The sequence below is a fragment of the Budorcas taxicolor genome, chromosome 4 (genome assembly GCF_023091745.1).
Source record: "Budorcas taxicolor isolate Tak-1 chromosome 4, Takin1.1, whole genome shotgun sequence".
In the NCBI taxonomy this organism is placed as follows: Eukaryota; Metazoa; Chordata; class Mammalia; order Artiodactyla; family Bovidae; genus Budorcas; species Budorcas taxicolor.
In genome coordinates this window covers 32157499-32279394 of record NC_068913.1, presented here as the reverse complement: position 1 = coordinate 32279394, position 121896 = coordinate 32157499, and the positions used below count along the sequence as shown (strand labels likewise).

Sequence of the window (121896 nt, the reverse complement as noted above, 5' to 3'; positions counted from 1 at the left end):
ATAAAATTGAAAAATAGGACCTAAACATCATGCTTATCTAAGTTTGACAAATTAACTTTTTCTCCTAGATTACACACTTTTATTACTGCTCTCATGAGAGTGTGATAAATAATGACTTAACATCAAGTTCTAATGTAATCAGCAACACATACACAAACCTAACCAAAGAAAGTATACTGTAAGAAAAAACTATTCTAACACTGGAGTTCTACCATGATAAATACATAGCTTTGCACTGATAATTACAATAAAGAAAAGTTTTATAACAGTGGCAAAGGGAATGAACAGTGAAATGTCATTAAACAAGACTCTACCGCACATCTGTGCCCTATTACTTATAACAGCTATATCCCACTGAGTCAAATAAAGGACATTGAAATTTACGATTCTTATAAGACAGAAGAGTGGATTCAGAATGGTTTGCAGAACAGACTGTCAAAATATTTCTAATTTCAGTGGTGAAATGTGCACCTGCTAACACAAATTAATATACTTTATATGCTATAAAGCTATCCAGATTCAGTTTCTTAAATTTATAATAGGCCTCATTGTTGATTAAAAAATAACTTCCATTTCTGAGGCGCATACATAGGTATGCATTAAAAATGGTTCATAGAATAATGGTGCAGAGAGCTCACACTCAGTATTAACAACAACAAAAAGTGTCACTCTGAGGAAACATGATTCAAACATTAGGAAAGTTTCTTTGCATAAAAAAATTTATAGCACTGATTGTGTAGCATAATGATAGATAAAATATATATTTGATGTTTCAGCTCCTATATAATAAAATTAAAATTAACACTACCAAATGCTCCTCTGTACCAAACAAAACAACAAACTGATTCTGATGTTTTAAAGCCAGACACATCAGTTGTTAAGAGTACATTAAATAAAATATACAAAACAATTTACAAAATCCAACTAAAATTTAAAGACTTTGTTACAAGTCTACAAAAGCTTTAAGAAACTTGAAATTTATAACCACAGTGTAAAAATTTTTTTTCCTTTAATCTCAAAGCTTTTTTATACAAACTGAAAGCACAAAAGACCTTCAGTTTTATATAACGCTACAAAGGGCTGGCCTAAAGTGTACATAGTGTAAACAGTGATCATTACAGTATTTCTCCTTCATCAAAAATACAAGAAACATCACAATTTCAGAAGAGAATTCGCATGAGTAGTACTTTTTCTGAAATAATAGAGAATGTACAAGAAAATAACATACACCTATACTCAAACAGTCCCCAAACTAATGGTGTTAATTAACCAAGTATTTAAAAACTTCAGTTTTCAAATGGTGAATTCCAACTGCATTATAATTCACTGTAAATATATTTTTAAATATGAAATATCTTACTAATATTTAAGCTACTGGCATAGTCCAAATTTTTTTATAGGAAACTTTTGGCCATCTTTCCTATTAAGATCCTTGTACAAACAATGAAATATATTTATTTCTTTAATCACTTATAACTGACTGATATTTTTAAAAAATACTTTTTGTTTCATAGCATCACATCTGTTATACATTTGTTAGGATGTATTCTTAGGGAAAATTCAGTTACTGGTATAACATAAAGTCATTACTGTGTTATAAATCCTTAATCAGCCTCTAAAACAGTGCTAGAAATAAAATGGGATTGGCTAATTTTCAGCAAAGAGGAAAACAGAAATTATAATGTAGGTAAAAGATAATTTTCTGCTGGCCTTAAAAAAAAGTGTGATAATTCTTTCTTTGGCTACCATGTCAAAGCATAAAGAATTTTGCACATTGTCAACGTAACTCATATTTACAGACTATGAAACTACAGGACGATTTAAACCCTATGCAAATATTTCCAATATAAACATTTAAAATGAACTTTGTGGTTCAACCTAGTGTTAGGAATATAATCAATCCTAACTTCAAAACCATACCTGTTAAGTTGCCTCATTTTATTTTTCTGAAGCTATTATGAGTTTTGTTTTAATCATTTTCCCCCCAGTATTTTCCTACAGTTTCAATCTAAAATTTAACCTAAGGTTTAGCTCTAAGTTCCTCTTGTGTCTCCAAATGGAGAAAGTAATTGGATTTCACTGATTGTCTCCATACGCACTACTACAATGTAGTGGTAATAAAGATCTGAGATGCCTCTCAGATTATGTTTTTGGAACTTACCTAATTTAACTGTTGAAGAATTTCTAATATTTAGAAAAGACGGCCAAACCTATTTTCAATTGATTTTCCAAAAATCAAGCTAAGGAAATAAAGCATTATATCTATCATCAGTTAACTGTTTTCTGTGATTTTGGGGGAAAAAATCCACATAAATATTACTGACTGAATTTATAACAAAGTACTTTCAAAGAAAACAAGTCCAATTAAGGTCCAGTCTGCAAACTACTGAGGTCTGTCTTTTTAAACATGTTAACACATGATGTTAAGAGAGGGGAAGATTCAGTTTAAAGATTATGTGATATATCTCCAAATAACTACAACGTACATAATATGGAGGAAATACTTTTCTATCTGTTTCCAGTATATCAGTTTGCTTTTGTATTTTTAAAAATTCAACACTTCATGTGCTGACCCAAAATCTTGGAATACTTAAAGAAGCCAAGAATGAAAACATGATTTCCTACTCTGTAATCCACTTGACCAGCCCATTTCCAGATTTTCAAAGGTGTGTAAACTTAAGTGCAGCACTAGAGGTCTCTATTATAAATAACTTCAGAATTCTTCCATGTTGGTTGAAACATTGGGAGTTGCTGGGTTTGAATCTTGAGAAATGGCTGCAACTGTGACAATTCTTGGGGAGCCAAGCACCTCTGTAACAGATGAGTCCAGTTCTCCGGAGGTAACAATGGCAAGAGCTGTCCCACCACCTTTTTTATTCTGGTGCGTTTTGACATGTTTGGAGAGATGATCACTCCGCATAAATCTTTTAGAACACTCTGGACATTCAAATCTCTTTTCACCTAAACGGAAAAATAGTAAATAAACAGCAATTCACTTTATCTAAATGAAATTATCATTTAAAATAATTTCTCTTCTTTTTCAACAGCTGCAAAATACTTTGTTTCTATTTCAAAATGCCAATAAACACACAGTGCAGTATAGGACAAAGACCAGGTGACTGAGAATAAAAGAACTGTGCTAAAGTCCTGATTCTGCTAAGAACTGAAAATAAAACTGTTTCCTCAGCTTCCCTATCTACAAAATAAGAAGGTTTCTAACACATGATCTCAACAAGTCTCCTCCAGTTATAACTGCATAATATCAAAGCTCATATCCACTCTTCCTTAAAAACTATTGTTAAAGTTTTGGACATAATGACCAGAGGCAGGAAATACCTTGAAACTACTTCAAATAAAATCAGTTAATAATTTTACAGTGTACTGAGTTTCTTTACAAGGTAAAAAATGAGAGTGGGGCAAACACTACATTTCAAATTTAATACAGTTTTTAGATCTTGCAGAATTAGACTGTTAGGTTCTGGTAGACAGAGTGATCCTTAAATATTCTCTCTTCAAAAGTCATAAGATAGTTCTATTGGAAGTTAACTACTTCTGTATTTTAGAAAAAAATGATTTTGTTTTTATGTATAATAGGCAGGGGCACATAAAAATTTAGTTAATTGATATATCATCACATTTATAATGGATAAACTATTAGCTTTATTTCTCTCCTTAAAATTATTATTTAGAGGAAAGCAGCACGATTTTCCCATAATAATAAAACTATTATCCCATAATAATAATAGAACTTAAGAAAATAAGAAAATCCAATTCGGCTTAATTCTTCTATCTGGCCCTCCTTTGGACTGACCAACAGAAAAATCTATAGGTTCAAGTGTCAGATATTATCCCCTCTTCTTTATGTGTTTGCTTTTATTTAAAAAAGAATTGCATGTGATTCACTGAAATTTCCTTTCTCTTTTCAAAGAAAAATTAAATGAATGGATAAAATCCTTAAGGTATAAATAAAGCCAGTTAAGTTTTAAGGCAAAATGACTTGCATTTTATGAATGCTAGCACTGAAGCAAGGACCAAAAAAACAATTAAATGAGGGTTTATGTTTAGGATCAATCTTGAGCTCCTTTATCTTTCAGGCTTTCCATTTTATTTCAAAAGAAAAATTCAAAGTGTACAAATTTAAAAGCTGGAAGAAATTTAAAGGATCTTATTTTACATTTTCATTTTATAGGTAAGTTGAGCCTCAGAAATTAATTTGCTTGGGAATCCCCCAATTAGTCATCCAATTAATCAATAAAAGAGCAGAATTCAAGACATCTGATTTCTAATTCAGGTATTATGTATTAAATCACCTGTAGTAGAGATCTCTGTTCTTTTATAGCAATGATAACCAAGAATAACCAGAAAGATATCAGGTAGTGATGGCTTGAAGGCCTGAGCTTTATTCAGTAAACACTGAATCAATGGGTGACCAACTTGTACACACTGGCTGTTTAATTAACATTTGTTAGCTGTGGTATTTATTCACGAACTCAGTTATTTTTCAATAAGTATTAGACTGGTGCAAAAGTAATCGTGGTTTTGCACTGCTGAACTTTGCCATCTGATACTAGAATACATTCTTAAATAAACGTAGTTGCATTATACATCATTTTAATGTGCATGTCTCGCTTTATTTGTTTTCTTTTTGCTAATGTCTTAGTACTTACTGTTTGTATTTTAGACCAGACAAATGATGTTTGACTAAAAGCAAATTTGAGCGATTTTCTTATTCTAGTTTAAATGGGTAGTAAAGCATCAGAGACAACTCATAACATTAACAACATGTCTGGCCCAGGAACTGCTAATGAATACATAGTACACTGGTGGTTCCAAGTTTTGTAAAGCAGAAGGGAGCCTTGAAGATGAGGGGTGCAGTGGCTGGCCATCGGAAATTGACAATGACCAATTAAGAGTAATCATCAAGCTCTTACAACTACATGAGAAGCTGCTGAAGGACTCAATGTCGACGTTTGAAACAAACTGGAAAGGAAAAAGAAAAAAGCTCGATAAGTGGGTGGGTGCTTCATGAGCTGACCGGAAATGAAAAAAATTGTCACTCTGAAGTGCCTGCAATGCAGGTGACCCTAGTTTGATTCCTGGGTGAAGAAGATCCCCTGGAGAAGGGTAGGCTACCCACTCCAGTATTGTTGGGCTTCCCTGGTGGCTCAGCTGGTAAAGAATCTGCTTGCAATGGGGGAGACCTGGGTTCCATTCCTGGGTTGGGAAGGTCCCCTGGAGAAGGGAACAGCAACCCACTCCAGTATTCTGCCCTGGAGAATTCCATGGACTGTGTAACTTTCACTTCACTTTTCTTATTTTACAAAACAACAAGGAACCATTTCTTGATAGGATTGTGACATGCAACAAAAAATGGATTTTAGACAACTGGTGACGACCAGCTTAGTGGCTGGACTGAGATGCTCCAAAAGTACCTCCCAAAGCCAAATCTGCACCCACAAAAGGCCACGGTCACTGTTTGGTGGTCTGCTCTTAGTCTGACCAGTCACTACAGCTTTCTGAATCCCGGCAGAACCATTACATCTGAGAAATATGCTCAGCAAATCTATCAGATGCACTGAACACTGCAATGCCTGCAGCCAGAACTGGTCAACAGAATGGGCCCAATTCTTCTCCAAGACAATGCCTGACTGCATGTTGCACAAACAATGCTTCAGAACTTGAGCAAACTGGGCTACAAAGTTCTGCCGCACCTGCCATTTTCACCTGAGTGTTCACCAACTGATGCTTCTTCAAGCACCTCAACAACTTTTGGCAGGGATAACGCTTCCACAACTAGCAGGAGGCACAATACTTTCCAAGAGTCTGCCAAATCCCGAAGCATGGATTGCTAAGCTACAGGAATAAACAAACTTACTTCTCATTGGCAATAATGTGTTGACTGTAATGGTTCCAATTCTGTATAAAAAAGACGTGTTTGAGCCTAGTTATAATGATTTAAAATTCATGGTCTGAAACCACAAATATGTTTGTACCAACCTAATATTTGTGTTGCTCCAACACAATATTTGGAACAACTGCAGTATGACAGGTATTGGTGATACAAAAATGAACAAGTCAGAGTCTCCGATTTTAAGCATCCATTATCTTGAGAGAGTCATTTGTTAACCACACGAAACTATTGGTATGAAAAGAGAAAGGAATTCGAGTCCCCAGCTACTGATGGGGACATGGCTTTTGTGTGGACTTTCTAGTCTACTCCCAAGTGGTATGGCTATCCAGTTAATTTCAAGCAATAAAAGTTGGCTAGAATCGCAAAATAAGTAAATTATGTTGTACAATTAAACTATCATTAGAGGAATGACATTTTAGTTCATTACCCTTTTTCCACAGAGAAGTGTGTCTTCTGTGGTTTAAGAAGACAATTTCCTAATTTCCTACCTCTTTGGCAAACATTATCATTATACTTTATAAAATATAAGGAGGCAGAGAGTTCTTATACTAACTATATATCCTACAGTATCTTTTTTTGTATTTATATTTAGAATTATTTCAATAATTATTTTAGTAGGGTTAACACTTTTTATACTTAATGCAACTAGTTATCAAAACTGTTGATATTAGTTATTAATACTTACAGTGGGCAAAATGCCCCAACTCCCTAAAAAGATGCCCGTGTCCCAACCCCTGGAATTGTGTGTACGTTTCTTTTTTTTTTAATTAAAGGATAATTGCTTTACAGAATTTTGTTGTTTTCTGTCAAACCTCAACATGAATCAGCCATAGGTATACATATGTCCTCTCCCTCTTGAATCCCCTACAAAGATGCCTGTGTCCCAATCCCTGGAATTGTGTATACGTTTTATCACATGCCAAAAGGGATGTGACTGAGTTTAAAAAGCTTACTATAGAGAGACTGTTCTTAATTATCTGGGTGGGCCAAATCTAATCACATGAGTTCTTAAAAGCAGACAGCTTTCTTCAGCTGGAGTCAGAAAAATGCAGCAGGAGAAACTAGAAGTGTGAGAAGAACTCGACCTGTTGCTGCTGGCTGGAAGTGGGGGCAGTTTCCACGTGGAAAGTATGAGAAGGAATGTGGGTCACCTCCAGGAGCAAACATCAGCCCCCACTGACAGACAGCAAGGAAACAAGGACCACCATCCTACAACAGCGAACACTGAATTCAACTGTAAGTGTGAATATGTCTGGAAGCAGATGCTTCCCCAGAGACTTCAGTTGGGAACATGACCCAGTCAACACCCTGATTTCAACTTATGAAATGTTAAGCAGAGGACTCAGGATGAGTCTACTAAGACTTCGGACTTCAACAGCTATATAAAAAAGTGTGTTTTAAGCTGCTAAATTTGGGATAGCTTGTCTTGGGAGCAGTAGCAAACTAATAAAGATTATCATCTTGAAAAGGTAAAGCATAATTCAAAAAGTAAATTACAGGTGATCTAGAATATGGATCAAGATCTATAAAATATCTTCAAGTTTCAAAAGCATGTCAAGAAGAAATTTCAATTTTTTTTTCCTCTAAGAAAATCTAAAGGATGTAACCAGAACGACTTTAATAAACTGAATATTAAAAAACTGCATATCTTATCTAGATTATTGATAAAATGCCATGCTGTATGACATGATTATTCAAATATAGTAGTATTTATATATACTATATATATTTATACATATAAAAAGGATGTAAGTAGAAGATGCAAACTTAGAAATTATGCAGATTATTTCCTAACATGATATAACAGCGTTTCTCTCAGAAAAAAATTAGCTGAGATTTTCAAATGGAATCACAGATTTGAAGGGATGAATGGAATAAAACATCTTTTAATTTTTATTTATTTGAGGTAATCCATCAAGAGCCAATTATTTAGCTGTCAGAGTTCTACCTATAATTTCATTTTCATGTTACACTTAAACCTAAGCTAATACAATGTAAAAAACACATTTATGAATATTTTTCAAAGCCTGCCATTTGATAACATATCTGCATATTTATCAACTACAATAATTTCAAGAGTGACCTAAGAGATTTTATTAGTTTCCAAGGGCTACTATAAAAAACGAAACAAAAACAAAAAACCACCAACTGTGTGGCTTAAAGACAACAGATATTCACTCTCTCACAGTTTTGGAACTAGATGCCAAAAATCAAGGTGTCAGTAGCACAATTCTCCCATCAAAGGCTCTAGAGAAGAATCCTTCCTTGCCTCTTCCCAGCTGTGGGTGACTTCTGGCGATTCTTGGCACTGGTTGGCTTGTAGGTGCAGCTCTCCAGTGTTGCCCTCTGCCTTCACATGGCCTTGCCCCCTGTGTATCATCTCTTTATGATACGGATGTCCATCCTTGGATTTAACGTCTACTAGGTCCTAAATGCTAGGCACTAGGAATAGTTATAACTTCCTCTTAATGCATCTCGTCTGCAAAGAATTATCTCCCAATAAGGTCACATTCACAAATTCTGTGGAGTAGAAACTGTCTCTCCTGGGAGACACAATTCAACCCACTATAGGGACATTTTTAAATGTATGGCATTTGTTATAGCAAAGCAAAAAACATACCCTTTGCTCAATAGATAACTTCAATCAAACATCCATTTGTAGCATCTATACAATTTCTTTCCAGATTTTTATATATAATTCACTTTAAAGAAATTATATATTGATTTGTTCTTAAAAACCTAATTATTCAAACTGAGAAACCTGTAGTCCCTGGATCCCTCCAATGCCTATTGGGATGGTCCTATCAGTCCCTCCTGGACACCTCTTCATGAGTACCCTTAATTCTCCCCTATCATTACCTGGGGATAAAAGTAAATTAATAGAGGGAGAAATGATAATTTGAGAGAAGTTATGTGGCTTAAGTTTTCTTAAAGTAGAAGACAGATAAAGGAAAGTTAAGTGGGAGTAACGAGAAATAAGAAGACTTGAGGGTGCTAAAGTATGAGAGTGAAAATATTAAGAAACCTATGAGTCACATGGCTGTTATCATTATTATTGATGCTGAATATAATGACTTTATTTTTAAAATAAAACTGTTAAATAATGTGCTAAAAAAAAAAACACTTGAGGTTTAGATAATTACTAAGGCAATGTGAAAGCTGAAGAAAAGAGTAAGATTGATAGGATGTTCTGAGAGACTGGCTGAGATTTGAGACCATAAAATTTGTAGACATCAATCTACATCATGAGAATTTTTTCATTTCCTCCTTCAGCAATTATCTGCTCAAACAGAGAAGCCCTTTTGGTCATTTTCTTATTAATACTTGTTTAAAAGGCAATCTTATCTACTCTAATGGTTTTAACTATCATTTATAAATTGATGGCTACATCAAGACACAGAGTCCTAAAATAGGAATTTGATCTCCCACATATGCCACAGAACGCATCATTCAACATGTCACGAAAAGAACTCATTAACTTTCCTATCCTTATAATTCTCAGAAATAAAAGGGGAATTCCTCTCCAAAATATCAAAGAGACAATATTAGTAAAGAGAGTGACCAAAACTTAACTCCTCTGTGAAAAGACTCAGAAAACTGGGGGAAAAATAAACAATCAAATCAACTCATTTAGACTCTGTAAATTAATCAAGGGCTCCTGTAACTCAGGGAGTGTTTTATAAGGAAAATGGCTAATTCTTGGTAAGAACAGCAAGTTTTGTGGTGTTCCCAGGAGCCTGGTAGCCACCAGAGGGAGCAGAACAAAGTGAGAGCCCTTTCAAAACTTCTTTCCCAAAGAATCATCATTGCTTCTTTGGAAGACTTAAAGTATTGTTGCAGTCAACATTCCTTGGAAGTGCTCCAATGCAAAAAGTCTTCCTCCGGGAACAGAGAAGAGCATGTATTTGTCTAAAACAATTATAGACAAGTATTTTAACTTCATGGATACCTGAAACAATGACTAATACTTGGGCCAAATAATAAACAGATAAACAAAAAACTTAAAAAGCTCAGAGGTATGAGATAGCCATAGGGGCTCTAAAAAGTTCTGACATACTCCTTGGAATGTAGAAGCCACATACATGCTTAGGACTGTGAACATACTCAGGAGAAGGGTTGAGAAGAACCAAACTCTCACTTATAAGGCCTACCTACCCTTTGAGGCTCCGTAAGAGAAGGAAGAGAACAAGCATTGTCTGGCTGAGAGCTGAGGGTCCCCCAACATGCACACAAAGCCTCTCAGAAAAGAGGGAGAGATTAATTGGTCTGAAAATCCCCCAAATTTGATGAAAAACATTAATATATACATGGAAGAACTACAACTAACTTTAAGCAGGTTAAATGAAAAGAAATTCACACTGAGACACATAATAATCAAACTGTTTGAAGTTAAAAAAAAAAGAATCTAGAAAGCAGCAAGAGAGAAGTGACATCATCTACAAAGGATCATCATAAAGAAAATCAGCTGATTTATTTTTCATCAGAGATCATAGAGGTCTGAAAGCAATGGGATGATATATTCAATGAGGTGAAAGGAAAAAACCTATCAACCAAGAATTTTATATACTGAAAAAACATCTTTCAAAACTAGGGAGAAACTAAGATGTTTCCAGATTGATAAAAAACTGAAGGAATCTGTCACACCTATAAGAAATGTTAAGGAGGGGGTGGTCCTTCAGGCTGAAATGAAAAATACTAAACGACAACTAGAATACACATGAGAAAATAAAGAATGCCAGGTGAAGTAACTATACAGACAAACACAAAAGACAGCATAAATGCGCTGTTTACTCATTTCCCCCCATCTAGTTTCAAACAAGACTGCATAAGACTTATAAATCTGTGTTGAGGGGTACACCATATACAAAGATGCAATTAGTGAAAATAACGGCATAAGCGGAGGCAGAACTATGTAGGAGAAAGTTTTTGCATGCTACTGAAATAAAGTTGGTATTAATGCAAATTAGACTGTTAAAAGATGTGGACTGTAATACCCAGAGCAGGAACCACTAAGAAAACTACATATAGATATAAAACATATATATATATATTAATATATACACATACCTATATACATATCTATACCTACATATATCAAAAAAATTACAAAGTAATTAAAATAACACATGAGCAGTATTTAACACAAAATGTCAACAATGGAGAAACTCAGGAACAAAAAAGAAGACATGAAGACAAATAGAAAACAAATACTAAAATGGCAGAAGTCTTTATCAGTAATTGCCTTAAATATGAATTAAACTCTCCAAAACGCAGAAATTGACAGGATGGATTTTTAAAAATGACAAACCTTTAAGCCATCTAAGAGAAACTATCTTTAAATTCAAAGACATGAGGAGGCTAAAAGGATGGAAAACAGATATACTGTGCAAACTGAGTTTGAACAGCTATACTAAAAATTACTTATTAAAGAAAAAAATTACTACTAGAGATAAGGAAGGGTACTTTATAATAAAAGTATCACTCCACCAAGAAGCTGTAACACTTAGAAACATGTAAGTACCTACACCAAAAGAGCTCCAAAGGACAAGAAGCAAAAATCAACAGAAGCGAAGGGAGACAGACATTCCACATATACCAATCCTTTTCCTCAATTCTCATTTCAACTGCAGTAGTCATCATTGATTTCTTTCATCTCTCTTCTCACATTTAATCAGTCACCAACTACTGTTAATTTTATTGCACAGACATCTCTTAAACTGGTCCCAAGTACACCTTACAAATTCTGTTTTATTAGGATCTTACCAAAAGTTCCTACTGTCTTTACTAATTGGTCTCAGAATTATTCCCTAGAAATCTGTCCTCCATACAAATATCAAATGGTTGAAAATGAAAAAGTGACCATCTGATTATTGAAAATTTCCAATGGTTCCTCATATCCTATAATTGCAGAAAAAAATCAAATATATGTAACATCCTATTGATCTCCGCCTACCTTTTTTAATCTATTGTCACAAACATCATGGTTCCCAAACACTGAACTGCTTGTACATCCTGACATCATATCTTCTTGTATAAGTGGCTTCTAGTTCAAGATAAAAATTCTGACTCTGCTCCACTGACCAATCATGTAATTCCTGGCAACTTCTCTCTCCAATTCTCAGTTTCTTCATTTTTAACTGGGAATAGCAGAAATACCTATTTTATGTTACTGTTCAAAAGATGAAATGAGAAAGTATGTTTTAAAAAGCATTCAGAAACCCAGCACACTGAAGGAGATCAGTTATGTTAACTACTGCTGACTGTCACTGCTTGTCTGAATTTATTGCTTCCATGGCTCTTTCTAACTCATCACTATATAACTCAACTTGGCTCAAGGAACTAAGTTTCAAGCCTTGATAAAGAAGTCAATCAACCTCTTAAGACTTACGTTTAGTCCTTATTTATAAAATGGTGGAACTGCACAAAACTGTTTTCAGGAGTCGCTCTGGCTCTAGACACATTGCATGAGGCATATGTGTGAAGCTGAGCAAGAAATTCATTGGAACTGTTAAAATAAAAATTAACTAGAAAATTTCCCTCAAGTTTTAGACTGCAATTTCTCAAAGATAAGTATTGTCTCATGCTTTTGAAAATGTTTCAATTTGCGTACAGTTCTACATAGTTCTATCAGTTTTGATAAACACATTAAGTCACGTAGCTATCACCAAAATTCCAATATAGAAGAACTGCTTTCACTTAATAAAATTTCTTCTTGATGGTTTTTCACAGTCAAGCTCTCCTCCATCACACGTTAGGAAACACTGATCTGTTCTCCATTTCTACAGTTTTGATTTTTTTATTCCATCATGTAAATGGAATCATTCAATTGGTAGCCTTTTGAAGCTGGATGCTTTCACTTAGCATAATACATCTAAATTTCATCCATGTGGTTTTGTGTAGTAATAATTCATTCCTCTACTCTGTGGAGTAGTACTCCAACATATGGATATACCACAACATTTCATCCATCTACCAGCTGAAGAATATTAGGGTTGTATACAGTTTGGGTGATTACACATAAATCTGTCATGTATATTCAAAGCTAGGATGAATACTTGGGAGTGGATATGGTTAAGTATCTGTTTAACTTTTATAAGAAAATTCCAAAATGTTTTTCAAAAGTGCTGTGTCATTTCGCATTCCCACCAGCAATGAAGTTCCAGCTCTGTAATTTTGTCAGTACTTCTAATTGTCAGGAGTTTTATGTTCTTACTTTTTGTTTTAGCCATTCTAGTAAGTCACAGGTATCTTGTGGCAGTATTAATTTGCATTCCCCCAAATAAAAGATGATGCTGAGCATCTTTTCATGTGCTTATCTGTCACATGTATATTCTCTTTAGTGAAGTGTCTAGATCCTCTGACAATTCTTAACAAGTCTTCATCTAATAATTCTAACATGTGGATCATCTTGACAGGGTGGATACATAGTACGCTGAGTAATTCTGGATTGCCTCCTGGACATTTTTTATACTATTTCATGGTGACTCTGGGTTCTATCACAGATCCTCTAGTGAACAGTTCTATTTTAGCAAAACAACCCCTTTAGGTTCATACTAAAAGCGACAGCTTGCCTTCTTTGATCAGTAATTTCAATATTAAATTATTTTTAAAGACTTCATTATGCTCTTTGAGTATGCCTAGCACATGTCGGAGATTAGGTGGTGGTTTATTTCAGTCTTTGAGGCCTCTGCCATGGTTCTTGGGGATTGTTCTGTGCATGTGCAGTACAGAGTTGAGTCCAGAACTTACTTTATTCTGTACAGAAAATAGGGGATCACCTTTTATAGATCTCTACAAACTTATCCTCATACTCTCCAACCCCCAAGTGTCCTTTCTTCCTGATTTCTCTGGCCAGAAAGCCAGTATTCTGGGGGGGCGGGGGGGGGGGGGTCCTTCACTGTCCTGCACATGCATCATGCATGTGCATCATGTCCTGCACATGGCATTACGTTCAGAGTGAAATGACAAAGAAAGAAAAAAAAAGTAATTCCCCTCATATTCACTGAGGGCCCGTTATTTCCTGATTCCTCTAACCAAACATAAAGGTATTTTCTCAATATTTTAGCAGCTTATGCAGACACTACTACAGTGCAACCCACAAACAGGCTGGCCTTGGAGTCAAGCGCCCCTTTTCTCAGTTCTCTTGCCAGATATACATGGTTTCTCCTACAGTATTTGCTGTTTGTACCTGCTAATCAGGGCCCACAGGGCCAAAGTTGGTAGAACAAAAGGAAAAAAAGTCCTGTGAAACTCATTTCTATTATGCATTGTTATATAAGTTTAACTGGATCACATTTCTGCAATAAGAATAGAGATTATCAAGGAAGAGGATATGTTCTAGAAAAGAGCCAATTTGTCTCTTGTAGAACGCTGTAGAAGTATGGAACTAAAATAATGAGAGGGAAATATGGAGTATAAAACAGTAAACTGAAGCCTATACATGGAATATTAGCCCTACTGTTAAAAAATTGGGGCAAAATACTTGAGAATTTCTATCTAAAGAAATATGGTCCCACATTGTAGTACTACATGTTGATAATTAGGTCCCTTTCAATATAACACACAGTGCCCCTACTCAATTTCCTAAAAAGAAGGCCACCAGTTAACAATGATTTCACATTCTTTCACTTAAACATATTTGTCAGTCACCTTCATCGTCGTCATGATCATCATCATCACCATCTATTTAAACAAAAGCCTGGGATCACTGGACAATGCACGTAAGCCAACCTCAGAAAAAGCGAAATACAGACAAAAAAATATGACCCTGCAGGAAACATTAGACTTCCAGTAAGCTCCTGTATTTATACAATAAGAACAAGATGCAATAAAAAAGAAACAAAAATCACTCTTGGAAATTAAAAAACAATGCAACAAAAATACCTGAAGCTAAAGCTACGGAATTTCATTGAAAATATAAGAAAAGGTAAAAAGACAAGTAAAAGAAAAGGTGCAAAAAAAAAAATCAATATAGGGAGTCCACATACATCTAGAAGGAGTTCAAAATGAGCAAAACATAAAAAAGGGTGAATGAGTGGATGTAGGGTGGTGGGGGAGGACCCAGAGTTGAAAATTCCATCCAGAACTATATCATAAATGAAAACCTACGCTTATATACATTTTATGAAATTCAGTTCAGTTCAGTCACTCAGTTGTGTCTGACTCTTTGCAACCCCATGAATCGCAGCACGCCAGGCCTCCCTGTCCATCACCAACTCCCGGAGTTCACTCAGATTCACGTCCATCGAGTCAGTGATGCCATCCAGCCATCTCATCCTCTGTCGTCCCCTTCTCCTGCTGCCTCCAATCCTTCCCAGCATCAGAGTCTTTTCCAATGAGTCAACTCTTCGCATGAGATGGCCAAAGTACTGGAGTTTCAGCTTTAGCATCATTCCTTCCAAAGAAATCCCAGGGCTGATCTCCTTCAGAATGGACTGGTTGGATCTCCTTGAAGTCCAAGGGACTCTCAAAAGTCTTCAACACCACAGCTCAAAAGCATCAATTCTTCGGTGCTCAGCCTTCTTCACAGTCCAACTCTCACCTCCATACAGGACCACAGGAAAAACCATAGCCTTGACTAGACAGACCTTAGTCGGCAAAGTAATGTCTCTGCTTTTGAATATACTGTCTAGGTTGGTCATAACTTTTCTTCCAAGGAGTAAGCGTCTTTTAATTTCATGGCTGCAGTCACCATCTGCAGTGATTTTGGAGCCCCCCAAAATAAAGTCTGACACTTTCCACTGTTTCCCCATCTACTTCCCATGAAATTAACAGAATACTAAAGATTACGAGAAAGCTTAGGATGAGGGCATATCAAAAGGATGGAGGAGCCAATCTGAAACAACTTTCAATGGCCAAAAATAGAACAAAGTGAGGAAGATAATGAACACAAAAATACCTCCTTTTATAACGCTTTGCTCTACTGTGCTTTGCAGATAACTGTTTTTTAAAAATTGAATGTTAGTGGTAACCTGTATCCAGCAAGTCTATCAGCACCATTTTTCCAACAGCATCTGCTCACTTCATATCTCTGAGTAACATTTTGGTAACTGCAATATATCACATTTTTGCATTACTTTATATTTGTTAGGCTGATATGTGATCACTGATGTTTGATGTCACAACTCACTGAAGGCTCAGATGACACTTATTTTTTTCAGCAATAAAGCATTTTAAAATTAAGGTATGTACATTGTTTTTTTAGAATGCTGCTGTTGTCAGTCACTAAGCTGTGTCTGACTCCTTTTGCAACTACAGGGACTATAGCCCACCACGCTTCTCTGTTCATAATTTCCCAGGCAAGAATACTGAAGTGCGTTGCCATTTCCTTCTCCAAGATGTAACACTTCTGTATGCTTAAACAGACTATAGTATTATGCAAACATAACTTTCACATGCACTGCGAGACCAAAAAATTAGTGTGACTGGCTTTACTGATATATTCACTCTTCACTGAGGTCGTCTGGAACCAAACTGGGACTATCTCTGAGATGTCCTTGTAACGATGAAATTGGATGGTAACTCAAAAACCAAATATTCATGAACAAATATCATCAGTTCAATTCAGTTGCCCACTTGTGTCTGACTCTTTGGGACACCATGGACTGGCGCATGCCAGGCCTCCCTGTCCATCACCAACTCCCGGAGTTTACTCAAACTCATGTCCATTGAGTTGGTGATGCCATCCAACCATCTCATCCTCTGTTGTCCCCTTCTCTTCCAGCCTTCAATCTTTCTCAGCATCAGGGTCTTTTCAAATGAGTCAGTTCTGCACATCAGGTGGCCAAGTGTGGGAGTTTCAGTTTCAACATCAGTCCTTCCAATGAATACTCAGGACTGATTTCCTTTAGGATGGGCTGGTTGGATCTCCTTGCAGTCCAAGGGACTCTCAAGAGTCTTCACCAACACCATAGTTCAAAAGCATCATCTCTGGCGCTCAGCTTTCTTTATAGTCCAACATCCATACATGACTACTGGAAAAAACCATAGCCTTGATGAGACAGACCTTACTTGGCAAAGTAACATCACATTTTAATATGCTGTCTAGGTTGGTCATTTCTTTCAAGGAGTATGCGTCTTTTAATTTCATGGCTGCAGTCACTATCAAGAGCAATTTTGGAGCCCAAGAAAATAAGGTATCTCATTGTTTCCCCATCTATTTGCCATGAAGTGATGGGACCGGATGCCATGATCTTAAGTTTTCTGAAAGTTGAGCTTTAAGCCAATATTTTCACTCTCCTCTTTCATCAGTTTAGTTCAGTCGCTCAGTCGTGTCCGACTCTTTGCAACCCCATGAACCGCAGCACGCCAGGCTTCCCTGTCCATCACCAACTCCCGGAGTCTACCCAAACCCATGTCCACTGAGTCGGTGATGCCATCCAAACATCTCATTCTCTGTCGTCCCCTTCTCCTCCTGCCCTCAATCTTTCCCAGCATCAGGGTCTTTTCAAATGAGTCAGCTCTCTGCATCAGGTGGCCAAAGGACTGGAGTTTCAGCTTCAACATCAGTTCTTCCAATGAACACACAGGACTGATCTCCTTTAGGATGGACTGGTTGGATCTCCTTGCAGTCCAAGGAGTTCTCAAGAGTCTTCTCCAACACCACAGTTCAAAAGTATCAGTTCTTTGACGCTCAGCTTTCTTTATAGTCCAACTCTCACACCCATACATGACTACTGGAAAAACCAAAGCTTTGATTAGACGGACCTTTGTTGGCAAAGTAATATCTCTGCTTTTGAATATGCTGTCTAGTTTGGTCATAACTTTCCTTCCAAGGAGTAAGCGACTTTTAATTTCATGGCTGCAATCAACATCTGCAGTGATTTTGGAGCCCCCCAAAATAAAGTTTGCCACTATTTCCACTGTTTCTCCATGTATTTGCCATGAAGTGATGGGACCGAATGTCATGATCTCCGTTTTCTGAATGTTGAGCTTTAAGCCAACTTTTTCACTCTCCTCTTTCACTTTCATCAAGAGGCTCTTTAGTTCTTCTTCACTTTCTGCCATAAGGGTGGTTGGTGTCATCTGCATATCTGAGCTTATTGGTATTTCTCCCGGCAATCTTGATTCCAGCTTGTGTTTCATCCAGCCCAGTGTTTCTCATGATGTAGTCTGCATGTAAGTTAAATAAGCAGAGTGACAATATACAGCCTTGACGTACTCCTTTTCCTATTTGGAACCAGTCTGTTCAATGTCCAGTTCTAACTGTTGCTTCCTGACCTGCATACAGGTTTCTCAAGGGGCAGGTCAGGTGGCCTGGTATTTCCATCTCTTTGAGAATCTTCCACAGTTTGTGGTGACCCACACAGTTAAAGGCTTTGGGATAGTCAATACAGCAGAAATAGATGTCTTTCTGGAACGCTCTTGCTTTTTTGATGATCCAGCGGATGTTGGCAATTTGATCTCTGGTTCCTCTGCCTTTTCTAAAACCAGCTTGAACATCTGGAAGTTCACGGTTCATGTACTATTGAAGCCTGGATGGAGAATTTTGAGCATTACTTTACTAGCATGTGAGATGAGTGCAATTGTGCGGTAGTTACAGCATTCTTTGGCATTGCCTTTCTTTGGGATTGGAATGAAAACTGACCTTTTCCAGTCCTGTGGCCACTGCTGAGTTTTACAAATTTGCTGGCATATTGAGTGAAGTACTTTCACAGCATCAACTTTTAGGATTTGAAGTAGCTTACCTGGAATTCCATCACTTCCACTTGCTTTGTTCACAGTGGTGGTTCCTGAGGCCCATTAGACTTCACATTCCAGGATCTCTGGCTTTAGGTGAGTGATCACACCATCGTGATTATCTGGGTCATGAAGATCTTTTTGGTACAGTTCTTCTGTTTATTCTTCCCACCTCTTCTTAATATCCTCTGCTTCTGTTAGGTCCATACCATTTCTGTCCTTTACTGAGCCCATCTTTGCATGAAATGTTCCCTTGGTATCTCTAATTTTCTTGAAGAGATCGCTAGTCTTTGCCCTTCTATTATTTTCCTCTATTTCTTTGCACTGATTACTGAGGATGGCTTTCTTATCTCTCCTTGCTATTCTTTGGAACTCTGCATTCAAATGGATATATCTTTCCTTTTCTCCTTTGCTTTTTGCTTCTCTTCTTTTCACATATTTTGGAAGGCCTCCCTAGCCAGCGATTTTGCTTGTTTGCATTTCTTTTTCTTGGGGATGGTCTTGCTCCCTGTCTCCTGTACAATGTCACAAACTTCCACCCATACCATACTGGTGAAAATAAATGATGGAATAAACAAATCATTGGGGAAAAAAGTATAAATCTTCATTACACAAGAGGCACAACTAAAAATTATACCAACAGTGAGGGGAATAGAAAATAGTCTTTAGCACATCACAGTAACATCACACAGAACATTACATTGTATCTTCAGGCAATATACAATGAGGAATGCTAAAAGTGAAAATAGTATTTTTTTAAAAGAAAAAACAGGGCATTTGTGTAGACTCAAAGAATAGCCTCCAACATATTTACTAACTACTATGGTTAAGTCCACAAATTCTTTGATGCACTTCCCTCTAGGCTATGGAGCTTAATAAATTTTCCCCTTGAAAACTGAATGGACTTAGTCACTTGCTTCCAATAAATAAAACACGGAAAGGAAAAAAGAAAAACTTTACAGTGGATATACCTAGCAAATACTATCTTAACTAACTCATTAATATTAACATCACCAATAATAAGACATACTGACATCATGTACTCCCTGATATGATGCAATTAAACACAGACAATTCATAACTTCAGTCTAATCATGAGAAAATATCAGGCAAACACAAAATGAGGGATATTCTACAAGATACCTCATCTTACTTTAAAGTGTCAAGGTAAGAAAAAGATCAGGGGGAAAAAAATGAAATTTCACAGACTTCAGGAGTAAAGGTCTATGACAAATAAATGTAATGTGGTACTGTGGACTGAATCCTGAAAGAGAAAAAGTATATTTGTGGGGAAGCCTGTAGTTTCATTGGTAGACCTGTACCAATGTTAATTTCTTAACATTGTATTATGGTAGGCATTAGCAATAACGGAAGCTAGATGATGCTGAAGCTGAAACTCCAATACTCTGGCCACCTCATGCGAAGAGTTGACTCACTGAAAAGACCCTGATGCTGGGAGGGATTGAGGACGACAGAGGATGAGATGGCTGGATGGCATCACCAACTCGATGGACATGATTTTGAGTGAACTCCGGGAGTTGGTGATGGACAGGGAGGCCTGGCATGCTGTGACTCATGGGGGTCACAAAAGTCGGTCACGACAGAGCAACTGAACTGAGATGAAGGGTATTTGCGAACTCTCTCTACTATTTTTGCAACTCCTCTGTAAATATAGAATTACTTCAAAATAAAAAGTTAAAATAAGCTCTTAAAAGCTAGTGGGGAAAAATTAGGTCACCTACCAAAAAATAAGAGTAACAGTAACTTATTATTAGTAAAACAGTTGCAAGAAGATAATAGAGCAGTGCCATTAATGCTTCAAGAAAATAGTTTTCAGCCTAGAATTTTGTGTTAGCCAAACTATCAGTTAAGTTGAAAAGCAAAAGTAAAGGCATTTTCAAACACATTTACTTCCCTATGCCTTTTTGTAGGAAGCATTTCAGAATGTTTTCCAGAAACAAAGGGAATAAACTGAGAAAACTGAGGATGTAAGATCTTGAGAACTGGATCCAAACCAACAGAGGAGGGAAGAAAGGTTTCAGGATTATAGCTGTGCAGCAGTCCTAGAGAGAAATGAATCAGTGTTTGATCAGAAAGCTGGAGACCTCCAGGAATAAGGAGAAACTGGATGGAGTTGATACTTCTCTTGAAAAATTAAAACAACAAGAGGAGGTGATAAAGTTAACCAATGCAAGGGGGAAGAAGGCAATGTGAATCTTCGGGGGAAAAAAATATACAAGAAACAACATGTAACCCACATAATCATAGTCCATTACATAACCACAATTATTTATTAATTTTCAGTGTTAAGAACTAAGCTATATAAAACAGGCTGCTGCTAAGTCACTTCAGTCGTGTCCGACTCTGTGCGACCCCATAGACAGCAGCCCACCAGGCTCCCCCGTCCCTGGGATTCTCCAGGCAAGAATGCTGGAGTGGGTTGCCATTTCCTTCTCCAATGCGTGAAAGTGAAAAGTGAAAGTGAAGGCGCTCAGTCATGTCAACCCTCAGCGACTCCATGGACTGCAGCCTTCCAGGATCCTCCATCCATGGGATTTTCCAGGGAAGAGTACTGGAGTGGGGTGCCATTGCCTTCTCCGATATAAAACAGGCAGTGGTTATTAAAGAAAATGTAAGCATTTTAACATCAAGAGAAAGACGAGAGAGTAAAAGTCTAGGTGAGAGAAGTTAAAAGGCGGAAGAGATGGAAACTGAAGGACAAACATGGCGACACGCTGTTACAGAGTGGTGTGCCGTGATACAACATGTGGCCTACACACAATCAAAGAAAAGATTCAGAGTCGTTGCTGGTGTGAGGTGAGGTAAATTATTTTGGGAGGAGTGTTGAGTTCTGACAGTTTGTAACTTAGTGTCCCTTTTTTAAGACAGAAGTATATTGATGTACAATATTATATAAGTTATATAGGAGCATAATATAGTGATTCACTATTGTTAAGGTTATACTTCATTTATAGTTATTACAAAATATCGGTGATACTTCTTGTGTTGTACAGTATATTCCTGCAAGCTGTTTTATACCTAATAGTTTGTACCTCTTAATCTCCCACCCCTAAACTATATCTACCCCCTTCTCTTTCCCTATTCTTAACCACTAGTTTGTTCTCTATACCTGTGAGTCCGTTTCTTTTTTAAGAAAATATTCACTAGTTTGTTGTATATTTTACATTCCACTTATAAGTGATATCATACAGTATTGATCTTTATTTCACGTCACATGTTGATGGACAGTTAGGTTGCTTTCATTTCTAGGTAAGTGTAAATAATGCTGATATGAACACTGGAGTGCATGTATCTTTTCAATTCTTTTTCCCAGAACATATACCCAGGAGTGGAAGTGCTGAATCACATGGCAATTCTATTTCTAGTTTTTTGAAACCTCCATACTATTTTCCAGAGTGGCTGTACCAATTTACACTGCCACCAAGAGTATACAAAAGGGTTCCCTTTTCTCCACATCCTCACCAACATGTTTTCACTTGTGTTCTTTTAATGATAGCCACTGTCACAGTGAGGTGGTTTTGATTTGCATTTCCCTGATGATCAGCAACGCTGAGCAGTTTTTTATGTGCCTACTGGCCATCTGTGAGGTAAATTCTTAACTCTCACTGCACAAAGTCAGTAGTGTTTAATATTGATATCAATAAGTAACAGTATAAGCATATTTTATAGATACATTGAGCCATCACAGGATTAATAAAAAAGAATGCAGAAACAGTTAAAACATATGATTTACTCCAGGGAGCAGAACAGGGTGGGGAGGAGAGACTTGGATTAACAGCTGAAGCTCTTCTACATGATTTCATTTTTTTTTCAAGGTTTTTTTTGTGTTGATATAGCCAAATAACAATGTTCTGATAGTTTCAGGTGAACAGCAAAGGGACTCAGCCAAACATACACACGTATCCATTCTCCCCCAACGATCTGATTTTTAAAATATCATATGTATGAATCATTTGGAAAATTTTAAAATTTATTTTACAGAAAGCAAAAAGAAAAAAATCTTCACCACCTTACTTCATTTACAGTAAGGTGATGACTGAGTTTCTACTTAGTGCACTGGTTCGGTATTAAATACTGTTCTTGCCATGAAAAACCAAGGCTTTTAGCTTAACACATTAAATACTTAATCAATACTAATTTATTTCAAAAGATATTGTTTCATAGTATTTTCAACAAGTTTTTAATAAACAGAGTGAAAATTACTGATATTATGTCCTTAAAAATAAGTATCTGATGCTAAGTCAAACATTTTTCAAAATAACATGTTTAAATAAAAAATTTCATGAATGATATATTCAAGATGTTTGAAATACTGAAAATAAACTTTAAGTACATTAAATTCTGAATTATTCAAGTTATTAGAAGATGATAATGATGGGGACCATTTAAAAAAAGAAATTATGCCTCTAAAGAAGTAGGAAAAAAAAAAGAAAGAAATTATGCCTCCAAATCATTAAATCTTTTGAAGTAAATGTTTAAATAAATTCTTCAATAAATTAATCTTATGTAATCTGTATGAGTATGGATGTACAATAGAAAGGAACTTGAGAAAATCACTGTTTCTCAAAAATGATGAAATCACAATGTGAGAGGTTCCAAATTTTCTCAGCTTCCCTACTCTGTCTCATTGCTAAGCCAGAGTGGAAATACTGCATCCAGTAACTCTGGCAGAGTATTTTTCTATACAGACATCAATATTGCTATGGGTTTAATTTTTAATCACAATACATTTGTCAATATGAAAGGTGAGGTGGTATTAGAAACCCCAGTGCAATATACTACAGAAAGCTTTTAAAACTTTAATTAAAAGTCTTATTTTTAATATAATGCCAACTCAGTGACTGAGCCATTACACTGAGTCATCTGTATTACTAACTTGTGTGCATATCAAACTAAGTATTTTTTATTTATCACTTCAAAGAGATCTAACAATCATTATTTCTTCTCTGAGATTATATTCTAATGGTATGGGGAGGGAGGTGGGAGGGGGGTTCAGGATTGGGAACACGTGTACACCCATGGCGGATTCATGTTGATGTATGGCAAAACCAATACAGTATTGTAAAGTAAAAGAAAAAATATATATATAAAATAGAGCCAACTTCCAGCTTACAATGTTTTTGTTAGAATCAAATGAGATGATTTTTTTGAAACACCTGATATTCAGTAGCTGATCAATAAACGTCAGTTCCAGTTCCCCTTTCGTCCTTTATGTACCTTGATTCAAGTTAACCGTTAACATCTAACTGAAAAAAACCGACCCAAATCATTGCTTTTATAAATAATTAAAGAGTCCCCAAAATATAAACTATACATGTTCTAAATACAGCATATCACTGTTACATGCCCCCAAAAAGGGAAAACTGCCCAACATGATATCACGACTTAATACAAGCTTCTATTAAAACAGTACAGTATTGCTATAGGAAGAGACAAATAGATAAAACAGAGAATCCAGAAATTGAGCCATTCTTAAATGCAACATCAATATATGAGAGAAATTCCATTACAAATCAATGAAGAACGAACTAAACTATTCAAAAAATGGCTTTCCACATGGAATAAAAATAGAATTATATTTCCTTTTTAGGAAATCATCAAAAACACTCTGGGCTAATAAAAGATCAAACTTATGGAAAGAAAACATTAAAGCCAGCAAGAAAAACATGTTTTTAAAAACTTTACGATCTCGGGATATAAGAAAATCTCATAAAAAAACTGAAAGGGATATATTTACATATTGTTATATTTGACTAAATAAAAATGTAAAACTTCCATGTGACAAAAGATGGCACCAAGATAATCACTAGCAGTATGTGAAAACCTTTTGCAAAATATAAATCAGTAAGAAAAAGGAAAACAATAAACAAGAGCAGAAAACAAACGATAAATGACCAATAAACATATGAAAAGATGCTTCATCTCACTATAATCAGGAAGAATGCAAATTTTAAAACTCGGAAACCATTTTAGACTAACAAAAAGTTTCAAAGCCTGAAGCTGCTGAGTACTGGTGAACATACAGCACAGTGGAAACTCCTGATCAATCTCTAGAGTAACAGAGATGGTGACAGCCACTTTGGAGGCTCCAGTGTTCATCTAGCAAAATCAAACATACACATTCTCTAAGATCCAGTAATTCTACTTCTTGTACATGTTCACTGTATGTTCAAAGCAGTAAAGTCCGTGACAGCAAAAAACAAACTGGAAGTCATCTAAAGAGTGTGGGGACTGGATTACACAGTGTAGTGAAGTTGTGATACAATGCTACACAGCAGTTCAAAGAAGCAGACATGTATTCAGACACACATATGTATGTGTGTTTGATATGAACGTGGACAGATTACAAAACATAAGTGAAATTATGATACAGTAATATATCATTTACATCAAGTTTTACAGAACACACAAAACAGTATTTCATATATATATATATCCTTGAAAAAAATACGTAAGAGTAAATTCATGGCAGCTGTTGTCTTTGGGAGGTAGGAGGACAAAGATGATGTTAACTTTATATGACTTGTTTTGTTAAAAAATAACATGTTAATAGCTGTCAGTTTTGGAAAAGAGTTTAGGTAGGTATTTGTCATATGGTTCTTGATACTTCACTCAATTATCTGGATTATAAAAAAACTAATTAAGATCACCAATAAGATGGTAATTCAACTCTTTTAATTTAAACTGACAAAAAGTAATATATGTCAGTTCAACACACTAAGAAAAAAAAGGAATAAATGGAATAAAATTCCAAATGGAATAAATGGAATAAATCCCAAGTCCTTTAAATTATGCTGATAAACCTTATAAAAAATAGAAAAAAATATATCTCAGAAATAAGGTAAAAGTTTTGATCTTAAAAATCTTTCATTTAATCACTAAAGTGAATAATCTCTAATTTTTGTATTTTCAATTTCATAGCTCACTATCACTAAAAGTTTCATCTAAGCATTGAGAAAAGAAGTAACAAGACCTAAAATAAACCAACTAACCTGTATGAGTTCTTCTATGTCTCTGAAGCTCATCACTCCTTGTAAATCTTTTGCCACAAAACATCCAGTTGCATATAAAAGGTCTTTCTCCAGTATGCCAGCGAAGATGTGCTCGTAAGTGAGATGTTTTGCCATAAACTTTTCCACATCCTTCAATATGACAGATATGCTGTTTCTTTTTTCCTGGTTCATTACTGCCTCTATCAAAAACAAACAAAAAAAACATTAATTACACTTCCAAATGTCATGCTTATAATTAAGGAAAAATAAAAGGGAATTAAGGTAATTAAATGATGCTTTCTAAATGGGTTTTTAAAATCATGATGTCACAACTACTGTTGAAAATCAGAAAAATTTCAATTAATGAAAACAGCGCTGTGGAATAAACTCAAAAGTGCAATGAAAACACGTGAATTTTAGAAAATTCTATGTTCTGCCACAGAATTCCTTTTCATTTCCTAGCAGCTTCCTCCCCTGGGAAAAAATCTTTAAGCTTTTCAAAACATGTGAACATTCTTCTCTAAAACAGCAAAATATGGTAATCCTCATTTAAAAGTGTAGGTTCAGAGTTTCACTTCCAACAAAAACAGCGTGAAGACCTCTATGGACCTATTCCCCAGTGAAACTAGTGAAAATGATAACAAACAAAGCAAATACTATTCACAATGTCTGGAAAATGGCCCTATGAGTATACAACAAATAAAGAAACATTGATTCAAGAAAACCAAATAGAATTTGGTACGAAGAGTGAGAGTCTGTTGTATTTGAACCAATACTCACGCTGTCTCTCCTTCCACCTCCCTGGATACAGAAACACTACAGACTGGTGCAATCAACAACACTGTTCCCTCTGCTCCCACCTTCCAGTTGGTGGGTTATCACCTCAACACAGGCAGGTCATCAGTATTTCTCTATCTACCTGCTGCTGAGGCTAAGTTTCAGGTGAGTGCGGCTGACAGATGAGGAACAACCTTCTTCCACCCGATTTCAATTCCTGAGACACAGGCTGGACCTAAACACTGAAGTTCAGATTACACTAGACCCAGCTCATATGTAGTTCATAAATCAGAGGTTCCAAGCCTGGCAAGATATAAAATCTAAGGCTACTACTGATCTCCTTGTTCCCAAGTGCTCATCTCCTGGGGCATGGAACGCATAGGGAGAAATGTGCCATTGTCCCACTATCGCAGTTCAACAACCATGACACAGATTTTGGCCAGAAGGAGAGCATACCATAAAACATCAGGATCCAAATCTCTTCCCAAGAAACTGATTTCATTTGCAACTAAGTGTGGAAAGGTCTAAAGATGCTCTTAAAAACAGAATAGACAGGGAGGAAACTAATAGATATGTTGGTGAAGTAAGCTAAACTGCAGACCGTTATGCTGCCAGAAACAACTGAGGGATAGAGATAGCTGGTAGGAGCCCTACAGGGTCAAAATAAATTTCAGATAGAGACCTAATGCTTGCCCTTTTAAACTCTGACTGATCAGTGTGTGTAGCAATATATGCTTCAGGGCATTATTAAAAACAACAATCAGTGGAGCTGAACAGCTGGGTGTGGTCAGAGAAGGAGACACCCCAAAAGACCCATACCCAAACCGCTGTCATTCCAGGGTAACTAAGGAACAAGAAGATTCATATTTGGGGGGCAGGTTTCACAAGAATAATTCAGCTAGTCACTAAAGAAACAATCAAACAACAATAACAAGCCAGGGGCAGGAGGAGGACAGAGGGCAATACTAAAAGTTGCTACAATATATTATTTCAACACTAAGTTTCCAACAAAAATTATGAGACTCCAAAAGTCACAAAGAAGGAAAACATGACCTGTACGTGAGCAAAAAAGCAGGCAAGAAAAGTGCCTGTGAGAGACACCAAATTTAATAAGACTTCAAAGTAGCCATTATGAATATGTTCAAAGAAGTAAAGGATATTACGATTAAAGCAGAAAAGCAAGGTATAATGACAATTTCACATCAAACAGAGAATATCAATAAAGAGCTAGAAATTATTTTTTAAAGAACCAATGAGAAATTCTTGAGATAAAAGGTAAAACTGAAATGAAAAATTCACAAGAGGGACTCAAAAGAAGGAAGAAATAGTGAAACTGAAGGCAGTTCACAGGAATTATGTCATCAATTCGAAAAGCAGACAAGAGACAGAACAAAGAAAAAACAATGTCAGAGAAATGAGGGACGCCAACGTATCAATGAGAATACCAGGAGGAGAGAAGAGGGAAAAGGGGAACAGGTGATGAAGCAGAAAAAATATTCAAAGAAATAACAGCTGAAAACTTATGGAAAACATTAATCTATACTTTTAGGAAGCTCAACAAACTGCACGTAGGATAAAGGTAGAGATCTACAAATACTGTACAGTAAAAGCACTGAAACCTGAAGACAAGGGCAAAATCTTGAACAGTAAGAAAGATTAAATGCTGGCTTCTCGGCAGAAACAATAGAAGTCAGAAGGCAGTGAGAAAACAGTCAAAGTATAAAAAACAAACACACACATAAAACCAGAAAGTCTCAAATGAGAATTCTATATCAAGCAAAGTTATCTTTCAAAAATGAAGGTGAAATAAAGATATTCCCAGATAAACCAAAAACTAAGAGAATTTGTTGCCAACAGACTTGCTTTGCAAGAAATATTAAAAGAAATTCCTTAAGCTGAAAGCAAGTGAAACCAGAAAGTAATTCAAATATATATATAAAGAAACAAAGGTGCTCTAGCAAAGGAAATTATGTAATTATAAAGGATAGTTTAAGTGTGTATTTCTTCTCACTTGATTTAAAAAGCAATTTTATAAAACAGCATGTATAAAATGTATTGTCAAGCCTATAGAGAAACACAACGTATGCAACATACATATGCAACATACATATGCAACATAGTTGCCAAGCACAGCACAGAGGAGCTGGGTGGGAGCAAAGCCACACTGAACTATAAGGAAATGACCTCAAATTCAAGGGAATAAATAGAGAACCAGAAATGATAAAGTTAACACAACAAAAGCAATATATACATGCTCATTTTTCTCCACTTCTTTAAGAGATAAATTTATAGAAAGCAATAATTATAACAATGTATTGTGGGGTATGTAACACTTGCAATATCTATGTATAATAAAAATACCACAAAGAGAAGCAGAGATCTACATAGGGGGAAAATTTCTATAACTCACTGGAATTAAGTTACTATCAATCTTAGACTGACTATGATAAATTAAGCTATACATGGTAAGGCCTACAGCAACTATTAACGAAATATGTAAGTACAATGAAAAAAATCATTAATGAAATTAAAATGCTGTATTACAAATTATGATGATATATTATTAATTTAATTCAAAGGAAAGCAGCAAAGGAGGGATAAAGGACATGAGACAGAAAACAAAATATAAAATGGCAGGCATAAATTTATTATATCAATAATAATATAAAATGTGAATGGATTATATATATATTCATCAAAAGGTAGGTTCTGTCAGATTACATTTAAAACAATACAAGAGCCATTATGCAATGTCTCTAGCTGACACACTTTACACTTAAAGATACAAAAATACAAAGAAATTGAAAGTAAAAGGTGGAAAAGGTCTCATGCAAACAACCACCACAAGAAAGCTGGAGTGACTATACTAATATTAGACAAAACTAGCTTTAAAACAAAAGACGCTATTAGAAATAGAGAAATTTCTTAAGGATAAATGAGTCAATCCATTAGGAAGGTATAATAATTATAAACATACATTCACTTAAACAATAGAAACAAGAGAGGGCCAAAAGAGAAGTAAAAATGGACAGAAAATGAAAGGAGAAACAGATAATCCAATGCTAATAATTCCAAGTTTCAATTAACTTCAATATTTCCACAAAACAACTAGGAAGAAAATCAGTAAGGAAGTAAAAGACCTGAATAACACTATAAATGAATTAGATCTAACAGACATCCACAGAACACTTCATCCAACAGAAGCACTCTTCTCAAGTGCACATGGAATAAATACTCTTCATGGTAGATCATACGCTACGATGTGAAACAAATTTCAATAAATTAAAAAAGACAGAAATAACAAAATTTTCTGATCACAATGAACTGAAACAAGAAATCACTTATAGGAGTAAACTGGGAAATTCATAAATACCTGGAAATTAAACAACATACTCCTAAAGAATCAGTAGGTCAAGGAAAAAATCAAAAGACACTGAGATGAAGGAAAACAAAAACACAACATACCAAAACTTGGGCCATACACATAAACTGATGCTCAGAGGAAAACTTAAAGCTGTAAATACCTATATTTAAAAAGATCTTACCTCAAGCATGTCAGAATGGCTATCATCCAAAAGACAATAACAAATAACAAATGTGGAGAAAAGGGAGCCTTCATGCACTGTTGTTGGGAATGTAAATTTGTATAGCTGCGATGGAAAACAGTATGGATACTCCTCAAAAACTTAAAAATAGAATGACCCTAAGCCCTGGAATGCCACTCCTAGGTATTTAACCAAAGAGAATGAAACACTAATTAGAAAAGATACAAACACCCTATGTTAACTGTATCATTATTCACAACAGCCAAGATACAGAAGGCACCACAACACCCATCAATAGATGAGTGGATAAAATCTATATATATATATATATGAATATGTGTATACACACACAAATATAATATTACTCAGTCATCAAAAGGAAAGGAATCTTGCCTTCTGTGACAATCCGGATGGACCTCGGTGGTACCACGCTAAATGAAACAAGTCAGAAAAAGACAAATACTGAATGCTTTTACTTATATGAGGAATCAAAAAAAGTAAACAAATTAACAAACATAACAAAATAGAAACATAGTTATAGAGAACAAAGGGGTGGCTGCCAGAGTGGGAGAGGGGAAAATGAGGCGAGGGAGACTGAGAAGCACAAGCTTCCAGTTAAAAAAGTAAATGGGTCAAGGGGATGGAATATTCAATGTGAGAAATATGGTCAATAGCTATGCAATAATTTTGTACAGTGACAGATCATAGAATTGTGATTATTGTGAAACGTACAGAAATTGTTCAGTCACTAAGCCTCATCTGGCTCTCTGCAACCCTATGGACTGTGCACACCAGGCTTCCCTGTCCTTCACCATTACCAGGAATTTACTCAAACTCATGTTCACTGAATTAGTGATGTCATCCAACCATCTCCTCCTCTGTCACCCTCTTCTCTTCCTACCCTCAATTTTTCCCAGCACCAGGGTCTTTTCCAGTGAGTCAGCTCTTCACATCAGGTGGCCAAAGTATTGGTGCACCAGAATCAATCCTTTCAATGAATATTCACGGTTGATTAACTTTAGGATTGAATGGTCTAATCTCCTTGCAGTCCAAGGCACAACCACAGTTAGAAAACATCAATTCTTCCGCACTCAGACTTCTTTATGGTCCAACTCTCATATCCAAACATGACTACAGGAAAAACCATAGCTTTGCCTATACAGACCTTGATTCACTATATTGTAAAACAGGAACTAACGTATAGTGTTGTAGGTCAGTTATACCTCAAAGGCAAACAAACTCACAGGAAAAAAGAGATCAAATCTGTGGTTACCAGAGGATGGGGAAATGGATCAAAGCAGTCAGAAGGTATAAACTTCCAGTTCTAAGATAACTAAGTACTAGGATGTAATACATGATAAATATAATTAACACTGCTACATGTTATATATGAAAATTGTTAAGATAGTAAATCCTAAGAATCCTCATTGCAAGGAAATTTTTTTCCTATTTAATTTTACAGCTATACAAGATGATGTTCACTCAGCTTATTATGATAACCTTTTCATGACATATTAAGCCATATTATTATGCTGTGCACTTTACATTTATACAGTGCTGTATGTCTATTATATCTCAGCAAAACTGGAAGGAGAAAAGATCATAAATAACCTAACTTTTCATCTTAAGACAATGAAAACAGCAAATTAAATCTAAAATAAAGCAAGCAGAAGAAAGAAAATAATAAAGAAAAGAGCAGAAACTAATGAATTAGAGAATACAAAAACAGTAAGCAAAGAAAAAAATGAATGGAACCAAAAGCTAATTCTTTGAAAAGGGCAACTAAACTTACAGCTGTTAGGGGGACTAACAAAGAAAAAGAGAGAGAGAGAGAGAGAAGACTCAAATTACTAGAATTAGAAATGAAAAAGGGAACATCACTACCAACCTCACAGAAATAAAAATGATTATATGGGAATACCAAGAACAATTGTATGCCAATTACTTAAAAACTAGCAGATGAACAAATTCTTAGAAATATACAAAGTACCAAGCTGACTCAAGAACAAGATACAATTCAAAACAAGTAAACAGGATGAATTAGCAGTCAAAAAAGTATTCACAAGAAAAGCCCAGCATCAGTGAGCTTCACAGGTTCACAAACACTTTTAAAAATTAATACCAGTTCTTCACACTCTTTCAAAAAAAATCAAACTGGAGAGAAGACTTCCCAATGAATATTCTTCCCAATGAACATCCTTCCAATAAATATCTGGGGTTGACTTCATGTCAATCCCCAAGGAAATCAACTCTGAATATTCAATGGAAGGACTGATGCTGAAGCTGAAGCTCCAAAACTTTGGCCATCTGATGCAAAAAGCTGACTTTTGAAAAGATCCTGATGCTGGGAAAGACTGAAGGCAAAAGGAGAAGGCGACAGCAGAGGACGATCTCTGTTGAGATACTATCACCAGTTCAATGGACATGAATTTGAGCAAACTCCAGGAGATAGTGAAGGACAGAGGAGTCTGGCATGCTGCAGTTCACAGGGTTGCAGAGTCAGACACGACTTAGTGACTGAACACCACCACAAACTCTTTCAAAAAATGTTCTGGACAAGAAAATTTCCCAACTCATTCCAAGAAGCCAACAAGACCCTTGCCAAAACCAAAGAAATTATAAGAAAACCACAAACTGATATTACTCATGGACATGGATGTAAAAATCCCCAACAAAATAGTGAAAAACCAAATCCAGGAACATATAAACAGAATTACATAGCATGACCAAGTTGTATTTATCCTGTAAATGCAAAAGTACTTTAACATCTGACAATCAGTTAATATAATATACTGATATAATAAAAAAACAAAACTACATGATCATCTCAACAGATGAAGAAAAGCATCCGACACAATCAAACATGCTTTCATACTGGGTGAGCTGGAAGACTCTTACGCCCAAATGTTAAAAGTTACCACAAAGCCAAAGTCATCAACACAGTGTGGTATTGGTATAGAGACAGACATATAGATCACTGAAATAGAACTGAGTCTAGAAATAAATCTGTATGTCTGTGATCAACTGATTTTTGACAAGCGTGCCAAAACTATTTAATGAATGAGGAAGGAATAGTTTTTTAACAAATGGTATTAGATGAACCCTTACTTCACATCATTTACAAAAATTAACCCCCAAATGGACAAAAGACCTAAATGTAACAACAAAAACTATAAAACTCTTATAGGAAAACATCAGATTTGAGACATCAGATATGGCAATGGATTCTTATATATGACACCAAAAGCAGAAGCATCCAAAAACAAGACTGGACTTCACAATTAAACACTTTTCTGCTTCAAAGGATACTAAAAAAAGAAAGTGAAAAGACAACTCACAGACTGAAAAAAAAATTTATTTCAAATCATATCTCTGATAAGGAACCTGTATCAAGAATATATAAAGAACTACTCATACTATAATTCAATAATAAAAACAAATAATTAAAATGAACATGAGATCTTAATAGAGAATTCTCTGAAGAAGACACACAAATGGCCAATAGTACACACACAAAAGCATACTCTACACTATTTGTCATCATGGAAATGCAAATCAAAAACAAAAACTTGTGTAAGTATTTGCGTGCGTGCCTGCTTAGTTGCTAAGTTGTGTCTGATTCTTTGTGGCCCCATGGACTGTAGCCAGCCAGGATTCTCTGTCCAGGGGATTTTCCAGGCAAGAACACTGGAGTGGGATGCCATTCCATAACTCCAGGGGATCTTCCTGACCCAAGGATCACACCTGTGTCTCCTGTACTGCAGGCAGACTCTTTACAGCTGCTCAGCCACTGAGGAAGCCCATACATAACACATAGAAGAATATTTATAGCAGCATAACAGCCAACAGATGGAGAAATTCCAGTCCACCAACTAATGAATGGGTAAGTAAAATCCTGTTTTATCTATAAAATGGAATATTCTGTCCAGTAAAAAGAATGAAATACTGACATATGCAATAGCACAGATAAACTTTGAAAACATACAAAGTGGATGAAATCAGTCACAAAAACCACAGATTATGTGCTTCCCTTTACATGAATGTCTAGAATAGGCAAAACTGTAGACAGAAATTAGTTCAGTGGTTGCCTCGAGCTGGGAGGGATGAGGGAGTGATGGCTAAAAAATACAGAATTTGTTGTCTGGGGAATAAAATTGTTCTAAAATTGTGGTGATGGATGTACAACTCTGTGAATACATTAAAAACCATTGAAATGTACAGCTTAAATGAGTGAATCATATGGTATGTAAGTTTTACATCAATATAGTTGTTTTAAAATTTTACAAAATAAATGAAAAAAGAAAACCATTAAGACAAAGTAGAAGATACATGGTAAAGAACCACTGAAATCCCATTCCTAGAATAGTTCTATTCAATTCCTTTCATAACAATATTATATCTCAACTCTTGGCTTATAAAGCTAGTGATGTTCCAACAGTCAAAGCACTCAGCCAATGGCTTGGTTTTAACTAACATCCTACGTGCCTTCATTACATGTAACTGTTCATTACATCTTAGTTATTATTATACTAGTCTCCACGGAGTCGGGTGGTGGCAACAGAGCATTTACCTTCCTTCTCCTTCCCTACAATTAGGACAGGAACAGGCAACTCTTCGAAGCCTCTTGCCAGGCTGCACTTCTTGATCAGAAGCCTGCTGGCCTTGCTGCAAATGCACTTGTGTGAGTTGGTCAGGACTAACAGCACCTATCGTTGCATTAGCAATTCCTCCAACTGCTACAGTTACAGGAGCTATGGTAGCTTGTTGGACTTTCACTCCATCTTGTCCTTGCTGCTGACCTAAAAATGAGAGGGGGAAAAAGAGTATTACAATGTTTTATATTCCTAAGAAAAGGATTAAAAAGATTTCCATATGGACACTTAAAAACTATGATATTTATTTTAACAGATAATCTGTGTAAAGTACAAAAGCAAAAGTGTTAATGATCTATACTATGTCAATCCCCCTAAAATTTAATATTCTAACCTTAGCAGCTCAGGCTGCCTCTATATCTGGTTGATGGGACCATACATAAGTCATTAAATCCTCTTGGGGCTTAATTTCTCCATCTACAAAATGAAGACTAATAATCCTCACAACTTACCTACCTCACAGAATTGTTGTGAGGATCTATGAGACACTATTTAAGATCCTTGGATGAAAGATGTTACATAAATAGAAAGTATTATTATTACCATTTTCACAGTCAGCAACATACCTCATTCACTCCAGGAAATCACAAGAGTAAAAAGTAACTGAACAAAGGATTTAGTTTTATGGACATTTCTCATTCCGAAATACTTTAAATTAAGCAAACAACTCTTTATTGATGAGTCTTTTTATTAAGTAGTTATTAACTAAATGCAAAACCATGCATGATTATTAGATTCTGTCACTAAAACCACAGATTTTTCTCTGGTGCTCAAACAAATTGAGCTCATTCCCTTCTTAGGGCCTTTGCACACACTCTCCAGTCTGGGCCAAGATGCCTCTGCACCCAGATCTTTGCACAACTGACTCCTTAGTAACAGTCTGATCATAGTTCAAATCTCTCCTCTTTAGAAAATGCCATTCCTGACCACAACATCTAAAATAGCTTCCCCTCAGTCTGTTTCTGTTTCATCATCAAGTTTCGTCTTATTTAAATTATCGTGTCTTTTATTATTTTTTCTGTCTTCACCTCACTCCTGGATGTTACAGGTCACAGGAACAGAAATCCTGCCTGTTATGTTCACTACTGTATCCTCAGATGTAGGACAGAGCCCAACACACAGCAGCCACTCAACTCAGTCCCCGAGTTGTGTCTGACTCTCTTTGCGACCCCATGGACTGCAGCATGCCAGGCCTCTCTGTCCCTGACCATCTCCCCGAGTTTGCCCAGGTTCCTGCCCATTCCATCAGTGATGCCATTCCAGCCATCTCATCCTCTGTCGTCCCCTTCTACTGCCCTCAATCTTTCCCAGCATCAGGGACTTTTCCAATAAGTCAGCTATTTGCATCAGATGAACAAAATACTGGTCAATTTAACATAAGCCACTCAATAACATAAGCTTAACGAAGAACATTTTAAAAGAAGAAAACATTTTAATGCCATTCTGATCATACCACTTCCATGCTCAATAAAACTCTCATTTATTCCCCAGTGACCATTCTGCCATTCAAAGGACTCTACCACAGGGACTTGGCTCCTGACTCACTAATTTCTTCCTAATGGCCAAATCCAAAGTGCACTGTCTCAATGCATATAAGTAAGACTGCACTGCTGCATGTTACACCACTGACCACGCCATCCTTAAAACCTGGCTGTTGGAGCTAGGTCCCTACATCTTCAGAAGCTTGTCCTCTGTTAGCTCTCCCTAGCAGCACTTAAACCTAAGGTGACATCACATTCTTCACAGATTTACCTACACTCCTTTATTCCTCACTGCCCATTCTCTTCTTAAACTACTGAAATTAGGTGTCTGACCCATTGCTCTGCTAAAATGATGATGGAACGAACAATTTCTCTGACGGTAAACCCCAAATACTCTTCCCTTTGTTCTTACTTCACCACTGGAGCACCTGCAGCTGCTAACCCCACCCTCTTCTTGAAATGCTCTCCTCGTGCTTCTCTGATTCTACTCACCACTGGCGTTCCTCCGACCTCTCTAACAATTCCCACATAATTCCAACTTCTCATTCTAACTTGCTCCTCTGGTTACTCACCCACTTTCATAATTTTTACTACTATCTATAAGCTGATGTCTCCCAAAACTGTACATTTATGCTCAAATACCTCTCATGAGTATCATAATCTTGTTATCTGCCAAGGAACATTTCGACCCAGATTTTTCACAGGCAATCTTTCTAGGAATGAGACAGGTTATCCCACAAAAATGGTGGTCCAATCTACCATTTTCTCTTGCTTGATTATCACAACAGCTTCCTAACTGCTCTCCTGATCACCACTGTTCTCTATAAGTGCATTCTTAACACAGTTTCCAGAACCATTCACTGTAATAGGAGTACTCTGTAATAGTCAAAAAGAATGAAAATCTTTATGTACTAACCCAAATAAACCTCTAAAAATATATAGCTGAATTAAAGGAAGTTACTTGATTTTTACATTCAGTTCAGTTCAGTTGCTCAGTTGTGTCCGACTCTTTATTTCCTACACTGATTTTTACACTCACAAATAAATTGGAAAAAGTCTGAAACGACATATAACAAATTGATTAAGAATGCTTTCTTCTAAAAGGGCATCTGAGATTGCAGTGTAGTTAGCAGGAGTGTTGGTCTTACTTAAACTAGATGCACTTTTTTTTAAACAAAGAAAATGTTTCCATACATTACTAACATATTAAAAACTAATTTTAAAGGAAAAATCCTGCTAGTAATTAACAGACCCAATCTGGAACTTCATTATTGCTTTCATCTGCATTTACTTGATTCCCAATAGAACTGAACATGTTTTTCAAATACATATTGGCCATTTGAATATCCTTTCTGAATTGTGTGTTCCTATCCTTTGCCGTTTATCTACTATGGCTTTTTTCCTTTTGTGTAGCTTCTTAATAAAGGAGCCTCTTTGTTTTGCTTAAAATATTTTCTATGATGTATAAATTTTAACCACACACATTAAAAACAAAGGACATAAGGCTTGGTCAAGCCTTGTGAAGTCAGCTATAAATGACATTTTAAAAAACACTGATGCCTTCACAACAGTTAAACACAATGGGAACACATGGGGGAAAGTAGAAAGGGTAAAAGATGAGGTACAACCTTATTGCCCATTTGTTTGGACTGTACTGATTTGATTCTTTTAGTATTTCATACCATCCCTTTGAGGGAAAGGGGACAGAAAATATTTTTGTTTTATAAATGAGAATATAATCTAATTGGTCCTTATTTCTTCTTAGGGGAAAAATAATTTGTCAACTTTGGTTTTTTTTTTTTTACAGTGAGTGATAGATAACATTACTGTGCAGGTAAAATAGACCTATACTTTTGAAAAATAAAAGAAGTCCCAATTATCTTATCTGTAAAAAAAATTAATCCAACTACCAATACACTGAAAATGATCTATTTAATAGCAGTCAATAATAATTTAATAATAATGAAGAAGCAGGTTCAAAATACTATTTTAAGTACATGTGTCTCATAACTGTTTTTACACATAGTCTAGGATGTAAGATTATCTACTAGAATTGATCAGGAAAAATAAAAATTGTTGACTTCTGTACTATAAAACTTGCTGTGGAGGGCTAGATGGACTTCTTACTGTTCTGAGTAACTTCAAAAGGTTTCTTAAATCAGCCTATTTTTGCTTATTTTCTCTACAAATTAAACTTACAGTCCGTCTAAACAAAAGCCTCTGAAGGAAAGAAGGTATGTCTCCTTACATTGATGCAAATCATTTTCAGCAGCTACACTCTGAAACAGGGTTTATTATAATAAAACAGACAAGAAGGCTGTGCATTCCTAAACATAAAAAGATAACCAGGTATGTCTATGGTTGAGGAGGTGGGGTAGAGATGGAGAAAAGAAATGGGAAGTGACTGCTGATGTGTCACGGGTTTCTCTATGAGGTTATGAAAATGTCTAAAATTATATCACGGTGATGGATGCAGTTCTTTGAATACACACTCTAAAAGCCACTGAATGTAAACTTTAGATGCCTGTACTATACGATATATGAATCAAACATCAATAAGGCTGTTAAAAATTAAAAATTCTACTATTGTTGGTTTTAAGTCTGTTTAAACTAGTTGATTCTCACTTGGCGGTATTTTTATCTTACAGGGGATATTTGGTAACGTCAAAAGATATTTTTAGATATCTCTCCCATCAGGAAGCTTCCACATGCCTCTCATCCATCAGAGGGCAGAATGAAAACCACAATCACAGAAAACTAACTAAACTGATCACAGCCTTGTCTAACTCAATAAAACTATAAGCCATGCTATATAGGGCCATCCAAGACAGATGGGTCATGGTGGAGAGTTCTGACAAAACGTGGTCCACTGGAAAAGGGAATGGCAAACCACTTGAGTATTCTTGCCTTGCAAATCCCATGAACAGTATGAAAAGGCAAAAAGATATGACACTGAAAGATGAAGATTGGAAGGTGCCCAATATGCTACTGGAGAAGAGTGGAGAAATAATTCCAGAAAGAATGAAGAGACAGAGCCAAAGTGAAAACACCACCCAGCTGTGGATGTGATTTGTGATGGAAGTTAATTCCAGTGCAGTAAAGAACAATATTGCTTAGGAACCTGGAGTGTTACATCCATGAATCAAGGTAAATTGGAAGTGGTCAAACAGGAGATGGCAAGAGAGAACATCAACATTCTAGTAATCAGTAAACTAAAATGGATTGGAATGGGCGAATTTAACTCAGACGACCATTATATCTACTACTGTGGGCAAGGATCCCTTAGAATAAATGGAGTAGTCCTCACAGTCAATAAGAGTTCGAAATGCAGTAATTGGGTACAATCTCAAAAATAACAGAACAATCTCTGTTGGTTTCCAATAGTACCACAGTAATCCAAGTCTATGCCCCAACCACTAATGCCAAAGAGGCCAAAGTGGTTGAAGGGTTCTATGATGACCTACAAGACCTTATAAAACTAACACCAAAAAAAGATGTCCTTTTTCATCACAGGGGACTGGAATGCAAAAGTAGGAAGTCAAGAGATAACTGGAGTAATAGGCATGTTTGACCTTGGAGTACAAAATGAAGCAGGGCAAAGGCTAACAGAGTTTTGCCAAGAGCAAAAAAAGTTATGACCAACCTATAGAGCATATTAAAAAGCAGAGACATTACTTTGTCAACAAAGGTCTGTTTTGTCAAGGCTATGGTTTTTCCAGTGGTCATGTATAGATGTGAGAGTTGGACTATAAAGAAAGCCGAGCGCCGAAGAATTGATGCTTTTGAACTGTGGTATTGGAGAAGACTCTTGAGAGCTCCTTGGACCGCAAGGAGGTCCAACCAGTCCATCCTAAAGGAGATCAGTCCTGAATGTTCATTGGAAGAACTGATGTTGAATCTGAAACTCCAGTACTTTGACCACCTGATGCAAAGAGCTGACTCATTTGAAAAGACCCTGATGCTGGGAAAGATTGAGGGCAGGAGGAGAAGGGGATGACAGAGGATGAGATGGTTGGATGGCATCACTGACTCAATGGACATGGGTTTGGGTAAACTCTGGGAGTTGGTGATGGACAGGGAGGCCTGGCATATTGGGGTTCATGGGGTCACAAAGAGTTGGACACATGAGCAACTGAACTGAACTGACACCAGGAAAAGAAGATTAAGAGTATTCTAGTAACTGGAAAGATTTCTCTCTTAGCGTATACTTAAAACAAAACAAAACAGTATCTGAGTTTATAAGTCAGTCCTGTGAATCCTAAGTTTACGCATCAATTTCTCTAGAATCAGAACCTGAAAACCCTCCTGAAATTGCAAAGCTATAAGCTAAGTCATAGATCTATTTTTCTATCAAAGAACACTTTAGGAAGCCCTACCCTAAAAGAGGGAAATTACTACCCCATCTTAAATAAGTGTATATGCATACTTCAGTAACTCATTAATAATAAGTACATTTCTCTTTAAATGTTAGTTATTTCTATGTACCCTGTCCCTTATCTAGACTAACAGGGCCACTCTTTCAACTCCTTGTCTGTATAAGGAAAAGTTTATGCTGTAGAAACCCTTCCCAGTAAGCAAGCAACTGACCCCAGAAGGAATGGAGTATTTTCTTTAAACAGAATCTATTTAAGAAAAATTCTCATTTTCCCTCATTCCACTCATTCTTTATTGAACCATACTAATGTAAAAGGGTGGTGGAAAAAGTAAAAGGAAAACTGGACTACTTCTATATGGAATGTTAATAGTTTTTAAAGATGTAAAACTTTTTTCAGTCCTTCCGAGGTAACAGAATCACTACAGGTAGGCCTGAACTGATAGGATCTCTATCACAAACTTTATCCCACATTAGGCTCTCACCTCCTGAAAACAAAACGTATTAGTCTTAATAACCTGAAAAATCTGCAACTGGAAACCTCTGAGGACAGGAAAAAGAGTGCACAATCAAATCTGAGTCTCGGGAAAACGCTGGAATGTCAAGTATGTGACAGAGAAGCTAGAGGCAGACAAGCCAGTTAAGAAGAACCTATTTACCTTCTAGATGATGAACACAGAAAGGACTCAATATAAGAAAAACAATTATAAAATATAAAACATATAAAAATATATATACAAAATATTAAAAATATAAAATATAAAAAAATAGTAACAAAAAATGGTTGCTATCATTTAGTGAAAACTCTCCTGTGCTCTGAAGTGTTAGTCGCTCAGTTGTGTCCGACTCTTTGCAACCCCATGGACTGTATGTAGCCTGCCAGACTCCTCCGACCATGGCATTTTCCAGGCAAGAGTACTGGAGTGGGTTGCCATTTCCTTCTCCAGGGGATCTTCCCAACCCAGGGATCGAACCCAGGTCTCCCACACTGCAGGCAGACTCTTCACCAACTGAGCCACCAGGGAAGCCTAAGGACTGTGCTCTCTCTAAGCACTGTGCAAACCACTTTATATTTATTATCTCATTAAAGTAACATGATTATTACCATTTTACAGATGTGGACATCTTATCCAGAAAAACACTTGATTGGCATCTAGGTGGTAAAACCAAAATGTGAATCAATGTCTGTCTACTTCTAAAGTTCAGGCATAAAGCTACAAACCTTAGTGATTTTAGCCACACTACATCACTACAAACTCTGGCTAAGATTAAGTCGGTCCTTAAGAATCCTAGCCTGGGTCACAAGGAAGTGAATGAGCCCATCAATTGAGATAAAGGAATTAAGGAGGGAAGCAGGTCAGGAAAGGAAAATCAGTTCTATGCTCAAGGCATCTCCTACAAGCAGAACCTCAGCTCCAACTCTGTCATCAATTAGAACTGCTTTATGTCCAAGTCAAGTTCCATATGCTGCTTCTCTCATCGACTAACCTGCCATTTTCACTCCCCAAATTGTGAACTTCAACCTCATCCTCACCTTGTTTTCTAGTAATCTGACTGGAAAAAACACTGGAAAATTCAGCAACCTTTTCTGGCTTCATTTGGCATCCTTTGCCAATTATCTCTTGCCTCTTCGAACTTGTCATGTCCTTTGGTTATTCCCGTCAGAAATACCTCTGAAAACAATGCGGTGTTTTCTACTGCCTCAGAAATCATCTCTCTTCTCTCTCTCCAGGCTTTTCCTCTCCACTAGTTGTATATTCCTAGTGAACCAATCTCCTTGAAATCAGATTAGTCTCCTCCCATCCAAGCCCATAGTGTGCAACCTAAAATGTGTATTTGACCACGGTATTCTTCTTAAGGTCCCCTGAAAGCTCCTCCAAGCTTTTAAATGCTGTATCATGACAAGGGAAGAATCTCCATGTCCTGGAATTTGCCACCATGACCACTGCACATAAACTCTTGGTATGAACACATAAAAAACCACCTGGGTTTCCTGGTCACATCATGCTATTACATGACTCTAACCTTTTGCCTGGAATAGCCTTTCTTTGCCAACCTGGCCACTTTCTTGTCATCCTATACCACTTCCTTGAGAAACATTTCTTGCCAATTCTCTCACTGGATTATACAGTACATTATCTGCAGGGGATGCTCCACAATAAGAAAAGATACTGCAAGGAGGAGCCCAAGCACTGCAACGAAGAGTAGCCCCTGCTCACCGCAATTAAAAGCATGAGCAGCAATGAAGACCCAGCACAGTCAAAATAAAGAAGTTAAAAAAAAGTTTCAAGCACGAAATCCAATGAACTTATATCAACACTCACTCTCCAAGTCACCTTTTCAATATTCAACATTCAGAGATTCCTCTTAGTTGCTGACATACAATCTTGTCCTCTTCCTATCTCCCTGACTGATCTCACTTCTCGACTCAACTTTCTTCTTTGTCCGCAGAAGACTGAGTGTAACCCTAAGGCTAGTTCTCATTCTACTGCACTTCAAACTCAAAACTGTTTCCCTCATCAATTTCACATATTGCCATAACGTCAACTACCATCTCTATGTAGAAGCCTCTCCCCAAATCCAGAATGACAACTATGATCCCTCTTCTCAGATCCAATCTCCAAATATAAACTGGACATCTCCAACGGAATACTGTACTTTTAACAACCTTAACAAATAACAAAACTCAAGTTCATCACTTTGGTTTTCTCAATGTCACTTTCTTTTAATGGTGTAATCATTTTCATGGTCAACTGGGCTCAAATTCTCAAGAATTACCTTAAACTTATTTATTCTCTATATTCATGCATTACATCCTGTCAATTGTTCTCTTCAAGTCTCTTGAATCACATTTTACACCCAAATTCAGATTTCCCATCACTGATATCAGAACTACCTATATGGTCCCCAAATTGGCTTTCCAGTTTTTCCAATGTCTGCTAGATAATAAAACTAAAATAACTTCATAAATGAAACTTCCTCTCTCTCTCCAAAAATTAACACATTCACACACTGTTTCAGTGACTTGTCCCATCTTTGGTCTGACATTCTCAGTCTATAACCAAACTTCTACCAACCTTGCCAAGTGCACCTTCTACCATTTTCCTCAAAATCTTCACTAAGAAGCTTTACCAATTCTTTCTTAAATGGGTACATCACATTTCTGCTTCTTCTCTTCTGCCCTGGCTGTTTCTTTGGCCCATAATGCATTCCTTCTTACTTCACACTTTTGGGAGAACTTTCCCTTCCTTCAAAAAAACAGTTCAAGCTTCCTAGGCTTCAGTTCAGTTCAGTCGCTCAGTCATGTCTGACTCTTTGTGACCCCATGGACTGCAATACACCAGGCCTCCCTGTCTTCATCAACTTCCGGAGTTTACCCAAACTCATATCCATTAAGTTGGTGATGCCATCCAATCATCTCAGGTCTTTCCCAGCATCAGGGTCTTTTCCAATCAGTCAGCTCTTTGCATCAGGTGGCCAAAGTACTGGAGTTTCACTTCAACATCAGTCCTTCCAATGAACATTCAGGACTGATTTCCTTTAGGATGGACTGGTTGGATCTCCTTGCAGTCCAAGGGACTCTCAAGAGTCTTCTCCAACACCACAGTTTGAAAGCATCAATTCTCTGGTGCTCAGCTTTCTTTATAGTCCAACTCTCACATCGATACATGACCACTGGAAAAGCCATAGTTTTGACTAGACAGATCTTTGTTGGCAAAGTAATGTCTCTGCTTTTTAATACGCTGTCTAGGTTGGTCATAGCTTTTCTGCCAAGGAGAAAGTGTCTTTTAATTTCATGACTACAGTCACCATTCACAGTGATTTTGGAGTCCAAAAAAATAAAGTTTGCCACTGTTTCCCCATCTATTTCCCATGAAGTGATGGAACCAGATGCCACGATCCTGGTTTTCTGAATGTTGAGCTTTAAGCGAACTTTTTCACTCTCCTGTTTCACTTTCATCAAGAGGCTCTTTAGCTCTTCTTCACTTTCTGCCGTAAGGGTGGTGTCATCTGCATATCTGAGCTTATTGGTATTTCTCCTGGCAATCTTGATTCCAGCTTGTGCTTCATCCAGCCCAGCGTTTCTCTGCATATAAGTTAAATAAGCAGGGTGACAATATACAGCCTTGACGTACTCCTTTTCCTATTTGGAACCAGTCTGTTGTTCCATGTCCAGTTCTAACTGTTGCTTCCTGACCTGCATACAGATTTCTCAAGAGGCAGGTCAGCTGGTCTGGTATTCCCATCTCTTTCAGAATTTTCCAGTTTGTGGTGATCCACACAGTCAAAAGCTTTGGCATAGTCAAGAAAGCAGAAATAGATGTTCTTCTGGAATTATCTTGCTTTTTCGATGATCCAGCGGATGTTGGCAATTTGATCTCTGGTTCCTCTGCCTTTTCTAAAACCAGCTTGAACATCTGGAATTTCCTGGTTCATGTATTGCTGAAGTCTGGCTTGGAAAATTTTGAGCATTGCTTTACTAGCGTGTGAGATGAGTACAATTGTGCTCAGTAGTTAGAGCACTGTTTGGCCTTGCCTTTCTTTGGGACTGGAATGAAAACTGACCTTTTCCAGTCCTGTGGCCACTACTGAGTTTTCCAAATTTGCTGGCATATTGAGGGCAGCACTTTCACAGCATCATCTTTCAGGATTTGAAATAGCTCAACTGGAATTTCATCACCTCCACTAGCTTTGTTCATAGTGATGCTTAATAAGGCCCACTTGACTTCACATTCCAGATGTCTGGCTCTAGGTGAGTGATCACACCATCAAGATTATTTGGGTCATGAAGATCTTTTTTGTACAGTTCTTCTATGTATTCTTGCCACCTCTTAATATCTTCTGCTTCTGTTAGGTCCATACCATTTCTGTCCTTTATTGCGCCCATCTTTGCATGAAAAATTGCCTTGAAAAGCCTTTATTTCCATCTTGTCTCTCAGTGACATCCTCTAACTTTTAATTTCAATGTAACTACCTCATCATTTAGCTTAATTTTACTATGTGCCACTATTTATTATTTCTATGCACCATCTATAATTTTAATAAATATTCTGTCTCCTCATAGAACAGAAGGTTTTTTTGAAGGCAGGGACTATGTCTTATACCACCTTTGATGTTCTAGGAAATTAGCCCTGTGCCTACACTTAGTAGGAAGTTAAGGACTAATCACACAGAAGATATGTAGTTGAGAGATAATAATAAGAAAAAGAGAAATCAGCAACCAAGAATGCTTACAACTCAGTGATAGGAAATAGGAGAAAAAAGTAATCTGATATGAGAGTGGAGAACATGTGCAAAGGCAATCACAGAATCAGGCATTAGTGCACTGGCATCTGAAAACAGCAAAATTTTCTAACAATGATCATCAAAGTACGGAATTTTTCTGTTTTATAGGCAGTTCACCCAAACAATAAACAGGTATTAATAAAATACAGGGTTTAGATTTTAATTATCTTCCCCCACCAATGATATTTATTTTAATAAAATATGGTATGTCAAAGCAAACTAGCCTGTGTAGGTTGGTGTGGATTCCTAAAACTTTAGAATGGCAAGTCTTTAAAAAAAATTTTTTTTTCTCTTTATTTGGCTGCACTGGGTCTTAGTTGTGGCAAGTGAGACCCAGTTCTTGGACCATGAATTGAACCTGAGGCCCCTGTAAGGGGAGCATGGACTCTTAGCCACTGGACTACTAGGAAAGTCCCTTGAATGAGAGCCTTAAATGCACTGAAGTTTACAGTTGATCTGTCCAGGCTGGGAAATACAGAAGTGGCACTCAGCGCTAGCAGGGTACAGTATGCTCTGTCAGTTCTTAGGCTCATGGCTTAAAACAGTTGCACAGTTCAGGGCCAAAAGAGGCTAGGCCAACACTGTTAGACTGTCATGAATCAGCCTAATCCCATATAGCTATTCTAAGATTCATCTCTAATAGGAAACTGAGCAACCAGGAAAGACTAGCTTTCTACTTACAAGTGTACATAAACCTGCCACAGCTTCTCTGAAACCACAGAGTGGATCATTCTAACCAAGTAACAACCATCCTACATCCTCTGAAATGTAATCCAGCCCCATCTTCAGTTGAGGGCAATTCTGTACTAGTTACCTCGTTTCACTTCCAATTAAGATGAGACGAATATGAGCACACCTTCGGAGGAGGAGGGGGAGAATTTTTAAAACTATATTGACTTTCTTGAACTGAAATAACATTTGGCATATTTGTGGGGGAATTAGAACACAGGCAAAGAAAAGGTTCTGTTCACTTACAAAAATTCAGAGTATGATTAACTTAAAAACTCATTTATAGAAATAAACCTTAAAAGACAGAACTGTTTGCTCATTTGATGGAAGAGACTAACTTAAATAATTTAAAGACGTGTGCAGACAAGGAAATGAATGAGCTCCACTGTAAAATTATAATCAAAGCCTAATTCTTAACAAATGATCTCTGTTTCCTCTTCAAAATAGTTCTAAGAATTAAGTTTATATTGTCCTTGAATTTCTTCACCACAATAAAGCTCCAAAAAGCCATGCATGAATTTACAAGATACCTGTATTTCATTTAAATATTCACAGCTAAGGTGCATCAAGATTATTTCTACACTTAACCATGATATACAGGAATAACTATGAAATAAATTATATAAAGTTAAAGAAAGAACTAATTAAAAAAAACCCAGTGGCTCACATTCATATTCCTATCCCCTTTGTCACATTAGGGAGTTTAATTATTATTTTCTATTTCTACTTTGCTGTCCCTTGGAAAAATTCAATATGCTTTACCAGCTTGGGCAGACAATGATCTATTCATTACTAAGGAATACTCCTGCCTGCTTACCTCTGATTTTGAAAAGGAAAGGAACATGCAAGTGTTCTTATTTCTAGACCTAGTAAATCCTCTAAAAACAAAGACAGCTTGGAAATAAAACTACATTTAGTTATATTCTTCCAAAGGCCACTAGTAGTTTTGTATTGCTTAAAATTTTTAATTAATAAACAAAGAATTATGAGTGATTTTAATATCCTAAACAACAAAGTGTAAAATTTGGCCAGATTTATCTTATCTGGACTATGGCTGTCCAACGTTTATCTAACATTTTAGTACCAAAAGGAACTATAATGCTAAAACACAAGGAAAAACTGTTTAAGGTAACTTTTATTAGCAATTACAATGAATACAAAAACTCAATATAGAATGTCATTAAATAAAATCAAAAGATTTTACAGCAATACAGAATATTGAGATTTTCACACTACATGACATAATAAAGTATTTTATTCAGTTAACAAAAAAGGCAAAGCATTCTAACAGGTGAAATCCAAAGTTTCTCTATGCTTATTTTTATTACAGTTAAAATGAATATCAGTCCTTGAAACAGTTGACAAATTTTGCAAAATGACCACATGCTATATAAAAAACAGAATCAAGTATTTTTAATACAATTAAAAAAAAAACAGACCTGCATCTACTGAGTCAAATATTTATTAAGCACCAACTATCAGCAGGGGCTTCCTTGGTGGCTCAATGGTAAAGAATCTGTCTGCAAAGCAGAAGATCTGGGTTTGATCCTTGGGTCAGGAAGATCCCCTAGAGAAGGAAATGGCCACCTACTCCAATATTCTTGCCTGGAAAATCACATGGACAGAGAAGCCTGACAGGCTACAGTTCTTGGTGGCTGCAAAGTCAGTCGGACACTACTGAGCAACTAACAAGTAGACATCTCAGGCTGTAACTATATGCAAGGCACTGTCTATGCACAGAGGAGGACGCAAAGATAATCAGGTTACTATTAGAAGAAGTATAGACAACCATTACTTAGCTCCAACTTACAGCCACATTTTCAATTACAAAAGCTGAATGCTAGGCAATAACAGCATTTCAGGGCCTCTAGCAGATCAGGTGCAAGAGCTGGCAAGAAAAAAGGAGATGGGAAATCTGGTAGGAAGTGGGAAAGAAATTTAAGTCCACGAGTTCCCCAAATGTATCAGGTTATTATTCAATATCATTCCTCCGTGATTCAAGGTTGCAGTATATAGACGTTGCTAAGTGCTTTCTCTCAAAAATGACAGAATGATCTCTGTTCGTCTCCAAGGCAAACCATTCAATATTGCAGTTATCCAAGTCTATGCACAACCAGTAATGCAAAAGAAGCTGAAGTTGAACGGTTTTATGTAGACCTACAAGACCTTTTAGAACTAACACCCAAAAAAGATGTCCTTTTCATTATAGGGGACTGGAATGCAAAAGCAGGAAGTCAAGAAAACCTGGAGTAACAGGCAAATTTGGCCTTGGAATGTGGAATGAAGCAGGGCAAAGAGTTTTGCCAAGAAAATGCACCGGTCACAGCAAACACCCTCTTCCAACAACACGAGAAGACTCTACACATGGACATCACCAGATGGTCAACACCGAGATCAGACTGATTATATTCAATGCAGCCAAAGATGGAGAAGCTCTATACAGTCAACAAAAACAAGACCAGGAGCTGACTGTGGCTCAGATCATGAACTCCTTATTACCAAATTCACACTTAAATTGAAGAAAGTAGGGAAAACCGCTAGCCCATTCAGGTATGACCTAAATCAAATCCCTTATGATTATACAGTGGAAGTGAGAAATAGATTTAAGGGACTAGATCTGATAGATAAGAGTGCCTGATGAACTAGGGAACGAAGTTCGTGACATTGTACAGGAGACAGGGATCAAGACCATCTCCATGGAAAAGAAATGCAAAAAAGCAAAATGGCTGTCTGGGGAGGCCTTACAAATAGCTGTGAAGAGAAGAGAGGCGAAAAGCAAAGGAAAAAAGGAAAAATATAGGCATCTAAATGCAGAGTTTCAAAGAATAGCAAGAAGAGATAAGAAAGCCTTCTTCAGCGATCAATGCAAAGAAATAGAGAAAAACAACAGAATAGGAAAGACTAGAGATCTCTTCAAGAAAATTAGAGATACCAAGGGAACATTTCATGCAAAGATGGGCTTAATAAAGGACAGAAATGGTATGGACCTAACAGAAGCAGAAGATATTAAGAAGAGGTGGCAAGAATACACGGAAGAACTGTACAAAAAAGATCTTCACAACCCAGACAGTCATGATGATGCGATCACTAATCTAGAACCAGACATCTTGGAATGTGAAGTCAAGTGGGCCTTCGAAAGCATCACTACAAACAAAGCTAGTGGAGGTGATGGAATTCCAGTGGAGCTATTTCAAATCCTGAAAGATGATGCAGTGAAAGTGCTGCCCTCAATATGCCAGCAAATTTGGAAAACTCAGTAGTGGCCACAGGACTGGAAAACGTCAGTTTTCATTCCAGTTCCAAAGAAAGGCAATGCCAAAGAGTGCTCAAACTACCGCACAATTGCACTCATCTCACATGCTAGTGAAGTAATGCTCAAAATTTTCCAAGCCAGGCTTCAGCAATACGTGAACCGTGAACTCCCTGACGTTCAAGCTGGTTTTAGAAAAGGCAGAGGAACCAGAGATCAAATTGCCAACATCCGCTGGATCATCGAAAAAGCAAGAGTTCCAGAAAAACATCTATTTCTGCTTTCTTGAGTATGCCAAAGCCTTTGACTGTGTGGATCACAATAAACTGTGGAAAATTCTGAAAGAGATGGGAATACCAGACCAGCTGACCTGCCTCTTGAGAAATCTGTATGCAGGTCAGGAAGCAATAGTTAGAACTGGACATGGAACAACAGACTGGTTCCAAATAGGAAAAAGAGTATCTCAAGGCTGTATACTGTCACCCTGCTTATTTAACTTATATGCAGAGTACATCATGAGAAACGCTGGACTGGAAGAAACACAAGCTGGAATCAAGATTGCTGGGAGAAATATCAATAACCTCAGATATACAGATGACACCACCCTTATGGCAGAAAGTGAAGAGGAGCTAAAAAGCCTCTTGATGAAAGTGAAAGAGGAGAGTGAAAAAGTTGGCTTAAAGCTCAATATTTAGAAAATGAAGATCATGGCATCCGGTCCCATCACTTCATGGGAAATAGATGGGGAAACAGTGGAAACAGTGTCAGACTTTATTTTCTGGGCTCCAGAATCACTGCAGATGGTGACTGCAGCCACGAAATTAATAGATGCTTTACTCCTTGGAAGAAAAGTTATGACCAACCTAGATAGTATATTCAAAAGCAGAGACATTACTTTGCCGACTAAGGTCCGTCTAGTCAAGGCTATGGTTTTTCCTGTGGTCATGTATGGATGTGAGAGTTGGACTGTGAAGAAGGCTGAGTGCTGAAGAATTGATGCTTCTGAACTGTGGTGTTGGAGAAGACTCTTGAGAGTCCCTTGGATCGCAAGGAGATCCAACCACTCCATTCTGAAGGAGATCAGCCCTGGGATTTCTTTGGAAGGAATGATGCTAAAGCTGAAACTCCAGTACTTTGGCCACCTCATGAGAAGAGTTGACTCATTGGAAAAAACTCTGATGCTGGGAGGGGTTGGGAGCAGGAGAAGGGGATGACTGAGGATGAGACGGCTGGATGGCATCACGGACTCATAGATGTGAGTCTGAGTGAACTCCAGGAGATGGTGATGAACACAGAGGCCTGGTGTGCTGCGATTCATGGGGTCACAAAGAGTCGGACACGATTGAGCGACTGAACTGAACTGAACTGAAGTGCTTTATTCTATGATCAAAAAATTTAATATTTCTTACTTTAGAAAATAACAGGATCCCTGGGGAGCCGCTGACATGCAATTCTAGAACAATCTGACTGGTGTGTGCGTGCTAAGTCACTTCAATCGTATCTGACTCTTCACAACCCCATGAACTATAGCCCATCAGGCTTCTCAGTCCATGGGATTCTCCCAGCAAGAATACTGGAATGGTTGCCATTTCCTTCTCCAATCTGACAGGTAGTTAATACATAAAAAATTCTGAAGGGCAGAGGTTTAAATCCTTCCTCAATAGGTTATGCCCTATTTAGTTATTTACATTATTACGAATGCATTTCTTTAAAGCTATTTTTTTCCTTTCAATCTAATTCTATCACATTTAGTTCCGTTTACTGAGGAAATGGAGAACTATCGCTACTGTTTGTGTGGAGGACCAACTTAAAGCCGCCTCTCCTTTCTAATCCTAAAGGCACTACCAGAGAACTACCAGAGCTCATCGATTAATTCGGTAAGGTTGCAGGATATAAAATTAATACACAGAAATCGCTTGCATTTCTACACACTAACAATGAAAGATCAAAAAAGAGAAATTAAGGAAACCACCCCCACTTAACACTGCATCAAAAAGAATAAAATCATAGGAATGTACTTACCTAAAGAGGCAAAAGACCTGTACTCTGAACTCTGTAAGACACCGATGAAAGAAATAGAAGATACCACAAACAGATAATGACATACCATGTTCCTGGATTGGAAGAATCAGTATTGTCAAAATGTCACAACTATACTACCCAAGGCAATCTATAGATTCAATGCAATCCCTATCAGATTAAATGGCATTTTTCACAGAACTAGAACAAAAAATTTTAAAATTTGTATGGAAACACAAAAGACTCCAAATAGCTAAAGCAGTCCTGAGAAAGAACAGAGCTGGAGGACTTCAAACTATATTCCAAAACTACAGTCATCAAAACAGTATGATATTTTCACCAAACACACAGAGATCAATGGAACAGGATAGAGTGCCCAGAAATAAACCCATTCACTAACGGTCAATTAATCTGCAACAAAGGAGGCAAGACTATAAAAGGGAGAAAAGACAGTCTGTTCTGTAAGTGGTGCTGGGAAAACTGGACAGCTACAAGCAAAAGAATGAAACTAGAACATTCTATTAACACCATACACAAAAATAAACTAAACATGGATTAAAGATTAAATATTATAAAACTCTTAAGAGGGAAACACAGGCAGGACACTTTTTGATATAAACTGCAGCAATATCTTTTGGGATTCACTTCCTAAAGAAAATAAACACAAAAATAAGCAAATGGACCCTAACTAAACTTCAAAGCTTTTCAACAGCAAAGTAAACCATAAGCAAAATGAAAAGACAATCCACAGAATGGGAGAAAATATTTGCAAATGAAATAACCAACAAGTGATTAATCTCCAAAATATACGAAGAGCTCATGTACCTCAATATCAAAACAAAACAAACAGCCTAATCAATAAATAAATGGGCAGAAGATCTAAAGAGACATTTTTCCAAAAAAGACATATAGATGACCAAAAGGCACATGAAAAGATGCTCAACATGCTAATTATTAGAGAAATTCAAACCAAAACTACAAGGAGGTTATCACCTCACACCAGTCAGAATGCCCATCATTAAAGAGTCTACAAATAGTAAATGCTGTAGAGGACACAGAGAAAAGGGAACCATCCTACACTGTTGGTGAGAATCTAAATTGGTACAATCACTATGGAAAACAGTTATGGAGGTGGTTCCTTAAAAAGCTAAACATAAAACTGCCCAGTAATTCCACTCTCGGGCATATATTTGCAGATCACAATTTGAAAAGATACATGCACCTCAATATTCACCACAGCACTATATATGTTACAATAACCAAAACATGGAAGAAACCTACATGTCCATCAACAGAGGAATGGATAAGAAAGATGTGGTTACATACATCACACACACACACAATGGAATATTAGTCATAATAATTAATGAAATTTTGTCATTTGCAGCAACATGGCTGGACCTGGAAATTATCATACTAGGCAAAGTAAAAAAAAAAATTTATATCATTTACATGTTTATTTACAAAACAGAAAGAGACTCATAGACTTCGAAAGCAATCTTATTACCAAAGGGGAAAGGTAGGGGAAGGAATAAATTGGGAGTTTGGTATTAATATATATAGGCTTCCCTAGTGGCTCAGAAGGTAAAGAACATGCCTACAATGCAGAAGACCCAGGTTCAATCCCTGGGCAGGGAAGCTCCCCTGGAGAAGGAAATGGCAACCCACTCCAGTATTCTTGCCTGGAGAATCCCATGGAGGGAGGAGCCTGGCAACTACTGTCCATGGAATTGCAAAGTGTCAGACAGAACTGAGTGACTAATACTTTTCTCTTTCACATTAACATATACACACCACTATATATAAAATAGATAACAAGAACCTACTCTATAACATAGGGAACTCTATTCAATATTCCATAATAAACTACATGGGAAAATAATCTGAAAAACAATGGATATATGTGTATATATAACCTAATAACTTTGCTGTACACCTGAAACTAACACAACATTGTGGATGAAGCATGCTCTTAATATAAAGTAAAAATTAAATTTAAAAAAACCCCCACCTCTCCTTTCTATTTCAAATGTGAAAAAGCCAGACGATTCAATATTTACATCAAGACCCAGCAGAACAGAACACTGCAGAAAGCTATTTCACCCCACATCTTGTATGTTTACCTCTTACCTCGTTAGCCAAGGTAGGGGGAGGAGGGGGGCTTAGAATTCTCACCGAAACTCCTAACTCACTTTTTGTCTATTATAAATTCACTGATCTCATAATTTCTCCTCATATTATCTCAGTTCATGTAACGATTATTTGGCCCAGTCAAATTTGTCATAAAAGTATAAATACGTTAGAAAAATGTTTACAACAACGTATCGAGCACAACAGCTGTTTCAAGTTTCTAAGTCTGACAATCTTAACAAAAGTCAGACAAGAGAAGAGGAACTCAGATACAAAATGAGTGAATTTTGGACACAAATATCTGGATTCTAGAATTTAAAAGTTTATGAAGTAAAATTGAATAACTATATTCAATTTTAGTTCTGCTAAATGAAAAAATTGTAACAATTGGAAGTATTACTTAGCAATCAAACCACTGCCTCTTGGGACAGGAGAAAATAAAATTAACTTTAAGACCTTATTCCTTTGAGAAAGGGAAGAAGCAAGAAAAACTTGCCAACAATTTTCTTCCTAATAAAAATGCTTATGACACCTGCATTAGTCTATTTAAGCCTCAGGGAGTTAGACATGGGTTATCCTGACTTTGCCAATAACTAAAGATGTGATTTGGGTAAATTTACATATCCCTTTGGGTCTTAGTTTTTTCTCTTATAAACAAAAAGATGATCTCTAAAGGTCACTTATATATCAGAATTTCTGTAATCTTCCAATATGGTTAAAAAAAATTTTTATACACATGAACATATGTATATATTCACCTGCACACATACGTATCGATACCAGTCCAAATCTCTGTTTTAGTTAGTTCTAAAGAAAACTTTAAAACTTTGTATTAAATACTATTTCTTGGTAATCAGACTCGTAGCATTAAGAATTTAAAAAAATAAATCATCAGTCTACTATTTTAGATCTATTTTCAAATATAATTAATAGAAAATTCAAGGTACAGTAAGATGAGAAGACTGTCATTGAAAAGACAGTTACTCAGTTACCAAGAGAAGGGGCACACCATGCCCCAGAAGGCCACACAGGGAAGCCCGGAGCGGGTGAGGAGGCAGAGGGACAGGGAGGAAATGTGGACGGGGGCCTTCACTGTGGTTTCCACAAACAGGAAAAGGTGTGAGCCAGGAGAAACAGAGGCAGGGGAAACAGGCTTGGGATTGGCCAGTTTGAATACTTTCAAATGGCTCTGGGGCATAAGGGCCGTCCTTTTTGTCTGGTACCTGGCATTGTGACTTGAGTAGGTAGACAGTAGCCTGGCATGAGGGCCACAGAGATTGTGGCTGGTTGGGAATGGGCTCTGCAGTGGTTTGTATTTGAAAAGCACACTCAAGGTGGAGTTGCTTACTATCTCCAGGAACTTCTTAACCCTGGAAAGGGCAGTTCCTTCAAGATCAGTGAGGCCCCAGATGTCAAAGCATCAAAAAACAGAAAATAAAACCCACAGTTTATAGTCTCATTTCTTTCTGGCTGCTGCTAAGTCGCTTCAGTCGTGTCCGACTCTGCGCGACCCCAGAGAGGGCAGCCCACCAGGCTCCCCCATCCCTGGGATTTTCCAGGCAAGAACACTGGAGTGGGTTGCCATTTCCTTCTCCAATGCATGAAAGTGAAAAGTCAAAGTGAAGTCACTCAGTTGTGTCTGACTCTTTGCGACCCATGGACTACAGCCTACCAGGCTCCTCTGTCCATAGGATTTTCCAGGCAAGAGTACTGGAGTGGGGTGCCATTGCCTTCTCTGTCACTTCTTTCTATGGGGTATTTATTGAATACTTAATATATTACCAGAACTGTGGTTTATGTTGCAGAAACAAAAATGAACATGTAATAGAAAATGAGACTGCAAAACGCTAAACACACGCATATTGATTTTAGAAGAAAAGCATTAAGGATAAATTTATAATAATTCACATCTAAATTTTTGGTATTTACGAAATATTTTGTGACAAATACAAATGTTTTGGTATTTACCAAACATTTTTACATGCTACTGCATTTAATTCTCAGGAAAACCCAGTGTAGTAAGCACTTTGTTATCTTCATTTTACAGGTGATTACAACTACGGCTCAAGAACGCTAAAGGGCGTCCTTTAGCATTGTCATGTCACAGAGAGTACCTGGCAGACCAGGGCACTGAGGGCAGGTCTTGACTCCTGTCTGTTTCACCAGCACCACATCTCCTTCATTTTAAGTTAAACCTACAGCATTCTTATGCAGAAAGGAATAGTTAACTATGCCTAAACAATGAGGATTGACTGCTCGATGGCCTTTACTATAACAACTGGGCTAACATACTGAAAAGCATGTAGGATTCTTAAGAACAGAAAATAAATAAAGAAATCTTTTACTAGTGGTGCTTTTAAGTCATATCTAAAGGCACAATTTTTATTTTTTAACTTCGGTATAATCGCTGAGTGCCACTTTCCACAACCTTTTAAAAGACTTGATTATTGATTACCAAAACAACTCTTACGTTTCTCAGTAATCATGGGGAATATAAACTTTTATAAGTGTTTCTACAAATTCAAATTAACTTTTTACCAAATGAAATCCAAGCAAATATTATATTAAAATTGCTTTTAAAATGCATTTGTTTTAAAAATCCTGTCTTGTTATATATTATTTAATTTTTAAAAATCCCTCATAGAAGTCATTCTACAAATGCATCTTGACATCAGCACAACCCACCATTTAAAGAAGCACTTTCTTCCCAAGGTAGCAGCTGGAGTCTAAATTAAACTCCCCTTTAGTACCCTGGTGGCTCAGATGGTAATCTGCCTACAATGCGGGAGGACCCAGGTTCAATCCCTGGGTCAGAAAGATCCTCTGGAGAAGGAAATGGCAACCCACTCTAGTACTCTTGCCTGGAAAATCCCATGGACAGAGGAGTGTGGTATGCTACAGTTCATGGGGTCGCAAAGAGTTGGACATGACTGAGCGACTTCACTCACTTGCCAATAGTTGTGAAGCTGAAAATGGAGTTCTTCCTACTTTAATACCCCAAGCAGAAAAGTCTAACGTTCAAGCAGATGAAAATACAAGTGCTCCTGTGAGATCTCTTTGGACTAAAAGTCAGATGTCATATTCTTCACCTTCTAGCATAAGAAGTAGACATTTTCTCCTTTGAAACTGAGACAAAAAAGATCCACCTAATTCTTCTACTTCTAAATTTGTAGATTTTACACTATTTTCCATGAGGCAGGCTGACTAGAAACCTAAGGCATGAGGTGCTAAGGTAATAAAATGGTCAGGTCTGTTGGGATGGTTACCGTAAAGTTAGAAAGCAGGAAGGGAGCAAAAAAGACAGTAAAATCTCTGGCCTGAATATCAGAACTAGCTTTTGAAAGGTTAGGAGGTAACACCACCTAAGAGGGTTCTCAGCAGTATTTATTCTCACAAGGCTATCTATGCTGCTTGTCAGCTATTGAGAAGCTCAAGTCCAGGCAAGCACACTTCCTGTCTTAAAGGGCAGCTGGTCTCTGACCAGGCATCTTCAATGTCTGTATCCACTGGCAAGGGCATTCTGAGTAGTCATAGGAGGTCCCAGATGGCAATATGAATGCCCCAGGGTTTAGGGGCCTGGCCCTCATCTCTGCTGTTGCTGATGGCTAGGCATGTGTCTAGTTTAAAAAGACGGCAGCGAATCATTTTCTAAAAAAAATCTGCAAATCCTTAGTAATGACTCAAACTTAGATAAATGACCTTCTTTAAAGGGCAATAGTGTAGATTCAATATTAGATTTGATTTCAAAGATTTGCCAAAACAAGAACAAACTCTGACTTTTTGAAATACTGACATATTCAGAGTTTTACTTTAAAAAGTAATTGATTTGATTTAAAAACTAGAAATATTGTTAAATGATATTTTTCCTGAATTTTCCTCTTGGTTCACTGAAATAAAATTTAAGTGCAAATTTGTTTCCATACATTTGTGTTTAAAATGACAGAACTTTAATAATAAACAAAAATACCTCAAATATTTAATTTTACAAAATACATACATATACATATATTTCATTGTAACAAAAGGAAAAAAAAGACTTCTTAAATATATCATAGTTACCTCTACTCATCACAAACTGCTTATGGGATGAAACATGTTTGCCTTAAAGTTTGAAAATTATACACAGTTATCACTGCCAGCTCAGACAGCTGCCAAAGAATCCTTTTAAAAAGCACTGAGAGCTGTCTGAATATTTTCATTTCAACAATTAAGTTTTCTTTGTGACTTGGTTTGAGGGTGGAGTATGAGGAGGCCTGCTAATTTTTTAGGATTACCCCCAAATGGGCTGGTATCCTTAATTACAGGGTAGAGTTAGGGAAACAAGGAAGGTGATGAACAGGTCCACAGGCATAGAATATAATCCCCTTATGTAAATGTATATATATAAATTGTACATACACAAACTCACAGACAGACAAAATGAACTCAATCACATCTTTTGAAAATACACACTAAATTTACTCCATTCTCATACACTGTAAATTTACTCTGGTGTATCAAACTCTTATAAAATGTAAATTAGCATTTAATTCTCTTTGGTACTTTGTTTCTTTAAAACTGAGGGGGGGGCACTTTTAAAACTTTTTCATGGTAACAACTCCCTTGTCCCTAAGAATTTAAACATGATTAACAATCAAACAATAATTTTGAGTCTAGGTGGAATCTGAATGCTTTCCCCAAAATTTCCATGTTAATTCTGTAACACTGGGCAAGTTCTTTACCATTTCTAAGCCTTAATTTTTCTCATCTCTATAAAACAAGCTATAGCACAAGATTGATACAAAACAAACCTCATGTAGCACAAAGTATAGGTTCCATGAATAGAGAAGAATATGTCTGTTTTGTTTCCCCAGCACCTAGAACAACATGCAGTACATAGAGGCAGATATTCAAAATATCTTGTTTATTATTTATCCACTAAACCACCATAATAAATTTATAGCATCACTCTTGTCAAATGAGTTAATGCTACATAAAAATGACATGCAGAATTATCTGAAGAATACACATTCTATACACACAATTCCTACGATCTCTGGGTTTTTAAAAGTTATTTTTTAATGATGTTTACTTCAGAAAGTAGATAAACTTGTATCTATACTGACACATCACATCCTGATCAAGAAGCAAGTCATGAAATACAGGCCTTATGGTATATCTTTCAGTATGCTTGATAACTGTTATTAATTTTGTATTAAATATCAGTGTGTATAAATTAATATAAGACATTAATATCAATATATGCTGATATTGGGTTGGTCAAAAAGTTCATTCGAGTTTTCCCATAACACTGTATAAAAAAGACCAAATGAATTTTGGCCTAACCTGTATTTAATAATATTGCTTACTACACAACTAACATATTAAACACTAATAATAATAGTTTACAAATATTAATGAAAATGAAATAAGACTCCTCTGTAGCTTATATTCTTAGAATCTGTTTTTCAAAATTCATTCAAAATTGGTTTACGGTACGTATATATTTACTAAAGGAAATGTTCTTATTAGTTTCAAATTCCCTATCAACACCGAATACCATAAAGCAATACATTTTTTAAAATTATAATTTTCTCTGTGGTACATATGTCCTGTGCCCCAAAGGTTGATAAACAGTAGAGGGCTCACCTAGAGATAGAGGTATCAGTGGCGTATTGAACATACTATAACAATTACAGTAACATAACTTAAAATCATACTGTTTAGCTGTAAAGACAGTCCTGTTCACCTAGAATAGTCTTACTAAGTATTTCACTTACTAGCTGCCTAACATACTGGCTGTATGCCCTTGGCCAAGACACTAACCTCTGACAGCCTTGGTTTCCTGTGCTAAAAACTGAGGTCACCATCATTATCTGCTTCAGAGGACTGCCAAAATCAAATGAGTTAACATACATATGCTTAAGCACAATGTCCGACACTTTGAGACAATGAATTGTTTCCAAAACTGATTACAGGAAATACACTGCACAGTACATGGGGAGTTTATGGTGAGAGACAAGTGTAATGGTTACAGTGCCAGGGTTCTAGAGACAAAATGTGTATGGAGATCAGATGACCTTGAGCAAATTATTTACCACTCTAGGGCTCAGTTCTTACACCTGACAATACTTAACTTTTAGGGTGTTCTAAAGAATAAATGAGTTAATATGTCAAGTGCGCTGCGTACAGTATCTGGGATACTCTAAACATGCAGGAAATGTGAGTTTAAATATAAAACAAACAATAAGGGTTAAAGAACACTTTTACTTCTTGTTTCATTCATGAAAGGAAACAGAATTATTTATTTTCCTATTAGAACATTATGAAAGTGGAAGTTCGGCCCCATATATCATTCAATCTCATAAGCAAGGTATCAAGCCTCATAATACGGACACTGGCTACATATTTGCTGACTGAATTTATGGATGCAGTCTGCCAGCAGGGAGTCCACGAAATGGATGAAAGTCTATCAAGAGGTCACTAAAACCATTTACTGCCCTATCATTAAGATCAAGTTAACTACTGACATCCTACCAATGAGGACAAAAGGTGAAATTCTAGAAATAAAAACAATGTACTTTAACTTTATAAAACTATAAAACAAGTAATCAATAGGATTATTTATAAAATAAATTATTCCTTCAATAAGCATACTGTCATAGTTCCTAGTATTTATGACAAGTATCTGTCAAATGTTAGAGTTTCAAATTTAAATGCAGATTTAACTATATGGGAAAATGGGTAAGATTTACAAACCACTTTAAGTGTAATTGTGTATCCTATATAAATTCTGTTAGTACACGTCATCATATGTATCTAATCTCTTCCCCTTTCTTCTTCTCCCTCAGGTCCCTGGCCTAGACACCCTCAACTATAACAAGGATTGCCCACCCTCCCGCCCAATCCCATACCAGGCACAGGAGGCACCCACTTACCACAGCACAGATCACTATCTGGTTCCTATACTTCTGTGCAAAAGCAGCTCCGCTTCTGTGAACAAAAAGCTGTGGTGACTTGACTCATTATTTACACAACTGGACTGAACTCTCTCGGGCCACATTATGAGGCACCTACATGATAACTTCTGAGGGACAGAAGCAAACTTGAGACTTTAAGTATCTTTGACTTCCCCTTAAAACTCTCCTTACTGCTAAGATTCTCATCTGCAACTGTCTCTCAAAACAATCAGATGACTGAAACAATTAGATATGCAAGTTCCTCTTTTAGTTCGTTTTACTAAGCACTTTTTCTTTTATGATCATAAACTCACTCCTTTTCAAGTATGCATCCTGACTCTTATCCCAAGGATCTATCCATCCCATTCTTCTGTGAAATCAAAGCTTTCCTCCACCTGTACGCCTTCCCCAAGTTCAGTATCAGGATTGTATGTACGGAGCAATGTTCCCTGATGTGTGAAAAAGAAAAAAAATCATACACATAAGACACAGCTCCTGTCTACAGGAGGTTTACAATTCAACTTTAATGTATAATAATATTCCTTTATCTAAGCCTAAATTCTGCATTGTTTATAGAAGACTCTTTAACTGCATTTCCAACATGAAAAATCCAGCATAACTTGAAATGACGGTCCTCATCCCAACCTTGCAAGCTTTTTAGTCATCCTTTTAAGGTCCTGCTCAGTTGTTAACCCTCTCCATGAAAACACTCCCAGAACTCTACAATCAGGAGTCTTTCCTTCCGCTGGCCTTCTGGAACACCTCATTGACAGCCTTTACAAACCACGTTGTACTTTAATAAACTATATATTCATCATATTCCATTAAGTCTGAGATGTAAATGATGAGAAAGAAAAACAATTTTGTTAATTTAACTATGACATGCCTTTATAAGATGCATTTCAATTTCCAAGATGTTAAATTGTTAAAACAAAAAATTATGTCTTAGAAACAAAGTGATTCGGAAGGTTCCACAATAGGGAATATACTGTTAGGGAGGCAAATTTCTCGCTTCATCTTTGGTGTCTCAATGTCTACCACCATACTTATTACAAAGTAGAGACAAGAAACCAGCAAACCTGATGTTTTTACATAGTCCCTTCACACTTATTTCATGTTACCATTCTGTGTATTAAGAGAGGTTCAACAAACTGTCTTTTCAACTTCATTGCCACAGCCTTTATCAACACCACTGTGAATTCACTGTTAAATTACCCCAATAACATCCTTTCTTCTAGGCTCCTAATTTCTAACTTCTCCACACTTTTATCTATAGAGAAATGCTCTAACAGCATCACTTGCAACATTCAATCCCTTCTATCCACTAGATTCATGTTTTTCAAAATTATTATTACTTTGGCAGAATCTCTTCTTCAAACAAAATGTTAAGTACACTAACCAAAAAAACACAGAACTTCTCTGGCTGAAGCAGGGGTGGCAGGCTGTGCACTGGGCGTGCCCTGAGCTGTTCTGGGAGACCACTATGCCTCTATGAAGTACTGATGAGAGAACACAACTCTCTCTTGTTAGCTGTAAGCTTCCCTGTGAGTACTTTCCCATTTTCATTCCAAGTTCAGCTGGCTTAACACATCCTCTCTCTTCACCTTTCTACCCTCGAAGTTTCAAATACTTACTTCCTAAACCAATCTTCACCACAGAAAGCATTCCTTGTTTACTGCAAACCTCTGATCTCACTTGTCTCTAAACTCTCCCAGTCATTCCCCTTACCTCAAAACCCAGCAGTTAAGGGTAAACTCTCATATGCAATTGCAGCAGTCATATAATTGTTTCATGTACCTAAGCTTTATCTCCCTAATATAAGTACCCTTTAAGACAAGTACTTTCAGAGCTTGCAGAGACAGCACGCAGCACGCATTTAGTTCTTACTACACTGAAATGCACTGCTTCTTTTCCACCGGCACACACACCCTTCCCCATATCCTCAGCTGCACTTCACCATGGCCTTCAGATACCCCTTTTATACAGATCTCTCTTTGAATTCTGATCTTCTAAAAATATTTATTTTTAATTGATTGAAGACTGCTTTATAATATTGGTTTGATTTGTCATAAATCAGTATGAATTAGCCATAGGTGTACATATGCCCCCTCCCTCTTGAATCTCCCTTCTACCTCCCGTCCATTCCCACGCCTCTAGTTTATTACAGAGCTCCAGTTTGAGTCCCTGAGTCATACAGCAAATTCCCACTGGTTATCTACTTCTGATCTTTAATTCAAGCTAATATCCATATTGAAAACTACTTATTCTCCAACTTTACTATCTCACACTCTTCTAGTGGGTGAGAGTTGCTATGTACAGGTTTTTGACTAGGTTACCAACTTACATACACGGTTTTCTTTACAATATCCAAACCCTTCTTATACATTTTATCTGATCTGATCTTTGCAAGTCTATGAGGTAAAAAGGGAAGGAATTAATTACACTATTTTACAAATGAAAAAAAGGATTAATGCTCCAATTATAACATGTTTGCCCTGGATGGAGCAGCTAACAGAGAGTAGTGCCCACCAATAAAAAAGTTCTACTTCCCAATTCTGTTGCATTATATGTTTTAAAATATCATTTTCTACTGCTGCCTGAACATCCCCACAAGCAGGCTGTGAGCACCGCACCCAGGCAGTCAGGTGTACCAATGTGATAAGGGTGGCTACTTGCCATGAGGTTCCCCCCTACCTTCCCCTGTGACTGAGCAACATTTAACCACAGCAATGAAATCCCCTCACACCCTGATCCCCCAATAAAGGCATCTGTCTATGGGTTCTTGTCCTCTCTGTTCCCCACCTCCTGGTTTGAGCCAGCTTCCTTGACATCACCTCCCATGTGACTCTTTCTCAGTGCACACTGTTTCTCTAGGACCTGTGTGTATAATAACCTTTTTTCCTGGGCCTCTCTTGTGCCTCTTCTGGCTGCAAATGACTGATGATCACCTAAAAGAACAACAGACCTGTGATCTAGGAAGCCTCCCAGTGCATGTATCTGCAGTAACAGTAAGCCTACTCCCTGAACTACACTGCTGGTCAAGCCCAGACAGTCTCCACCTCTACTTTACTGGGGCTTCCATGGTGGCACAGACAGCAGAGTCTGCCTGCAGCGTGGGAGACTTGGGCTCCGTGACTTGGTTGGGAAGATGCCCTGGAGAGGGAGTGGCTACCCCTCCAGTGTTCTTGGGCCTTCCTTGTGGCTCAGCTGGTGAAGAAACCGCCTGCAATGAGGAAGACCTGGGCTCTAGCCCTTGTTTGGGAAGATTCCCCTGGAGAAGGGAATGGCTACCCACTCTAGTATTCCTGCCTGGAATGTCCCATGGATAGAGGCTCCAGTCCACGGGGATACAAAGAGTCAGACACAACTCAGTGACTAACAACACATCTGACTTGATTACCACACCTAAGGCAAAGAGAACCTTCATCTACCTCAATTATTGCTTTTTCTATTCAAAAGGGTCTAGGGTCTCAAATGGTTTTTAAGCACCTTTGAGCTAAATATTCTAAGCCAAAAAGAAAGACCTACTAGGTTTGCTTACTACACAGAGCACATTAACAGACTGCAAGTTCTAAGTGCTTCCCAGAGTTTGAACTACATCAGGATCCTGGATTTTCCAACTGCTCTCCAAGTCCACTCAAGAAAAAGTAATCCCACTGTTCATACTAAAGTGACATTATCAGATATATGACCATGGTTAAAGTACTGAGATAAAATATCCTAACTATAAATTCAATGTTGGGCACTTCAGTGTATGTTTAAAACACAAATGCTTTGGTAGCCACCTAATAGAAGTACAAATAACAGGAAAATGGCATCTAAGGACACAATCACTAAGTCTAACAAATAATGAAGAACAGAAATCTATTAATTTATGAACTAAAGCATTACATTACTTCCTTAATAGAAATCATCTTAATCACACTGCCTTTGTACGAAGAAAAATGGTAAATGTGACTCTCAACCCCAACCTCCCCCAACCAAATCCCTACTTAATCAATCATGTAAGCTTAACAAGACTTATAGAGAACTCTCACCAAATGCTGGATGAAAGTACCCAGAATAGACTATGTACTCAAATATTCATAGAATCCTAAATTTTAGAATTTGAAAACTCACAGATTACCTAGTCAAACCTTCTCTACAATATAGGAAATTCTTCTATATTTTAGGGTCTCTGATAGATGGGCACCCAGCGTCTAACACTAGGAAGATCACCACGTCGTGAAACAAACTATTCCATTACCACACAGGATTGTATGTATGTGTGAAAGCCACTCAGTCATGTCTGACTCTTTGTAACTCCATGGACTATACAGTCCATGAAATTCTCCAGGCAGGAATACTGGAGTGGGTATTTCCCTTCTCCAGGGGATCTTCCCAACCAGGGGATGGAACCCAGGTCTCCCACATTGCAGGCAGGCATGTGTATATACATATCCTGATTCTATTGGTGTGCCAGGGACAAAACATAACAGAACTTCATCAATTAAAAACGCTCTTCACGTATCTAAAGAAGGTGTCACACTTTCTCTTTTAATAATAACCCCCCTCTCTCTGAATACTGTTAGTATGAAATGCTTTCCACACTTTTCAACTTGGGACTCCTTCCTGATATGCTTGCCATTTCGTCACTGTCCCATTTAATGTGCCACACCCAGTCCTGCACACAATACTGCATATGGCCTGATAAGTACAGAATGCAGGAGCTTCACTCACTCTTAGTTTGTGTTAAGCCAATAAATCATCTTCACACGTCCTGCTGCCACACCATGTTTTCCACCGTGTAGGTATAAAATCATACCCCCCAAACAGTCAACTTTAAATAGAAGATCCTAACTGTTACATTTCCAAATTTGCTGGCATATTGACTGCAGCACTTTCACAGGATCATCTTCCAGGATTTGAAACAGCTCAACTGGAATTCCATCACCTCCACTAGCTTTGTTCACAGGGATGCTTTCGAAGGCCCACTTGACTTCACATTCCAGGATGTCTGGCTCTAGGTGAGTGATCACACCATCGTGATTATCTGGGTCGTGAAGATCTTTTTTGTACAGTTCTTCTGTGTATTCTTATTACCTCTTCTTAATATCTTGTGCTTCTGTTAGGTCCATACCATTTCTGTCCTTTATCAAGCCCATCTTTGCAAGAAATGTTCCCTTGGTATCTCTAATTTTCTTGAGGAGATATCTAGTCTTTCCGATTCTGTTGTTTTTCTCTATTTCTTTGCACTGATCGCTGAAGAAGGCTTTCTTATCTCTCCTTGCTATTCTTTGAAAGATGATGCTGCACTCAATATGCCAGCAAATTAGGAAAACTCAGCAGTGGCCACAGGACTGGAAAAGGTCAGTTTTCATTCCAATCCCAATAAAAAGGCAATGCCAAAGAATGCTCTAACTACCACACAATTGCACTCATCTCACATGCTAGTAAAGCAGTGCTCAAAATTCTCCAAGCCAGGCTTCAGCAATACGTGAACTGGGAACTTCCTGATGTTCAAGCTGGTTTTAGAAAAGGCAGAGGAACCAGACATCAAATTGACAACATCTGCTGGATCATCGAAAAAGTAAGAGTTACAGAAAAACATCTATTTCTGCTTTCTTGACTATGCCAAAGCCTTTGACTGTGTGGATCACAATAAACTGTGGAAAATTCTTCAAGAGATGGGAATACCAGACCACCCGACCCGCTTCTTGAGAAACATATATGCAGGTCAGGAAGCAACAGTTAGAACTGGACATGGAACAACAGACTGGTTCCAAATAGGAAAAGGAGTACGTCAAGGCTATATACTGTCACCCTGCTTATTTAATTTATATGCAGAATACATCGTGAGAAACACTGGGCTGGAAGAAGCACAAGCCGGAATCAAGATTGCTGGGAGAAATATCAATAATCTCAGATATACAGATGACACCACCCTTATGGCAGAAAGTGAAGAGGAACTAAAAAGCCTCTTGATGAAAGTGAAAGAGGAGAGTGAAAAAGTTAGCTTAAAAATCAATATTCAGAAAACGAAGATCATGGCATCTGGTCCCATCACTTCATGGGAAATAGATGGGGAAACAGTGTCAGACTTTTATTTTTTTGGTCTCCAAAATCACTGCAGATGGTGACTGCAGCCATGAAATTAAAAGACGCTTACTCCTTGGAAAGAAAGTCATGACCAACCTAGATAGCATATTAAAAAGCAGAGACATTACTTTGTCAACAAAGGTCTGTCTAGTCAAGGCTATGGTTTTTCCAGTGGTCATGAGTGGATGTGAGAGTTGGACTGTGAAGAAAGCTGAGTGCCGAAGAATTGATGCTTTTGAACTGTGGTGTTGGAGAAGACTCTTGAGAGTCCCTTGGACTGCAAGGAGATCCAACCAGTCCATTCTGAAGGAGACCAGTCCTGGGTGTTCATTGGAAGGATTGATGCTGAAGCTGAAACTCCAATACTTTGGCCATCTCATGGCAAGAGTTCTCACTGGAAAAGACCCTGATGCTGGGAGGGATTGGGGGCAGGAGGAGAAGGGGATGACAGAGGATGAGATGGCTGGATGGCATCACCAACTCAATGGACATGAGTTTGGGTAAACTCCGGGAGTTGGTGATGGACGGGGAGGCCTGCCGTGCTGCGATTCATGGGGTCACGAAGAGTTGGACACGACTGAGCAACTGAACTGAACTGAACTGTTACATTTACATTGCTAGTTCTGGTTCAGCATTCTAGTCTAGTAAGATCACCATCTTAAAGGAAATCAGTCCTGAATAGTCACTGGAAGGACTGATGCTGAAACTCCAATACTTTGGCCACCTGATGTGAAGAAATGACTCATTTGGAAAGACCCTGATGCTGGGAAAGATTGAGGGCAGGAGGAGAAGGGGACAACAGAGGAAGACCTGAGTGTATAGCATCACTGACTCAATGGACATGAGTTTGAGTAAACGCCAGGAGTTGGTGATGGACAGAGAAGCCTGGTGTGCCGCAGTCCATGGGGTTGCAAAAAGTCAGACACAACTGAGCAACTGAACTGAACTGAAGATCACTTGGCATCTCAATTCTACATCCTTTCATAACTATTAGCAATACCCTCTAGCTTTGTCTCATCTCTGAATTCAGTAAATAGGCAATCCTTAGGTATGAAATTTGAAAGGAAAAAAAAAAGTTCAACAGGACTGTATCAAGTATAGAACCCTATGCCACAATACCAGAGACCTTTACTGAGGAACACAGCCAATATTTTTCACATAATAATCAAGTATGAGCCTTTAAAGAAATCATGACTATGAATGCTAAAATCAAGATACGTTGTGTTGATGTTATTTCCTTTGAATACTCATCCAGAAATTCTAAAGCACGAATCTGTGAACCTAGTTCTTTGGTGAACTCCTACTGGCTCCCAATGATTTCTGAATTCTTTTCAATATTCAGAAGGCAACTATTCCATAATTCATTAAAGGACTCTGTTATGGGCAGTTATCAAGCTCATCTGTCTATTGTGTGGGGTGTTTTCAAGAAGTGAGGTGGTTATTCATGCTCAATTTTTCCATGCTGTGTAACTTTTAAGTTGTTGATATGGCCTGAGATGAAGCCTCAAAGTTCCTTCTGACCTTAGGATAGCATTCGTCTGGACCATACTGACTTCCAAACAGAAACTAAATGTCCCCTATCTCCTCACTTACGCTGGATAAATATCTCAGAGTGACTTAATAGCTCTAGTCATTTCCACTGGAAGTGCATTTTCCTCACTGGTTAACAGAAGCCAGGTGGATGGAGAAGCTCTGCCTCTCCTTATTACACCAGTTTGGTCAAGCAATGACTGTGTGCTACACAGCAGGTTATCGTCAGTTATCTATTTCATATATACTATTTCATATATAGTAGTATGTATATGTCAATTCCAAGCTCCCAATTTATCCTTCCCCCACTTTACCCTCTGGTCACCATAAGTTTCTCTTCTCCATCATTTGTACCATCTTTTAGATTCCATATATAAGTAAACCTCAGTGAGATTATCTGTAAAATAAGCACAATAATCTCAAGGATACTATGGGATATACTGGGATAACATAAATACCTAGCATCTATCACATACTAGGAAAACATTGTTTGTTTCCCTCCTCAAATCTCACTTAAAAAAAAAAAATTCGAGAGTTAGAACTTGCTTATCTACATACAGCATTTACTAATCTCTTTAGTTCTGAAATTGCTCTCTCAAGAAGGGACAAAAAATTACTACTGAGGTTTCACCATTAAAAACAACAACAAAGAGACAGCAAGTTGCGTTTTTCACCAATGCTGTATTCAATATATTAACACTGAGTATCAGGGATAATAGACACAGTCTATCTGGGAAGAAGACAAGGCAAGCTAGATTCTCTCCCTTTATGGTCCCTAAACCTCAGCTACATTTACTCATTACCAAGGAAAAGTTAACAAAGGCAGAAATACAGGAGAAAGACAACTCAAGCAGAAGCCAAGATTCTAGTCCTCACTTTGCCACAAAATACAAGAAAGTCACTTAAGCTTTCTAAACTTCAGGCTCTTTTGTTCTAAAATACCACTAGGGGATGCGGGAGGAGGAAGAATGCTCAGTTACCTTTGGGTTGCCTGCCTTAACTACAGCTTTAGTAAGGCTTTATCTCACCACACATACTTACACTAGCAACAGGTTTCCTTTGCCACAACTTGCTCATTCACTAGGTAACAAAATGACAAACATAAGGAGTATCCCATCTTACTCATACCTAGATCAGGAGAGTACAGGAGAGCCCACATGGACATCTGGATATGGTCCGATTTCAGGCCAGGTTGCCCCTTTTACTGCCAATCCTTACTACGTCATCCCTAAAAGTATGCAACGCAGCACTGCAAAATCTCTGACCCATGTTTCTGCTTTCACTTATAACAGTAAAATCACAAAATTCCTTTATAAATAGACTTTAACAGCAATAACGAAAGGCCAACTGGTAAGCAATAATCTCAAAGACCATTTCAAGCTAAAAGTTTATCATTTGCAAATCTGTGTTATTTGTACAACTTTTCCCCATCTTCTTGCTTAATCAAGCTTCTTTTCTTTCTCTTCAACTTGCTTTTATGCCAGCTCCAATATTTAAGTATTACTTATTATATATTCCCTTATTTAGATTTGAAAAGCAGATGATTAACACTCTATTTTCCCTCACTCTATTATCTTGAAATCCCTCCCAAAGATGCCCTTTTAAAAAATTAATGTGGCTCTACACGAGTACTTTTTTATCTTCCATGAAAAACTTAAAAATAGGCAACGACATTGTTACATCATCATCAACAGATCTTAAAGGTCATGCTATACATCTTATAACGGGTGAAACTAACTTGGTAGTTCAGAATCCAAATCACTTGTACAGGACACAAGATGTAAGTTTCTTAATGAATGCCAATCTATAACAGAGTATTAGAAGATTTTACAAAAAGAAAATTACAGGAATAAACATGACTTCTCTGAAAAATGAAATAACTAAACATAGGAGACATATGCATACAAATAGATACATGTATGTTTATATGTGTACATATACATATGTGTGTATATGTATATAACATATGTGTATACATTATTTAAGATGCCTACTATGGAAATCCAAACTAATACAACATATGGCAGAGGAAAACCATATTTGTATTAAATATCCAGTCAATTTTCTACTTTTACTAGCTCTGGAAAAAAGTTTGGTGTAAGAAGTTGATTCTACTGGTTTTGTTTGGCCTCTGTTTTCACCAACAATGACTCTATTTTCGCCAAAACTGACTCTTCCATTCCTGGTTCTGTTAATCCCAAGGTTTTATATTTTAAATCTCCAAAGAAGTTAAGGAAGATAGAGTTCTTGAAGTGCAAGCAACATTTCATGTCTGAACTACCTTTATGCAAGAATTTGCACAGAAATGTTAATTTCCACTAAAACTGACAAAGAAATATCCATCTATCAAGCAAAAGCATGATCTATTACCATATATGATCAGGGCCAAAAATAAATCAAATTGCTGGCCAGTGCAAGTTAATTACTAATTAATCAATGGTCCCTACATGCTCTAAATTCCTTAAAGAGAAATAACTCCTAAAGTTTATTTTATCTAGGACACTTTGGCTACCAGAACACACTGCAAAAGCAGGTAGTTCTTTTTCGAGGAAAACATCATCCATTATCCTCACTTAGTTAAAACAAAGGATATTCTTAAGCCAGCAGCATAACTAGTTCTTACTGTTGTTTTAGTTGCTAAGCTGTGTTCCACTCTGCGATCCCATGGACTGCAGCCCACCAGACTCCTATGTGCATGGGATTCCCCAAGCAAGAAGACTAGAGTGGGTTGCCATTTCCTTCTCCAGGTGATATTCCCAACCCAAGGACTGAACCCACGTCTCCTGCGTTGGCAGGCGGATTCTTTACCACTGAGCCTGAGAAGCCCATGATTAGTTATTATATTTGCTATTAACCTTTTTAAGAGGATTTCTCATCTTCTTGAAACTCCAAACTCTTAACAAGGAAACAAACAATACGGTTCATAGTAAGAACACAAGTATTTAGTTCCCACTACAATTCTAACTAGCTAGATGCTCAACCTGGAACTCAGGATTCAAGCTGAGACCAAATCACAGAAACACAATCTGAATAATTATCAAGGAAAGAGGCTTCCTGTAGCATATCATTAACATTGCTATTTCATAAAATCAAGTATGAAGCTCCTCAGCTTCAAATACTAGTTTCATTTGATTTATCTTGAATAATATTTTTTTTAATTTTTCTGTCCATATCATCCAGAACCTTTCCTATACTTTCTGAAGAACATCAGGATGGATGGTGGAGAACTCTTAGCCCTTTGTCTCGAGCCAGCCAATACATTCTGTCAAAGCTAAATCATTTTTTCAAGTCCTGGTAATAGCTGTTATGAATATTAAGAACAAAAATTTCCCATAAATTAAACACCACCACTGGAGGGGGGGAGGGGCGTGAAATAATCAAAAAGTACTAAAAAGCAAATGAGAACACAAAGTAAAAACCTGAACTTTCAGGACTCATTTACAGAAGGGAAGATCAGGTCCTTGCTGCTCATTCCCCGCTTCCAGAGCCGGGAAAGTACCTGGTGTACCAGTCTTAATGTCTTAAATGCTCAAAGTCAAAACGAATGAAAACAGCCAATTCCTTAGCTTCATTAAGACCACTCCAGGGCTTCCCTGGTGGTTCAGCAGTAAAGAATCCACCTGCGATGTAGGAGACACGGGTTCAATCCCTGGCCCGCGAGAATCCCACATGCTACAGAGCAGCTAAGCCTGTGCACAACTACTGCACCCGCAGTCTAGAGCCCAGGGGCCTCCAGTACTGAAGTCTGCAAGCCCAGAGCCCCTGCTCCACAATGAGAGAAGCTATCGCAACGAGAAGCCAGAGCACTCTAACTGGAGAGCAGCCCCCCACCCCCAACCAGAGAGGCCTGCGTGCAGCGATGAAGACCCAGCAGTCAAAACTAAATAAATAAAATTATAGAAAAAATGAAAAATGAAACCACTCCAGGGTGCCGCTCCCAATTCTAAAAAATTGCTATCTTCTCTATCACCATTTATAACTTAATTCAGCAAACGTCTGTCAAACACCTATTATGCTAGGAAGTAAGCAAAATCTGCAAACGAGACTCAGATTAACTGCACAGACTTGTTGAAATCAGCATACATTTCTGGTCTTCATAGCATGGCTATCTTCTTAGAACAACACAGCATATCTATTAAAAATTAACAAAATTTAAGATATTTGATTTTAGGAGAAAAAAATCCAACTACATAAAGATCAAATTTTCTCATACACATGTATCCCTCAAATCATATAAACTCTTTAAATTAAAAAATTATCCCAGAAAATCCAAGATTTAACACACCTACTGAGAGTGCTCAACACATAGCTAGTCAATGTTTGTGGAATAAAAATTATGAATTGTACTTGCCACAGAAATCTATTCTCTGAGCCACTTATGAACTAGGCTCAAAATCCATCTCCTCCATATTTTGCCTTATCAGTAGTTCAAGGCTGACAACTTGATCCCTGGTTCTCAAACTTTAATGAGATTTACAACCACTTGGAAAGTTTGTTTGAAATCCTTGACCAAATCCTTGATCATACTCCCTAAAAATTACAGTTTCAGAAAACAGATTCTGCATTTACAATAATGTATCATTCAAGTGGGCTTCCCTGGTGGCTCAGATGGTAAAGAATCTGCCTGCAATGCAGGAAACCTAGATTCGATCCCTGGGTTGGGAATGATCCCCTGGAAGAGGGCATGGCAACCCACTTCAGTATTCTTGCCTGGAGAATCCCCATGGATAGAGGAACCTGGCAGGCTACAGACCACGGGGTTGCAAAGAGTCGACACGACTGAGTGACTAAGCACAGCACAGCAAGCGAATCTGAGGTGGTCAGGAGATCCTACTCTCAGTTATGCTGGTTTACCTTCACAAGAGGCGAAGAAAAAACTCTGGGTCATAACTGGTATCAATGGGGGAACAGAAAAACCGAACATTTCTAGCCAAAACTAAAAATTATTCAATTCTCTTAATTAATCATAATTCACTAACTATATGCTTAATAGGCAAGATGAAATATAACTGAAACCTTTGCTTTGACCTACCCAAAGCATTTTTCTGAAATAACGTATTGTCAATGTTCAGAAAAAGAGTAGAAACAAAGGAAGCTGAGGACTGTACTTCATAGAAACAGGCATGAAATTGTGCTGTAATAGTTTTGGGGGAAAACGTACCACACTCAAAACACTCTGTGATTAGTTACTGTTCTGTCAATATAAAAGCCACTACTCATGAGTTACTATTTAAATTAAAATTAAATAAAATGAAGTAAAATTAAAAATTCTTCTATCTCATTAGTCATAATGTAAATGGGCTAAATACTGGATAGGAGAGACGTAGAACATTTCCCTTGTCACAGAAAATTCTCTTGGGATAGCTCTAGCTTAGAGTCAATGGGAATCTAAATAAAACATGTAACCTCCATTCTCCTGAATCAGAGAGTTCTATTTGACAACTGCTAAATTTTAAATATATAATTCTACTTTAGGTAGTGACTGTAAAACAAGAACCCTAGCATAATTTATCTGCAACTTGTTTCAAGAAAAGTTATTCAAAAGTGGTATGTTTATTCATTTCTGATTCTCAAAACAGAAATAATTTAACTAAAGAGGTCTTAAGTATCAGACACCAAAACCACAACTAGGTTTTCATAATCAAATGAAAAGTGTTTAATTACTAGAAAACAAAAGGCATTAGATGAAAAAAGACTGATCCCAAAAGATTAAAACACTTAGTAAGACTTATTTTCCAACTACTTCAAAAATTTCTGTTCACATGGCTCAGATGGTAAACCGTCTGTCTATGATGTGGGAGACCAGGGTTCGATCCCTGGGTTGGGAAGATCCCTTGGAGAAGGAAATGGCAATCCACTCCAGTACTATTGCCTGGAAAATCCCATGGACAGAGGAGCCTGGTAGGCTACAGTCCATGGGGTCGCAAAGAGTCGGACACGACTGAGCAACTTCACATTCACATTCACATATGTAACAAATAACTACTTTATAACTGGTTCTAAATTGACCTTACAACAAATTCAAATTAGTGACATTTTACTCTCTATAGTTTAATTGCTTTCCACTAATTTCACACTAAAAACTCCTATAAATAGTTTAACCACCATAGATTTTAAATGTAATTTTATAGGGGACTATTCACTGAAAGTCCCGAGCAAATCTTGGTTTTAGCAGAAAAGTGGACATAAAAGTTAATGAAACAATTTGCAACTCAAAAATCATCTCTCAACTGCATGAACATCTAGTTTTGTATAATAAAATGCACAAGCACGGGCAACAAGATGCAGAAGCGTGAGGAGTTAACAGAATTCAAACTGCAGCAGATCTGTAACTGTATTATTTCAGCTTTAAATCGACTTTCCCTTAAATAAGACATAAACATCACTTTGACTAGGGTTCTTTCAGAAAAGCTCAAGTATACACAAATTTGATCTCTAAATTACAAAAAAAAAAAAAATCTTATCCAAAAGTCTGCTCTGCAGAAAAGAAAGTTTAGAAAACTTAACACATAAAACCTAACGCTAAATACTGTAAACAGAAACGGGTCATATTGATGAATATGGAGTTATGGTAGTGAGTCTAATGTTCCTGTGTACTTTAGCTTCTTTGTGATCATCTGCTCACTTACAGGTTTACATCAAATCTAAGAGTCAGCAAACGAAAGCAGCAACTTGTTAGTAAAAACAGTATGAGAGGATCTTTAGAGAAAGACTGTATAGTAACTTACCTGCCACACTGGTGATTGTAACTGGAACTCCTTGCACTTGAACGCCCGCAGCACCCAGGTTGGCAACACTCACTGTCTGAAGGTTAGGCACTGATGCAAGCTGGGCAGTATTCAAAGTTATTGGGGCACCAGCAACAGCCACAGGAGCAATCTGAGCAAGGGTTGTGCCACCACTTGAAGACACTGGGGTGATGGTTAATTGCTGGGATAACCCGGCATTCTGAACTTGCAAATTTGAAAGACTCTGAATATTCTGAACCTGTACAGTTTGCCAGCTGATTTGCCCTGAAGGTGTTAAAGTTGGAGCCCTGATAAGCACCTGAGTCGGATTTACTGCTTGAAGTTGAACATTCTGCAAAGGCTGCTGCTGGATGGTCTGAATCGTCTGCCCTGACTGGAGTTGAAAAGACTGGGGTGGAATAGCTTGAATTATCTGTTGCTGAGGCTGTTGGATCTGGATCTGTTGCAAGATAGGCTGGCCTACAATTTGCACCTGCTGAAGAGAATTTGATTGATCCTGTGTATTCTGTATTCCATTAGACTGAAGCTGGCTGGAGCTCTGGGCTTCAGACTCTGTAGCAGCAGGTGTCTGAGAATCTTCAATGGTGCGTTCAGAACTACTGGCTGATGTGCTTGCATACTGGCCCGTATCTGCTGAGCTCACTAACGTGTCACTGCTGGTCAGAGATGTTGATGCAGTGGTTGTACAGGTAGTGGAGGAGGAGGGAGATTCCGGCATACTGGCAGCAGCAGTGGTGGTGGTAGGTGTGGAAGCTAACTGACTCCCATTGGAAGTCCCACTATCAGTAGTAGTAGCAGGCTGGCCAACCTGTGCAGTTCCTCCTCCAGCAGCCACATTGTTTATCACTGGCAAAGCTAAAGTCACTCCTCCAATGTTGATTGGTAGGGTTGTTACAACTTGAGCCTGAGTACCAGGAAGGGTCTGTAACTGCAGTGGTATTGAAACACCAGGTCTAATTTGGACTGGAACTGTCTGATTTGCCAGGTTTTGCGCAAGAATATTCCCAGAAGCTGTCCTGTTAGCGGCTGTGAGTATAGCTTGATTATTACCTGCAGAAATAAGCTGAATTTGACCCTGCAAATCCTGTAGAGATGAACTACTAGTTGGATTGATTTGAATTTGTTGACCTTCTACTGTTTGAAGTTGTGGAATCACTTGGTACTGTACACTACCACTGGGATTTTGTACTTGTATGACTTGAAACTGACCAGGGGAAGAAGAATTACCTGATTTAGTTTTTGTGGGAGATGCACTCCCATTATTACTGGTGGAAGAACTAGATGAACTAGAAGCTGGTTGAGAAATGTTATTTTCTTTTGAAGCAGGAGGAGTGGAGGCAACAAGTTGCCAAGCATTCCCAGCAAGTTGTGTTGTTACCAGTTCTAGCTGTTGTGGTTGATTTTGAAGCTGCACCAATCCTTGGCTTGGATCTATAATAATTTGTTGTTGTCCAGTTGCTTGATTTTCACCAGGAGTCCCTATTTTGCTGCAAGTAGCTGCCAGTAAAGCCAGAGGAGAGGGCTGAGAGTCCTACCCAAAATGGGATAGTAAAAGGGAGAGGGGGAAAAAAAAGTGGGAGGATTTAGTGAAGGCCAGTAGTTGGGAGGGGTTTATTTATTTTGACAGCTCTACATTTCAGAACTTACTCAGGAAAAGGAAGAAATATAAATATTAACAAAAGCAATAAGATACAGGAATAAGGAAGCAGGTCCCACAATATAAACTATATATAATAAGAAATTTCTAACAAACTTTCTTGAAGTGTTACTTTACTAAACTCAAAACGCCCTTGGGAAAACACACACCTTTCTCTTAGAGTCTGAGTTCCTGGTGGAATTTTAACCACGATATCCCAAACATGTGAAATCCGTATGAATTTACAATTTAACTTCCTCACTCTCAGAAAGATGCTTTGAGTGGATAAACATTTTTGTTCTGTTCTTCACTTCTGGGCATTTAAAGGGCATAACTCCCTCTTTCCCCTTACGTTTCGTGATGCTTTTTTTTTTTTTTTTTTAAATGTTTGCCTTTACCTGGGAGCCTGAGGTTTTGGGTTTTTTATTGTTATTCTCTGGCTCAGAGGTTTTCCCTCCTTCTGTAGCCATCGCCGCTGCCTGTGCCGCCTCCTCCTCCTCCTCCTTCTTCTGATCTGCAACAAACCCCCCCCCACCCCGCCGTACACGACAACAGGTTATTAGGATTATTATTATTCGTCTTCCCCTTCCCCTCTCCTCCCCCTCCCCCCGAACATTAATCTCCATAAACCCGCGATCCACGCACACCGGCAGGGGGTGGGGGAGAAGGAGGGAAGGGAGGAGGGGGATATCACAAAACGTGGTTTGAAACCCGACCCATCGGCTCCAGAGCAACACCCAGAAGGTTGTTCTCTCTCAGACATTAAGACAAAACACAACCCTCCTTCCCTCCCCTTGATTCCCTCCCTCCCTCTCCTCCTCCCCTTAAAGCATCTCAGCGGCCCCGGGGGAGGGGGGAGAACCGAGCAGGGTCTGGGGAGGGAGGGAGGGAGGGAGGTGGTGAAGGAGACCGAGGGGGGTGGAGAATACGTACCGCTCATCCCGCATTAACAGGACAAACCCTCAGATGGAGACACTGGGATAGAGGTGGGTGGGGGTGGGGGCGAGGCGGGAGGAGAGGCCGGTCCCGCCCGCCCGCGGTGGCTCGGAGGAGGCTGTAGCTGGCACAGGCTCTGCCTCTTTTTCCGCGAATGGCCGCCGCTGGGCTGTGGCGTAGCAGCTCCTCTCTCCGCCCGAGCCCTGCTGACTCGCCCTTGATTGACAGCGGCGGCGCGCGGCGCGGGCGGCGGTGCGGGCCGGGGGCGGGGCCAGGGCGGCGCAAGCAGGGCCGACTCCCCACCCCCCTCGGCCTCTCTCCGCCAGAGCCGCCGACTCTCCACCCCTTCCCCCAGCGGATTGGCCGCCGACCTGCCGGGGGCCGGGGCGTTGGGGCCGCCTTCTCTCCACCCCCTTTCTGGGGGTTATTCTTTCAGCAGCTTTTCTTTTCCTCCCGTGGCTCTTCTGGTGCTTGTTCTGTCGGCGTTCTAGCTCAGGCGCACTGCCGGTAGGCCTTTCATACAGCCAAACTTGTTGTCTCAGGATATCCCGCCCCCTACTCATTTCCCAGCGCCCTCCCCTGAAAAACCGGCTCCAGCATCCTTCGGAATTGTCACTAAAGAAAAAAAGTAAGGCTCTCATTCAACAAAAGCGAGAAGAGCGGACAGCGGGGCGCGCGAGCCACCGAAGTCTAGGCACAACCGGTGAACTGCCCGCTGCCCCCGCGCAGGGAGCATGGCTTTCCTGAGGCGCATCCGGACCCGGGCGCCCTTTTTCCCTGGCTCAGTCCTCATTGGTTGAGCGCCTGGGTGACGCGCGCTGAGTGGTGGGAGAAGTGGGGCGGGGCACTACCGCAAAGGCTGTCGGCCCTTGTAGTTTCCGGTGGCCGCGACGGCCCCTCCAAGACACCGCCTTCCTTCCCGCCCCCGACTGAGGCCCGGCCGCGGAGCGGAAAGCTGCCCGAGGGGGCGGTGGCAGCAGGGCGTGGCCGGGGCCGAGTGGGAGTTGAACTGAGCGAGGGGGAGGGGGAAGGGGTGTTGTTTGCCTGGGCCTATCCGCCGCTCAGGGCTGCCCAAACCACCTCTGCCGCCGCCTCCTCAGCTCCAAGCCGCTCCCCGCGGGGCGAGCTCACACCCGGAGCGCTCGGCGATTGAGCGGGCGGCGGCGTGGGGAGGCGGGGTTTGCTGTCCTCCGGGTTTGAATGAACCGGGCTTCTTGGAGCTGCGCCTTCGCCTTTCTTTTCTTTGCTCACCTCCCTAACTCAGGCCCCGCGAGTCAGATCCGAGGCCTGCATTCCCTCGGAGAAAGATCTTCCATTTTGTTGTCTCTGGCTGGTTGCTGGAGCAAAGCAATGACCCGCCCTTTCAGGTTGCGTTGCGTCTTGCCGAATAGTCCGCGTGGTCGTCGGACTTCTCTATGAGTCTCAAAAGATTCTCGAGTGGAAGAAAAGCGCAGCTCTTTGGGTCAGCCCTGGTCACGGTTCTGCATAAGCTTCTGGGCAGGTGAAATTCGTATCTGGCTGCACAAAGCATCTTGTTAAATTAACTTGAACAGCCTCCTGACCCAGCTTTCCTCCAAAGTCCTGAAGTCAGGATGATGCCATGCATTGTAATAATGCCTGATTAAATGTACCAAAGGTGGAAGTGAATCGCTAATATAAACACTGGCCTTGGGACTAGGCGCCCTTACATACCTAGACTCACAGTCACCCACTCCCTCTTTACCTGGGCTTCACACACAGCCTAGAGCATTTTTGTCTCTTGCCTGAGGCCTGACGTGTCACAAGAATGAGGAGGTCCCAGGTGCTTCACTTGACTGGCATTTCCTTTGCTTGTTAAAGTTATTGCAACACTGGCTGATGACAAAGCCAGCAGTGCAACAAGACAAAGAATTCGAGTAAAAAATTAAATAGTATTGTCTACCCCTTCCTAAAAATGAGCCTAAGATCCTTAAATCACCTGCCTTTCCCCCACCATATACAATCTAGAAAGCTCAAAAGTGCTTCTCGCATTTACAGATACACTGTCTATCCTTCAGTCTTTTTTCCCCCAATTCACCGTGATGAATGAAGGAAGACATTTTGTAATCTTATGAATTAGGGCATTCCTTGTAGTTTTTCTTACTTTGCAAAACCTGCCTCAGAGGGGCAATGTCACTAGCTTTAAATATGAGTTAAATAATTGTTTATCCATTCAGTATAGATCTAAAAAGTGTCCTAAATATTCTGTGCCTAATAGGTAAGTGTTAATGGTAATTCATGAAACATCGTGTAGGGGAAGAAAAATCATTTTCGCCCACCCTTGTTTTCTTAGCTGAGACACAACTCCCGCCGCAAGTAAAAGATTAACAAGAGAAAAACAGTATTATTAACATGTATGCCTCAAGTACACATGTGAGATACCCAACAGCAAAATGAATACTTACTCAGTGTTTAAGAATTCAAACTTAAATGTCATCTTAGCAGGGAAAAGGGAGAAGGAATGTAGACCTCTTAGGGGAGAATAAGTAATGTTTAGGAAAGATGAATGGGCTCATATGGAAATAGTCTATGACAAAGTTGTCTGGGTTTGGTTCTAGTCCCTGCGTTAAGTCAGTCTTGGGGACTTTCTTGGTGGTCTGGTGGTGAAGACTCCACACCCCCGTATCAGGGGGCCCCATTGGATTCCTTGTTGGGGAACCAAGATCTCACATGCGAAAACTAAGCACACGTGCCTTAACTACTGAGGCCTCATGCTCTAGAGACTGTGCAAAACACCTGTGCACCACAACCAAGACCCAGCCCAGTCAGAATTCTTTAAAAAATCAGTCTTCCTTGGTTGATGAAACTAGGGGCAGGTGACCTACATTAATCACTTCTCAGGCACCATCATTTTATCTACATAATAGTTTAGCTAGATAACATAGTTCCCAAATTACACTCATTCGTACCCCCACCTTTCTAAGTTAAGCTATACACAATCTATATTGTGGTTAACTTAATGTTTTTCCTTTAAACCAATTGATTTCTAACCATTAATTTCTAACACGATTATTTCTAACATAATTTAAGAAGTTGATATTACCAAGGTAGGGCTTCCCAGGTGGCATTACTGGTAAAGAACCCACCTGCTAATTCAGGAGACATAAGAGATGTGGGTTCTAGCCCTCAGTCGGGAAAATCCCCTGGAGGAGGGCATGGCAACCGCTGCAGATTTCTTGCTTGGAGAATTCCACAGACAGAGGAGCCTGGCAGGCTACAGTCCATGTAGTCACAAAGAATTGGACACAACTGAAGCAACCACGCAGGCAACCACTGTCTGTTACTAAAAGTGCATTCTTCTACAAGTGACTTTATCCCCTGTGAACCTCATTCTTTCATCTATAAAACAGCAAAGGTGATAATATCACCATTTCATTCTCTGGCATGTGGTAAACTCTCATCTGTCACCTATGGTTTTTATTATTATTATTAATATTATTGTTAAGATACACTAGTTACAACAAGCCAAACTAGAGATATATAAGTGACTAAAAACTGTTTTAACTGACCTCTATTCCAAAGATTAAAGTTATTAATAATAACCGATGGGCAAATCCTTTCTCACTTTTATCTGACTCACACAAATTTATATATGTGTGTATAATTTGTTAAGGTAAAATTTTGTACACACTTGGACACACACATATGCGAACATACAGATGTATATATATGCAAACTTGCCTTTTTTTTAACCATAACATATAATAACCATGTCTCCAGGTCAAAAAATATAAATCAAAGTCATTATTTTCATAGAATTTACTACTTGGTATGAAAATATTTTATTCAATAAAGATACCCCTATTATAGTCACTCAAGTTTGTATTGTTTTTCAGTTCAGTTCAGTTCAGTCGCTCAGTCGTGTCCGACTCTTTGCGACCCCATGAATCCGTAGCACGCCAGGCCTCCCTGTCCATCTCCATCTCCTGGAGTTCACTCAGACTCATGTCCATCAAGTCGGTGATGCCATCCAGCCATCTCATCCTCTGTCGTCCCCTTTTCCTCCTGCCCCCAATCCCTCCCAGCATCAGAGTCTTTTCCAATGAGTCAGCTCTCCGCATGAGGTGGCCAAAGAACTGGAGTTTCAGCTTCAGCATCATTCCTTCCAAGGAACACCCAGGGGCTAATCTCCTTTAGAATGAACTGGTTGGATCTCCTTGCAGTCCAAGGGATTCTCAAGAGTCTTCTCCAACACCACAGTTCAAAAGCATCAGTTCTTCAGTGCTCAGCTTTCTTCACAGTCCAACTCTCACATTGTTTTTACACTACCATAAATAATTTGCAATAAACTTATTTGTACTGGTACTTGCAAATATATTCTTTTATGTTAGTATTTTTATTTTAGTAGAAGGATTTCCAACAGTGGGATTGCTGACACTAAGTGTGTGCATATTTAAAAATTTTAATACATACAGTAAGATTACTATACAGAAAAGTAATTTTATTTTACATATTTTCCTGGTAGTATGAGTGCTCATTTCCCTATAATTTCACCAGCGGTGATTGTTTCTGACCTTGTAAATTATTGCAGATCTGATGGGTGAGGAGTGTATTTATCTGACTGCTAGCTTGAGCCTCTTTGCATTTGCTTAGTGGCAAGTGATTTCTACTGCAGCAAATTGCTTACTACTACCCCTGCCTCTAATTTCCTATAGTATTGTCTTTCACTTATCAATGAAGGAGCTCAATGTACATGATAATGTTAATTCTTTGTCACTTGTATTGCCAATATTTTTTCAACCTATTCTCCTTGGTATTTTTCCTTGTATTCTGTATAATATACTCTGAACTCTATTTCATCAAGGATAATATCAACCTAAATGACTGCTTTTCATAGTTCATTAAAATATGGTTACATACAGGAATAAGGTACCTTTTACACTATATAGGTATAATTGTTCTCTTCACTAGACTAGGACAGAATTATTGTCTCCTTACCCAACCCTACTCCTCCACAACCCACCCTTCCCCTGTCCCTTACATACATAATCCTAAATGCCTGGAAGGGTGCTTGGACCATTGGAAACATTTAATACATATTTATTGAGTCAAAAAATATATATTGAAAGTTTTAGTACATAATCTATACAAATAAAATTACAAAAATACAAAATACAAATATACAAATACAAAATACAAATACAAATATACAAATACAAAAATAATATAAAAATACAAAAAAAACACAGCAAAATTTCTGGAATAATTTTTTAAATCAAATTTGGAAGATATTTCAAATAGTTTGAAATAAAAAAACTATCAAATTCACCAGAAGTGGGGGTCAAGGCATGTATACCTAAGAGAGCACCCCATATATTATAAGCAGTTATTCTCCCTAGCACATGCAGGAATTGATTTGTAATGATGATTATGAAAAGTGAAAGTGTTTGTTGCTCAGTCTTGTCCAGCTCTTTGCAACCATTTTGGCTATACAGCCCACGAGGCTCCTCTGCCCATGGAATTCTCCAGGCGGAATATTGGGAGTGGGTTGCCATTTCCTTCTCCAGGGGATCTTCCCAACCCAGGGACTCTATTCAAGTCTCCTGTAGGCAGGCAGATTCTTTACTATCTGAGTCACCAGGGAAGCAACAATTGTTATAGATTCTCTCAAAGAACCTGAGGGCAGCTAATAATAATATTCAGGTCTATTTCCTTATTTACTTTAATTGATAACAATTTTCACAAGGACCTGAATCATATATAATAAAATGTGAAATTTAAATTTAAAAATGAAATGGTGAATACAAATATGACCACCAACAGTGTCAACAGATTATGTTTCATCTAAAGTTTAATTTTGATTCCAAAGTTCCTAGAGCAAGAGTAAATGAATAAACATGATTGGTTCTATAGTTCTCATTTTCAGAAAGTTGAAAAAGGACAGTTTCTCCAGAAAAGCAAAACTCTTGCTAGCTCCAAAAACTAAGCTATTTTGTTTTCTGGGTTTTTTTTTTTTAAGCTATTTTTGTAAATGCCACTTGCATATTAGGTCTATAATTCACCATTTTAGGCATTTTCAGTGTTTGGAAAAATAATTATATTATGTTTAACAATATGGTTTGAAATATTTAATGAATTTAAATTGAATTTACTCTGAGATTTTTAGAAAATGTTAATATGTTTATTTTGAGATTAATAGAGCATTAAAAAAGATCAAGGAAAATTAATTTTCTTATTTTATTCAAATAATTTGAGAATTAAAAAAACTGACCATGGAGATCTGAAAAGTGGATTTGAAGGCTTGAGGAAAAAAAAATTGTTGTGAGTTTAATTAACTGAATGTTAACTGAAATTCCAAAAATCTGTTTGTTCCAAAAATTCATTGTTCCAAAATGTCAATAAGGGTCCTTTGGACATTTAAAACAATCATGCTAACAACCTTAAGATAACTAAATGAATCAACTCAAAACCAGATATCTAAGAATTTCTGTCAATGCCAAAGTTTTAGTTTTTAGATTTTAGTTTCCTTCTTTCTAATATTGAAGCAATTACCTGCTCGTGCTACTCTCTTTTGTGGTAACACCAAATCCTGAGTCTATCAGCTACTCTCTTTTGTGGTAACACCAAATCCTGAGTCTATCAGCCAAACAGGACTCAGAGGAACAAATGGCCAGTTTATCTAAGAGTGAATTCAAAGTTTAAAGATACAGTATAAACCAAGTTCTTGGATTGGGAGAATAAATATTGTTAAAATGGCCATATTGTCCAAGGCAATCTACAGATTCAATGTAATCCCTATCAAAATACCAAGGGCATTTTTTATAGAACTGAAACAAAAAACTTGAAAATTTGTATGGAAACAAAGAAGACATCAATAGCCAAAACAATCTTGAGAAAGAGGAACTGAGCTGGAGGAATTACATGCCCTGATTTCAGACTGTTCTATACTATAATCCAAAGTTACCATCATCAAAACACTATGGAACTGGCACAAAAACAGACACATAGGTCAATGGAACAGGATAGGGAGCCCAGAAATAAACCCATGCACTTATGGTCAATTAATCTACAACAATGGAGACAAGAATATACAATGGAGAAAAGACATTTTCTTCAGTAAGTGGTGCTGGGAAAAATGGACAGCTACATGTAATATAATGAAACTAGAACATTCTCTGGTATGAAACTATAGCAACCCTGGTAGCTCAGCTGGTAAAGAATCCACCTGCAATGCAGGAGACCCTGGTTTGATTCTTGGGTTGGGAAGTTCCCCTAGAGAAGGGATAGGCCACCCACTCCAGTATTCTTGGGCTTCTCTGTTGGCTCAGATGATGAGGAATCTGCTTGCAATGCAGGAGACCTGGGTTCAATCCCTGGATTAGGAAGATTCCCCTGGAGGAGTGCATGATAATCCACTTCAATATTCTTGCCTGGAGCATCCCCATGAGCAGAGGAGCCTGGCAGGCTATAGTCCATGGAGTCACAAAGAGTTGGACACGACTGAACTACTGAACTGAAGTGACTGAGTGTATGAGCATGCATGCACCTCCCCCCGCCCACCCCCCACCCAGCCACACTACCTACAGGACTGAATGAGAAGTTTGCCCAATACAGGGAAAGGACATAATGGAGATGTAAGAGTCTCTTTGGTAGACACAAGGCAATGTGGAAGATGAGTATGGGGAGAGGCAGGGCAGAGACAGTAACAAGGCTGAAACCTGCAGGGAAAACACTGTCTGGCTTCTTTCCAAAGGGGATATGCTCCTTTAGCATAACAGAGGCATGAGCTTTGGGATGCTTCTCTATCTCTACGTTGCTGGAGAACACGATGAGCTTTTAGACAGGACAAAGGGAATACTAGGGAAAACAAAGACAAAGCAAAAGGATTGAGAGGAAATTCACGTAGAAAAGAATATAAATAGCAAATGCAATGAAACAAAGAAAAAACATAATAATTATCCTGTTCAATGAGCTCTTCCCATGAAGATTTTTTTTCCAAATGTGAAGTGTCTTGAGAAAACTTAGATTAAGAGCGTGATCATGGAGGGAGTAATGCCCGCCAAGGGATGTAGACATGGTGGTGTGTTGTATATAAGGATAGCTGCAGATGAGTTGTCTTCCTACTGAACTTGTCTGCAATGTGTAGGAAGCCTTCTTGCTAAGTCTCGACAAATCCACCTCCTAACAGATCATTTGATGTGCATGACATCATCACATGAAGAGTAGAGAGCATCTCTCAGGACACTGAAGTCTGGGGCAGGAAAAATATGAGCACAACATGATTGGGCAAGCTGCAAAAGTGAGTTAAATATAATAGCAACAATCATTTCCCACAGTGATAAATAAATGCAAAGTCCTCAACAAATAAATAGAGCAAATGACTTGCTTTGCTCTCTGTCAGTCAAGTCAAACACGGAATACTATTTAAGAAGGACATCCACAACTAGTGGAGAAGGTGATCCAGGATGGAAGAGCTGAGGGATGGATATAAGCATTGTGATGATTTGGGAAAAGGTCCTGTAACAGCCTTCAAATACTTTCAGACCTGTTAGAGGAAGAGGGATTAGGTTTACTTTATTTGGTTTCAGAGGGCTGAACTATAATCAATAAGTGCATGTTGTTAGGAGGTAGATTTTGGCACAGTCTAAAAAGAACTTCTGAAGAATTAGAACTGTCTGACATGAAACAAACTCCCTGTGGGGTGGTGAGCTCTTCTTAAGTGGAGATTTTCAAGCACAGGCTGAACTGCTCCTCATTGGGAATATTGGAAAAAAGGGTTTACACACCTGACAGCAACAGAAGCAGATCGAGATTTTGCAAAGCCCAAAGTTTTAAAATTTGGGGAGCTCCTTTTAAGAACAAAGAATACAAAATTATGAATAAAAATCAGAGCGCCTTTGGAAGGCACATTTATAAATAAGAAATCCTCTAAAACTTAGGCTTCATTAGCTGTGTCATAAATACATGGCAAGGGAGTCAGTTGATACCAAATAAATGTGAGATTTGAATTTGTTTTTATTTTTTTATTTTTTTCCACACTTTTATGAATTTGTTTTTAAATAATGAGTAATTTTTTAAATTTTAAAAATAGTCATTCTGTTATGTATGGCACAACGTGGAGGAAGTAGAAAGAGAGAAGTGAAATGAGATTCACATGGGTTCCTAGCTAGCCTCTGTTTTCATAGCTGGGTAACCTTGGGCAAATGACTTAACTTCTTTGAGTCCTAATTCCTTCATCTGTAAAATGGAGGTGATGATCTCTATATTGTTAGGGAAGATCTAAATGAAAATGTATATAAAGCACTGGAATACAGAAATTGTATACTTAATGACAGCTAATTTGAAGGACTAATAAAATTTGAGTAATCAAAAGGAAAAGGTTTTTAAAATGTCATATGGCATTATCTGTCATTATCTGAAGATAATAAATGACATTGTTCCACAACCCCTAATGTAAGGCATAAGGCAACAAGGTTCATGAAATGTTTGCAATATTCACATTAGGCTTATTTCAAACAATTCTTGCTTATGAACAGATGGGAAAAGTCTCTCACAGAACTAACTGAACAACATAAACACCTTTATTCTCCTAGCCCCCTTTTCACTTACACAGAGTTTGCGGTCAGAATCAAGGACTAGGACATTTCTTGTCACCCCACTTCCAAGAAGCAGGCTGGCCAAGTTTAAGCGTATAGAGATGGACTACATGGTCAAAAGGGGAGTAACTTAGCAGAATTCCTGTGCATCACACAGCTCATGGTCACCAATCATCTAGAAGGTTCTTGCTTCTCTAAGTGAGGTTCTAGCCAACAGCAATGGGATAGCCAGACAGCTTGTTAGAAATGCAGAATTCCAGACCTACCCTTGTATTTTAACAAGATTACTGGGTCATTTGCTGCACAGCGAAGCTTGAGAAATGCTGATCAGATTACAGCATAACTCACTTTCCCACATGGTGCCCTGCAGTTGAGGTTCCTTCCTCTGGGCTCTTGGGATGCATTTTCTTTTATGAAAAAGGTAAGGAATGAGGGATGTGTCTGCTACTCCTTGAGAGAGGGCTTAGTCCACCTAATTCTCATTGATCTTTCATTCTCTGGCTTCTTTTCTTGTCATGTAACTCATGAGGATACTTCAAATTTGAGGCAAGTTAAACCTGGCAAAAGGTCCAGCCATCTTTCTCCAACTGCCCCATCTCTTTCTAAGAGGTGGAAGACAAAAGATGAGACCAGGGGTTGTATTGCACTCCAGAAAGAGGCCGAGTTCTCTCTAAACCACTTCTCTCCCTCCTCCTTCCCTTCTCCTCCTGTCTGCCCTTGTCTTCCCATCACTCTTCTCTATTTGATGTACAAAATACACCAAGGGGCAAATTCTACGGGAATGTCTCCTCTAGCACTAGGAAGATCCAGGCCCAACCAGCACTGGGACTCACTCTTTGCAATTTTTTCTATCTGATTGGTGTGTTCGGAATCTACCTTTCCTAGCCTTGACTGTGGCCTTACAGAAAAGGGTAAAGAGGAGGAGAAATCTACTGAAGTGAAAAAATGAAAGTTTGAAAAAATGAAAGTTTTAGTTGCTCAGTCATGTCCAACTCTTTCCGACTCTTTCCGACTCTTTGGGACCCCACGGACTGCAGCCCACCAACCTCCACTGTCTGTGGAATTCTCCAGGGAAGATTACTAAAGTAGGTTGCAATTCCCTTCTCGAGGGCATTTATCTTCCTGACCCAGGGATCAAACCCACATCTTCTGCTTTGGCAGGCAGATTCTTTACCATGTGAGCCACTAGGGAAGCCCTTACAGAAAAGGGTAGAGGAGAAACCTATTAGGCCTATATTACTTTTAAATCTCTAGCCTAGGCAAAATGAGTCCTCCATCCATCCCAGAGGTGCACTGGCTTTCGGGAAGGTTTATCTAGTACCTAATAACATGGCTTTGCTGGCAACAGCTCTATGCATATATTAATAGAAAGTAATTATTTAGCACTCTCAAAGACTGGAGATCTCGTCAGGAAAATTTGAGATATCAAGGAAACACTTTTCCCAAAGATGGGCAAAATAAAGGATATAAATGGTAGAGACCTAGTGGACACTGAAGAAATCAAGAAGAAATGGAAAGAATACATGGGAAAAACTGTATAACAAAGATCTAAATGGACCAGATTGCTATGATGGTGTCATCAGCCACCCAGAGCCAGACATTCTGGAGAGCAAAGTCAAGTGGGCCTTAGGAAAACACTGCTGTTAAAAAAGCTCGTGGATGTAACGGAATTCCAGTAGAATTGTTTAAAGGATGATGCCATCAAGGTGTTGCATTCATTGTATCAGCAAATCTGAAAGACCCAGCAGTGGCCACAGGACTGGAAAAGGTCAATCCTCAGCTTGATTCCCAAGAAGGGTAGTACTAAAGAATGTGCTAACCATCAGACAGTTGCTCTCATCTCCCATGCTAGTAAGGTCATGCTTAAAATCTTGCATGCTAGGCTTCTGCATTATGCAAACCAAGAACCTCCAGATGTCCAAGATGGATTTAGACAAGAAAGAGGAACCAGAGATCAAATTGCCAACATTTGCTGGATCACAGAGAAAGCTAGGGAATTCCAGAGAGACATCTACCTCTGTTTCATCGACTAGGCCAAAGCCTTTGACTGTGTGGATCATAACAAACTGTGAAAAGCTCTTGAAGAGATGAGGATACCAGACTATCTTACCTGTCTCCTGAGAAACCTGTATGCGGGTCAAGAAGCAACAGTCAGAACCCAGTATGGAACAACTGACTGGCTCAAGATTGAGAAAGGAGTATGACAGGGCTGTCTGCTGTTACCCTGTTTGCATTATCTATATGCTGAGCACATCATGAGAAATGCCAGACTGGATGAGTAACAAGCTGGAATCAAGATAGGCAGGAGAAACATCAATGACCTCAGATATATGAATGGCAGAAAGTGAAGAACTAAAGAGCCTCTTGATGAGGGTGAAGGAGGAGAGTCAAAGAGCCAGCTTAAAACTAAATATTTTAACAACTAAGATCATGGCATCTGGCCCCACTGCTTCATGGCAAATAGAGGGATGGAAAAGGTGGAAGTAGTGACAGATTTCCTCTTGGGGTCTAAAATCACTATGGATGGTGACTACAGCCATGAAATCAGAAGACATTTGCTTCTTGGCAGAAGAGCTATGACAAACCTAGACAATGTGTTAAAAAGCAGACATCAGTCTGCTGACAAAGGTCCATATGGTCAAGGCAATGGTCTTGCCAGTGGTCATGTATGGTTGTGACAGCTGGACTGTAAAGAAGGCGGAGCATCAAAGAATTAATGTATTTGAACTGTGGTGCTGGAGAAGACTCCTGAGAGTCCCCTGGAAAGCAAGGAGATCAAACCAGTCAACCTTAAGGTAAATCAACCCTGAATACTCATTGGAAGGACTGATGCTGAAGCTGAAACTCCACTATTTTGGTCATTTGATGCAAACAGGTGACTCATTGGAAAAGTCCCTGATGCTGGGAAAGACTGAGGGCAGAAGGAAAAGAGGGTGTCAGAGGATGAGATGGCTGGATGTCATCACCAATGCAATGGACGTGAACTTGGGCAAACTTCGGGAGATGGTGAGGGACAGAGAGGTCTGGTGTGCTGCAGTCCACGGGGTCACAAAAAGCCGGACATGACTGGGAGACTGAACTACAACAACAACGCTTGGTATAAGCATTTTACATGTATCAACTCATTCAATCCCCAGGTAGCCTTATAAAGTAGGTATTATAGCAGGTATATTGTACTAATAGTACCTGGGGTTTGTATCCAGGCCACTCCCACCAGAGGCCTTGCTCTTAACCTGCCTCTGACACATTTCTTCAAGAACTCTGTAGGGAGGGGTTTGTGTCTGGCTTGGGTGTCCCCACTCCCCCAGCCAGTTACCCTTCTAATCGCATTACCACTCCCTACAGAGCTCCTTTGTCAAAGCCCAGCAACAGACTTTAAACCACAAAATCATGTCTGGCTGCGGTTGCTTGTTTAGTAGACCAACCAGATTTACAAGTGAGAAAAGGAAGCATATCCTGGGCTCAAGAAGACTTTCCATAGCACTAGGAATTAAAAATTAAAAAAAGAAAGCCACATAAGATAAATAGATAATCCAATCAAAGCGAGACAAAGAGTTAGTTTTTCCTGAAGTGAATTTTCTAAGGGTAAGATTTTCAAAACCAAGCCAATAAATTTGTTTCCTGTTCTCAACCACAGTTCCTTGCTTTGGGTGAAACAAGCATGCTGTTTACAAAGTACTTTCACAGATGTTTACTCCCAGATCTTTACAGCACCCCAAAGAGTCTAGCGTCTTGCCTAAAATGACACATAAACTAAGTGGTGGAGTTTAGCCTGCAGCCTGGTCTCCTGACATAGATAGCAGAGCACCATAACCTCACTGCTTGCTCTCTGTTCCTCAGTGACTGGAGTAGAGTGAAAAGCATTCTGAGAACCTCATACTGTAAGTCTCGAAACTTCTGGTCACTCAGAAATAGCAGTGAGCGAACACTGAGGGCTTTATCATACACCCAAAGCTGACCTAAGAATGTCACATGGTATAATTTATTTAGTCCCCACAACAAATCAGTGAGAAGCAGGTTACTACAATCCCCATTTTGCAGATAAAGAAACCGAGTGTGGAAGATTTTTACAGATCTTACTCAGACTCACCCTTCTAGGAAGTGGCAGAGCTTGTATCTAAACCCAGACATCTGATTTCAGAAGCTGTTCCTTCATCCACCAACCTCTCTGGCCTCTGCTAAAAAAGTAAAATTGAATTATTCAACAGAGAACCCAACATATCAGTGCTTAGAAGAATCTGTGAATAGAAAAGGGAAAATACACAATATTATAGCACTTTCATTATATTAAATAATCATTAGAAGGTAAACAGAACTATCCTCTGGATGTCGGCATAGAATATTAATGATTAACAAATTAAACTGTATCAAATTATGTGAATACCTTCTCTGGGTAAGGGTCTGTGTCAGGTAATGTGGCGGCTCCAAAGACAATCAAGCCTGCCCCTGCCTTCATGAAGCCTACAGGGAAGCTAGAGAGACAGCAAGGCACCATCACACACATGTTATATATAACCCAGAAGGTATACGAGTTCAGTGCAGTCACTGAACAGGGTGTGAATCTATAGTTAATTACTGCAATAGGAGTTCAAAGCAAGGAAAAACCCCTCCAGGCTGGGGCTGTAGAGGAAAACTTTGTGGAGGATATAGCTGGATCTTAAAGAATGCCAAAAATAGGAAGAGTTCTAGGGGAGGGTAGGGTATTCCAGATTCCAGACAGAGGGAACAGTGTGAGCGTAGGTATGGAGGCAAGAAAGAGAAGTATAATCAGTCCAAAAGTACAGTCCAAGGGATGTCAGCTCTAAGTTTTTGGAAACTTTAAAGCCAGCAAATGTTACTGCACCTCCCATCCCTGCCATTGTCTTTGGAGACTTCCTGAAAAGTAACTTCTTTCAGTCACCCCCTTGCTGTCATCGCATCTCCAGACTATTTTGGGCTTCTTACCAATGACCTATGCCTAGTGTCCCCGCAATACCTCTGAGTGCCCACTGGAATGTCATTGCCTGCCAACAGCTCCCCAACATGTACACACTCTTCCCTCTCTCTCCCTTTCCCTGCAGTTGCTCACAAACTCCACGTGGTTATGGTCAAGGTCTTTCTCAAAACCCACTGCTATGCTACTGCTACTGTGTTCATGCAAAAAAAAAAAACCCCAAAAACCAAAACATTTATTTATTTATTTATTTTAAACTAGGCCTCCTATAGAATATAGCAGTGAGCAATTGCCCAAAATTGTACCTTCAGGTAGCTTCTATTCTTGGGAGGGGATTTCTAAGGGGAAAAAGAGGAAACATATGGATAGTTAGATGGTAATGAATGCCATTCAGGAAATGAAGCAGAGGTGGAGAACAGGGACTCCTGCAGGAAAAGGCACAGAAGAAGATGAGGGAGGTTAAGCAGAGAATGGAAGAAGATGAGGGAGGCCACGGCAGAAGAGCTTTCCAGGCATAGCAAACGGCAAGTGCAAAGGCCCAGAGGTAGGGACAAGTAGGTCATGTTGAGGACAGTCAAGAAGCTGGTGTGGCTGGGAACAAATAGTTCAGTGGTAAGGGAGGGACTCAAAGAGGAAAGGTAGGCAGGCCAGATAGTGAAGACCAGGGTATAAATACTGGAATTAATCAGAGGGAGGTGGGAAGACATGGGAGGGTTTTGAACAGAATAACAAAAATAAGAAATACATTAAAAAAAATTAACCCAGCCATTATATGAAGAATAGACAACAGAATCAGGGAGATAGGTTCCAGAGCAATCTTCCATTCTTCTGAATGGTCTTCTCCATAAGACTTACCATCAACTAGGGGAATTTAGTGTACACGTGGATGCTCCATTCATTCACTGGCTTCTCAGTTCACTGACTCCCTTGATTCAAAGGTAAAAATAACTTCATTTTCCTAATTAGTCGCTCAGTCCCATGGCTAGGTCTCAATCTTATCATCACCTGGGCTTGATTTGCTTCTGAAATGACAAAATAGCACATTCTACGCTCAAATCTCAGTTTCCTATCTTTACAATTTTGTTATTCATACCTAGTTGAGCTGGTCTCAAAGTCATGGAAAATACCAGTCTGTTTGCTGTTCAGTCCTTCTACAGTTGTTATGGCTATTTCTAACACTGTTTATACTCTGCAAACCATCTATCCTCCTATTTGCCCTGTCATTGACTTTGAAAATGAAAATCATCAAATTCCTGCCAACCTCTCCTTCACACCCATCTTTGCTTCTTCCTTCTAATCCCACAGAATGAAGCTAAAACCTTCACCTTGTTCACCTTCTCAGTCTTTCCCACATTAGACATCTAATTCCACAGCTCATCTTTCCAACCAATCCTGGCTCTGGCTTCTTCCCTTCACTGTTTAAATTTACTCACATCTCTCTTATTTTGGAAACACACACATGTAACAACCCTACACACTTCCCCCAGTACACATCCCCTTTCAGCGTCTTGCCTTATCTTTCTCTCCCTCTTGACAACCAAGTTTATGGGGAAAGTGTTCTATCTCTTTCCGTGTCCACTTCTTCACTCATCATTTAATGTGGCCCCACCTTCCTCAAATCTCTTTCTGCATTCACCAGATTCCCTTTTTAATCCTCATCTCTCTGTAGCCAACCTTACAGAGGCACAGATAGGCCAAACTCATACTTGGGATACTCTTTTCTCCACTACACTTTCACTCATCCTATTTGTTTCAGAAACTTTTCTGGCCTCAGGAAAGCCATTTCTAACACATTCCAACCTCCTATCCCTAAAGTACTGAAGAAGTTGCCCTACGTGCCAGCAGAGTATCTTGTGCTTAATCTTCATTTACATTTACCACGTGTTTGGAAGTTTCTGGTTCACTCATGAGCCCCCTTTGCTAGATCATAACCACTTGAGGTCAAGGTCTATGTGTATATCACAATTTCTCAGTATATACTCTTTTTAATTAAATTTACAGAGAAAGCTGAATTATGAGTAATGGCATGTAGAATCTGGGTTTTCATCTTTGCACTCTAAAGATAACTGAAAGTTGTCAACCAAAGGTGTGACTTGGTCAGGAGGGTAATTTGTAAGAGCCTCTCCCACTTCCCAGTTCTTTTTGCATTCATAAACCTTCTCATTTCATTGGGCTCCAGGAAATCACTGTTCTACTGTATGCAAAATTAAACTATCAAAGGATTTTTTTTTTTTTCATTTTCCAAGATAGGGAGTAGAGGATGATAAGCTGGATGGAGAAGGAGTGGTGTTGGACAGCTGAGTTTGGGACATGTGTGGGACAGTTATGTAGAGATGTCCAGTGGGCAGCTGAAGAATGGGTTGGTGCTCAGGCAAGGACTGAGCCGTGAACACGTATTTTGGTTTCAGCAGAATACACATACATGGCAGCTGACACATGAGAGAATGTGCACTCTCCAAGAGACAGCGTGTAGCACAAGAAGAGCAGAGGGCTGGCACTTGGGGCACCTGAGGACCTAGACACTGGATGGGCGGACAGTGGAAGAAGGGTGGCAAAAGAAAGAAGACAGTGCGGGAATGGTCAGAGAGCAAAGAAGCCCAGGAAGAACCTCTGGTGACCAAGGTCTACACCCTGGCCTTCAGCCCCTGTGTGCCAGTCCTCCAGCCTGTCCACTCCAGACTTTGAGCCGAAGATTTCTGCTCCTGCAGGCTTGATACTTCTGTATATGCTCACAATCCAATTTTAATCAGCTTTTCACCACTTGACAGAAATGGTTTGTTATCTTTGGCCAGTTCCTACCATATTTACTCCAACAGCCATCCTAAACCATCACCTTCCCAAGGACTCTAATCATTCTCCACCCTCACTCTTTTTTTTCAGCAACAGCTTTATTGAGATACAACCATTCAATTCACCCATTTAAAGTATATAATTCAATATTAAAAACATGTATTCACAAAGTTGTACAACTGTCACCAGAATCCATTTTAGAACATTTTCTCACTCCCAGAAGAAATACTGTACCCTTGAACCATCACCACACAAACTCTATTCACTAGCACTCCAGTCCTAAAAAACCAATGATCTATTTTCTATCTCTATAAACTTGCCTGTTCAGAACATTACACATAAATGGAACTAGATAATATGTGGGTTTTGTGACAGGCTCTCACTTTGTGTAATGTTTTCAAAATTCATCTACTTCATAGTAGGAATCAGAACTTGATTCCTTTTTATGAAGATATATATCTGAAAAATGCTCCACTGTGTGAACATACTACAGTTTTAAATCCATGTATCAGCTGATAGACATTTGGGTGTTTCTATCTTTTGGCTATTGTCAATAATGCTGCCATGAACATTTGTGTATAAATTTTTGTGTGGACATATGTTTTATTTCTCTTGGCCATATACCTAAGTGGAATTTCAAGGTTATCTGTTAACTCTATGTTTAATCATTTGAGGAACTGCCAGACTATTTGTCTAAGTGATTGCCCCATCTTAAATTCTCACCAACAGTATAGGATATGAGGGTTCCAGATCTCTATATCTTTGCCAACTCCTGTTTTCTGTCTTTTTGATTTTAGACATCTTAGTATATATGAGTGGGCTTCCCAGTATATATGAGTGGCACTAGTTCTAAAGAAGCCACCTGCTAATGGGGGAGACGAGGGTTCAATCTCTGCGTCAGGAAGATCCCCCAGAGGAGGACATGGCAACCCTCTAGTATTCTTGCCTGGAGAATCCCAGGGACAGAGGAGCCTGGCAGATGAGGTGGTTCAGTTCTAAAGAATCTGCCTGCCAATGCAGGAGATGTGAGTTTGACCACTGCGTCGGAAAGATCCCCTCGAGAATGAAATGGAACCCACTCCAGTATTCTTGCCTGGAAAATCCCATGGACAGAGGAGCCTGGCCGGCTACAGTCCATGGGGTCACAAAAGAGTCGGATATGACTTAGCCACTAAGTAACAACAAAAGTATACATGAAGAGGCACCTCATTGGGATTTTTATTTCTAAGATGATTAATGATATTGAACATCTTTCATGTATTTGTTTGCCATCTGTACATCTTTGGAAGATACATGTCCCTTTTATCAGATACATGATTTTAAAATATTTTCTCCCATTCATTTCTTGGTTTTTTCACTTTCTTGATGATGTTCTTTGAAGCACAAAAAAATTTCAATTTCTATAAAGTCCAATTTATCTATTTTTTTTGGTTGCTTGTGCTTTTCATGTCATATTTTTAAAATCACTATCTAATCCAAGGTCATGAAGATTACTCTTGTCTTCTCTTACGAGTTGTTTTACTATCATATTGTGGTACTTAGGAACACCTACTTTAAAGTACTGAAGCACTGGATTTGAGCCATGAGTTCCCATTTACCAGTTGTCTAACCTTAGGTAAACTGTATTCAACTTTCTCAAGCCTTGTTTCCTCTTCTCTGAAGTGGAATGAGTTAGTAAAAGCAATCTATGCCATAAGAAAAATTTTTAGGCTCCAATCAATTAGTGTTTGTCCAAGCTCCTAACATAATGTCTGGCACCTATAAGTGCTCTATAAATGTTAGATACCACTGATGGGAGCTTCTCAGTGTTTACTCACCTGCATCTTCAAACATTTCTGTGTTTTTACCTTCACTTCTATATTAGAGCAAGGGTATAACTGACTTTCACATTATTTATTTCTAATACTATATAATCACAATTGAACTGTTTAATGTACATTCCATTATCTAAAATTGTGATTCATACTTTCTAAGATCTAGCTTTTGGGTGCATTCCTATATCTGTGTTATGCAGGATGTCATATTATATTGATCATTTTAGCATCGCCATACAAGCTGTGTTTTTCACAAAATGTAATTACGGCAATTTTACATTGCATTATATAAATCACAATGTATTACAACTATTAATTTGGATAATAACAACAGACTATTTATACAGAATAGATGAAAAAGGAAAAATCCACCAAAACACTTTGCTTCCATGTAATTATACAATCTATTTATTCACAGAATAAATGACCAGCAACAGTGTAATCTACACTAAAGCTATGGTAATTCTTCATGAACTTGGTTGAGAGTTCTTTTGGGAATTACTCTGAGAAACAATTACATTTTCTTCTGACAGATCAATAATATGAACCATCACACAGGATATTTCAAGAGTCTGGCTAGTGAACTTCATTTCTCGTCATCTCTGGATTAGCAGTTTTCAGACTTCAGTTGTGTGAGAATTACTTGGATAGTTTGTTAAAACACAGATGCTGGGACTCTCCCCAGAGTTTCTGCTTCAGTCATCATGGGGTGGGATCTAAGAAGCTCCAGTTCTATAAAGTGCCTAAAGGTTGCTGATGCTGCTGGTTGAGTCCATGCTTTGAGAAATATTGTTTCAGTACATAATTAATATGCATCAAGGATATAGGGTCTACATTTCTAAGTTGGTCAGAATCCAGGGAATTTCATGGGTCTTCCAAATTTCATGAACTTTACTGGAGCTCCCTAGAGATCCCATGAAGCTACAGACATCTCAAAAATCTTTTGGACTTCTACGTAAAGATGTAAACATTCGAAAAACTGTGGGGGGTTGAGGGTAGCAGTGATTTGGGGTGGGGATAACACTTTTTAAAGTCTAGGAAAGCTTCAGGCCCTTGGAGGACCTGCTGACTCTTGAGTCCAGACCATAGGATTTTCCTGGAGTCTAACTAATTATGTGCTTGGTTTTCTTTGACTTATTCTCCTCTAATAGAAAAAAATTCCTGTATATCTCCTCTACTCTCAATTCAATGCTCTAATCATGGAATAGTTTACTTTTGACTCTTCCATTCACCAAATGTGTGTGGATTTCTCTCCCATACTAAGCAATTCTCTGGTTCTCCAGACACCATCTCATAATTAAACTGACACTGTCTACCTGGAGTTACCATAAAATCCCACAGATTATGGCTTTAGTCCCACAATACCGTTTCTAACCCCACTTTAGATATCAAACACAAAGCCAGGTTGTCATCTGGGCATCTGACCTTCTGACCGGCTATAACTCTGAGGTTTCCATGACCTACTCTTTAGGTTCAATTATTTCCTAGAATGGCCCACAGAACTCAGAGAAACAGTTTACTTACCATTGCTTATTTTAACAAAAGATACTTCAAAGGCTACAGATGAACATCCTGATGCAAGAGATGCACACGGCAAAGTATAGGGGAAGGGTTTAAAAGGTGCTTTACCAGGCCAAATTTCAATCAGGCTCCCCTACACTCTCCATCAAGGCCCATCCCTGTATTTCCTTGCAGAATCCAGTTTCTGTAAGAACCCTGCTAAATCAGTTTAGCAAGAATTCCCACTTTTAATATCCCATCAAACTTCTCATTTCTGCCACCTCCCCCAGGTGGTATCTGATCAGCCTGGCTGCCCTCAGCAAGAATCCTGTTAAGTCATTTCAGCCAGACGTCCCCAGACTTGTCCCCTTGTAGTAATTTTCCATCTACCGATGTCCCACCCAAACTTACTGCTTGGTTATAAATCTATACTTGTTCTGGTTGTATTTGGAATTGATTCTAGCTCTATTCTGAAATCTCTCTGTCCCTACTGTAATATCTTTTTAAAATGTATTATTTATTTAAAATTAATTTTATTGGAGTATAGTTGACTTACAATATTGTGTTAGTTTCTACTGAACAGCAAAGTGAATCAGCTATACATATATCCACTCTTTTGTAGATTCTTTTCCCATATAGGAAAAGAGTATTGAGTAGAGTTCCCTGTCCTATACTGTAGGTTCTTAGTAGCAGTAGTAGTGTTAGTCACTCAGTGGTGTCTGACTCTTTGAGACCCTGTGGACTATAGCCCGCCAGGCTCCTCTGTTCATGGAATCCTCTAGGCAAGAATACTGGAGTGGCTTGTCATTTCCTTCTCCAGGATATCTTCACAAACCAGGGATCAAACCTGGGTCTCCTGAACTTCAGGCAGATTCTTTACCATCTGAGCCACCAGGGAAGCCCTGTAGGTTATTAGTTACCTATTTTATATATATATAGTAGTGTGATAAATTGGGAGACTGGGATTGACAAAGACATACATATGCAATAGTTTTTTGAATAAAATCTATTTTGCTGCTTTAACTTACTGTCCAGCTCTGGTTCTCTTTTTAGCAAGACATGGAACTCCTATGGTCTATCCAAGCAAACCACCTGTCCAGTACCTTCCATATGTTCAGCATTCCAGAATTCTTTTTTTTAAATAATTGAAATAGAGCCGATATATAATATACATAAGTATAGGGGTATAATACAGTGATTCACGAATTTTTAAAGCTTATATTCCATGTAGTTATTAGCAAATATTAGCTATTTTCCCTGTGCTGTAGAGTGTATCTTTGTAGCTTATTTCTTTCATATATAATAATTTTGGACTTTTAATCCCCTATCCCTATCTTACCCCTCCCTGGACTGGTAACCACCAGTTTGATTCCTGTATCTGTAAGACTGTTTCTTTTGTTATATTCACTACTTTATTTTATTTTTAATAAGATTCCACATGTAGGTGATAGCATACACTATTTGTCTTCCTATGTCTGACATTTCACTTAGCATAATACCCTCCAGATCCATTCAGGTTGTCACAAATGGCAACATTTTTCTTATATTATGGCTGAGTATATGGGCTTCCTGGTGGCTCAGGTGGTAAAGAATCTGCCTGCAATGCAGGATACCTGGTTTTGATCCCTGGGTTGGGAAGATCCCCTGGAGGAGGGCATGGCAACCCACTCCAGTGTTCTTGCCTGGAGAGTCCCATGGACAGCGGAGCCTGGCGGGCTGCAGCCCACGGGGTCACAGAGAGTCGGACACGACTGAGCAACTGAGCACAGCACGGCACAGCACAGGGAGCTAAAATAAGTTACGAGGAGCTCTCCTTTCAAGTAACATTTTATTTTTGCGAGCAAATAAGATGGGCATAAAAATTTTCATGGTGAATACGTCATTAAAAACAAAAGATCAAATGGAATATTTATACTCCTGAATAGGAACTTCTCTGTAAGTACTGTGTGATTCCTGAGGAGAAACACTCCCTACAGCAGGTCAGGAAATGCCTTGATCAGCTCAAAACAGCTTATATATTAGACTGAGAGTTACTTAAGACATTGATAAAACTGGATCTTCTAGAAGAAAATTTAATATTTTTTACTTACACGTTGCCACAGAGAGGGTACAGAAGAGTAACTAACGTGGCGTCTGATTGTTATTTACATTGTGATTGTAAAGAATTAGTAAGACCTTATTGAAATTCTCAAGTAAACTATAGATGGGGATGATAATTTCTATGTGAAATCATCACTGGTATTCCCTCAAACTTAATTTCTTCCTTTATTAAATTTTTCAATAGAGTTTACTGTGTGAATTCTTTTGCTCTCACATATACATATTTAAATGAATAATTTAAATAAAGGAATCAATTCATTATATGCAGTATTACCTTCGAAGAGTTTATCACAAACTGTATTCACTTCCTAAACTGAAGGAGCCTCTGTAATGTTTTGTAAATAAAACACTGATTATATTTAATTATTTTAAGTAGCTCTGCAAAATATTTTAGAACTTAATACCATCTGCTATTTTATTATATAGCTGCTAGGCTGCTACTGCTAAGTCGCTTCAGTCGTGTCCAACTCTGTGCGACCCCAGAGACGGCAGCTCACCAGGCTCCCCCGTCCCTGGGATTCTCCCGGCAAGAACACTGGAGTGGGTTGCCATTTCCTTCTCCAATGCATGAAAGTGAAAAGTGAAAGTGAAGTCGCTCAGTCATGTCTGACTTCTAGCGACCCCATGGACTGCAGCCTGCCAGGCTCTTCCATCCATGGGATTTGCCAGGCAAGAGTACTGGAGTGGGTTGCCATTACCATCTGCTATTTTATGATATAGCTACTTCCTGGGTAATTTTTTTTTCTTGCATTTACTAAGACTGGGCTGCTAACTATAATTTTGGCTTATTGTTATTAATTTAAAAATCATAATATATGTCTAGTGGCTACTGTTTGCCTTTGATAACATTGGTAATTTTCCCATTTGCCTTAATCCTAAATCCTTAATTTTGGGCCACAAAACAAGAATAATTAATTGAATTAACAATCCGAAAAGAAAAATGCAATGATTTTAGTCATTTAAGTTTCTATTTAATAAATACAGTGCTAATTTGGTACTCTTATGACTATTTCTAGCTGTCATAATACCACCATCTAAACTGAATATTTTGATTCTCTGCTGATATGCTTAGTTCAAACTGAATTTATCCAAGGTACTTTGTGTTTAACAAGTGGGTAAGTTCAAGGTCAAAGAAAGAAAACAATCCATTCACTCATAGGTACAATAAAACCATAAAATCATTAAGATAAATAAAGCAGGTGCAATGTAAGTAACAACTGAGGTGGCCAACAAGACAATTAGGTGCTAGGAAACACGGTATAATGAAAACTATATAAATTCAGTGCTAAATTTGACTCTGTACTTTGGGAAGAACCAATGGAAAATAAAATTGTGATGTGCTATGGGGTCATACCTCTGTATTAAGATGAACAAAATTCTCTGCCTTGTACTTTGGGAGGTATATATTCCATCAGATTTTGACTGGCATAATAAAAGCCATTCAAAAGTGTTTCTTAAGGAGAGGACAATTTTATTCCACTAAAATCTTAATCCCACTAAGGAATTGCATAAAATGTTGACTTGTGGCTCTGTGAAATTTTGGGGGGGAACTAGTTTTATCCAGGTTGACAGATTACCAGTGAATTGTTTTGTACAGGTAAAAACCTTAGAGAAACTAGGGTACTGGTCCTTAGACATTTTTATTCTCCTAAAATAATTTGGAAAAATCATATGTCCTTTAAACATTTAAAAACTAATATCTAAGAATTTCTATGACAAGTTTAAAAAATTTTTAAAGGATATAATTTTAGCATACTTATCTATGGTGTTTTAAAATTAAAGCTTTAACACCATATTTAAAAGCACACTTATGGATCATTTAAACACCACACAGATTTGATAGCATCATTATCCATTTAAAATACATGAACAGATTTTCTTTAGTAGCCAGAAATTTTACATTGTTTCTTATTTTCTATGAACTCCTATTTCTATTCTACTTTCACTATAAAATTCTCTTACGGGATGAATTATCACTGATGTAACTATTGGCATTCAATTGCTCCCAACAACCATTTGCATAAATATCTAGAAATTATTTTAATTATAATTGGTAAATATGGCTCTTTCCACCTGTACTTCCCTCCTTCACACTTCCTGCTTTAGCATGTATTTTTCAAATGGTTGTGAGCATTTTTGGGGAAAAGTTGAAGACACATTTGGTGTGTATCATTGTTTATATATTCATAAGGTTGACAATTACTTCTGTATGTATCTATGTAAGTTAGAAATGTGTGAGACACTGGTTACAGTCTGAATATTTGCATCTCCTCCAAATTCATATATTTAAATCCTAATGTCCACTGTCATGGTATTAAGAGGTGAGACCTTTGGGTGGTGATTATGTCATGAGGGTGGAGCCCCTATGTGTGGATTAAAATTCCTTAAAAAAAAAGAAACCCTACAAAGTTCTCTAGCCCCGTCTAGTATGTAGGATACAAGCAGAAAGTGCTGGCTATGAACCAGTAAGAGGGCTCTCATCAGGAGTCCCCCATGCTGATATTTTGATCATGGACTTCCCACCTGATTACGGACTTTCCACTTCTCTGAAACTGTGAGAAATAATTTCTGCTTTTTATAAACTACCCAGTCTGTGGTATTTTAATAAAGATCAGCCAAACTAAGATCAGCACTTGATCAAAACATTATAATATTTTAAGATTTAGAAATATTTGTGTTATTCCTTGGCATAATAAAATTTGTAACGTAATTTGTAATGCAATGTTTAGTTTTTCATGCTAAATATTTACATTCATATATAAATTTGATACCTTTTCTTAAAGTGCCCCTCCCCTCTCCACAAATTAGATAAGCCTCAAGCCTCATAAAAACTGCCTATACTTTATTTGACCTAATTATGTACACTGTGCTTGAAATTATGTGTTTTCTGAAAAAAAGGGCAAAAATAATCTATAGTTTTTATACTAACAAAAGTACAATTATAATTTTCTATTAAAACCAGGATCCATTCTTAAAAAGTAATCAGGTTACACAGTAAGTGGTTCCTGCCCCATTCTACAGTACATCCCAATCACAAAGTGCACCAAATTAGCAATTTTTAATATACAAAGTTCCCTCAATGGAAACACAATTAAGTCAAAGAATAAAGCATTGTAGAACCTTAATTAGGGATGTTTAACAGACACTAATTGTTTTGGTCTCATGAGTTATTTTTTAACTTTTTAAATTAAAAACTTAAAGCATACGTGAAAGTCACAAGTACAGGACAATAACCATTTTACTTCACCTAGATTAACCAATTGTTAATATTTTACTATGATGGCGTTCTCAAATTAATTATAATAGTATTGTTGAAAAAAATTGAAAACAAGTTGCAGAGTTATACCACTTGAACCACTAGACATCTCTTCAAGAAAATTACAGATACTAAGGGAACATTTCATGCCAAAAGGCGAATAATAAAGGACAGAAATGGTAAGGGCAGAAGCAGAAGAGTATAAGTAGAGATGGCCAGAGTACAAAGAAGAATTGTACAAAAAAGGTCTTCATGACTCAGATAATCACGATGGTGTGATCACTCATCTAAAACCAGACATCCTGGAATGTGAAGTCAAGAGGGCCTTAGGAAGCATTACTATGAACACAGGTGATAGTAGAGGTGATAGAATTCTAACTGAGCTATTTCAAATGCTAAAAGATGATGATGTTAAAGTGCTGCACTCAATATGCCAGCAAACGTGGAAAACTCAGCACTGTCCCCAGGACTGGAAAGGGTCAGTTTTCATTCTAATCCCAAAGAGCAATGCCAAAGAATGTTCAAATTGTGCTCATTTCACATGATAGCAAGGTAATGCTTAAAATTCTGCAAGCTAGGTTTCAACAGTATGTGAACTGAGAACGACCAAATGTTCAAGCTGGATTTAGAAAAGGCAGAGAAACCAGAGATCAAATTGCCAACATCTGTTGGATCATAGAAAAAGCAAGAGAATTCCAGAAAAACATCTACTTCTGCTTCATTGACTATGCAAAGGCCTTTGACTGTGTGGATCACAACAAACTGTGGAAAACTCTTAAAGAGACGGGAATACGAGACCACCTTACCTGCCTCCTGAGAAACCTGTACACAGGTTGAGAAGCAATAGTTAGAACCAGACATGGAACAACAGACTGGTTCCAAATTGGGAAAGGAGTACATCAAAGCTGTGTACTGTCACCCTGCTTATTTAACTTATATGCAGAGTACATCATGTGAAATGCAGGGCTGGATGAGTCACAAGCTGGAATCAAGACTGCTGGTAGAAATATAAAAAACCTCCGTTATGCAGATGATACTACCCTAATGGCAGAAAGTTAAGAGGAACTAAAGAGCCTCTTGAGGAAGGTGGAAACAGAGAGTAAAAAGCTGGCTTAAAACTCAACATTCAATAAACTAAGATCATGGCATCTGGTCCCATCACTTCATGGCAAATAAATGGGGAAAAAAATGGAAACAATTACAGACCTTATTTTCTTGGATTCCAAAATCACTGTGGACAGTAACTGCAGCCATGAAATTAAAATATGCTTGCTCTTTCAAAGAAAAGTTATGACAAACCTAGACAGTGTATTAAAAAGCAGAGATACCACTTTGTCAACAAAGGTCTGTCTAGTCAAAGCTATTGTTTTTCCTATAGTCATGTATGAATGTGAGAGCTGGACCTTAAAGAAGGCTGAGTGCCAAAGAATTGATGTTTGTGAACTGTGGTGTTGGAGAAGACTCTTGAGAGAGTCCCTTGGACACTAAAACCAGTCAATCTTGAAGGAAATCAGTCCTGAATATTCGTTGGAAGGACTAATGCTGAAGCTGAAGCTCCAACACTTTGGCTACCTGATGCAAGAAGCCAACTCTTGGAAAAGACCCTGATGCTGGAAAAGATTGAGGGCAGGAGGAGAAGGGGGTGACAGAGGATGAGATGACTGTATGGGATCACTGACTCAATGGATGGAAGTTTGAGCAAACTCTGGGAGATAGTGAAGGGCAGGGAAGCCTGGCATGCTGCAGTCCATTGAGTCACATAGAGTTGAAAATGACTGAGCGACTGAACAACCACCACTTGAACAAAACCATTAACATCACAGAAATTAGCTTTATTAGATTAGAGCAAAAGTAATTTTGGTTTCGCATTGTTGAAATTTGTCATTTTAATGTTGGAAAGGTGAAAGTGTTAGCTGCTTAGTTGCGTCTGATTCTTTGTGGCCTCGTAGACTGTAGCCCTACCAGGTTCCTCTGTCCATGGAATTCTCCAGGTAAGAATACTGGAGGGGGTTGGCATTCCCTTCTCCAGGGGACCTTCCCAAGCCAGGGGTTGAACCCAGGTCTCCCATATTGCACGTAGATTCTTTATCATCTGAGCTACCAGGGAAGCCCATAACTCTTGATATTGAGATACATTCTTAAATAACTGTGATTATGTTATGGTTGTTCAGTCACTAAGTTGTGTCCAACTCATGTGACCCTATGGACTGTAGCCTGCTAGGCTCCTCTGTCCATGGGATTCTCCAGGCAAAAATACTGGAGTGGGTTGCCATTTCCTTCTCCATGGTTATATTAAACATCATTTTAATGTGAGTTTCTTGCTTTATGCTTTTTTGCTAACGACTTATTACTTGATGTTTATTTTATATTTATTTTAGATTATGGAAATGATATTAGACCAAAAGCAAATTTGAGCAATTTTCTTATTTAAGTTTAAAATGGGTAGTAAAGCAGGGGAGACAACTCGCAACATTAGAAACTGCTAATGAACATACAGTGCAGCAGTGGTCCCAAAAGTTTTGCAAAGGAAGTGAGTGAGAGCCTTGAAGATAAGAAGCTCAGTGGATGGCCATCGAAGTTGACAACTATGAATTTAAAGCCACCCTTGAAGATGATCCTCTTACAAATAAACGAGAAGTTTCTGAAGAACTCGACATCGACCCTTCTACGAAGGTGAAAAAGTTCGGTAAGTGTGTGCCTCATTGGCTGACTGTAAATTTTTTTTTTTTAAGTCATTTTTAAGTGGTGTCTTCTTTTATTCTAGGCAACAAAAAAGAAACAGCTCGCTATTAGATTGTGACGGGCAATGGAAAGCAGATTTTATACAATAACCGGTAATAACCAGCTCAGTGGCTGGACTAAGAAGAAGATCCAAAGCTCTTCCCTAAGCCAAACTTGCACTCAACAAAGGTCATGGTCACTGTTTGGTGGTCTGCTGTTCAGCTGATCAACTACAGCTTTCTGAATCCTGGTGAGACCATTACATCTGAGAAGTATGTTCAGCAAATGGATGAGATACACTGAAAACTACAATGCCTGCAGCCAACGTTGGTCAACAGAAAGGGCGCAATTCTCTTCTTCGTGACAATGCCCAACCATAGGTCACACAATTGATGCTTCAAAAGTTGAACAAACTTGGCTACAAAGTTTTGCCTCATATGCCATATTCACCTGACCCCTTGCCAACCGACTACCACTTCTTCAAGCATCTCGACAACTTGTTGCAGGGAAAATGCTTCCACAACTAGCAGGATTCAGCAAATAATATCTAAGAGTTTGTCAAATCCTGAAGCATGGATTTTTACACTACAGGGATAAAAACTTATTTCACATTAGCAAAAATGTGTTGATTGTAATGGTTCCTATTTTGATTAACAAAGATGTGTTCGAGCTTAGTTATAATGATTTAAAATTCACAAAAACCACAATTATGTTTGCACCAACCTAATACTTGTTTTGTCAAGTGATGAGGAAAGGTTATTATCTTATTTCTCATGTCCTCTCAAAAGCCAGTATACTTAAATGTGAAAAATCAGAACCTTGAATTGCTATCCATCTCTTTGCTCAGCATGCTGAAAATAGGATCAACATACTTTGATCCCATTCACAATTTTCACAGCTTCTCTAAATTATGAATTAATATCTAGAGACATATTTTTATCTTCCTGCTCTTCTTTACTGAGAAGGCAGCCTGAGGAGTATTGGCACTTGGGGTGAACTTCCTTTTATTTATGTACTGACATCCTTTCTTGTTCCACATGTCATGGGTACATATGACACTTTCCAATTCATATCATGGTTTTCAAATAAATAATTAAAACAAAACAAAGCTCTCTTTTCTATTAGCATTGTGAGCTAGGGGATCTGGCAGCCTACAGAATGGGAGAAAATATTTGCAAATGATACAACAAACAAGAGCTTAATTTCCAAAATAAAAACAGCTCATACAACTCAACAAGGAAAAAACAAACAACCCAATTGAAAAATAGGCAGAAGACTTAAATAGACATTTCTTCAAAGAACACATACAGATAGCCAATAGACACATGAAAAGATGCTCAACATTACTAATTATTAGAGAAATGCAAATTAAAATAATGAGCTATCACCTCTCACCTGTTAGAATGGCCATCATTAGAAAGTCTGCAAATAACAAATGCTGCAAAGGGTGTGGAGGAAAGGGAACCCTCCTATACCACTGGTAGGAATATAAGATGGGGCAGCCATTATGGAAAACAGTATGGAGGTTCCTCTGAAAACTAAAATTCGAATTATTTTATGATCCAGCAATCCCACTCCTGGGCATACATCCAGACAAAAACTCTAATTCAAAAAGATACATGGGATTTTCCTGGCGGCACAGTGGATATGAATCCATCTGCCAACGGAGGGGACAAGGGTTGGATCCCTGGGCTGGGAAGATTCCCCATGCTGTGAAGCAACTAAGCAGGTGTGGCGCAACTACTGAGCCGACACTCTAGAGCCCACGAGCTGCACCTACCGAGCCCACGCACCACAACTACTGAAGTCTGCAAGCTCTAGGACCCAGCAGTTCAGTTCAGTTCAGTCGCGCAGTCATGTCGACTCTTTGAGACCCCATGAATTGCAGCACGCCAGGCCTCCCTGTCCATCACCAACTCCCGGAGTTCACTCTAGGACCCATGAGCCACAACTAACAAGCCTGTGGGCTCCAACTATTGCAACCTGTATGCCTAGAGCTCCTGCTCCACCACAGGAGAAGCCGCTGCAATGAGAAGGCCGCAAGCCAAAGGAAGAGCAGCTCCCACTTGCCCCAACTAGAGAAAGCCTGCCCAATGCAACGGAGACTCAGCTCAGAGAAAAAGAAAGAAAGAAGATAAATGGAGTCCTATGTTCATAGCAGCACTACTCACAATAGTCAAGACACAGAAGCTATCTAAATGTCCACAGACAGGTGAATGGATAAAGAAGATGTGTTGAACATATACAACGAAATACTACTCAGTCATAATAAAGAACAAAAACATGGGTGCAACTAGAGATTATCATACTAAGTGATGCAAGTAAGAAAGAGAAAGACAAATACCATATGATATCACTTAAATGTGGAATCTAAAATATGACACAGATAAATCTATCTATGAAAGAGAAACAGACTCACAGATATAGAGAACAGGCTTATGGTTGTCAAGGAGGAGAGAGGTTGGGGGAGGAAAGGAGAGGGAGGTTGGGGTTAGTAGATGTAAGCTATTATGTATAGAACAGGTAAACAACAAGGTCCTACTATATATATATTCAGTACCCTATGATAAATAATGAAAAATAACATTAAAAAATATGTATATATGTATAACTGAATCACTTTGCTATACAGCAGAAATTAGCACAACATTGTAAATTAAGTATACTTCAATAAAAAGAAAATATTTCTTTAAAGATTGAGCATTATTCTCACAGAAATTCCATGACCTGTTTAATAATTGCTGCTTTTGCATATTTTATAAAAACTGTATTAGTAAGTATATCTCTGAAAATATTTTCATGTTATTTTTTAATATCTATTATTTTGCATTTTTTGGGTTTCTCTGCTGGCTCAGATGGTCAAGAACCTGCCTGCAATGCAGGAGATCACGGTTTGATCCCTGCATTGGGAAGATCCCTTGGAGGAAGGCATGGCAACCCACTCTAGTACTCCTGCCTGGAGAATCCCATGGACAGCGGAGCCTGATGGGCCTCAGTCCATAGGATCACAGAGTCAGACATGACTGAAGTGACTTAGCATAGCACAGCACACGTTTTGCATTTTATTTCGTGCTCTGGTGCTTTATCCCCAAGTCTCAAAAATGATCCAGCAGTGCCTCATTGAAGCATGAAAGTAAGATGGCAATAACAACAATCCCAACAACACAGAAGAAAGTAATAAAGAAAAGTAAGTGACATAACCTTTCAGTGAAATCTAAATGTGAGTCTTTCTGGGCAGAGGAAATGAATACAGAGTGGACTGGTTTCACATAAGGAACTGAAAAGGAAAAGGGCACATGGGAAATGCCATTATGGATAACTGAAGGCTGCATTTTACTGTACAGGCAGTCTGTTTACCTCATCCTCTCGAATGAAGCTTTGTCAAAAAATAACATGAATTTCTCCATACTTTTGCTTCATTTTCTAAGAAAGTACAGTTTTCCTCAAAAGCTGAAAATTAAGCCTAAATTAAAACTAAATTGTTTTTCCAGAACTGAATAATATTTTCCAACATAAAGTTGATACTTTATATTACTTAAACCAAAACTAATAAGATCTTCTTCAACATTGAAAACTTCACAGCAAAAACAGGCACAAGTCATACTGTTGCTAACAGGCTGGTAAAACTAGTCATAAAAATTAATAATATACATTTTGCCCAGCAACAAAACAGATTTTGGCAAAAATCTGTGCCAAATGACACTATGGATATTGTCCAACATAAACAGCATAATTGTTTAAGGAGGTTTGGTTAATTTATAATATTATATTAGTTTCAGCTTTACAACATAGTGATTTAAACTTTCATACACTTTATTACATTCAGCATTATTATAAAATATTGGCTATATGCCCTGTGTTATATAACATACCTTTGTAGCTTATCATTTTATATACATAGTTTGTACCTCTTAATCCCCTACCATAATCTTACCCTTTCCTGTTCCTCCTTCCCTCTCCTCACCAGTAACCTCTAGTTTATGCTGTAAGTCTGTTACTATTTTGTTATATTCATTTGTTTATTTTTTAATAGATCCCATATATAAGTGATAACATACAGTATTTGCCTTTCTCTGTCTGAATTACTTCAGTAAGCTTAATAACCTCCAAGTCCATCTGTATTGTTGCAAATGTCAAATTTTAACTATTTTTTATTGCTGAGTAGTATTCCATTTGTGTGTACGTGTATGTGTATACACCACTTCTTTGTAAATTCATCTGTTGAAGCATACTTAGGTCACTTCCATATCTTGGCAAATACAAATAATGCTGCTATGAACATTAGGGTATGTGTATCTTTTCAAATTTGTGTTTTCATATTCATCTGAAGAAATAACCAGGAATGGAATTGCTGGATCAAATTTTTGTATTTTAGCTTTTGGAGGAAACTCAATACTGTTTTCCACAGTGGCTGCACTAATTTCCATTCCCGGAACAGGGTTAAAAAGTTCCCCTTTCTCCACATCCTCACCAATGTTTATTATTTGTAGCCTCTTTGATGACAGATGTGAGGAGATATCTCATTGTGGTTTTGATTTCCGTTTCTCTGATTATTAACTATGTTGAGCATCTTTACATGTGCCTTTTGGCCATCTGTATGTATTATTTGAAAAACTGTCTATTCAGGACTTTTGCCTTTTTTTTTTCCCCATTGCATTGTTTATTTATTTTTGATGCTGAGTTCTATCAGCTCTTTATATATGTTATATGTTAAACCCTTATTGGTCATATCATTTGCCAATATTTACTGTTATTTCACAGACTGTCATTCCATTTTGTCAGTGGTTTCCTTCGCTGTGCAGAAGCCTGTAAGTTTGACTGGGTCTTATTTTTGTTTCTATTACCTTGGGAGACTAACTTAAGAAACTATTGGTACAGTTTACATCACAGAATGTTTTGCCTATGATCTCTTTTAGGAGTTTTATGTTTAGGAGTCATATTTTATGCTTAAGTTTTTAAGTTTGTTTTTGTGTATGTTGGGAAGGTATGTTCTGACTTCATGCAGCTATTCAACTTTCCCAACACCACTTGCTGAAGAGATTGTCTTTTTCCCACAGTACATTCTTGTCGATTTTGCCAAAGATTAACTGACTGTAGACGTGTGGGTTTATCTCTTGGCTCTTTATTCTGTTTCATCGACCGTATGTCTGTCTTTATGCCAGTACCATGCCATTTTGATTACTGTAGATTTGCAGTATTGTCTGAGGTCTAGAAGGGTTATATTTATTCTTTTTCTTCAGGATTGATTTGGCAATTCTGGGCTTTTATGTTTCCATATAAATTTTATGATTATTTGTTCTAGTTCTGTGAAAAATATCCTAGATAATTTGATAGGGTTCACATTATATCTGTAGATTGCTTTGAGTAGTATGGCCATTTTGACAGTATTATTTCTTCTAACCCAAGGGCACAGGATATTTTTTCATTTCTTTGAATTACCTTCAGTTTTATTAACGTTTTATAGTTCTCAGCATATAAGTCTTTCACCCCTTGGTCAGGTTTATCCCTAAATATTCTATTTTGGGGGGTTTGATTTTAAAAGGCATTGTTTTTGACATTCCCATCCTGATTTTTCATTGTCAGTGTAAAGAAATACAACTGATTTCTATATGTTAATCTTGTATCCTCCTCTCTTGCTGAATTCATTTACCAGTTCTAATAGTTTTTCTGTGGAGGAGTCTTTAGGGTTTCCTATATATACTGATAATATCATAAACAAATATTTTATATAATTAACCTTATACTTCATTTTGTGAGATGCATGTGAATAGAGTTTTCTTCTGTTTTTCTTTTCATATGGACAGACAAGTTGCAAACCATGTGAGTCAAGTATACGTATCATGATTACACTTTAAAAACCTCTGTTCTAGATAAAAATCTGACCTATAGTTTCAGGGGTCATAATTTCCAAATATCTATTTCAATCTCTCCCTTGATTAGGAGTGTATCTTTCTGTACATCTCCTTTTGGATGCTGATATGTGAATGAATCTCATAATTGCACCAAAAATTTCAATGTCCTAAACATGCTCAGCCAATTTGTTTCTGGCAACTATTCAGGAACTTGAGAATTACTTAGAAATTCTTCCTTTTCCTTCATACTTCACTTACAATCATCTGCCAGATTTGTCAGTTTATCCTCTAAGTATATCGAACCTGACCTTTTCTCTTCATCTTACTGATACTGCTTTTCTAGGATTGTGTAATTTCCTGCTTTACTGCAGTCCTTTCAGTTTTGGGTTTGCCTTCTTATTCTTCTCCAATTTGTGTTCAGTTTTGAATACAGGGCAATGTTTTTTAAAACGCAAAGATTATTATGTCTTATCTCTACTTAAAGTCCTTCAAAAGCTTCATACTGTTTTCAGGAAAAATCAAAGTCCGTGACACCACATGGAGGTTTCACCATGATCTGGCCTTGCTCTACTTCTCTGTCACTTCCTCAACACAAACATAATGAACTTCTGACATCTGTGATTCTTGATATTCTATGCCATCATTGCTTTTGCGTACACTATTCCCTCCAGCATCCTTCTGCTTTTCTCCCAAATCTGCTTTTACTTGGCTGACTCCTTTATACAAGATACAGGTAAAAACTGACATCTCATTCAAACAGCCTGCCCCGAGATGCCCCGACTTCCACCATATTTCAGTTAGATACTCCCCCCATAACTAATTACATAACTTGATCGTAGCATTTTAAATACATCTTTTTTAGGAAAATATGTTCAATTTTATAAGAAATCAGGAAAATGGCCAAGAAACCTCTAAGATACAGTTTTATACAAATCAGACTGATGAGACTTAAAAACCTATCCACATGGAACACTGCAAGTGGTGGTAATAGCAATTTTCATCCACTGCTGTTGAGAGGTATGAATCACTTTAAAAAACAATATGCATTATCAGCAATTCCCCTCCTAGCAATTACCCTCCAGTAATTCCCCTTCTAAACCTTAAACTCTTACACAGATAGAAATATTCACAGTAGCAATTGTTTCCAGGGACCAAAAATTAGAAACATCTCAAATATTCTTTAATAACAGAATGGATAAATTGAGAATATTCATACAATGAAATGTTACTAAATGGCAGTGAAAAGAACTGAACTACAGTGACATGAATCGTTATGAATGAACCTAAAAAGAAAATGTTCAATCAAAAAAGCAAGCTGCAGAAGAATACACAAAAATCTAAAAAATACATAGTTTATTGAAAAAAATTGCAAAAAACTATAAATAAAAGGTTAACAGAAAAACTCAGAAAAATGGTTACAGTGATAAATTGGTATTTAAAACTACTGGATTTCAAAAAGATAAGAAGCTAATAAGTTGATGAGACTGCCATGTGAATATCAAGTCGAAACCTGAGATTTCAAGATTAATTTAATACTATAATATAAAAGTGAAAGTTGCTCAGTTGTGACCAACTCTTTGTGACCTCATGGACTATACAGTCCATAGAATTCTCCAGGTCAGAATACTGGAGTGGGTAGCCTTTCCCTTCTCCAGGGGATCTTCCCAACCCAGGGATCAAACCCAGGTCTCCTGCATTGCCGGTGGATTCTTTACCAGCTGAGCCACTAGGGAAGCCCAAGAATACTGGAATAAGTAGCGTATCCCTTCTCCAGCAGATCTTCCTGACCCAGGATTCAAACCGGGGTCTCCTGCATTGCAGGCAGGTTTTTTACCAGCTGAGCTATCAGGGAAGCTACACTATTTGCCACGTTATTGACTTGGACCTGTTTATCATAATTGTAAGGTATTTTGCTAACTTCAACTGCATACGATGCTTAGGTGAAAGTGAAGCCACTCAGTTGTGTCTGACTCTTTGTAACTCCATGGACTGTAGCCTGCCAAGCTCCTCAGTCCATGGGATTTTCCAGGAAAGAATACTGGTGTGGGTTGCCATTTCCTTCTCCAAGGAATTGTCCCAACCCAGGGATCAAACCTGGGTCTGCATTGCAGGCAGACTCCTTAACGTCTGAGCCACCAGGGAAGTCACGTAGCCTAAGACGTACACTAATTAGCAACTTTAAGGAGAATGCAATGCAGGAGACCTTGGTTCGATTCCAAGGTCAGGAAGATCCCCTGGAGAAGGGGACAGCTACTCACTCCAGTATTCTGGCCTGGAGAAGTCCACGGACTGTATAGTCCATGGGGCTGCAAAGAGTCAGACATGACTGAGTGACTTTCACTCACAAGATAAAACATTATGATTAATAACTTCTAGTTAATTCTAGGTGATTTAAGCTTCCAAAAGAACCCAATATAAAGATACTAGGGTGAAATCTAATGTCTCAAAGTAATTTGGAAACAACAGGTCTACCCCTTTGTGTGAGATTAGTTCCCAAACATAAAATAGATGCTTTTAAGGTAAAGTGTCTCTTTAAGATCATTCCTTTTTAGTATAGAAGACTATAGATAGGACAGATATGAATATGACTGAAAACACCACTGATTGATTCAGTTATCCATTGTTGACACTTTTTCATCTTTATCTGCACTGACAGACTGGGGCCAAATGTATGTAAGTGTTTAATTAAGCAATGAAGTTTTTATTTTTGAAAGACTAATCATTCAATCTATCATCAATTTTTAGACAACATGGTATTTAAATTAATAACTTTTACAAATAAATATCTATGCCACTCTTTCAAATTTATAGTATAGATTATACAGCATCCCTAAAAAACATTTAGTAAGGCATAATCAGGGCTAATTTTTCCTCAGAAAGGAATTTGACTGATGATACTGCAGGATAAAGAACAGTAGCACACAAAAGGCTTGCTATGAACTTATTTACTAATGGGAATGAAATTCCATCTCTGTAAAAATAACAAAAAACAGCAACATTAAAATGGATCAGCCCTAAAGGGATCATCCTTCTACACAAGTCTCAGCTGCATTCAATTTACCAACACGTTATTGTAACAAGGGCATTAACTGGGTTAGCAATTTATGATGTATGGAAAATACTTCTATTAGAAACTAAACAATGCTGATCCATTTCCCATAAGCAACTGCACAATAATAAGATGGCAGCTGTCTGGTCACTATTAGCCTTCATGAGACAAATCAATCTCAAAAATAAAATGTCCCATGTCTTGTTACAAGTTTCCTCTCCATTGAGCTGCTCTTCATCTGACAAGGCTTCCTTCCACAAGCAAAAGAATCCACTCCAGTTAAAAATGCTCGTAAAGACTTCAATTAATGAATTCAGGATATCAATTAGTTTTCTGAGTAGCTTTTTAAAGTTCACTCTTCACATAATTTTTATACTATGTAAGCAGTCCTTAACTCATCTCATCTTCTTTCACTTTTTGATTGTTATTTGTTATGCTTGAAGATTATGAAAAAGGACAAATCTGTTTGCTTAATACTTGTGTGCCTTTATAAAAAACAGTAATGACTTTAAGAAAAAGCAATTAAATAAGGAGATTAACTAGATTTGTAATATTTCCCCCTAAACCCAGGATTTCCATTGTCTAGGACTTTACTAAAGACAAAGATTTCAATTTGTTACAATTTAAGTTATTAAACATAAATTGAAGGCACCATCTCTTCTTTGTTGCTTAAATTACCTATCCTGAGATGTTATCAGGCTTCAAATCTAAATTTTAAACATTCTAACTCAGTTTTTAGCTCTGAAGATAACTGCCAAAATGCCAAAAATAAATTGGCATTTTTTTTTGTGGTTGGAGATTCCTAAAAGGAAAGGCAGTTTGCTTTTCATGTTTTAGAAAGGATCCTCAGATGAATTTTATTTTATAGCAAATTCTTGATATGACAGAATCAAAGCGTTTTAAAAATTGACTTTATGTTATTGAGCCCTGCATACGAAATATATACAAGTTAAAAAAAAAAAGAAAGCTTGTAGAGTAACAAACAGATTACCCATTAGCAAGTTTCAATTCTACAAGAAAGATGAGAGGTAGCTGATGATAAGAACATACAGCAGTATAATCAAGGAGCAAAACTGTACCAGTAGAAGAAACACAGAGAAACTTAACATTAAGTATCTAATACACTCAGTTTCATGGAGTCTTGTAAATAAGCATTTGCATTAACATTAATATAAGAATAGTCACTTATTCATATTTTGATGAAGGAAAAGTGACAACTCAACTGATTGAGTCCAGGGCTATATGCGGAGCAATTTTCATTAGGAAACTACCAAGTTATTATTAGCTTTGGCTCTCTTTTGAAGTGCTAGCTTGTATCAGGAAGACAAAGGTGAAGGGCATCTCTAAACAATAACTTTGGAAAGAAAGCTCCGTGTTTAAGGGATATTTTTTACTTCTTAATTTAATATACATAAATCAGGCTACATTCCCAAAACATTAAATAATTTTACCACCAAAGGGTGCTGAACTTTGTTTAAAAATAAAAATATTTTGACTACTATTTGACTGGTGTATCTTTAGATGTTTTTATACTTAAAATAAGTTTCTTGTTTTGTCTGATCTACACTCTCCGTCCTCTACTGTGTTTAGAGTATTTACTTGTAAAGTACCGATACAGTTAAGTTAAATCTACCATGTTGCTAATTGTTCTCTATTTGTTCCATGCCATTTTCTAAAAATGGCACACAGCACTCATTTCACATGCTAGCAAAGTAATGCTCGAAATCCTTCAAGCTAGGCTTCAACAGTATGTGAACCAGGGACTTCCAGATATACAAGCAGGTTTTGAAAAGGCAGAGGAAAAAGAGATCAAATTGCCAACATATGCTGGATTATAGAAAAAACAAGAGAATTCCAGAAAAATATCTACTTCTGCTTCATTGACTATGCTGAATCATTTGACTGTGTGGATTACAACTGTGGAAAATTCTTTTTTTTTTTTAATTTAAATTTATTTATTTTAATTGGAGGCTAATTACTTTAATTTTTTTTTGATTGCATTATTTTTTTTTTTCCTGATTTTTTTTTTTTACTTTATTTTACTTTACAATACTGTATTGGTTTTCCCATACATTGACTTGAAACCACCATGGGTGTACATGCGTTCCCAAACATGAACCCCCCTCCCACCTCCCTGCCCATAACATCTCTCTGGGTCATCATCGTGCACCAGCCCCAAGCATGCTGTATCCTGCGTCGGACATAGACTGGCAATTCGATTCAATGCCATTTTCCCAAATCATCCCACCCCCTCCCTCTCCCTCTGAGTCCAAAAGTCCGTTATACACATCTGTGTCTTTTTTGCTGTCTTGCATACAGGGTCGTCATTGCCATCTTTCTAAATTCCATATATATGTGTTAGTATACTGTATTGTGTTTTTCTTTCTGGCTTACTTCATTCTGTATAATCGGCTCCAGTTTCATCCATCTCATTAGAACTGATTCAAATGTATTCTTTTTAACGGCTGAGTAATACTCCATTGTGTATATGTACCACAGCCTTCTTATCCATTCATCTGCTGAGGGACATCTAGGTTGTTTCCATGTCCTGGCTATTATAAACAGTGCTGCAATGAACATTGGGGTACATGTGTCTCTTTCAATTCTGGTTTCCCCGGTGTGTATGCCCAGCAGTGGGATTGCTGGGTCATAAGGCAGTTCTATTTGCAACTTTTTAAGGAATCTCCACACTGTTCTCCACAGTGGCTGTACTAGTTTGCATTCCCACCAACAGTGTAGGAGGGTTCCCTTTTCTCCACACCCTCTCCAGCATTTATTGCTTGCAGATTTTTGGATCGCAGACATTCTGACTGGTGTGAAGTGGTAGCTCATTGTGGTTTTGATTTGCATTTCTCTAATAATGAGTGATGTTGAGCACCTTTTCATGTGTTTGTTAGCCATCCGTATGTCTTCTTTGGAGAAATGTCTATTTAGTTCTTTGGCCCATTTTTTGATTGGGTCGTTTATTTTTCTGGAATTGAGCTGCATGAGTTGCTTGTATATTTTTGAGATTAGTTGTTTGTCAGTTGCTTCATTTGCTATTATTTTCTCCCATTCAGAAGGCTGTCTTTTCACCTTGCTTATATTTTCCTTTGTTGTGCAGAAGCTTTTAATTTTAATTAGATCCCATTTGTTCATTTTTGCTTTTATTTCCAGAATTCTGGGAGGTGGATCATAGAGGATCCTGCTGTGATTTATGTCGGAGAGTGTTTTGTCTATGTTCTCTTCTAGGAGTTTTATAGTTTCTGGTCTTACATTTAGATCTTTAATCCATTTTGAGTTTATTTTTGTGTGCAGTGTTAGAAAGTGATCTAGTTTCATTCTTTTACAAGTGGTTGACCAGTTTTCCCAGCACCACTTGTTAAAGAGATTGTCTGTACTCCATTGTATATTCTTGCCTCCTTTGTCAAAGATAAGGTGTCCATATGTGTGTGGATTTATCTCTGGGCTTTCTATTTTGTTCCATTGATCTATATTTCTGTCTTGGAATGTAATTTACCACATTAACAAATTGAAAAATAAAAGCCATATGATTATCTCAATAGATGCAGAGAAGGCCTTTGACAAAATTCAACATCCATTTATGATAAAAACGCTCCAGAAAGCAGGAATAGAAGGAACATACCTCAACATAATAAAAGCTTTATATGACAAACCCACAGCAAACATTATCCTCAATGGTGAAAAACTGAAAGCATTTCCCCTAAAGTCAGGAACAAGACAAGGGTGCCCACTTTCACCGCTACTATTCAATACAGTTCTGGAAGTTTTGGCCACAGCAATCAGAGCAGAAAAAGAAATAAAAGGAATCCAAATTGGAAAAAAAGAAGTAAAACTTTCACTGTTCGCAGATGACATGATCCTCTACATAGAAAACCCTAAAGACTCCACCAGAAAATTACTAGAGCTAATCAATGAATATAGTAAAGTTGCAGGATATAAAATCAACATTCAGAAATCCCTTGCATTCCCATACACTAACAATGAGAAAGTAGAAAAAGAAATTAAGGAAACAATTCCATTCACCATTGCAACGAAAAGAATAAAATACTTAGGAATATATCTACCCAAAGAAACTAAAGACCTATATATAGAAAACTATAAAACACTGATGAAAGAAATCAAAGAGGACACTAATAGACGGAGAAACATACCATGTTCATGGATCGGAAGAATCAATATAGTGAAAATGAGTATACTACCCAAAGCAATTTACAAATTCAATGCAATCCCTATCAAGCTACCAGCCATATTTTTCACAGAACTAGAACAAATAATTTCAAGATTTGTATGGAAATACAAAAAACCTCGAATAGCCAAAGCAATCTTGAGAAAGAAGAATGGAACTGGAGGAATCAACTTGCCTGACTTCAGGCTCTACTACAAAGCCACAGTCATCAAGACAGTATGGTACTGGCACAAAGACAGAAATATAGATTAATTACTTTGCAATATTGTATTGGTTTTGCCATACATCAACATGAATCTGCCACGGGTATACACATGTTCCCCATCCTGAACCCCCCTCCCACCTCCCTCCCCGTACCATCCCTCTGGGTCATCCCAGTGCACCAGCCCCATGGGAATACCAGACCACTTTGCCTGCTTCCTGAGAAATTTGTATGCAGATCAAGAAGCAAGTTAGAATGGAACATGAAACAACAGACTGATTTGAAATTGGGACAGGAGTGCATCAAGATTGTATATTTTAACCCTGTTTATTTAACTTATATGCAGAATACATCATGTGAAATGCTGGACTGGATGAATAACAAGCTTGAATCAAGATTGCTGGGAGAAAAATCAAAAATCTCAGATAAACAAAGGACACCACCCTTATGGCAGAAAGTGAAGAGGAACTAAAGAGCCTCTTGATGAAGGTGAAAGAGGAGCGTGGAAAAGCTAGCATAAAACTCAACATTTAAAAAACTAAGATCATGGCATCTGGTCCCATAATTTCATGGCATATAGATGGAGAAACAACGGAAACAGTGAAAGACTTAATTTTCTTGGGCTCCAAAATCACTTGGAAGGTGACTGCAGCCATGAAATTAGAACATTCATGCTTCTTGGAAGAAAAGCTGTGAAAAAACTAGATAGCATATTAAAAGCAGAGACATCACTTTGTCAACAAAGGTCTGTATAGTCAAAGCTATGGTTTTTCAAGTAGTCATGTATGGATATGAGAGTTGGACCATAAAGAAGGCTGAATGCCAAATAACTGATGCTTTCTTTTTTTTTTTAATTTTTATTTTTACTTTAGTTTGCTTTACAATACTGTATTGGTTTTGCCATACATCAACATGAATCCACCACGGGTGTACATGAGTTCCCAATCCTGAACCCCCCTCCCACCTCCCACCCCATGTCATCTCTCTGGATCATCCCCGTGCACCAGCCCCAAGCCTCCTGTATCCCGTATCGAACATAGACTGGCGATTCATTTCTTACATGATAGTATACATGTTACAATGCCATTCTCCCAAATCATCCCACCCTCTCCCTCTCCCACAGAATCCAAAAGTCCGTTCTATACATCTGTGTCTCTTTTGCTGTCTCGCATACAGGGTTATCATTACCATCTTTCTAAATTCCATATATATGTGTCAATATACTGTATTGGTGTTTTTCTTTCAGGCTTACTTCACTCTGTATAATAGGCTTCAGTTTTATCCACCTCAGTAGCACTGATTCAAATGTATTCTTTTTAATGGCTGAGTAATAATCCATTGTGTGTCTGTACCACAGCTTTCTTATCCATTCATCTGCTGATGGACATCTAGGTTGTTTCCATGTCCTGGCTATTATAAACAGTGCTGCGATGAACATTGGGGTACACGTGTCTCTTTCAATTCTGGTTTCCTTGGTGTGTATGAATCAATGCTTTTAAACTGTGGTGTTGGAGAAGACTCTTGAGAGTCCTTTGGATAGCAAGATGAAACCAATGAATCCTAAAGGAAATCAATCCTGAATATTCTTTGGAAGGACTGATGCAGAAGCTGAAGCTTCAATACTTTGGCCACCTGATGCTAACAGCTGACTCACTGGAAAAGACCTTGATGCTGGGAAAGATTGAGGGCAGGAGGAGAAGGGGATGAGAGGATGAGATGGCTGGATGGCATCAATGCCTCAACAGATATGTGTTTGAGCAAACTCTAGGGTATAGTGAAGGACAGGGAAGCCTGGCGTGCTGCAGTCTATGGCGTTGCAGAGTCAGACACAACTAAGCGACTATACAGCAGCATTTAAAAAAAAAAACATTTTATTCTCTTTTTTTTGGCTTGTGTTTAGATTAGTAGATTTTTATATTCCATTTTTACCTCTACTTTTTACTTATTGCTTCAGTTCAGTTCCGTCGCTCAGTCGTGTCTGACTCTTTGCGACCCCATGAATTGCAGCATGACAGGCCTCCCTGTCCATCACCATCTCCCGGAGTTCACTCAAACTCACGTCCATCGAGTCGGTGATGTCATCCAGCCATCTCATCCTCTGTCATCCCCTTCTGCTCCTGCCCCCAATCCCTCCCAGCATCAGAGTCTTTTCCATTGAGTCAACTCTGCACATGAGGTGGCCAAAGTATTGGAGTTTCAGCTTTAGCATCAGTCCTTCCAAAGAAA

General features: G+C 38.1%; 1 protein-coding gene across 1 annotated transcript; it reads right to left on the bottom strand.

Moving 5' to 3' along the window:
* Positions 1 to 2553: 2553 nt before the first annotated feature.
* On the bottom strand, positions 2554 to 77812 carry SP4 (Sp4 transcription factor). The gene is made up of 6 exons (XM_052638922.1): positions 77708 to 77812; positions 77173 to 77288; positions 75118 to 76669; positions 34495 to 34723; positions 25603 to 25802; positions 2554 to 2961 (listed from the first exon to the last, which is right to left on the bottom strand). Exons 1-6 carry the CDS (start codon positions 77712 to 77714, stop codon positions 2714 to 2716), a joined length of 2352 nt encoding a protein of 783 aa, XP_052494882.1. The 5' UTR covers positions 77715 to 77812; the 3' UTR covers positions 2554 to 2713.
* Positions 77813 to 121896: the final 44084 nt, after the last annotated feature.

Coding starts and splice junctions, on each gene's coding strand:
- SP4 (XM_052638922.1), bottom strand. Junction 76,670..77,172: donor CCAAAACCTCAGGCTCCCAG/GTAAAGGCAAAC, acceptor CATTTTGGGTAG/GACTCTCAGCCCTCTCCTCT. Junction 34,724..75,117: donor TACAATCACCAGTGTGGCAG/GTAAGTTACTAT, acceptor TCTCATTTTTAG/GTCAGCAGCAAGGACAAGAT.